Below are 121,896 nucleotides of genomic sequence, written 5' to 3' on the forward strand. Positions count from 1 at the left end.
TTGAAATGTAAGGAAAATCTAAACGAGGATGACTGCAAGGTTAATAATGACTTCATGTCTGTAGTGTAATCTTTAATGTTTTGAGGGGAAATTAAATTTGCAGATGTTTTCAGGAAATCTTAGTGACTGGTAGGCTAAAATTACCACTAAGACAAAAATAAAGATTTTTACTTTTAAGCAGCTGAAATAAACCTACAATTGACTTTTTTTGACAAGCCACAGCATTTTTTTTCCTTAAAATAAAAATAATAATATAATGAATGTCTATTGTCCCTGATAAATAAATATTATATATTTTTATATAAATTAATAAATGCAATAATAATATCATTGTAGTTCCCCCATTATATATAACCAATTCCTATTGTTTTATTTCAATAAATCTATAACATTTCCCTCCTAAGCATGAATCGTGAATGAAATGAAATCAGCATGAAATGAAAATTCACCCAAACTATTTACTCAACTCTGGTTTTAGATCTTTTTGTGAATGATTCATCTGTGTTCTGCCCACATAACCTATCAAAATCAACAACCGATGCATAGAACCAAGTCCACACCCTTCATTTTTTCTTTTTTGATAATCCATTTTACTCTAATTTCAGTGTGGAAGTAAATATCTTTCACTACCACCATTTCGGGGGTAAGAAATAATTCAGTCCAATAGAATGGAGACAAGCAACATTATTTGCTCAGATTGAATGTTGTTTAAAACATCAGCCAGCTTTATTGCATCCCTTATATGTAATATGTACATAGTTGCATTTATGCATTATATGTTGCATATGTTGATTAAAGAAAGTCCATGTTTGGGCTAAATTCAAAGCCAAGCAGCTGCAGAGTAAAGCCTAAGTCAGGAAGTCACTCTTCTGTTGCTTGAAATGACACAAGAAGACAGTCCAGACAAGAGCGACTCCTCCAACAAAAACAGTACGAGCCACCGGCGGGATCAGCGAGAAGTTCACAGCCTGAGACATGAAAAATATAATTTAGGGAGAAAATGAGGAAACCTTTTAGAAACAGATGAACAGAAGTAAACAAATGGATGGACTAATATAGTACCTGCATTGTTGACCAATACACTACTCCAGTCTACTTGAGAGACAGAAAAGTAAACCAGTGTGTTAGAATCGCTCCTGAACCTTTAATATTTACATTTATGTTGAATATAGTACTTGTGTTCTTCCTGTGTTTGTTGTTGTTACCTTATAAAAAGTCCAACATTTAGTTCTCCAGTCTTCAAGGGGATCTTCTGCACCCTCCAATGTGCTCAGCCCTTTAGAAGTGTAATAAACGCTTTAGTAAAACATTTCCAACTATCAATTCATATGCACATATATTTATGTATTGATTTCGTTCAATTATGAAAGTAGAAGTGGAAGTATGACGAAAAACCCCTGGTTCTCACCAATGTAGAAAGCACTTATTGTCATAGGAGCTGCAAATAGCTGGTCCAGAAACACTTTAAGTGACACTCTTCTGATCCCTCCTCCTGGAAACATCCTCTCCAGTCCACGTAGCCAATGGTAATTGAAGTTGGCATGAAAGCAGAACCCAACCAGTGCCACCCGAGCAGTCTGGGCCCAGTTGATGCTGTGAAGCTGTGGAGCACGTTATACTGGAGCTGATGTTTTATTTATTTCCAAAGCTTTTTTATTTCCTTCTGAGTCCCTTATTTTATCATCTGTCTTTGCTTCTCCAGCCACAGTTAATTCCTCAACGGAAGTGTTGGAGGTATCTTGTCCCACTCGATCCAGTTTGTGAACTGTACCTTTGTCCTGAGATTTTCCCATCATGCTTTGCTGAATGAGGTCTGCTGTGGCAAAAAGCGTTGTGTATCCCACCACATTGGAGATGTATGGATGAGATTTAAACAAAGCCCATGCTCTGCTCATGATGACCACTAAACAAGGATGATAAATATTTTATTACACTGAAATATGCACATTGGTTCGGCCTGATCTAAAAGTCATTTAATCTGAATGTGAGGTTTTTTAATGTTTACAAATGACAATGATCCCTCTGACTGATTCTTGTAAAACAAGCAGGCTGACTGGTCAAACATAGACCAATTGGACCTGTTTGTTGAGTGTTTGTGATAACGTTTATCAGTCAGTGAAAGAATGTGAGAGAAGAACACATGGTGAGAACCAGGGAAAGTAAGTTAGAAAAGAGAAACGCATTAAGCTAATAATCGGTATACAATTTTATCATGCTAATGCATGATAATCATACAAAATCAAATGCAGAAATCAGATGCACAATATGAAGTATGAAGCTCACCAATATTAAACTTGAGAGAAGGACATTGTAACACCAGGCTGAAAGATGAGGTTCTTCAAAACCGAGAGAGAACATGAGCTGCATTGACAGCAGGGATGTGTGTGTGTGTGTGTGTGTGTGTGTAGTTGTACTAAATATAGTGAAGAATCTCCTGTCCACAGACCACGGCAAATGTTACCATAGTGCTGAATGATAACGGACCCACATTGATTAATATAACTACATTCAAACAAGATGCATACCAATTTAACATTTGGGTGTTGTTAACTAAAACTACTGAAAATGGTTTATTATTTCAAATAAAGCAGAAATGCATTAGAGGAAAAACTTGTTTAAATAAATATTAGAAATGCTGCCTTGTGAACTGAAATAAAATAAGCTGAAGTATTAAAATTACAATAACTTAATATTTTTTAAAGCTAATAAGAAATATTAAGCATACTAATAAACATGACATAAAACACAACAATTAACTAAACTGACTAAAGTATAAATTAATGCGAAAACTGAAAATATAAGAATAAAAACTAATTTAAAATGTGAGTAAATATATAAATTAAAATAACATTGAGCTTGGTGTTTCTTAAACTATTATGTTATAGGTGTTCATCTTTATTCAAATTAACAGAATTACCTTTGTGACTTTTCATTTTTCATTATATGAAGGAAAATCAAAGAAATTAAGATAATAGTAATATATGCATTTTTTTCAATAAAGCTGTGATTTGGTCAAATTATGCAGATGTGAAAATATAGTTTAATTGTATGTATAAATACAGTTTCCACAACTAAATGCTATCAAACATGATGCATGATTGAAACTACTGTCACGCCTGTTTGGGATTTTGTTTCATGTTCATGTTTTCATGTCTTATTTTGTAGTTTAGTCATGTTCCTGTCTAGTCATATGATTCCCTTGCCACGTTATCCTAGTGATGGCCGCTTTTGAAACACGGCTTCATGAAGCTTCGAAACTTTTACGAATCTTGCTTGGAATCAGTGGTTCGGAGCGTGTATCAAATTGGAAAGTCACGTGATTTCAGCAAACGAATTTCAATGACTGCATCCGAGCTGACTTGCGGCCTTGTTGCCATGAGGCAATGACTTTGCAGGCAGCGCTTTTGCACGAAGGCACCTCAAGGTAGGGTAACGGTTTAATGATCTACAACAAAATAGAACGAGTTCTGGTGAAAACTAAACAAATATTTAATTACTATAATACTAATGTCTCGCTAGTAATAACATCAAAAGTGCAAAAAGTTAATCAGAATATACATTTACACACAACCACCAAACGCAACTTTCAGACGCCATCTTTATTTATTTTTTTATCTCAACCATAGGGTGCGTCTCAATCAGCTCCCTTGTTCAGTAGTCAGGGCACTGAACAGGGAGTCAGCCATTTTAAGGCCTGTCTCAATCGCGAAATCCTTCCAGTGCACTGGAACGTTCGCTCCCTGAAAAATCCCACAATGCACCGCAAAAACTAGGGAGCATTGGCGCTCACTATGCTCCCTTACCGGAAATAATATCACATTTCTGAAGCGTGAAACAAACCACACAAGCCAACTCATAAATAAAATGACACGCGATAGAAGATTTGAAAAGAGAAACCGTTTTTTTTTCAACATAATTCGTCTATTTCAACATAAACACAAATCGCTAGATAGGTAATGAACACATTTATTTAACATTTATAATTCAAATTGAGCTGAAAAGTTGGAAGAACATGTAACAGAACGATGTGTTTAAAGAGAATAAAAAATAACATCAAAAATAGATCGGTCCTGTCTGTTGTTTATTAATTCATGCGGTGATGTTCTACTATGTTGTCCGTTGACGCTGTACGTAATCATGTCACTGGAATTCGCGTGATCACTGTCCCAACGTGCAGTGAGTCAGGGAACTTACCAGTGACCGAGTTTGTGTACACGATCAACTAATTCACGAGCTCGGGAGCTAGGGAGTTGATTGAGACACACCCATAGACTGTAAAAAAAGATGGACGATGCGTCTCCGCTTCCTTCCACTTTAGAAAAGTGAAGCGAATACATCTCAGTATGGCCGCTGCCAACTTGAGTAAATGACGTCATTTGGAGCCCGAGTCTGCGCAGTAGAAATTCGTTTGGAGCCAGAGTCTGCGCAGTAGAGTCGTGAGGTGGAGCCACGGAACCAAACTCCCGCCCAAACTTGGGTTCTTCAACTCGCCTTCAGTGGACTCTCCTTACAATATACTCAACCTTCACCATGAACCCGGCAGCTTGTTTATTGCGCCTTCGACAAGGCAACCGGGCCATTGAGGAACTATGTGGCAGACGTTTGTGAACTGTGTGACCAGGTGGGTTTCAATGACATTGCTCTTAAAGGAACACTCCACTTTTTTTGAAAATAGGCTCATTTTCCAACTCCCCAAGAGTTAAACAGTTGAGTTTTACCGTTTTCGAATCCATTCAGCCGATCTCCGGATCTGGCAGTAGCACTTTTAGCGTAGCTTAGTATAGATAATTGAATCCAATTAGACCGTTAGCATCTCGCTCAAAAATTACAAAAGAGTTTTGATATTTTTCCTATTTAAAACTTGACTCTTCTGTAGTTACATCGTGTGCTAAGACTGACGGAAAATGAAAAGTTGTGATTTTCTAGGCCGATATGGCTAGGAACTATACTCTCATTCTGGCGTAATAATCAAGGAACTTTGCCGCCGTACCATGGGTGCAGGAGGCGCAATAATATTACCAGGCCCAGACGGTGTGACATCAGCCTGTCTGAAATCCTGTTCTGACCAGCTGGCCCCCATCTTCACACAGATCTTCACACAAACAGCATGAAGTCCCCTCATGCTTCAAACACTCCACCATCATCCCTGTCCCAAAGAGACCCAAGATAACAGGACTTAACGACTACAGACCTGTGGCTCTAACATCTGTGGTCATGAAGTCATTTGAAAAACTGGTCTTGGCTTATCTGAAGGACATCACTGGACCCTTACTGGACCCCCTGCAGTTTGCCTACAGAGCAAACAGGTCTGTGGATGATGCAGTCAACATGGGACTGCATTACATACTGCAACACCTGGACAGACCAGGGACTTATGTGAGGATCCTGTTTGTGGACCTCAGCTCGGCCTTTAACACTATCATTCCAAACCTCCTCCTGCCCAAACTAACTCAGCTCTCCATCCCCACCCCTGTCTGTCAGTGGATCAACAGCTTCCTGACAGGCAGGCAGCAGCTAGTGAGGATGGGAAAATACACATCCAGCACCCGCACCATCAGCACTGGAGCTCCTCAGGGCTGCGTTCTCTCCCCACTGCTCTTCTCCCTGTACACCAATGACTGCACCTCTAAAGACCCCTCTGTCAAGCTCCTGAAGTTTGCAGATGACACCACACTGATCGGCCTCATCCAGGATGGTGACGAGTCTGCTTACAGGCAGGAGGTTAAGGAGCTGTCTGTCTGGTGCAGTCTTAACAACCTGGAGCTCAACACACTCAAAACTGTGGAGATGATAGTGGACTTCAGGAGAAACCCCCCTGCTCTCCCCCCACTCACCATCATGAACAGCACTGTAACAACAGTGCAGTCATTCAGATTCCTGGCCATCTCTCAGGACCTGAAGTGGGACATTCACATTGACTTTATTGTCAAAAAGGCCCAGCAGAGGTTGTACTTCGATCGCCAGCTGAGGAAGTTCAACCTGCTACGGGAGCTGCTGAAACAGTTCTACTCTGCCATCATTGGATTCGTACTCTGCACTTCAGTAACTGTCTGGTTCAGCTCAGCTACCAAATCTGACCTCAGAAGACTACAGAGGGTAGTCTGGACTGTTGAGCAAATCATTGGTACAACCCTCCCCACTCTCCAAGAACTGTACTTATCCAGAGTGAGCAAAAGGGCTGGTAAAATCACTCTGGACCCCTCACACCCAGCACACTCCCTCTTTGGACTGTCTGGTCGATGCTACAGAGCTCTGAGCACCAGAACGGCCAGGCACAGGAACAGTTTCTTCCCTCAGGCAATCCATCTCATGAACATTTGAACTCTTAACAATAAACATGAAACACACAACACTATCATACTTTTTATTTTTTATTTAACACACATACTTATTACATTTCAAATTTGCACCTAACATACCTATACATTCTAAATTGTCTATTTTGTATATTGTGTTTGTGCTATTTTGCACATTGCCCATTTTGTATATTTGTACTTTTTTTATTTTAATCTGTGTCCTGTCCTGTCGCTGTCGTTCTGTTGCACTGTGGAGCTTCTGACACCAAAACAAATTCCTTGTATGTGCAAACATACCTGGCAATAAAGCTAATTCTGATTCTGATTCTGAAAGTAGTCCCCAGCTAGGTAAATAGTTATGATTGAGTGGCTCTGCATTTACTGTTGGGATGGCTGATGAGGAGCCCTGCAATTTTGCAGTTCCATCTGCACCAGAGCACATTCACGTCCCAACTGTTATGTCTAGATTTGTTCACGTCATGCCTGCCAAGCCAGCGCTTGCTCACATCATGTTTGCCAAGCCACAGCTTGCACGTCACGTCTGCCAAGCCAGGGCCTGTTCATGTCATGTCGGCCACACAAGAGTCTCTTTGCAAGATGGCCGCCACGCCTGAGCCTCACCACGCCATGGCCGTCATGTCAGAACCTCATCATGTCACAGCTGCTACTCCTGATTCTTGACTCATCATGACTGCCATGTCAGAGCCTACAGTCAAGATGGCTGCCACGGCAGAGCCTTGTCATGCCATGGATGCCATGCAAGTTTCCCCTAAGAATTGTTTTGGGGGGAGGGCTATAGTACCCAAGCTTCTGCGGATGCGGTGCTTGGGCCAGGACTGATTGCCAGTGTGATGGACCCACCTTTGATGACCGTGCGAAGAGCTGCCATCCCCAGGGCCTCAGCACTGACTATGACAGAGACTGTTCCCCTATCCTCTGTGCATCCTGTTATGGCGGTAGCCATCCTGTGTGTTTGGGCTACTTACTGCTCTGTTACCCAAGTCCACGAGTCTGCTCCAGAGGCCTCTCCTGTCCATGAGTCTGCTCCAGAGGCCTCTCCTGTCCACGCGTCTGTCCCAGAGGTCTCACCTGTCCAAGAATCTGCCTCAGAGGCCTCTCCTCTCCATGTACCTCTGTTGGTGAGTTCTTGTTTTTGTTTATGCCAAGCCTGTCCATGCCAAGTCAAGTCTTTATTTGTTTGTATTTTGGATATCACTTTTGTTTAATAAAGCTGCACTTGGGTTCTTCAACTTGCTTTCAGTGGACTCTCATTACAACTACACTGTTTTGTCCTTCTCATGACTTTTCCAAAAAACAAAAAAGCAAAAAAATGTTCCATAGAAGAAGGAACATCTCTTCCAAACAGGTTTGGAACATAATGGTGAGTAAATAATGGCAAAATTCTAATTTTTAGGGGTAAACTATCCCATTTTTCCACTATGGACTTATTTGGCACTAGTTTAATTTATCTATTAACAACTGCATACATGCATCACACCAGAATTCTTTCCTTTTAAGTGAACTATCCCTTTAAAAATGAATCTAATTTAAAATATAAATGCTATATGTGGGTATAGAATATTTCATTTTCTTTGGAGTTATAAATTAAGCATGCACAGTTAAAATGATCTGCTGCTATGAATCATGTCATATTTCCTGTCCTCTGGACCTCGTTCTATTATGTTGATATGTAATAACAACATTTTGTCTGAGGGCTGAAAAGTGAAGGCAATTTGTCTGTGGCAACCAGCAGAGCTCTCAGACAGGAGAATGTGTTAATGAGGATCCGAGATTAAAGAGATCAATTAAAGGCCCGTTAAGCGCTTAACCGGTGCTCTGTGTTTGCTAACACTTAACAAGCACTGTTTTTGACAATGCTTAAAGAGAGCACACGGCCCAAACCAGTTGACTTCTAGGTAATTGCTTTTCTTTTCATTTCTCTGCACTTCTCTGTTCTCTTTAATGGTGCTGTCTTGCCATCCTTTATCTAAGCAGACAAAGAATCACTCATTCTGTGGCATCAATGAATCAATGCAACCCTCCCCTCATCATTCACTCTCTCTGTCTCTCTCGGTTTCTTGGTCAGTCAGGGTACATGACCTGTGCAAAGCCTTTTGCTTTTCTGTGTGCTTCATTTCAAAGTGGATTCTTACTGAGTAACAGAAGGTAAGTTGGGCTCTCATATAGAAAGATTTAATTTGGTTACCATCAGGTTTTAGAGATCTAAATCTTATTTTAATGCAGTGTTGAAGTAGTTCTGCTACTTTAGTTTTTGTGGTACATGACTGCAAAACAAAATGTTGAAATACTGAGCATGAGCTATTTTGACAATCTTTGACCATTTAGAAAAGTAACTGAATCTGATGTTGAATATGATTTCCTTTTTTCTCTCTCTCTTTCTTATATTTTATCTTCATTGTATTTCCAAAGCTATGCGTCCATCCAGTATTTTGACCTTTGAACCAGGGTTGGAGTCTGGAGTGCCATGGGGCCGTGATCTTTTTACTTTTGTGACTTCAGCAGCTGGTCACATGATGAGGACTTTGCAAAGACCACGTAAAAACAAGCCATCAAAACGACAAGTCAATCATCGCAGGTTTCTGCACAACATGATACAGAGGTATGTATACTGGATATATTCATATTGTTCAAAGATCAGTACATTTTATTTTAATGTGTTAAGCTTATGCACATTGAGGCTGCTTTATTTGATCAAAAAATATAGTAGAAAAGTAATATTGTGAAATATTGTTACAATTTTAAATAACTGTTTTCTATTTTAATATTTTAAAATTTCATTTATTCCTGTGAAAGCAAAGCTGAATTTTCTGCATAATTTTTCCAGTCTTCAGTGTCACATGATCCTTCAGAACTTATTCTAATATGCTGACTTGGCGCTCAATAAATGTTTCTTTTTATTATTAATGTTGAATAAAGTTACTTAAAAATACAGGATTTTTTGATAAACAAAGTTAAAAAGAATAACATTTATGTTTGTAGTAGATTTTTTTAAAGGTCTTTACTGTCATTTTTGATTCATTGAATGTGGCCTAAAATAAAAGATTTTTTTTTTTTTAAAGAAACTCTAACTGACCCCTGTATATTTGTATAATATATATTTTTCTATAAATGTATATATTTAATAATTACATAATTATAAATAAATATTTTAAATAATTATAATTAATATTCCGTTTGCCTCTACACAGAAAATTTGCTGAAATAGAGGCAGCGAACCATCAGCTGGCATCTGCTTTATTTTCAACTGATAACCCCCCCGATCATCTAACTCCCAGACTATCTCATATTGTAACAGAAGTCACAGACCAATCACCCAAACTTTCAAAAAAAGGTAAAAGACCTTTACTTTTTATTTTCAAAACCTGTTTGTTCTAGTTTGGTATAAGTTTGATGACTCCTTGTTCTGTTTTCTAAGCTATTGAAACTTTTATAAATGCGGACAAAACCGAAGCGCTTCCTGAACAACAAGAGGATATGTGTGACCTCTGGACATTGGACAGTCTTTTGGACACCCATGTGGCTGATAAAAGGTTCTCACCTTGCAAGTTCTCCAACAGTAGAGGAACAAATCCGAGAACTGAGAAAGATGGCAAAGCTTTGAAAAACAACCCTGCAAACTCAATGGAGAAGGACATTGACTTCAGCTTCAGCTTTGAAAGGCAGCCAGCATCTACTGATTTAGAAAGCTTGACACAAATGAACAACAGTCTCCTAGAGGACAGCATGTCCTCCTGGTTTGGGTCCACTGAAAGAACAAGAACATATTCGAAACCACGTCTCACCATGTACCATGACGTGAAGTTGCTCCCCACAGACGTTGATGTTCCAGACCTGCCACCACCTTCTCCGGTGATTTCACTATTGTCTTTGGATTCATGTGATTTGGAGGTTCAGATGCTCATAGATGCAGAGCACAATGTGAACCAAATGCAAGATGCCACAATCATAGAGAGTCTCCAAATGGATGTGGTGGACGACCTTGACCTACTGGATTGTTCTGGTACTCATGGAGATCTGGATAAAATGGCTGAGTGGATGAATCAGAGTGAAGAGGATGGACGATGTTTACAGGAAACATGTGTGTTTCCAAGCTCTCTGGATTCAGATCTAGAGAACCTAACAGGTTCTGGTAGCGGGGCCACCAACTCCATGTCCAATTTGGGCCAAACAGGTCATGAAGTTTTTGCTAATGTTCTCTGTAGTCAAGAGCCACATAGACGTAGTTTCCATCATGATCAAATAAACTATGCTATGAACCACAATAACATTCTAGAAGACCGTTTTGATCAGGTTGAACCTTGCATGAAGATGAATGGAAAGGAGGATGGTTATTTAGATACAGATTTTTCTGTCATGGATGGTAATGCTTCAAGCAACCACATGTTCACAGGATTTGAGAGACAGTTGGAACAATCCAAAAGGATTCTTTATGACAACTGGGAACAACAACCTCTAAAAAGCTCATACAAGAACTATACAAGTCCAGATCAGATTATGATGCAAGGCACTGATATCAGAAATGTTGACAAAAACATTGTAGAGGTTGAGAATCTCAACCAGACTTTATCAGGCCCCCTATGCCCGATAATGTGCTGCCGCGAAGGCTTTTGTTATCATGAAGAAGACTCGTGTTTTTACACAAAATTCAGAGGCAGTCACAACTTTGAGGGCGTGGCTAGATCTTTCCCAGCCACACTGCATAAGCTCCACCCCACTCCAATTCCGACTCCGCCTCTAGATGATGATTGGTTGTTCAGTAATATTGTAGAGGAGGAAAATAGCATGAATAATACATTTGGAAAGTATTGATCAGTCATTGGACAGTAATTGTATGAACTGTATTCATGAATTTCATTGTATCTGGATGTTTGATTATTACACTTTTGTGATTTTATGATCATTTCTGTGAAATGTCTGTGGTGTGAAACATGTAATATTTTCTGTAATAACTGTACGAGTATTGCAACATAATACAAAAAAAAAAATATTTAAATGTATCAATTTACTTTTCAAATTTAAAATGATTGTATTTAAAGAGCCCTGTGATGGACTGGCCATCAGTGTTTCATTGTCTTTGGTCCAATATGGTTGGACAGGCTTAAAAAGGTGCTTTAAAAGTTATTATTTTATTTTTGCATTCAAGTTACATTATGAACATGAATTAAACTTTGAAATTTGAAATGTCTATTTATCAATTTAAAGTGATTTATTAATTTATGTAAAATTAAGTTTTAAATATCTATTTATTCATTTGAAAAGTGATTTATTTATTTACTATTAGTTTATTTTATTGTTGGATATAACCATGTTTTTAAGCTTAGCCTACTGTAAAATCATTTTAAATGTCTAATAATTTGTCAAATACAGTTGTGATTTCTATTTTTGGTCAATAAACTGATAATTAATTCTATTTGTTTTTAAGTGTATTTCATTCCTTCATTGTAATTTTAAGTGGCACTATGCTGATGGTGAATCGATAGTAAACCACAAAAAAACTTTAAAATAAACCACACTGATTTCAAAACCAATGCTATATTAAAATTCACACCAGTCTCATTTTATCATTATAGCAAAATAAAGCAAAAGATCAAATAAACAACATGGTTAAAAATTCAAGTTCCACAAATGCAAAAAAGCACACAGTCGTCTTCAGAAACACTTGTATCTCCAACATGTATCTCCGCTGGAGTTTTAATTCCTTTTCATACATATTCTCTGCTATTGTCCACTCATCTCGCACCGGTTCAAAGCTGCATTATAAAGCACAGGTTCAGTATAACAAGGCTCATTTATTAAACAAGAATTTAGGATTCAGAGAAATACGACTGGTTTTTGAATTCGAATGCTCTTCAAATTGATTTTTTGAGTTTGAACAGCTAAATGCACAAATCAATTAAAATGACTTGTACTTGTCAGTGACAAACCGCATTTTTAGCAGCAATGTTGAGTTGCTTGAAAGGCAAACAGTCAGATTATAGGCAGATGTAATTTAGGAACATGGACAAATAAGCAGAATAAAAACAATCTGTTGTACAAGGCTTGAGTCTTTTGGCTTGTGTGTGCGATTCTACCTAAGCGTGGTTTCCTCGCTTTCAGTCAACATTTTACAACTGAAAACAATTCCATCTTGATTCTAGAGATCAGAATTTAAAAATACACTAAATGAAACATTATTGGGGCAAATAAAACAATTCAAGTATCAAAATGATCTATATAACCTATTACAGACATTTTGCGTACAGCGATGATCCAATACGAAAACCCTGCTTACCGATTTACAGGACAGATACTGTTGCGGGACCACACAGGTAGTAATAACTGCGGTAATAACAGTGTAATAAACTCTCCAGTGTCTCAGGGAATCAAATTGTAATTTCACAGGCTGAACAGATCTTAAATATGTTCTAATACTTCATGGTGACAAACAATTATTATTCACAGTTTAACACTGTTGTCGTTTGAAAAACTAGCATGTGCAAGTCAGGAGCAGTGTATTAAAATGCTCATCACCATACAATATCTATGAATGACAATATTAGAGACTTGCGTATAGTGAAGGTTAAGGAAACTTTCATTTGTCATGAATTCATCGATTAAAAAAAAATGTTTCAGAACCAATCAAATACTGTAATCTAAAAAGTATCTAAGGATGTCTGAGTCAGATTGCTGTTCAGGGAGACCTAATATTGCAATTTATTTATCAGATTTCCAGACCTCGTTCTTATTATTTCACTGATTTTCAATGGGTTTTGTATTTTCTGCAGATACTACAGGCACTGTCGACATGCATACAGCTATAATAATGTCCCTTTAGTCATCCATATGCCCCAGATTGTGTGTAACAAACGCTTTGATCCATAAATATTTACCACATTCAGAAATGAACAAACAAACAAAAATACAATATGTCCTTTTGATTAAAAAAATTACATTGATATAATGAGATAAGTAATAAATAGCAGCCTTCAACCCCTGGGAAAAACAGGCAAGATATTATATGTTTATGTCTTCCAAGTTCACGCCATGACATAGAAACTCTCAGAAATCCTGATAACAGACTTCTCACTCTTGCCCAGTGTCAAAACCATATTGACGGATGTGTTATTTGAGTTTGGTGTGTTCTATTCTTTGAGGTCCACTGCAGCTTATTTAGTGAAAATGTGTGTTTTATTCTGTCCAGTGTTACTGACTGATACCCTGCTAAGTGTAAACCCATCCTTACCCTCAAATTCTCTTTCATTTCACCTTGTTTTCACTTAGGATTGCAAACTATACAACAACCATGATGTCTATGTGCAGACAGAAAAATCAATACAAAACAAAATAAATAGACTGCATAAAAATTACAACAAGTCAGTAGTATGAAACTGGAGCCGATGTGTTAAGACATAAATTAAGAAATCCTAACTACCTATCTATGTCACTACTAACAAAAGCATCCCTTTAGAGCTACCTAACTATCTACGCACAGTATCTAAGAGGGTTCGAGCTGCAGCACTGATACCCTGAACTTAATAGGGAGTTGAACTGAATACTAAAGTTTGAATGAGATCACAGCAGGTATATTTCCAATATCTAAGAATCGTTACTGTTAAATCTACATGGAGGTGAAATCTGTCAGCTTTGGCTGCTTTTCTTTTGTTTTCTGCTATAAGTCCAGTATCTGTTTGACCTTTTATGTTTTTTTTTCTGTATCCTCATTTTTTTTTCTTATGGTCAGGTTATGGCTATGATGTAAAAGCTATAATGGACGGCTCAAATTTGTAGCATATTAATTTAATAGAAAAGCATTTTTCTCTTTCTCACTTGTCTGTCTTTGTTTTATATAATCATAGTTTTGTGCATTTAAATTGCCATCTATGGAAGCCCCTTTTTACCTCAGAGTAAAAAATGTAAAAGGTAACTGTGACAAAGTTTAAAATAAGAAATAAAGTCACACTGTGAGATAAAAAGTCACAATTATGAGATGTAGGGCTAGATTTACTATCAGCTTGCGCCAGCGCAAACCCTAATTTGAGAAATTAGCACTGAAAAGGTCAATTTATGGAAGGTAAGTATTTAAAAGAATCACGCAACGCGATTTACTAAGACTTGCGCTCGTCAATTCACTGGTATTTGCAACATTATTTAACGCCCAAAAAAAGCATGTCTTAAAGCAGGCAGTAATTTGCGCTGCTCTTGGTAGATTGCGCTGATCATTATGGAAATGAGATGTTGCGTCTGTGTTGTGCACCTTGTCAGTAAATTACCCACAGAAATTTCCCCTTCTATCGGCGCTTTTATGGAATTGCACTCTAACGCTAATTTGCCCTGTTTAGTAAATCTGGCCCATAAAGTCATACTGAAAGACATTAGATCAAATTTTAAGTTACAAAGCTGATGAAGTTACAAAGCGAGATGTAAAGTCGCAATTGCGAGATATATAGTCACATCGTCACATTTTGAGATTTAAGACCACAATGTGAGTTATAAAATTGCAATTGTAAAAAGCAAACTTGTTTGTTAGATGTAAAGTGACAATATTTAAAAAGAAAATTGAAATCGCAAGATAAGAAGTCATACTGTGAGATATGAAGTCACATTTTGAGAAATATTATAAAGTCGCAATTGAGAGAAACAAACTTGCAACTGCAACATATACAGTCACAATATTGAGAAAGAAAGTTGCAATTGTGAGATACAGTCAAATTGTGAGATATAAAGTCACAATTGCAAGAATCAAAATTGCGGTAGTGACATAAAGTTGTAATTACCTTTTTTTTCTTTACTGGGGTGGAAATGGGCTTCCATAATCATCATCTCTGCCTAATTATGTATAACAAAAAGCATTGTTGTCTATTTATCTGAAGTAGAGCTATAACTTTAAAATTTAAACAGAGATATGCTAAAATACCAAAGAGACATCCTTGATTCCTGTTCAACTCTCAATTTCTTAAAACATTACATTATTTTAGGAGAGAGAGAAAGTTTCTCAGTGCTTCGAGGGTTTGATAGCTTGTGCAAGCCCAGATGATGCATTTTAGCCTGATCGTGGATCATCTGTGCAATACCCGATGGCCTTTGATTGCCATCAATATGCAAATTTCTCCTAAACACATGGCTTTTGATTGATTGAGAGAGAGCTTGAGATAGCTATCATAATTTTGTCACAACAAGCCTGATATACTGTACCGATATACAGGACTTGTATTTCCCAAGGAATGCTGGGAAATGTTATTTTCTTTTCTCCCCAACTTAAAAACTGCAGTCTTTACTCACTGCTGGCTTGGTTTAAAGAGTACTATAAGAGTACTGCATCAGTCTTTCTCCATCTTGCATGCTAATCTGTTCATTTAAAATCAATAAATCACATTAACTAGTTTCAAGTTATGTGTAACAGCATGGATGTTCTGTTGTGTGTGCGATGGCAAAAGCTATGTAAGTTAAACCAGTAAAATTGTCCATCTATCACACTCTCCCCTTCTTATTCAGCGTCTGTAAGGCTGTATGGAGGAGGGGGGCCCAGGGCGTTGTCTGAGGGTGTGGGGGTACCCGGTGGGCCACTGGACGGGGTGGGAGAAGCACCTGGATCCTCAGAATCAGAGTTCTCCTGAGAAAGGTCATCCACCAGAGCCCTGCGGCCAGCACGCATGGAGATAGGGAGCGGAGCTCGCCTGAGACAGAAACACAGAAATAGAGAATAAACTGCAATTCATGCACAAAATATAACATACATATACAATGTCCCCAAAACATTATATATGCATTAGACACAAAATATCAAAGCAAGTTTTGACAGAAGTTTAAAGTTTTAGATCAGAAGTTATTTGACAATATTTTTTACAGTGTAATAACTTTTTTGTCAAATGTTTCGCTATAAATGTTTTATCCTATAAAAAAAATAATAATTAAAAAAAGCCAAAATAGTGTAATGCATTTTTTTTTTTTTTTATGTTTTGCTTTAAAACAATTGTCCTATAAACAATACAAAAGCCAAAAATACAATTTAATAACATTTTTTTGTAAAATGTTTTGCCTTAACATGTTTTATTCTATAAACACACAAAAAAACAACACAAGCCAAAATAACCTATTGCTTTAAGATGTTTTGTCCAATAAACAAAACAAGCAAAACAAAATGAAACAAAACAAAAAACACAAGCCAAAATACAGTGTAATAACGTTTTTGTCAGATGTTTTGCTTTAACACATTTTGTCCTACAAACACCAGAAAAAAAAAAGCAAAATAGTGTAATAACTTTTTTTTTTTTTGGTCATATATTTTGCTTTAAAACATTTTGTCCTATAAACAAAACAAAACAAATCAATAAAAAACAACTTTTTTTTTTTTTTTTTTTTTGCCCAATACAAAGATATATACATTTTGAGTTGTGACTTAAGTGTCCAAATACTTTTTGGGGTCACTGTTTATGAACTGGAAGAAAGAAAGGAAAAAAGAGGAAGAGGGAGTGAAACTGAGTCCATGATTGGTGGAAGAGAGAATCTGTGATTCATCACCATCTATAAACAGGAAGTGACCCACAATTCAGTGTAGACTACACCATCTTTATATGCTTCTGAATAAATCAGTTAAAAAGGACTAAAAAAGGGCACCTCTACACACCACTAGAATCAAGAGGAGAGAGGATAATTGCTCAGAGAGGAACATAAAGCACACAATGGTCACACATGAAAACCTACTGTTCTGACTTCTGCCGTTCTGTGATGCTGAGTGGGTGTAGGAGACAAACACACAAATATAGATGGACACACAATCAGACATGTTAGATGGGTCAATTAGTGAATGAAACATACACATACACTGAAGAAATGGTTTGATGACATGCACATATATTTATGTATGAACAACAGAATGACTGGATCTTTCGCTGTCCTATAAGCACGAAATGTGGCAAGTTTCCATTTTTTTCTGTTCACACAACCATCATAATCTTTACCTGAGTTGGGAGCGGAGAGTGTTGAGCTCGCGGTTCATGCTCTGCATGCTGTCGCTCATTTCCTCCATCTCTCGCTGTAGTTTCCTGCGCTGAGCGTTGGAGCGAGAGTTCTCTTCCTCCACCTCCTCTAACTGCCTCTTCAGCTGACGGAGACGTCCCATAGACTTATCCAACTACAAAAAGGGAGGTTTTAGAACCATACAATTCCATGTGTACTATATTACCCATAACCCTATGCATCCTGCAAATCATGTGATGAGCTTTTGTAAGTTAATGAAGGCTGGCAAGGTAGCTGTCAGTCCTTGTCTTGTGTTTCCCCTCCTCCTGTGCCCATATTTGGCCTTCCTGTTCCTGTCCTCGTTTGTCTTCATTAGTTTAATTAGTCCCTAGCCCTGTGTTTTGATTAGTCCACACCTGTTCCTTATTTCCCTGTGTTTATAAGCCCTGTGTTTCCTAGCCCCTGTGTCCGGTCTAAACGTCATTGATGTTCGTCTCTCCCCAAGCTCCTCGTCTCATTGTGTGTGTCTCTCCAATAAATGTGATTATTGGAACTCCTACGTCTCCTCGCTCCTTGTGTCCCGAGAGGGAACGTGACAGAAGCATTAGCTACTTATATTATGTAATATAAGCTGTTGTAGAGTTGAGCAATTATGTTTCTGATAAGAAAATGCATTTAAAAGAAGAAATATAGACTGAATCGATAATTAGCAATGCTTTGTAGGATGAGTTCATTCACTCCTATGAGCTACACAGTATTTTACCTTTTTTTTTCCTTAATTTTGCCAGTTAATTTCCTAATCATATTGGACTGTTGAATTGACTGTTTTAACATGATTTATCTCAAGCTGATTGATTTGGCTGAATGTTTAGAACTCTTTAGAACACTTTAAAGAAGGCCTAAATTCTACACAGTTCTCCAGTCTGAGAAGCACTGAGGATTTTTGTTTAGGAGTACCTGTTCTCTATACTGATCCGCATGTCTCCTTTCATCTTCCACCTGTATCAGAACTTCTTTCAGTTTCTTCTCTGTTTTCCTCACCAGCTTATTGGCCATGGCTCGCTCCCTTGGAAGGGAGAAAAGCGAGAGAAGACACACAAAACAGTCACATTGCTGGTTTGATCTTTACAGTAAATTTAGATCCTTAAAAAATAATTCACTTCTCATCATTTTCTTACTTTTTTAGAAACTGTATGCTCTTGTAGATACAATGAAATTTAATAGTAACCATGGCTATCAAGCTTGATTTTTAGAGACTAATTTTAGTTTGTTTGTCACACAAAGATATCAAATGGCTTCCAAGCACATGGAATATTACATGCACGTTTTATAGGCCCATATTATAATACTTTTAATTAAACTTTTTGTCCCGTTTAGATCTCTACCTGAACTGTAAGTAAAAGAACAGTTTTGACATTCTGCTAACTTCTTGTTTTTATGTAGTTTTTTTTTTCATGGAATAAGGGGTTTAAAAGACCATTCATATTCAATAAAATGACTGATTTAACTGAACTGACACTATCAGATGAGAACATCATTTCAACATCGCCACTGTTATTGAACTGAATTGAATCAACATTGAACTTGTTTTATAATTTATGCACTTTGCAACACTGATAGTTACTGAACCGAATTGAAACAACTTTGAATTAAATTGAACTTTTGACACTATTATTTTCTGTAGAGCTGTTTTACAGTTGAAATTCATGAATAATTTCATAACTGACCAATCTTACAACTTCTCACAACAATTTTATTTTCCTGTTTCCTGCTATAATAATAAATGTGACTTCATTTGACTTGACTTGAATGAGAAACCATACTGTTTTGGAAAGACATCTTTCCATTCGACTGTAGCACCCCCACTGTTTACTTACTGTCTCTCCTGTTCCAGTTGTTCCTCCGCAGATTCTATCTTGGCCTCCAGAGCGGCGACACTGAGGCGATGTTTTCCCTTCACAGCCCCCTCCATCTCACTGAGACGAGTTTTCAACTCTTTATTCTGCCTCTCCAGAGTCTCTCGTGCGCTCTCGCTCTTCTGTGCCAGCGTCCTCTCTCCAGATAACTGGACTGTAAGTGTCTCAACCTAAAAGAAACAGAGAGAAGAGCTCTGTCTGTATGTGCTTGTCTGGTAGTATAGTGTGTGTTTGTGTGTTTCTTTGTCTACCTGTAAGATGCTCTTCCTCTGCCTCTCAGCTAGTAGCTCAGCATTACTTTGTTCCTCCTCCAACTCTTCCTCCAGCTGAGTGATTCTGGCCTCAATACGCCTCTTCTCTTCAAACAGTGCAGATCTGCAGGGCAAACAAAGTTTCACAACATGAGTCCTATTTACTTTTTTAATAAACCTGGTGTTGAATAATGTGGACATATGAATTGTGCACAACAAGTCAAGGAACATCTATTAAGAAAGTAAAAAGGGGAAATTTCAATTTCATTATAACTGGACCTCAACACAAGCACAGATACTGACTTTCCAGTTGTACTGTTGACGATCTCATCTGCCAGTTCATCTCTCTCCTGTTGGGCCTGTCTCCGCTGCCTCTCAGAAACAGCCAGCTCCTGAAAGAATGGCAAAAGAAGAGCAAAAAAAAAAAAAGAATGAGAGAGACTCAGATAGTTAAAACTTCTTCAGGGTTACGCAGGCAGAGAAACACACCTCTGTCAGCTGTAATAGTTCTGCTTCCAGCGTCTGCAGCCGTTTCTCACTGTCCTTTGACTGGGCAACAATCTCGTCTCGAGCCAACTTGGTCTCATCAAGCTCACGAATAAGCTCCTTCATCTGAGTCTGAAAAACACACAGTAGCACACTGAATATTCACATCTTCAGTTGTCAGCCGGCAGGCCAAATCAGATTCATCAATTTTATACTATTTTAATGAAATCTGGACATTTGGTTTACAATAAATATTCCAAACATCACTTCTGATACACAACTAGTTATAATCACAACTCGCAGCAACCCATTTTTATCATTTATTGTGGTTTATTTAACAATTAATTAAACTGACGAACCTGGAGACGTTTCATCTGTCTAAGTGCTTCCTCTCTGCCCCGATTGGCTGCTTCCACCTGAGCCTCCGCCTCCTGCAGCTCTGTCTCCAGTTGTTTTTTGACAGTCAAAGCCTGAGCTCTCTGAGTCTTCTCCTCCTCAAGCATTGTTTCAAGTTCTCGCACCTGAACAAGTGATAGAAGAAACAAATATAGGGCAGGAGAGAAAAGGAGGTCAAGATCAATTCTTTTCAAATGTTACCTAATCTCTTTACTTCTTCGTTCTGCTGAAGGCAGTTACCTGTTTGTTGAGTGCTCTCCTCTTTTCTTCCCCTTTCTCCTCTTTAGTGCTGATCTCTCGCTCAAACTGAGCTCTAAGAGCCTGAAGGGTGACTTCCAGTCTGAGGCGAGCGTTCTCGGCCTCTGCCAGCTCATCTTCCAGCTCCTGGGTCTGTTCTTTCAGACACTGGGCTTCTGTTTCCAAAGCCCGTCGAGAACGTTCTAGCTCATGAACCTGAGAAGGCGTGACAAAGAGAAAGAATAGAAAAACATAATTATTTTAGAACAGAATAAGCTCTTATTACTACGCTATAAATAAATGTTAATAAATATTATATAAGTCTATTGGTAAAAAACAAGCTGTACATTTTTGCCCACGTCATCTTGGGCATTGACGAGCTGCTCCATCTCCAGGCGGAGCTGCTTATTGGTTCTCTCCAGCTCATCTCTCTGCTCTGCTGCTTCCTGCAATGCCCTTGAGAGAGACAGGAAACGCGTCTCCTTCTCTCGACTCTCTGCTTCAGCGCGGTCCCGTTCCTCCAGCAGCCGAGCACTAACTGCTTTCTCCTCTGCCAAACACTGAAGGTTAAAGGTCATAGGATGATGAATGTCTAGAGCTGCACTTCTCATTTTCAAGGCTTTTTACTTTTTACCACAGCCAATCCAACCATATAAACATTATCATCAACCAGCCAATCTGTCCATCCATCCTTCCACCAGTCAATCCATCCATCTATCTATCCACCATTTATCATCCATCCATCCACCCATCCATCCTTCCACCAGTCAATCCATCCATCCATCTATCCACCATTTATCATCCATCCATCCATCCATCCATCCATCCTTCCATTTATCATCCATCCATCCATCCATCAATCCACCAGTTAATCTATGCATCCATCCATCTATATTTCCATTTATCATCCATCCATCCATCCATCCACCAGTCAATCCATCCATCCATTTATCATCCATCCATCATTTTACCCATTTATCACCCATCCATCCACCAGTCAATCTATCCATCCATCTGTCCATTTATCATCCATCCACCCATCCATCCATCCATCCATCCATCCACCAATCAATCTATCCATCAATCCATCCATCCACCAGTCAATCTATATAACATTCATCCATCCACCAGTCAATCCATCCATCATTCCATCCATCTCTCCAGCCATCCAAGTGAATCCATTCATGCATCCATTCATCAAGTCAAACCATCCATACCTCCACTATCCCATCAGTTAATCCTTCCATCCACAAGTCAGTCCATTCATCATTCCATCAATCTCTTTATGCATTCATTCATTCTGTCGAACCATCCACCCACCCATCCATCCATCCATCCATCCATCCAACCCTTCGATCCACTAGTCAGTCCATCCATTTATACAGTCAATCCTTCCTTCCAACCATCCAGTCATTCTAACATCGATCCATCCATTCAGGCATTCAATCCATCCATCCCTCCATCCTTCTCTGTGTTTCCTACTGTACCTGATCAAATTTCTTCTGTCGTTTCTCCAGAGCAGTGCAGTTCTGTCTTTCTCTCTGCAAAGCAATTGTCATGTCTTCTATCTCTTCTCTCAGTCGTTCTTTTTGTCTCTCTATGCGTTCTTTCTCTTCTTCTTTGGCTCTCTCTCTCTGTGTGGCACTCTCCAGCTCTCTCTGCATCTTCCTCCTGGCCTCCTCCCCGGCCTCCACCGCTGAATTCACTTCCTCCGTCTGCCTCTTTAGATCAGACAGCTGCATGGATACATACACATAATATCATAAAACAGAGTAAAGATAAAACAACAGGTTTTTAGTTGAGTGAAAAATGGATGTGTACCTGTTGTGTGTGGTTCTGAATCTGGCGTGTAAGTTCTCTGGTCTTCTCCTCCTCCTCCTCTAGTCTCTCCATCAATCCAGCTTTCTCTTCCTCTAGAGCACGTACACGTGAGCCCAGCGCCAACTTCTGCCGTGTCTCTTCCTGCAGTAGCTCCTATAAAATAGCACACACACACACACATTAAGCATGCTTAAGAGGCATGCATCATATTCACAGTCGCAGAGACATCACAGTCTCTAAGATCTTCTTTGAAATAGAACAACAATCAGAGTGTGCGGAGAACCTCTGGAAGATTTCATTTCCTATTCATCCATCCAACCATCATACAATGTGTTTCTTCAGTGTTTCTTCAAAAGCAGTTCAGTTAAATCCCATGAGTTTATTAATATGTAGCCGGAAAATAGAAAATTAAAACACACACACAAGTTACCTGCACATCATGTAGTTGGCTCTCCAGACTGCTGACCTCCTTACTTAGGCGGTGAGATTTGGACTCAGATGAGGATAGGCAACTGGACAGAGACTCGAGCTCCGACTGAGAGGGAGAGAATTCAAAGCTTGGATGTTTTTAAAACTTGTTTGATTTATTGGTTAGTTTGTAACATTGTGGTTGGTAAACCAGCCAATTACCAGCTTGGACCTGCTAATGACCAGTTTGGACCAACTAGAAACCAGATACCATGTAACAAAACAGCTACCAGCTTTAGGCAGATTTTCCAGAAGGGGAAAGATTTCTGTTCAATTTTTTGTGGACAAAAAAAGCTTTTTTGCCATTGTCTACTGTCAATAGTTTATAGCGATGTACTGTATGAAGCATAGCTCACAGAGAACTCACTTTCAAACCAAGTTGTTTTCCATTGATCAACACAGCTAATTCACTTGAACCCTCTGCAAGGGGAAATCTTTTGCCCTTATGCAAAACTATCAATTGAATAGAATCCTATTGAAACAGAATCAGACCACCATCAGGTGTTGTTCCCTGGTGCCCACCAGAAATCGGAAAGCCATTTATTTTCCATAAACCAAGATATTGAACTCTGATGTTAAATAGCCTTGGGTACACACTGTGAAAGTAGTGGCCTTAGTCAAAAGGCCCATTTCTACCTGGAGTTTACTGAGTCGCTCCTCTCGCTCCTCTCTTTCTCTCTCAGCCTGTGCGAGGCGTGCGTTGAGTTCCTGTAGCTGTCCCTCTGCTCGCTTTCTGCCCCTCTCGCTCTCCATCTTCCCTCCCTGTAAAGTCTTCAGCTCAGCACTCAGGTTCATGCGCTCTTCCTCCAGAACGGCCTTCGCCTTCTCCAGAGACTGACGGGACTGTGAAGATACACGCACATCAAAGGTTGGCCACTTACAAACCTGACTTCCCAGTGTAACAACAGCTTGTAAACATGTTGCATTTGACATAAACGCTAAGACGCACTCTCTTTGCGTTGTCCAGCTGCTCCTGTAGGGAGTCTATAGCAGCGGTGTGTTTGATGCGGAGCTCTGACAGCTGGGCTTCATGACGACGGGTCTCCTCCTCTAAACATCTCTGAAGCTCTCCTAATTCAGCCTCACGGCGAGACCTAAACAAACACACATGCTTAAAATCTGGATAAATAAAGCTGTCCAAAATGCATGTGTTTGAATATAGTCTGCCCTTCTGATATTTGTAATGAATGTGCACTTGAAGTGTACTTCAAATCTTAAAATATATATATTTTTTTAAATTGTACTGGTTGGTAATATAATATTAATTAAATAAAAGGCCACTTAAATGTGTATCATGAAAATATACTTTCTTTAAGAACACTTAAGTGCACATTTAAAAAGTGCACAATTAAAAGTACAAATCATTGTTTTAATCTTTTGTTGTGTTTTAACGTACACTTATATTGATTTGTTGCCCAATATACTGAAGCACATGTAAAGTACTTTGCAGTGTGTTGAGTAAAGTAACTGTAGTGTGTTATTCAATATTACATTTGAAGTTACTATTTTTAAATGTACTAAATTGCTACTTTTTCATTATGAATGTGTAATTACACATACATTTAAATACAAGCTTCATTAAAAATGAGACGAAAGTATATTGTAGTTTACCATAAATGCTTGTCACTACATTTGGCAGTATCACATTTTAGACAATAGAAGTGATTATGAAATTGTATATGAAATTATTAATTACATATGAAAGTGTACTTAAGTCCTGTTAAAGTGGGTCAAAACAGCATACTGAAGTTAAGTTAATTACACTTAAACTGAAAAATATATATATTTATGCTAGTGCTGTCAAACGATTAATCGCAATTAATCACGTCCAAAAGAAAAGTTTTTGTTTACATAATATATGTGTGTGTGCTGTGTATATTTATTATGTACATATAAATACACACACACACACACACACACACACATACAGTATATATTTAAGATTTTTTTTTACATTTGTAAATATATTAATATATGATATAATTTAATATAATATAATATGAATAATACAAGCAAATACATGTTAATATTTTCAATACACCTGTATATACATAATAAATATACACAGTACATGCATATATATTATGTAAACAAAAACTTTTTTTTTGGATGCGATTAATCGTGATTAATCGTTTGACAGCACTAATTTATACAGTTTTATATTTTTTATAGTATTGTATATATTTAAACTACCATACATCTTATTTATTTGCAATTAACATTCGCTGAGTTTTCATGACTATTTAATATTGAAATATAGTTTATGCCTTTTTTCAGTATGTAAAGATTTTCACTAAATATTATTTAAAACAGCACACAAACACACACACACCTGAGCTCTTGCTGAGCAGCTGTAGTGTCCAATGTATCTTCTAGTTCAGTCCTCAAAGCCTCTAACTCCTCTCCCAGATCTCTCCTCTGTTTCTCAGCTCTCTCCCTCATTCCTTTTTCATTGTCCACCTCCTCTTTGAGCTCAGAGACCTGAGACATGGCCTCTCTCAGGGCTCTCTGAGCCTCTGCACGACGTGCCCCCTCTTCTTCCAGCCTGAGAGAGACAAAATGTGAGAGATGTCATTGTTAAGGAGTATTACTTCTTAAAGGGGCTGTGCTACAAGGATTTACTCTAAGGTAGACTTATGTTTGTGCATGTACCGTGTCTGTAGTGTGGTGATCTCTTTCTCTCTTTGGCTAACGCTGCCTCTCAGCTCAGTGACGAGTAAGCTCAGGTCAGACAGCTGCTCTTGGGCCTCCACTGCCTCTCCTTCCATCCGCCTCTTCCACTTCTCCTGTTCCAGACGGCCCTGCTCTTCCCTCTTCAGACGCTCTGAGGGAAAGGAAGAGACATTTTTGTACCTGTTTGTGTTTTTTAAAGGAGTAGTCCACCTCAAAAAAAAAAAAAAAAGCACCATAAGAGTCATGTGATTTGTGTGCTATTTGTGTGCTTTTATAGTGTTCATCATTCTGCACTGTTGTTGTATGGAAAGGAGATATTCATCAAAAATCCCTCTTTTTGTGTTTAATGCATATATATATATATATATATATACTGTGTATATGGGACATGAGATACACTATCATAAAAAAGGGGTAAGTAAGATTTTTGAAAGATTTTTTAATTAAAATACAGCAATATCGTGAAATTTTAAATAATTGTTTTCTGTTTTAATATATTTTAAAATGCAATTTATTCCTGTATGACAAATTTGAAAATGAATTTTCAGCAGCCATTATTCAAGGCTTTAGTGTCACATGATCATTCAGAAATCATTCTAATATGCTAATCTGTTGCTCTTAATAATAAGCATTTCTTATTATAATCAATGTTGAATACAGTTTTGCTAATATTATTGTGGAAAGTATAATTTCCTTTTTTTAGGATTCTTTAATGAATAGAAAGTGTTAGTTGCATTTGGAATATAATTTTTTTGTAACAACCAAAAGTCACTTTTGATCAATTTAATGTGTCCTTGCTAAATAAAAGTATGAAATTCTTAAAAAAAAAAAAAAACACAATGACCCCAAACGGTAACGTAAATAATGAATTCCATAATTGTGTTTCTGCAAGATGTGATAAATGCAGTCTTGAAATCTCAAAAACAAAGACCAAATTCAATAGATCTAATGAATCATCAACAAAGTTTTTCAAAGCATAATTAGCACAAGGACTGTTACCTTCTAAATCAGCGATGACAGCTTCCTGTTTGTTTTTCAGCTTGTTAAGACTCTTCACCTTCTCCTCTTCTTCTGTGAGTTGATCTGTAACTTCATTCAGTCTCTCTTCCAGCTGTTTTTTCTCCTGAGAAAGTGAAAGACAGAAAATTTCATGAACCACTGTACCACTGAAGCTGCATTCAAACAACAATCTTCTTCTCTTTAACTACCTTGCTTAATCTGTCTCTCTGCTCTCCCACAGTCTGCGTCTCAACCTCCAGACTCTTCACTTTGCTCTCCAGGGTGACTTTCTCCAGCTGGAGGCGCTGACGTGTTCCCTCTTCCTCCTCTAGCTGTTCCTCCAGATCCTGAGAGAAAAAGACAGTGATGTTGACAGAAGATATTTAATAGTGGACATCAGATACAGACATGAACACCCATCCTCCTCACCTGCACATGTTGCTGTACTTGCTTCTTCTCAGTGGTCAGCTGAAGGGTCCTCTCCTCTTCCTCCTCCAGTCGGCTCTCAAGCTCCCCCAACACATCTTCAAGCTCCTGTTTGCGACTGGCCAGCCGCGCTCTCATTTCCTCTGCCTCTGCGAATAACTCCGCCTCCGCCTGCAGCTGGTCAGTCAGCACTGACTTCTCCTCCATCAGCTTTCAAAGAGGACATCAAGATGAATGTGGAAATCAAACAAATAAACACTTTCTTGTTTTGGTTTACTAACATGCGCAACAAAAATGAGTGAAACAAGGAAATAAAGTTACCTGTTGGTTTTTTCTGTCCAGTTCAGAAAAGTCATGCTCTAGTTTACTCAGCTTGTCTTTGGCTTTCTGAAGCTGTGCTTCCCGAGCTTGAATCTCTTCATCCTGGCGGGTCACCTGCAGCAAGGGCTTCACCTGGACAAGAGATCAAAGGTCACAAAGTAAATAAACACAAAAGACACCCATTTCAAATCTCATATTCTACAGCACTATAAGAATGGAAATCTGCAAGGGTTAAGTGAATTAATTAATTACTTATCAATTTATTAATTATTAATTTACTAATTAATTATTTTTTTTGGGGGGGGGGGGGGGTTGGGGGTTGTAACCTAAGTTATGTAGGCAGATTCAGCTATGTTAAATATCACTTAAATATTTTAAAATAATATTTAACATCATTATTTAAATAATTATTAATTTATGTTATCACCTGAAGTAAATTGTTTAGGTTAATGCAATGTGATTTTTTTAAATACAAAATTAATATTTTATTCTGAATAAAATGTGTATTTTATTTCATAATAATAAATATTTGGCTTTGTTTCCCTTTTATTTAATTTTATTAAATTAATCAACTGATTTGTTTAGCAATAATAATAATTTGTTAATTGTTACAAAAAACATCAAATAAACATTGTCATTTTAAACTTTCAATTTATCAAAGAATCTTGATAAAAGTAAAGTGAAGTGACATACGGCTAAGTATGGTGACCCATACTCAGAATTTGTGCTCTGCAATTAACCCATCCAAAGTGCACACACACACACACACACACACACACCCGGGGCAGTGGGCAGCCATTTATGCTACGGCGCCCGGGGAGCATTTGAGAGTTCGGTGCCTTGCTCAAGGGCACCTCAGTCGTGGTATTGAGGGCGCTGTACATTCACTCCCCCACCTACAATTCCTGCCGGCCCGAGACTCGAACTCGCAACCTTTGGATTACGAGTCCGACTCTTTAACCATTAGGTAACCATTAGGCCACGACTTCCCCATCACAGTATCAGTTTCCACAAACGCATTAAATCAGTATATTAAAATTATTTCTGAAGGATCATGACACTGTAGAATGGAGTAATAGCTGCTGAAACTTTTGCTTTGCTTTCATATCGGTTTTTATCACAAAGCAAATTGCACTTTGAAATATATATTAAATAGAAAACAGTTACTTTGAAGGAGAATATTTCACACTATGACAGTTTTTACTGTGTTTGATCAAATAAATGCAGCCTTTGAGTACATAAGAGACTTGCTTCAAAAACCTTAAAAAATCCTATCGATGTCAAACCTTTGTATGTGTAAGTATACAGTAAGAGAGTATATTACTACTTCATTACATTATATATTGATACAAAATTTCCATACTATTTGTGTTTCCATGTTAGCTTTAACTACATTTAAACTAAATGCATTACCTTAAAATTAATTATTAGCCCTACTTAATTTTTTTTATATAAAATGATTATGTAGTGTTGTGTGTTACCTTGGTGAAGAGTCTCCACCACTGCCAGTTTCGGAGCTTCAGGTACGCAGCACAGTTCCTCTGCATCACACGCAGAGCACTGAGCTGCTGCTGCTTCTTATGGAACGCCCTGAAAGAACAGGTCAGTTAATATGCATGCATACATATATTACACACCACCAACCTACCACAAACACACACACACGCAGATGCTTACCTCCTAGCAAGATATCCACGGGCCACGCTCTGGAAGTGGATGATAGTGTCAGTGATCTTCAAGTCTCGTTCTTCCTCCAGGTGAGCCAAAACTCCCGCCCGGAAGAACACCTTACTCTGTCCCACCCGGAAAAGGTTCTTGTCCAGCTCCAAAGCACTGATCTGTAAGTAAAGTAACAATGCATAATCAACAACATGTACTGAGTAACTCCAGAATACCAATCAGAGATCTGAATAAAACACTTGAACACCATTGATCCTAAAGCATTTGTGCTGTTCACATTTATTGATCAGAAATTCTAGAGTATCCTTTATCAAATCAATATTGTGAACTCAAAAAAGTTTTAAGTTTGAATGGCATCACTTACCATTAGCTCACACGCCTGTTTGCCATCCATAAAGGTTCGAGGAATGGCATTTGGAGTCAAGATCTCATACCTGAGACAGAAGAACAAGACGATATAAGATTTTTTATTTATGCAAGCTATACCTATACACACACGTTTACTTGCTTTACTAATGTAAATGGAGACATTCCATAGACCTCTATTGTTTTGACATACAACTAGTTATGAATAACCTAACTTTAACCCTAACACAAAACTGCATTTTTACGATTTAAATAAAAGTTTATTTTTCTTAATGTTATACTGTTTTAACAAATAAAGGTGTCCCCAAAAGGAGGTTTTGACTGATTTAGCTCACTTCTGGGTACAGTTTTTTTCTCAAAATATGGTTTAGTAGAATACACATACCTCTGTCTGAACTCCTGGAATGGGATGCGGTTCGGGAAGCCCTGTCTGCAGATCCTGATTCCCTCCAGCACCCCATTACACTTTAGCTGATCCAGAACCAAATGAGGACTCAACTTCCCTGCCTGTGACAATTTAAAGAACAAACAATTAGGGATGCTCCAATATTAAAACGATGAAATTACCAATATTAAATTCAATACAGGTTTATAGTCTAAATAAATCAAAAATAAAACATTAAAAACAGTTATTTTAAATGCTGCACAATGTACAGTGAGATTTGCTAAAAAATTATTTAACATTGACAGTAATGGCAGAGTGTCAATGACAGCAAATATAATCTATATGAGCATGCATAACATTTACTATTGGTTTTAACGCAAAATAAACATGAATGAACAAATCATGCCTCACTTAATCGCTCAATCAGTGTTTCCATTGCGGAAAGACGTCATTAAAACAGCTTGTAAACAAAATGTCACATAGCATATCAGTGTCTACAACTAGTTATTTGCTAGAGAAATTAAGCCTGGAGAAGAGCATTTTGAGAAATATTAGACTGTATACTTATATTTACTTTACCTGTTAGTTATGTCTTAATTATTTTATGTATGTTTAAATAAATATTTTATTAAACAAGTTATGACAGCTACTGTGTAAATGTTTATATTTCAATAACAAATGCAAATTGTATCATTTAGAAGTTGCATTATGTGAAATTTACATATTTGCATACAAATTTTTTATTTGAGTGTTGATTATTATAGTTACAAATAAATAGTGATTCAATTAAAGTTTGGGCACTGTTGTTAATTGTAACCTTATAGTAATGTAAAAGGGGCCCTATAGTTTAGAGCAAAAGCTGAGGTAGAAATTTATCCCTAAGAAAATTTTAATTTCAACTGAATTTATTTAAAGAAAAAGCCATTTGTTTAGTTTTTTTTTCCTCCTTCTGTTCCGAGACCATATGTTACACCCCTAACTATATGTGAAACTCTCAAAAAGAAACTTTAAAAAAATTCAAATGTTAAGAAGTTAAGTTCTTATTGAGTAAAGAGAAGTACCATGGTAATTTTTCCATTTCTATTAAAATTCTATACAAATCTTTGCCTTTTTTTTACCCTTTTCTCATGGTTAGGGATGATGCAGCGCAGGAAGTTGGGGTTGGTGTTGCGGAGGGTGGCCATCAGTTTAGTGAGGGACTCTTTGTAGAGCTGTCCCACCGTGCGAAACATGCCCTTCTTCGTCTTCAGCCCAGCAGCCCCAAAACTCACCGGTCCACTGCTCTCACCAGATGACACCTGATCCAGACCCACAATCCTCTCCACTGACAAGCACAATACATATATATATATCATATATAAAATGAACGTGTATGGAATGTTCAGACAGCAATGTGGCTCTATATTAGTGCTATTAAAACATACATACCGTACAAGAACCAAAAATTATTTTTTTTCTGTTCTGGTAGAATTCTTAGTATGAATGTGTTGTTCTGAGACTTTAAAAATGTTCCCAAACAACATGTAAACAACATTAAGAAAGATTCTTTATGAAGAATAAACTAGAGACAAGCAGATCACAACCATCTAATGTTAAACTTAACTAAACTAAACTAACTAGAACAAGCTCTATAGCAACCCATGAAAAACAAACTACACATTCTACAAAACTACAGTGCAAAACAGCAACCCACACATCACATCACAATCTGATGCTATGAAAGAGAGATGAAAGAAAGAGGGAAATGTTAATCAACATTTAGATGAACTGATGGAGAGATTAAAAGAAGAAGAGCAGAAAAACCTACTGCTGTCATTGCCATTGGTTTGCAGTGTGGCATAAGAGTCAAAAAAGTACACGCGAGGAAGAGTTTGAATATCTGAGAGGAGAGCAGAGCAGAAAAAAGAAGAGAAGAGAAGACAAAGCAAAGCGTTAGTCTTTTATAGATTACAATATTACATTTTAGTAATAGAATGAAAAATGAATTATTAATACGGCATCATCAAACATTTATTAATAAAACAATTATATATCATACCTTTGATTGAACTGAAAACTTTAAGGCTGTAATTAAGCCGTTTTACAGTTTGGGTAACACTTTATTTCAAGGTGTCCTTGTTACATGTTACATGTACTTACTATTATAATAACAAATAATTACATGCAAGTAACCCTAAGGCAAACCCTAATCCATAACCCTAACCATATATAAGTACATGTAGTTAATTAATATTACTCAGTACATATATAATATAAATAACTAACTATATAATTAAGATAATATAGTATAATTACACTGTAACAAGGACACCATAAAATGGATCAAGCAATTAATTTATTTAATGTTGTTGTTGTTAATATTAATACTAATAACATTTATATTTATTTGTTATTCGTTTAAACAAACAAACGATTACTTTTATTATGAGTAGTAGTAGTTTTCTTGCTTCTGAATGTGAAATTTGGGGAAATAGTAGTAATAATAATAATAATTATTATTATTATTATTAATTATTTCCTTCTGCCATTAATGAAATTAATAATAATACCAACAACAACAAAAACACTATTATTATTTGTTTATTTGTTTGTTTTTGCTTTAAACATTAGTAATAGAGTTTTAAAAAATTGCATTAACTATTTATTAATAAATAACACAGATATATACCATCATTTTGATTGTACTAAAAACTTTAAGGCTGTAATTAAGCCGCTTAAAGGTTTGAAGGTTTAAATTTAATTTAATTTAATATAATTTCACTCACCCTCCCTCCACAGTTCAGAAATGAAGGGATCAGATGACTGATGCAGGAGAGATGCAACGTTATCATTCAATGGATCCATGTTCTTTATCAGCCACTCATCTGCTTTATAGTCCACCTGGCAGAGTAAGAAAGTATTATAACTTCATGTTGACTAGAAAAACGAGAAATGGAGAATACACTGTGGTAAAAAAAATAAATCTGACCTTGCCAGCATAGTGTACAATGGAGAAGTCGGCCTCTTCTTTAAGCTGCCGTGGCCGCATGAACTTTGGGTGTGAACCCTGCTCAGCTGACAGCTTGTCCACAAATGAGCGATCAGTTGCCCTCGGAAACCAACACTCCTCATCCAACAATGCCAGGACGCCTGGAGGATGAGCCTGTGGAGCAAACCAGTCAGAAACACTATAAAGACACTGCATGTGAAATCAGGTGGCACGTCAGATGGTTATTTATTATGTGAATTAAGATCTACACACACACTGACCGGTCTCTCAATGAGGTCGATACAGGGCTGAAGATCCAGACCGAAGTCGATGAAGTTCCACTCGATGCCCTCTCGCTGGTACTCCTCTTGCTCCAGTACAAACATGGTGTGATTGAACAGCTGCTGTAGTTTCTCGTTAGTGTAGTTGATACATAACTGCTCGAATGAGTTCAGCTGTTGAGAGAGACAGACAAAGAGAAAGATTAATATTTATCAGCTGAGTAATAACCAATCATTAAGACTCTCAGAACTCGCTCACCTGGAAGATCTCAAATCCAGCGATGTCCAGGATCCCAATGAACGAGGCCCCCTGGCGCTGTCTGCGGTCCAGGGCTCTGTTGATCCGGTGCACCAACCAGCGGAACAGACGCTCATATGTGGCCTTCGCCAGAGCCTCCACTGCAAAATCAGCCTAAACACGCATACAGAAATGAACAAAAACATAAAAATGTATGTTTCTATTGTACAGCATTGTTGAAGTGAAAGTAATTGTATTTGTTTTTTAATTTATTTTCACCAAGGCTGCATTTCTTTGATTTATTATTTATTTTAAAAAGTAATTTATTCCTTTGATGGCATAGCTGAATTTTTGGCATTACTCCAGTCTTCACAGACACATGATCCTTCAGAAATCATCCTAATTTGCTGATTTGCCTTTCAAGAAACATTTCTAATCATTATAAATGATTAAAATTGTTGTGCTGCTTAATATTGTCACGATCACTTGGATTTTAAGTTTGTTTTCATTCATCCCATGTGTCCCTTGACCTAGTTTCTGTCTCTCCTTGATTGGGTCATTCTGTTCACCTGTGTCTAGTTAATTATCCTCGTTTGATATGTGTATTTTTGTTCCTGTCTGTTCAGTTTGTAGTTTGTCGGGTCTCATCGATGTGTATTTCAATCCTTCCTTGTGTAAATTACATTTATGTGGATTTATTAAATACTGTTTGCCATCATTTTTATCTTCGTGCATGTTCTTTCAACACAGCACGTGACATATATTTATTTTTTTCAAGGATCTTTGATGAATAGAAAGTTCAAAAGAGCAGCATTTATTCAAAACAGAAATCTTTTGTAACATTATAAATGTCTTTACTGTCACTTTCGAACAATCTGATGCATTCTTACTGAAAAAAGTATTAATACCATATTGACCCGAATATGAGACGATGTTTATTTCTTGGAAATTCATCTGAAAAAACGCGGTTGTCTTATATTCAGGGTCTAGATTTTGACATGTCAATAATACACCCACAACATGTGGCGCAAAATACGCATAAAATGAGCGTGCCATGAAATACGTAATGTGTGTTGTAAAGATCGCGAGTGAAAACAAAAGAAAAAGAAAAGCTTACGGTGGAGTCGTGACTGTCATGTTAGCCTGATGGAACCAAAAACTTCCTCTTTTAAAACGTAAAACAGTACCCAGATTTGAAGACTACAAAAAGATTTCTACTGTTGATAAAATTTTGGTAGGCTACTATGAGATGGATAGACAAAATGTTATATACAGTAATTCAGATGGGTTTATATCAAAAAGTGAATATTTTTAAATGTGATTGTTGGTACATTTTAACAGTATTTACCATACTTTCAAAACAAAAATTAAAATAGGAAAAATATGCAATATGAAAATTATTTTAGAAAAAAAGGTTGTTTTTTTCCCCCCTCAGTAAAACACAAGATTTGGTTTTCAAAAAGCCTTTTTCCAAAAGGTACATCTGGAAGAAGGGGGATCGTCTTATAATCAGGGTTGTTTTTATATTCGGGTCAATACGGAATATAAAAATAAAAGTCTTACTGACACCAAACTTTGGACCAATTAGATTTCGCTGTAGGCGGAGCTGCTACTATCAAAATGTGTTGATGTGTGATGCTGTTCATAGCTGCTTCAGACAAAAGCTGTAATACACATTTTGTTTGATGCTTTGACACCTTCTGTAGGTTAATTTCGCATTAAATGCTAGATAACATTGCAGTGTTATAAAAAAAGGTTCCTTTCTGTATTTGTAGTTGAAATTTCCATCTGTAGTATTTCAAAGCACTTCATGAAGCCACACACACCTGCTGCTTGGTCTGGGCCTTCTGGACATACTCGCGGCCCACTTTGATGCGGGGAGTGAGAATGGCTCGGCTGAACTCCACTACACCAATGCCCAGCAAGTGGCAGAGTTTCTGCGCTGCTGTGTCATCCGGCATTGAGGCCTGATCTGTGTTCTTCTCTTTATGAAACGTGATGTTCCCAAACTGCAGCACTGCAGAGATCACCTTTAACATAGCTGAAAATGGACAGAAGGATGGAAAATCACTTCTTTTTGTTCAATGGTCAAGCACACGTTAAATCTTGTAGATGTTTTCTTCTCCATCTATTTGAGAAGCTCCTCTCTTACATGTGGATTCTTCCTGGGTGAAGCCCATGATAGTCACTGAGTCCATTGTCTGAGTAAAGTTTTCTGAATCATTCTGACCCTGAACAGGAAGTGACCCCCCACAGAGGAAGCGGTACTGATCCGCACTGCCCAGCAGAAGCTCCTCTACAGAAAGAGTGAATAAATAATGATAATGTTCCATTAAAGAGAATAAAAACCTTTATATTGTACAGCTGTGCTATGTGTGTGTTTGTGATATACTGACTTCTCATGGCCTCAGAAGCTCCAGAGAGGAGCTGGTAGAAGAAATGGAAGGTTCGCTCGTCTTTAGCCTGACGAATGGCTCGAGACTTCTCCAGCAAATCTGATACACGTGCGGGTTAAAGAAAAATGCACCAATAAAAACCTTGTTTATATACTGTACATTATAGGCTATCATTTATTGAACGAGGTAAAGCGGCCCAAATTTCTGAATGTCATTGCATAACATAAAATATAAAACAGTATCTGCAATCAAAGATTCTATAACTTTACATTACTTTTCATCAACTGGTGTTAAGGCGATTTTTAGTGGATGTATGAAGGATACAGGTCTCAATATTAGCACCAACAATATATCCAGCAACATCAAAATTGATTCTGATGAATTTGCCCTAAAACAAATATAAAAACATGTTAGAACAGATCAAAACATCAAGATTAATATCTATGTTCAAGTGATGATGGTTGGGTGTGCCGTTGCAGGGCTTACAAATCTGGAAGAGTTGTCATTTTTAACGGTTTTGGCATTGCCGAAGGCCTCAAGAATGGGGTTTGCTTGCAGTAACTGTCTCTCCAGTTCCCCCTAGACACAGGACAGGAAGAACAGCATGTTAGTGCAGGAATATTTCCAACATTACAGCAAAAACACTTCTCTTTAGCCAAGCATTCACATAATGCATCTTATAATCTTGTTCTGCAGTTATATCTGATCAAATGTACATTATTATTATTCTTTAGCTTGGGTTGAACAAATCATTTTTGCTTAGATGGAACAGCAGCTACGCTAATTATGTCTCTATTTGTTTCTCTGTTTCTGCCAGAAGCTTCAGTCTGGATCCAACACTTAAATGATCTGAGATGACCGAACACCTGAGAAAAGATGATGCCAACCCCTCAGAGGACCTCTGAGGATGCCAACGCTCAGTCAACATACAGAATTACCTAATTTTGCCATAAGTTAAATATATTAAGGTTCTACAATAAATAAATATATTGTGGAAACTTAATTTCCTGTAGAGCTGCTTTGCAACGATTTGTTGCCGAAAACTAGGGTAAAAATTAAGATCCACTGTCCTAAAACAAACCCTAAAAGAAAATTGTGTACGATAAAAAGGAAATAAATGAAAATAAAAATAAGAGATAGCTAACATCTGGAAACATTTTCCATTAAAGTTGTCCTAAATTAAAGCTAGGTCAGAAGCACACGCACACACTCACACAGCTGAAAGTACAAATTCATACAATTGCAGCTCCGCCACAGCCTTTAGATAAAAACAAAACAAACCAAAACAATTATTTACAGGCTAGATAATCTCTGAGGTTTCGCTCTTACCCATATAGACCAGTATGGTCCATATAGGTAAAAACAAATACCATAGCAAAGCTTTAATATGCATACATTGCCCCCTACAGGCCCATAGTGGAAGCATTAGAGCAACCATACTCACATACTGCACAGTCTGTTAAGAGTCCACAAAAAAAGAGAGAGATGGGGTGGTTGAACAAGTGAACAGGAGACAAACAGGGGACAAAAAAAATATAACATATTGATGAGCAAAAACATAAAAACAAAACCAATAAATCCACACACATTAATTAGACATATCACACATTATGAGGTTAAAGTGACAGGACATGAATTAGAACTCCTTCCTGTTAGCCGGATGTGTCAGTCATGAAGAGAAAAGCCCCCACTCACCCTGTTCACAGCGCTACTGCCATGACCCAGAGAGCGCGTACCATCCATCTTCAGTGCAGAGCAGAGGACAAAGAGAAAGAGAAAAAAAAGAAGAGCAGAAAGACACAGCAGGACCCAGGAAAGAGAGGAGACAGGGAGAGAAAAGCAACCAAGAAGAGCGAAAATTGAAATATTAGCGAAAAGCTGCATATAGCCCACAGATACACCAACATTTACAGCTTTATAATTCAAGAGTTAACAATAAGCTGTGGCAAGTGTGAAAGCTTTAGATGAAGCGTTCCAGCTGACATTATTAACAATATTTAAAACAACTGATGTTATTTTTATTTGACCTTTTTTTTATATAAATTTTGATTTCCACAAAATAGTATAATTTTAATTTTATTATATGCCATTTTTTGGTTATCAGCAACAGAAACAATTTATCAGCAACAGAACGAATTATCATCAGCATTCGTTATTGGCCAGAATTTTCATAATATATAAAACTTAACATTTAATGAAAAATATTTTTTTGCAGATTTAATAAAAATGTTGATAAAAAATATAACCAACAGAATTTTTATTGGTGAATATATTGGCAAGTCGAGTACAAATACTGGATCTGCAGAAGATTTTGTAATATTTTTGTAATTATTATTGTATTATTGCATTATGTATCATTTATTCTTATTGCTGAACAGAGTTATTGGAGAACTAGGCAGCAGAAAAAATGAATAAACAATAAAATTGCAAGGCAAGCATGTGCTGACTTGTTAGAAAAGCAGAAAGTAGAAATAGCTGCTTTTTCTCTCCCTTATAACTCCCCATCCTTATGTTACAACTCTGCCCGGGAGCACGAAGACACGGAGACCAGGAGACGAGGAATTCACAAACACGAGAATCTTTAATCCAACTAGGAGCATGGGAGGCACAGGAAACACATCACGGACAGGGATGACAATTCAACGACCGACAAAACTAACTGAAAGGACTGGGGCTTATAAACACAGGATAACGAGAGACCTAAGGAGACACACCTGGGATCAAATTAACAATCAACATGAGGGAGAAACTGGGTCACAGAACACATGGGGAGCAAAACACAACAAAAACAGGTCCAAGATCCTGACATATCGCCCCCCTCCCGGAAGGTGCGTCCTCGCACCATAGAAACATCCAAAGGGGAGGGGCGGGTGGGAACTTGGGAGGCGGCTCAGGAGGAGGGCGGATACCCGGGAGGGGGCCGGCAGACAGAGGCCAAGGCGGTGACGAAGGAGGGAGGAGCCAGGGAAGAGACAGGAGGGATCCGGAGCAGGAGGCGCTCAGCTGGACCCAGGCCACAGCCGTGAAAATGGCCCAAGGTGGAGCCGACGGAGGGAGGAGCCATGGAGGAGGGATGGCCGCCGACTCCAGGGGGCCGACCAACGGCGGCGGAGCAGGTGGTGGAGGAGCCCGAGGCGGAGACGGAGAGCCAACGAGCCAGGGGGATGCCGAGGATCCGGGGGGACAGGGTGGAGCCGAGGGCTCTGGTGACCGAGGTGGAGGCGGAGACCCGGAGATCCGCGGCGGAGCCGGAGCGACTGAGGACCAAGGTGGAGCTGGAGGGAGGAAGGAGCCCAACGGAGCCGGTGGGACGGAGCGACGAGGCGCAGCCAGAGGAGAGGAGTCCAGAGGCGATGGCGGGTCGACGCCCGACCAAGGCGGAGCCGGAGGGACGAGGGAGCCCGGTGGAGCTGGTGGATCGAGGAGTGACGGTGGAGGCGAGGGAGCTAGGAGCCGAGGTGGAGCCACTGGGTCTACGGACCGAGGCAGAGTCCGGGCCTCGGAGGCTGGAGGCGGAGGTAAGGGATACTCCAGCCCCGGCAACGCTGGAGGATGGCAGACCCACGGGGCTCGCACCGTACCGATAGAGGGCTGAGGGCGAGCGGGGGGGGCTGCCAGACGACAGCGGTGGAGGAGGCAGGAGTGGGTGGGAGGGTGGGGATCTTCGAGGAGCAGGCACTGGAGGGCACGTGCGTGGAGCCGGCACTGGAGGGCACGTGCGTGGAGCCGGCACTGGAGGGCACGTGCGTGGAGCCGGCACTGGAGGGCACGTGCGAGGAGCCGGCACTGGGGGGCGCTCGGGAAGCGCGGACACTTGGGGGCGCTCTGGAAGCGCGGGGCTGGATGGAACCAGCGGAAACGCAGGAGGGCACGTGCGTGGAGCCGGCACGGGAGGGCACGTGCGAGGAGCCGGCACGGGAGGGCACGTGCGTGGAGCCGGCACTGGGGGGCGCTCGGGAAGAGCTGAGCTGGACGGGACCAGTGGAGACGCAGGAGAGCTGGGCGGGACCAGCGGGACTTCAGGACGGCTGGGCGGAGCCAGCGGGACTTCAGGACGGCTGGGCGGAACCAGCGGGACTTCAGGACGGCTGGGCGGAACCAGCGGGACTTCAGGACGGCTGGGCAGAACCAGCGGGACTTCAGGACGGCTGGGCGGAACCAGCGGGAACTCAGGAGGGCTGGGCGGAACCAGCGGGAACTCAGGAGGGCTGGACGGGACCCTCTTGCGAGGTGCAGGGATAGGAGGGCACAGACGAGGAGCAGGCACTGGATGGCACTGGCGAGGAGCTGGCACTGGATGGCACTGGCGAGGAGCAGGCACTGGAGGGACTGACATGCCCTCAAACTCAATCAAAATCCCTACCGGCACCTGTCTTTCCTTCCTCGGTGGTTCGGGGTGAACCGTTATAGGCGGCGGGATCCTCTTCAGCGCGGACGGCGCAACGTTCATCGCCCCTTGCGGCGGAATCCTCCTCGCCGCGGGCGGAACATTCATCGCCGTCTCAGGCGGGACGAATTTCTTTTGGGCGGTGGGTAAGGGCGAGCGGCGAATGGCGACCCGTTCTCCCCAAAACGGGTGGCCTGGGTAAGCCGCGACAGGCAGCCCAACAGCCCACGCAGAACGGGCAGGGGCGAGCCGCGAACGGCGGCGTGAACCCCCGCAAACGACGGGCACAAGCTCAAGCATCCTGAGCGGTGAACTCGTCTTCGGTATGGGGTCGGTCGTTCTGTTACAACTCTGCCCGGGAGCACGAAGACACGGAGACCAGGAGACGAGGAATTCACAAACACGAGAATCTTTAATCCAACTAGGAGCATGGGAGGCACAGGAAACACATCACGGACAGGGATGACAATTCAACGACCGACAAAACTAACTGAAAGGACTGGGGCTTATAAACACAGGATAACGAGAGACCTAAGGAGACACACCTGGGATCAAATTAACAATCAACATGAGGGAGAAACTGGGTCACAGAACACATGGGGAGCAAAACACAACAAAAACAGGTCCAAGATCCTGACACCTTACCTGTAGGGCGCTGTCTTTGGAACGACCCAGAGTGCCAGACTTGTGTGAGGATGCCACATGTGCCAGATACTGAATCACTTTTTTTGTGTTCTCAGTCTTTCCTGCACCAGATTCCCCTCTGAACACACACACACACACACACACACATATATATATATTAAAGGGAAAGAAAATAATGATGGAAAAAACATGTTTAGATTTTCTGGGTCAAAAAGCATCTCTCCTTATGCTGCAAAACTGTCCAACTTCTTCACATTAAATGTTCAGCTAAGTGTTGATTGATTTCAAATCATTAGAAATCATATGTTTTAAAAAGCATATTTTCTGAACTTTCTACTGAAATATGTAGTCAAAGTCAAATATGTAGCGGTCACAGCCAGTGGAAACTCACGTGCACAGGATGGCCTGATCTTCTCTGTCTGTGTGAGGAAAACAACACACATGAAGAGGGACATTAGCATAACAAATCAACAATTACAGTGACTTTTAATTAAGTGAATTTTGTAACTGTGAATATGAAAAATGTGTTATTTGAGAAGAAACAGATGAACTTATGTAATGAACATGCTCAGAAATAATAGGCAGCGGCTATTTGCACTATGTGTAAAATATAATACACTAAGTGCAAATAGCTTATTTTCTTAGTGATAGATACTATTTACCCTAAGTGCAAATAGCAATGGATTCTATTAACACCAAGTGAAAATAGCAGTATTTTTTTGTGATATGCTATTTACATAGTGCAAATAGCTATAGATTTTATTTACACTTACTTATTGCAAATAGTGGCAATTATCTGCACCTCAGTATTGTAGTACATCATAAAACAGTACAAAATAATAACGTACTGAGTGTAAATTCTAGTTTTAATTCAAATCATTGAATGGATGCCACCTTATTGGGACAATAATACTTTTATTTTCAACTTTTTGATTATTTCCTTCATTTTATTGAAAATAAATGCCTTTCTGATGCGATATGAGATTTGAAAAGGGAGAAAAAAAGTTTGGCAAAAGGTGGGCTCGAACTCGGGTCGATCGCGTCAAAAACCATGTGCCTTACCATCCACACCACAGAAACTAATGATGAATGAGCATCCTGTTTAGTGTTTACTAACCCAATCACACGTTGGAGCGCAGAGTTAGTGTAAATAGCTTCTGCCAACATGGCAGGCTATTTGCACTTAGTGTAAATACACACTGCGGAAATAATAACTTAATTATAAGGATTCTAAGGTAGTACACTGAAAGTAACTCTAATGACACAGACAAATATAATATATAATATAATACTGAGAGCATCTAATTTGCTGATTTTGAACCGGTTTTTGCTTCAGGACATGTTGGGCATTGGCGCCCCAACACATTTTATTTTATTTATTTATTTATTGCTGTTTTTGTTGTTGTAAACTAAAACTATTAAACATGTCGGTAATTGAAATAAAGCTAAAATACAATAATACCAAATTTGCTATTTGCAAAATTTTCTCCTATTTTGCTATTTTAACTATGCATGATTATATGGTTTGCTGCACTTCAACTATTTGCACTTAGCATTTTTCTCTGCTGTGCACAACCCAATCAGAACAGACCTACAGTGCACCAGCTCTACATCAAACCTGTACCTTCAAGACTAGTTCATTCATTAACTAATTAAATTGATAATTAATGTTAATAAATTGTCTTCCAGTGCATTTTCTGTAGATTCGTGTGGTAAACTGCACATTTTCTATCTCAAAGTGTTTAACAAAGATTGAAAAAGAAATCAGAACAGTAAATCTTTCTGACAGTTAAAAAACTAAATTAAAGGGAGAGTTAACCCCAAAATTTTAATTCTGTCATTAATTACTCACCTTCATGTCGTTCCAAACCCGTAAGACCTTCGTTCATCTTCATTCAGATATTTTTGATGAATTCCGAGAGCTCTCTGACCCTCCCATATACAGCAAGGATACTACCTCGATCAAGGTCCAGAAACGTAGCAAGGACATCCTTAAAATAATCCATGTGACATAAGTGGCAATTTTACAAAGCTACGAGAATACTTTTTGTGGAATATTCTCCTAAATGGCGCCAGGGTGACGCGGAGGAGACGAATTGTTAAATAAAGTCGTTATTTTTGTTTTCTTTGCGCACAAAAAGTATTCTTGTAGCTTCGTAAAATTGCAGTTGAACAACTGATTTTATTTTAACGATGTCCTTGCTATGTTTTTGAGCTTTGATCGAGGTAGTACCTTTGCTGTCTATGGGAAGGTCAGAGAGCTCTCGGAATTCATCAAAAACATATTAATTTGTGTTCCGAAGATGAACAAAGGTCTTACAGGTTTGGAACGACATGAGGGTGAGTAATAATTGACAGAATTTTCATTTTTGGGTGAACTATCCCTTTAACATTATATCATTTATAAGAAATTAGTTAAGACCCATGGCATAATCGGCATGGCTCTTTTTTCCTGAAAACATACACACACACACACACCGGTCGGGCCAGTTTATTAACCACAGGCACACCCTGAAAAGCAGGATACAGGGTGAAAATGCCAAATCTTAGTGTCTCAGTCATGCCTGGGGTTTCACACTGTTACTACTAAGTATGTGAAAGAATTCAATCTTCATGCAGCAACATGAAGCTGGCTCTTCTGTCTAAATATTGTGATGCAGAGGTGTATGAATAAATTCACATAAATTGAAGCAGGTTAGCTGGTTGCCATGGTACCTTGCAGCATGCTCCTGTAGGCTGCCTCCGATATGGCGTAGATATGTGGAGGCATCTCGTGCCGTTTCTTCCCACGATACATCTCTATGATGGCTTCTGTATAGACAGGCAGGTTCTTATAGGGGTTGATCACCACACAAAACAGGCCGGAGTATGTCTGTCAGGCATCACACACAAACACAAGAACAGATGGAAATAATCATGTTGTATATGTAGAAACTATTTTTGGCAGAGCTGCCCAGACAGACCACCCACAGACTGCCCACAGCCCACAAAACTAGCAGTTACAGTACTTGCAAAAATCAGAAGCTCAAATCTGATTGGCTGCCTTCACCCAGCTTCCTGAAGTCAGAATGCTCCGGTTTTTATCAGTCCAAAGCGCATTTTGTGTAGGCTGGTACAATAAACGATTTTAAGGAGGAATTATGAGGTGGCAAGATTTTTTGAAGAGCTCTAGGTTTGATGTGCAAGTTTGTAGGGTTGCCCAATTTATGCAAAAATGTGTGAATATAAATCAATGTGACGACTGTTATAATTATTATTATTATTAAATTAAATATTAGACAAAATGGTTGCACAATTTACGCAAAAATGTGTGATTATAAATCAATGTGACGATTGTTATTGTTATTTTTATTCTTGTTACTAAATTAAATATTAAATAAAATATGAAATACTAGAAGACTTCACACTTTAAAAAAAGATCTCAGTGTAAAATAAAAAATAGTGTTTAAGAAAATAATAATAAGAAGAAGAATTTAGTTTTACAGTACAACTGTAAAATTACAATAATAATATTTGTGTCTTCATTTTCTTATTTTTAAGCTTTGATTGATATTTTATTTTGGTGGAAAATCAAAGGGTTAAAGCTTCTCCTTTGCTGGCAAACATATTTATTTAAATAAATACATTATGATAATTAAACAAGGCCATATCATGGTTTTTTTGCCCTAGTTTTTTTGAGGCACTTAGTTGTAAGTAAATTAGATATTCATAAGCAGAACCTATTTTTGCAGTTATGTTACTTAAAATAATAATAATAACAATAACAATTATACTAATACATTTACCATATTGTTTTAGTGAATTTTACTAAAACACCATATAATTTTAGAGATAACATTTTAGTTGACAATTGACATTATAGAAAAAACTGAATCAAATATTTAAACATTGTTATATATTAATTGTACAGTATATACTAACATTTAACAAAAACAGCATGTCAAACTGTCCTTGCTCATCCAAGCATGGAAACTTTTATACACAGTTTATACACATTGATTATTTCCATTCCATTTTTTTAAGCGCTAATTTCAAAACCTTATAAAAAAGTTGGATGTAAACCCAGCAACAATTTGTTGGTCAGAATGAGCTGTGAAGATGCTGATAGTCAAAAGAGGCATGTTTGCCACTGTTCACGATGATCAGAAATATGATTCCTGTTCTGAATATTACATACATCCACAAACACTGAAATGTGAAACTTCCAAATCAACATGATCTTATGCACTCATTTAAATTTGATTACTGTACCAAGTCTGGTGAAATAAACACTGGGCTCAAGTGACTCTTTAGACAGATGCGTTATGAATAAGGGCACTTGATCTTGTGTGTGCATGAGTGCATCTGTGCATGTGTGTTTGTACTTTCTTGGCTGCGTTCAGCATGAAACCTGAGCAGAAATTTGAAATGTGAGCCTGTGATGAACAAACACACGCGTGTGTATCTGTCTGTGTAACACTATCCTTCTCGCTTACTCATACACACATACCCACACACACTCATGTGATGGCAGGGCACAGTGGCAGGCATGTGTCAGGACTGTATGATTGCTAAACACACGTGGGAAACAATTCTGACTAAAGGGAAACACTCACATATATGAGTCCTGAATAGTATCTCTCTCGTAGGTTGTGTAAGACAGAGGCCTCATTGAGGCACGTGAGATCGGCCATGTCTTCAACTTTACTGAATCGGGGCGGGTTCATCCGCTGGAGCTCCTCCCTCGAAAGCGTCAGCTTCTTCCCACTGTCTGTTAGCTCCACCTCCACCTCGTCGCCCCGCTCCTCGCGCACACTTGCAGACTGACCAAAGGAAACACAGCCAGAAAAATAAAGGATGATGAGAGACTACGTGAATGTGCTCTTTGTAAAATGTCTTTCATGGAACATGTGTTATCAACTCCACATTTGCAGCTGATGTGTCACTGCTGTGTCACCATCCTTTATTAAAGTCACGATCACTGTCAAATGTCCGATGTTGGCTTACAAAAATGTTTACATCATATTTCACCCCAATTAAATAACAAGCGACATTTTTAAGTAAGCACATTTATGACTCAGTACTTTAATGCAATAAATAAATAAATAAATAAAAATTCAGTATCACATGAAATAAATGAAGTACAACATGATACTATGATATTAATTTACAAATGTTATTTAAATGTAAATAATAGGCAATATTAATATAAACTGTTTTAGTGTTTAGAAAAATGAACAAACATAAATGTTTTATAAAGTTTGCATATATATATTAAATATATTAAAATGACATTACTTTCAGATGACAAGAAAGCATATTTATGTCTCTGTACTTTTATGCAATAAATAAATAAAAATTCAATATTCCATAAAATAAATAAAGTACAAAATTCTACTATGATATTTACAAATAAATAACATAATTATATAGTATTTATATATATATATATATATATATATATATATATATATATATATATATATATATATATATATACACACACATATCTTAGTGCTGTTGAACGATTAATGATTAATCACATCCAAAATAAAAGTTTTTGTTTACATAATATGTGTGTGTTGTGTATATTTATAATGCATATATAAAGACACACACATACAGCATATATTTTGAAAATATTTACATGTATTTACATGTATATTTATATTCACATAAATTATATCATATAAAAATATATTTATCACATAAACATAACGTGTGTGTATTTATAGATTCATAATAAATATACACAGTACACACTTATATTATGTAAACAAAAACTTTTATTTTGGATGCGATTAATCACGATATATTATATATATATATGTATGTGTGTGTGTGTGTGTGTGTGTGTGTAAAATGATATAGAATTACATTATTTTCATAACAATAAGCACATTTCTCTCCATACTGTCTCCATACTGTAATGCAATAAAAATAAAAATTTTATTGTAAAACATAGAACTAAAACAATATAAAACTATATAAAACACAATTTATGTTTTCATATTAGTCTTACTTTATCTTTTTTTAATTATATGGATTATTATATTATTGAACTTTTTTTTTTAATTACAAAAAAAATTACTTATATATTTACTTATTTATTTTTCTTAACGCTGCCAGAAATGTTACCAAAGCACAGTGGGACTTTTTTCAAACAACACTGTGAGATAAACACACACAGTTTGAGTGTTGCAGAGATTGATAATGACGTTTAATACTCTGACTGACTTTCTCACACAGGCATAGTCACTTTGTAGGAAACAGAGAATACATTCATGTTTGATGGAGGCAGACAGTCTGAGGGGGAGTGTGTCAGGAATTGAGAAACAGAAATAGATATACTGAGACAGAGAGAGTGTATAGAGTGCCGCCATCATGACCTCCAACAGGAAGTGCCGAGATCTCCCTCTCTGTTCTCTCTGGCAGTCAGTCACATTCTCAACATGGGACACTTTATGACGAGGCCTCATTTTGAATTGCGGTGACGTTTGGCAACCACTGGCTCAAAAAGTGTATTGCGCTATTGATAGTGTCATATCAAAGCACTAAAGCCCTGACTCAAACACGTGTTTGGTGGGTGGGCTGCACAGAAGTAGCTTTTCAGATTGGAAACTTTAACTAGACCGAGAACAACATAAACAAGGTCAAAAGGTGAGCAGCAGATTAGAGCTTCCTGTCATGGGTTGTAATCTGCTTCTCAAGAACCTGACCATCTAATAGATCTGGCTCATTTTGTGATCATTTACTCACTGTTATTAAGTTTTAAATCCTAATGATGTGCCTTTACTTATTCAGCGGAACTAAAATTTTGAAGAATATTTAAACTCTGTGGTCACAAAAGACACAAGAACCAAACCTAGCACGACAAATGAGATTTAAAAGTGGTGGAGGGGAAGATTTTCAGCCATTAACAACCTTTAAAAAATTCAGGCACAAAAATCATTCCTGTGACAAAGTCTATGGAATGTAGCTTATGAGTCACATGGACCACTTTTAAAAATTTTAACCACTGGTCGGGTTGGTCTGTACTCCAGTGTATAAATTAGACTAATCATTGTTAAAGCTACAAAGTTACTTGCCAAGATGGGTATTTTGACATACTTTTGTATGTATTTGCCTGTTCAAACGCGGCTGTCTGTGCGCGCTGTTCACACAGAACGGAACCCCGCGAGCGAGTACTACTGAGTGGAGTTGTCTTTCACGCGGAAATGCTTTTTAATCGCTTTAATTTTTAAATTAACAAGGTTTTAATTAACCCATGCAAATAATAAAGTTTCGCGACGACGCTACAGTGGCCCGATCAGGCAAGTGACAAATCCGTCTACTGTCCTGACCGTCTTTCACGCTGGCCCCGGGCCATCGGGCAGTCCTTATTGTCGAGCCATGCCTTTAATTAGTTTTTCCATTAATATGGAGTTTTTATTTTTATTTTCGGATTTTTTATTAACAGGTAAATATGAAATTGTCTTTTAATGGAAACGAGATTTTAAGTAAGAAACTAAAACTGCCAGTAGGTGGCAGTAAATGTTTTAATGAATAAGACATTGAGCCATTAATTAATTCATTCATTCATTTATTCATTTATTCATTCATTCGGGAAATAAGTAAATTGCACTCTTTATGAATGGCCCATTGGATAATTGGTTCACCTGATTCGTTCAAAACGCTGATTCATTCAGAAACCATTGCCTGGAGGTGCACAACACTTCTGATGTGGCTTTAATAGGTAATATTTGCATTGGCAAAACTGATCAAAAACAGACAATACTGTGTCTAAAATATAACACAATATTATGTTCTTATTTACTGAACTGTTGTATAAAATCAATATCACATTTGCACTCTTGCTATTTGGGACAAAAACAGCATTCGTGTGATATTGCACTCATTGATTATGTTATATTGCTTAACTATATCATATGATATAAATATAAGACAAAATCTCACACAGGGGCATTTTTCCCAATCTCTTGAATTCTAGGGCATATAACTGCACTCTTTAGGCTACATCACGCAATGAGTTGTACCCGTGCACCAGTGTGTTCAGCTCTACTGGTGTGTTCGACTTGAAGCGGCACTGAGCCGCTGGTGTGTTAACTGCGTTAAAATCTGAACATGTTATTTTTGTCAACATATTGTCCATAATACTCTCTGAAATATCGTCAACAGATTTAAAAAAACACACTGCTCAACCACACTTTGTATCAATCTTACCTCAAACCCATGTTTCTCTGAAGGCACCCATACGAGTCTTTTAGCCGCCCAATCAGCTTGGCTGGAGGCGGAGAACACTGAGGTTGGTGACCCAGGCCCCGCCCCCGTGGACAGGAAGAGGGTGACATCATTAACACTGCCTCCCGCTGGCCTGGACATGGTTGTAGCACTGTGTAGGAGAAAGAAAGAGTGAGTTGTAACTCTTTATGGAGGAATCACAGCAGAGAGACCGATCATTACCCTTAATAGAATTATACCCATCATCATTATGATGCCACTGAGGCAATCAACAAGTCCATCAATCACAAAGAACAGATAAGGCAAGAGAGAGGGACGCTGAGAGACAAACCAACAGACAAAGAGTGCTGGAGAGCGAAACAGAAAGAGGATTACAGTATTGTGACATTTAATATTGGAGTTATACTGAAGGACGGTCTGATTGAGAGCTTCGGTGCGAGTATGCAAATGAGAAAATATGTGTGTGACTGTGCAAAGGCTGTTCAAATCTGATTGCGAAAATGCACACCAACATATACATTCGTGTATTTTGGGTCTTGCTGCTGAATATCTGCATTTAAATTGACATTTAGGAGACGCTTTAGATCCAAAGATCCAACAGGAACAAAAGCAATTTTCAAAGAGCCAACAATATTCGTAATATAAAATGCCAGCTTTTAGATAACTAGATTAGGATTCTGCACCACAGCATTACCGAAGAACATTTAACATATACAGTAGTTTACTGAACACTTCACCCATCTACTCCTTATCGGACCAAAGTAAGTTTATCCATTTGCTAAACCATGTTTTGTCAGGGTGTTTGGGATGCGCAAAGATGGAGAGAGCTATCCATTAGCATTCCTATTCATTTTAATGGCAGTTGCTTGGCTGACGCAGGCGAACACAATATCTGCCATCGTTGCTCATGTGTTCTCAATTCAACTAGATTTTTTGAGCCAATCACAAAAAGATGTAAATGTCACTGATGCTAATACAACTCCATGGATGCAGGAAAAATACATCATGATGACGCTAATGACTGTGGCGTGAAAGACAAAAGTTAAAAAGTTTGGGGTCGGTAACATTTTTTGAAAGAAGTCTCTTATGCTCACTAAGACTGCATTTATATGATTTATAATACAATAAAACAGTAAAATTGTGAAATATTTTTACAACTTAACTGTTTTCATTTTTTATATATTTTAAAATGTAATTTATTCATGTGGTGACACTTTTGATAAATTTAATGCATCCTTACTAAGTAAAAATGATCAATTTCTTTAAAAAAGAAAAAGAAAATTTTACTAAACCCAAACTCAATTAATTTCAAGCTTTTTTTAGAGCTCGCCAAAAAGAAATGGGTACTGTTGAGGCTTCTATAACAAGTTTTCCAATTCACATAATATTTGCAAGAATTAAGTTTTCTATCAAAATACACTATGCCTTTTGAATGGCTGATCATGGAAAAAAATGCTTTTTGCAGCCAGATGGTCTAGTTACAACTACCAGTATCAGCTAGCAGAACCATGCTAACCGGCTAAACCTTGTCTCTTTGGTTAAATCAGAGCAACGTTTTATACCACCACAGTATTTAGACATCTGGTGGAAATCATCCTAGAAATAGCTTACTTATAATTGTCTTTGGATAGGAGTGGGATAGGAGAGTAAGTATTGTAGGCAGCACAGACAGAAATTACACACTTGACCTTTTTTTCCTTATCTGTGTGTTTGATGCAGTGCTGTTCCTCTGTGTGTGTGTGTGTGTGTGTGTGTGTGTGTGCTTGGGTGCATGTGTGTCTGAGGTGGATAGAGGGACAATGTGCATGTTCTGAATTTGATGGATCAGTGAAGTGACAACCAGGCCAGAAAGCAAAGAGTGGAAATGAGGTCTAACCTTACAAGAAAAAACAACAACAGGCCATTCAGATCATATATTCCAATCCATGATGCATTGCATATTATCAGACAGCCCATTCTACATCATTGCATTTTAGAACCTAGTGCATTATGGTGGGGGACTACATCTTAAAGTTAGCTGAACACTAAAATATAAAAGATATAGTTCACCCATTTACTCAGACTCAAACCCACTTTGCTCCCTGCAACACAAAAGGAGAGGTTACAGAATTTCCTTGCTGCTCTCTTTATTAAAAGTGAATAGGGACGTAGATGTGAAGCTCCAAAAATGTATTGCTATTGATTGTTTATTTTGATAATCGAGTAATCTGCAGATGATTTTGGCAATTAATCAAGTATTGCCAGTTACACTTCATTTAAGGTGTTGTTGTTACAGTGTAATTATACAATTAAGTACTGAGTAATAGAAATGAACATGTTTACTATAGGGCTAGGATTAGTGTTTGGTTTATGGTTAGTTGCTTGTAATTATGTATAATTTACTGTTATTACTATAGTAAATACATAACATGGGTGACTGTACAATAAAGTGTTACCCAATAGCCTTTGAAATTACTTTAAATACATACAACATTGGGGCAATATTAATTAGTTCAATAAAGCATTAAAAAATAATCTTACAATTCATAATATAATAACTGTATATCTGTGTAATAGTAAAGCAGACTGTTTTGCACTGCGAGAGAGACAGATATGCATTAAAATACACATAAACATCATGAAAATTAGTCATGATTTTAAATATATTTAGAATAATGTATGTACTATATATAAAGTTTGTAACACATCACTAAAAAGTCATAAATACTCATTTTTATGGCACTCCAAAGACATAATTTTCACATCCCCATTCATTCTTTTATTGTATGGAAATGAGCATCGTGGACATTCTGCAAAATGTGTCCTTTTGTGTTCATACAGAAGAAAAAAAGCATATTAGTGAGTAAATAACAGAATTTGAACCTTTAGGTGAGCTATTTCCATGTCAGGCTTGAATTTAATTCAATTTAATGCGGATGAAAACGAGGCAGTGTTACAACGGAACACACTGTATAAAGGCATTAGATCATGCAATTTTCACAACTCACAACTTTAAAAAATATGTTATAGTTTGTGTCCACGGAAAGTTTTTTCTTTGTCAGCTGAACAGAAGTTATGTTTTTAAATCCAGTGATCACACTGCACATCTTCTATCCTGTCAAAAATTAATTATAGTCCTACTCTGACTAAGGTCTATTGGGGTAGGGCATCTCTTCCACCTTTCCACTTTATTTAAGTGCACTAGAGAAGAAAAGATCATCATGAACCATTCTGATCTTCAGTGTTGCTCAGATAAACAGACTCCCTGATTAAAAGAGTATTGTTATACACAGTATAAATCCATATTCAAATCAATTAGGCTACATAATAAAGCACTCTGTTGTGACATCCAGGCACTGAAGGAGGCTGTGGGCAATACAGCCTGCTTGACTGGACGCAGCAGTGACCTCACCCAACGCTGTTTCAAGCAGGAACTTCACCAATAGAAAGTCATCCAAGATTGTGCAACACAAAGGGAATGTGCATGTACTAGCTGAATTCTTTTTTTTTTTTTTTGTCATCTTCTCTTTGTCCCAGTCCTCAAAATTACCCAGATGGCTTCAGAGCTATTTTCCACAGAACACCGAGTGATCGTAAACGCTGGCTGGTTTAGTCTATGCATGTCAATCACTTGGGTGTGCTTTCCTATAAGTGTGTTGGCAGCATCCACCACACTTTTTAAACATTTAAAATAAAGGGATTAACAGTGTGCAGATCTTTTTTCTACTTTTTCTTAGCATCCACCACATGACAATTAAGTCAATTTGACAATTCGGCCACTTTGATGAATTTCCAAATTACATATAATAAATCTCATGGCAAAATGTAAGATGCAGTGCCATAACGGACACATGCTCTGCAATATTTGGGGTTTGATCTATATGGATTTTTCAATGTTTAACTGTCAAATAATGATATTTTCCCCAAAATATCAGTGTGGTGCATGTGTTCACTACACAGGAAAGTATGGACCCAGGTTACACATCAACACCATCCCTCTCACAGAGACGATGAGATCACTTAAATGTCTTACAAGAGGTGAACCAGCCTGAGTGAGTGTGCGCTTGTGCGTGACAAATATGAGAAGAATGAGGGTGTATCTCTTTCCTTCTGTCTGTCTTATTCTCTTTCTCTCATCATTTTTAAATTTAAATGTATTTGTTGGAAGGATTGTTTGTTTAGCATTAAATATTATGGGAGAAAAAAAAAATAACAATAGGATAAAGTGACCGTATTTTTTACATAATAATTCCAAAATATAAGATAAAAAATATTCAGTATGAAAAAATAAATAAAAAATGAAGACTTCGCTGTTGTACAGACAATGAAGTCAGTATGAATTTTAGAGCAGTGACAGGTATCTGCAGTTCATGTATAAATTTGGCTGTGACTGCCTCTCTCTCACCCACTCATGCACAAATTAGGGTAGTTATTGCTGGTCTTTCATTTCTGACTAGTGCATACATATAAACAGATGAGACCAACTAAAAGAATTAACCTTAACATGGGTGATCCTCGGCACCTGACGCGACAAAAAGCTTCGTCTTTATTATAATATTACAATACCGCTAGTAACGTCCGGTTCCCATGGAAACATAATTAAGATACGGCATTTTTGGTGTATTATATGCGCGTTCAGCCTGACTCAGACATCTGTTCTGTGTATATGTCTAGCAAAGCTGATCTATTCTCATTATAGAAGACCTACAATAGCCTACAAAGAGGAGAAACCGCACCTCGGGCATGTGACAGATAAATAGAGCACCTCTGATGGGTTAATGCAGCAAGGAACGGTTCATACTTTCTTAAGATGGCTCAGGGAAACACCCTTTAACGGTGATTACTGACTGTATCTGTATATGAAGATGAAACATTATGTTCTCTGTATGCGTTTGAATTATTTACTACACATCTATTCACTTGATTCTCAAAGAGCGAGCTATAGACTTAATGCATAATTAATAAAACGTTTTGATACTGCAAATGCGTGTTAATGCGCCCGCGATGTGACTGTTTTTTATAATGCATTTTAATGCCGGGGTCTTTCCAGTTCTCTATACACACTCTTGGGGGGGACTGTTCCTCTCCGGTGTCATTTTCGGCTTTATTTCGAGGCCCTACAACCCACTGAAACATGATCACGCGCACGGCACAGAATAAGGAGGTCCGGACATAATACAAGACAACGCGTGTCTTACCTTAACTGTGTTAATCCACTCTCGGGATAGAGACGGGAAGAGAAAAGAAACGTGCTCTCGTGTTTTTCTTTTCAGTGTGAGAGTACTAATAGTGCAAATGCGGCTTTTCACATTACAGCGCTCCCGTGAAGCCGCAAACTCATTCACACTGAGAATAAAATAAGCGAAGTGATGGCAAACGAAGGACTTCACCAATGCGCGGACGCTTCCTCACTCTTGACCAATAGCGTTTAGGATTTATAAACTTAATCCCGCCCTCCAGAAAATAGAAGATAATTAAAGCCCTTACTATCCCTTTAAACCCGCCTCGTGAATAGGACAGAGCGGTCACGCCTTTGTACTGGCAGCTTCTCGCTCGGCAGCCAATTAGACGCGCGACGGATAGATTGACAGGACTGAACGACCAATCAGTGGCGTGGAATGAGTGAGGCTTGTCTTGATTGACGTGGCAGCAGGCCAATGGCAGAAGAGCAGCAGGTGCCGCTGCAGGACTGTGGCGCGGTGGGGTAGAGATGTGCGCGCTCTTTGTTGACAGCAGCGCAGGGTGTCTGTCTGAAGCTGGAAGCCCCAGATTCCGCATTAATGCCCAGGAAGGATGGCCGCGTTATTATAGTCAGAAGTAAAAAATGGAGCAAAATTTGAGGTGACTACAGCTGTTTAAATTGAGTTCTTTTATTCTACACATATCCATGAAGCACATTCTGTCTTATTATTATTTTTAATAGTTATACATAACATGTGACTAATTTAATTTTTTTCACAATCAAGCATAATGACGTGATTATTATTATTATACACATAATGATGATTATTATTTAATATAAAAAAATAATTACACAAGTCATAAACATTGTAGATGTTGTACAGCTGTTTAAATTGAGCATAAACCATTTTTACAACTGATAAATACATTTACCATTAAGCATATATTATTATTATTATTAATATAGCATTATTATTTTCATTTAATTCAATCATTTACATACATGTTGTTATTATTAATAGGTATTACTGACATTATCCCAATTATTAGGCTACTTCTCAGCAGTTCTTCCTTATAAAAATTCTTACTTTTCTTTAAGCACATTAGGAGAAAAATTTGGAATATGAATAGAAATGCAGGAGACGAGTCGAGGAAATCATGTTGTTTTTTTATTCTACACATGTCCATGAAGCACATTCTGGCTTACAAAGTAATGTGAATGGTATCAAAGGAACAGCACAGAGGCCTGGACACTGATTGACCAATAACATAACTGCATTTAGAAAATAAATACAAACAGAACATGAGCCACTGGATGCCATGGTGAACTCAGACATTACTGAATTATGGAGTGATAAAAGCATCTGATAATTTGTCAGGGTGTTTTTCTTTAGTATTTAGAAATTTAGAAAACAAAAATGAGGTCAAAGTGCAAGTGATAGGTCCAGTTTGATGTCGAACTAGTGTAACTGGACTGACAGACAAGCACTCTCAACACACACACACACACACACACACACACACACACACACACACACACTAACAACAGTACTCACACAGGCCTATTAATAGAATTTTGTGCTCATGAAGACTAATGATAAACAAGCAAGCTTACATGCAGAGAAACAGAAAAATTAAAATTGATGACAATAGCAAATAAGTGGATACATTTTCTATTCAAATAGAGGGCTAGATGTCTGCGATTCTCCTAATATAACAACTGTACATAGCCCTAAGTTTAACTTATAATAGGGTTAAGTCGAGTGTATGTATATTTTAGTCCACACCTAAAACTACACCAGTGGAGAGAATCAACTTGAGAGAGAGACAATTTTATCTTCGGTCTACTATGAATATGCATTTGTATGACTTAATTTGGCCATATATCCACAAAACTGTCTGTGATAGTAATGCAATCATATATTTAAGCATAATTACATATTACAGTACATTACAGGTATAATGTACATTACTGTTGAAAAATTTGGGCCAGTAATTAATAGTTTATTTGGTAAGGATGCATTAAATTGTATAATACAGTAAACAGTAAAGACATTTACAGTGTTACAAAATATTTATATTTAAATTAAATGCTGTTCTTTTGAACTTTATTTTTATTCAAAGAAACCTAAGGGGAAATATATCATATAAAAATATTAAGCAGCACAACTGTTTTCCATAATAATAAGAGATGTTACAACACCAAATCAGCATATTAGAATGATTTCTGGAAATAAAATGGCTTGGTATATCAATAAATAGCATTTTTAAATATATTCAAATAGAAAAAAGTTATTTTATATTGTAATAATATATTACTGTTTTTACTGTATTTTTTAATCAAATAAATGCAGGCTTGCTGATAAGAGACTTTGATCAATAACACTGCATTCAAAAACATGTTCTACAACTCCTAACCTTTGCATATTAGTTTAATAAATATATTGTGTAATATGATTATGCATGCAGCTACCAATAACTGTAGCCAAGTTTGCTTCCACTTTTTGCGCCGTTTATTGTTAAAAATGCATTTAAAAACTGCATTAAAAATACTGTCCCAGCCTGTTTCCTTCCAGTTGGCCTTTTAATGATGAATCAGTTGCATAAGTAAAATAAATAAAAAATATTTATAATAATTTGCCAGTTATGCAAAAAGATATTAATTCGAATGTCTGTTTTGTTTTCCCCCCTCATTTGAATTATCGTTAAATCTTTTTTAGCAAAAACACTTGGACGAAATCTCAGCTCTATTTAACACATTTTACCATATTCATATATAGACTTAAATAGATTTTTCTAAAAAGAATCAGCATAAAAAATGTGGAAAATGTCTACAGGTTCCATCTGTGCCAGTAACATCATCATAATACAACATACATTTCTCCATTACTCGCTTAACCTCAAAACAAGCAGGCTCACTTTCAAAGGCACACCGCCGGCAAACTAATTACAAAAACACACAAGACAAAACCTGTCCAGCAACATACTTTAGGTCAGAATGTTTGTGTGGTTGTTGAAGAAAGAATGGAAGACAGAAAAAAAAAAACAGAAAAATGCCCCAGTTATTACATAACAATAATACAGCCTGTAATAAGTCATTTACCTTTACTACACAATTATGAAACACTGAGAGGGAAAAAAATGAAAGTCAACAATCCAAACAGTGGCAGATGACAGATTCATGTGCTGTCCAATGAGTAAATATATAATATATATATAAATATATCCATACATACAATTAGCTAATTCTTTTTTTTGGTCTGTGCAATTGTGACAAATATGGTATGTTACATTATTACAAATGACTCTGAAAGTGCTTCACATAATCTGCTATGTGTATCATGATACAAAAATGCATTAATTTTAATAAATAGAAAATAAAAAAATACAGTACATAAGAGAAACAACTTGAAAACGCTGCAGATTTTCAGTAGTTTCCTATTTTGCAGTGACTCTAGCAGGCATTCCCACATTCAATACAAGACACAAAAGTTCTCGCAACAAGTAATTTGACTTGTGTATGATATTGTCATAAGAAGTTATGTGCAATAGGTATTTCCTTCCAATTTCTAAATTGTAAAATCACTCATACTAGTTGTGGCCCCTAGGGACCACTGTTGTGTCTTAATCAGGTACACATGCTGGAGCCACTGCAGCTCGTGTTGATTCTAAAAGATCGCCAGGTTCAAGCAGCCCACTGGGTCGGTGTTGCAGCTCTCCTCGTGTCAAAATGACCTTCTCCATCAATCCCTCTATATTCCCCCCACTCTTTAATTTCACTCCGCAGTTGGATCTGTTTTTGGTCATTAAGTCTTTGACCTTATTTCAGTGTGATTGACCTGAATCTCCTGTGTTACTATGTTCCTCTGCACTCTGACTTATACATTACCTTCCTCCCTTCTGAAACCCATCTGAAAGCTTTTTCTCTACAAAGCTTATTCTTTTTGGGTGGAATTCTTTCAAAATGAATGAAGTGTCAATGAGTTCATTTAAATACGGTACACCGCTAAACCAGCTAAGATTGCAATAGAGACAGGCCACTTGTATTACAGTGAATAAGAGAATGTTGAAATGTCCAAGATGGTGGCTATGAAGTATATGAAGATCCGCATCCCAAAAAAAAGCCAATCAGCAAAATCATCGTTTGGTCTTTATAATGGTTCTTGGTGTTCAATAACAGCCGTGAAGTGCTTGGTTTGTGAAAATTTGCTCTACATTTTTGAACTTCTGGTTCTGTCGTCCTTAAAGGAATAGTTCACCCAAAAATGATAATTCTGTCATTAATTACTCACCCTCATGTGGTTCAAAACCTGTAAAGCCCTGTTCACACCAAGAACGATAACTATAAAGATAACAACAGTGTAAAGATAAGGATATTAGCGTTCACACCATGAACGATATCGTCTGTTTTTTCTAAGCGTAAGCTCGTTTGCCGCTTTAAATTCTCAAGCTCGTTATAGCAGGATGGATTCTGATTGGGTGTCAATGTTTTTATCGTTCATCAGCTTTAAAAAAATCGCTCTGAAAGTGATTCCAACGATATTGTTTCTCTATACCTTTGTCGTTATAGCTGTGGTGTGGATTCTGCTATTCTTTAATATTGAGAACTATTTTTAGAGCTATATCTTTATCATTATCTTTATAGCTATTGTCCTTGGTGTGAACGGCCATTAAGACCTTCATGACCTTTATTCGGAACACAAATTAAGATATTTCGCTTTCTGACCCTGCTTAGACAGCAGTGCAACTGACACGTTCAAGTAGTGTTGTCAAAAGAACCGACTTTGGTACCGAAATTTTAAAACCGTCCATTTCCCGCTAACATTTGAGTGCTGTTGAGCCGATTCTTAAACACTGCTATTTGGCCAATGTGTTCATGTGCTCAACAGATATAACTGTGATTGGCTAATGATCATCGCTTCACACTCTTCACCAAGCGCTCACGCAGAAGCACACGGGAGGCATCTGTCAGCTTTTAAACGCTCCCGTGTGGACGTTTATAAAATTGACATTTTTAAAATTTCAACTGGTACCGAAGTTGGTACTTTTGACAACACTACATTCAAGGCCCAGAAAGGTAGTAAGGACATCGATAAAATAGTTCATGTGACATCGGTGGTTCAACCTTAATTATATGAAGCTGCGAGAATACTTTTTGTGCACAAAGAAAACAAAAATGAAGACTTTATTCAACAACGAACTTGGCAGTTGCGTTGCTGTCTGTAGGCTCAAAAAGCTCGCTTATTTGCTCTCTTTGCAAACTATTCTCAAACTTTCTAACTTTCAAATTTTTAAATGAAAAATTAAAGAGTTGGATGTGACATTGAAGTCATACGACCACAGTGTAATTAATTTATAGACTAAGTTTAGCTTTTTACTTCTGGCGATTGTATTTAGGCTTCAAAATTCATAGTTGTGAAGTTGTTTTCAATTGTGAAGGTTTTCATGGTGAACAAAACAAGTAAGAATCATAAACTTTTGTTGGTCACATAGCTTATTTTCTGAAATAATGGAAAATTCTGTTGGCTTTTTTCGAGGGAACCCGGGTGATGCTAACTTCGAGGTTGGCCTACAAAAATATATCATTCCTAAAGTGCTCTTTTAGCTGTACCAAGCTAAAATATAGTTTTTTATTAATATACTGTAATATTATGATATCATTCATGTCAGAATATATTGCTGATTTTGAAATGTTATTGAATTGTGAGACTTCAGTGTTTCCCTGTTTGATAGGACCTATGTATGACGAAAAATAGCTGTTTCCAAGATGGCCGCCTGAATTGGCTTGCTTTGACAGCAACTTTGATAAAACAGGTTTACAGGGGTTAGTGAAGAAGACGCATGCAGAAATACTGCACTAGTGCAACCGGTTAGTGAATTCACCCCACTGTCTTGCTATCTTGCTCTTTCGTTCTCTTCTCCCAGGTGGTGAGAGGCCCCTTTCCCTCTTCTATTCTCCATCTTTTGTGCATTCTGTCTTCTCTCAGCCCATCTTAAGCATGACCTATTGTCATTAATCAGTCCTACATTGTCCCTTTATGGTGCTCTTTGCCTTAGTCCCCTGTCCAAGTCTCTCTCTCCAGCCCTTTGTCCATTAGCTGGTTCTCTCTCTTTCTCCCGACCCCTGGTTCCAACTCCTCCCTCCATCCTGACCCTTTCCCTTTCTTTCTCTATCTATCTCCCTTTCTTTCTTTCTTTGACCGCTTCTTTCCCCTGTGCCCTTTCATCCCAGTCACATGGCTTAGTGTATGTGTGGGTGCTCACTGCAGGAGTCTTGTCGAGATGGTGGTGTGGGCTGAACGAAAGAGGGTGAGGGAGAGGGGGAAGAACAGGGGGATGGAGAGAACTGGTCAGGGCAAGGAGGGACAGAGGGGGAGAGCTGCAGAGCCACCTCGTTCTCGTAACAGAAGGAGGAACGGGAGCCCAAGATGTACTTTTTCTCGGCTAACTCTTTAGCGCTGCAGGTGGGCGTGTGCGGCACCTCGTAAGTCCTGTTGAAGTATGAGTAGTCCACCTAGAGGTGGGGAGGACACATGACAAGTACAAGGCATAACTAGATTTGCATTTCTAGAAGAGTCAAGAAAAGAATAATTATTTTAGTTAAGACTAGTTTTTGAGATGAGTTCTACATAAAAAATGAAGCAGGAGAATTATCACTATACGCAACACCATCTTTGCAGCATGAAGCTGGCTATAGATGGTTTCTGGTCTCAACAGATCATATTTATTAAGAATTGACTGATATTCAGAAGTGAATTAAGAATAACTTTAAATTTCAGTTCAGTTTAAAGTGGAAGTGAAGCAGTCAGTTAAGTTTACATTATTTAGTAAAGTGATTTCCACTTTGATTAAAAAATATATAACAAACATGATTAATGTAACCATTTTAAAGAAAAAAAGGCTGTTTTGTTATAGCTTTTGGAGCAAGGGCGCTGCCATCTTGCAGTACCACAGCGTGTGACGTCACGGGGTTGGTTCGCTCCAATGGCCAGTATAGTAATATAAGCATTTCTTTACATTTTGAACACACAAATATTATATTAACACACAAATAATTTGGGTTTTACCATCATTTGGATGAATGTTCAACATCAAACTGTCTATATGCTAAGTTTTTGATAAAAACTTTAACTAAGTTTTTTTTTTTACAGATTGCTTAATTTTCTATAAATTTGGCAACACTGTAAGAACACCAGACCAATCATAACTGAGTATGTGAACAGAATAGCACAATGTAATTGCTGTTGGTTAGAACTTAAATGCAATAATTCTATTCGTCAACAGATTTGTTGTTGGATGGATTGATGAATTGTGTTGAAGTTAAATGGAGCTGAATTACATAGGTCCTTAATGTCAGGTGGTTTGAAACTAATTCTAACCAGTATGTTTCAGAAATATAAATACAATATAGCCTTACAAACACAGTAATGAGTCCAATCTGGTACTTCTACACTTTATATTTACAACCACTCCATTTCCTTTCAACTCTGTCACTTTCCACCCTCCATTTTTTTACTCTGTGGCTCACCTGGTAGCAGTTCTTCCTTTCATAGAGCACAGGTTCAAAGCGGTGACCCCAGACGATCTCAGAGGCCAGGTATGAAGACCGGCATTGGGTTGTCATGGCAGTGGCCTCCACCATGCCCTCCAGAATCACTACCACTTCCATATCTTTGTCTCCCTCTAGTGCATGTTTGTCCACCTCAAAGAAAGGGCTCTCCTCATTAATTTCATGCACAATTGTCACAGGTGACACCAAAAAGATGCGATCTGTTCCTGTGTCAAAGCCGACATTGAGGTCTGCATTATCCAATGGCAGGAACTCACCCTCAGGGGTCACCCGTGGCTGCAGGAAAGGTCAAAAGCACTGTTAAGTTTTACATACAGTAGATCAACCTTTTAGTCAGTTTTATTGTTTAACATAAATGTCCTTTTGTATATTTTGATTAGTTAATACCTAGTCATTTAATATGTATTAATTATAGTCCATTTTATACAGACTGACATGGCACGACAATAAGATTTAAATCACTCTTATACAAAGGCATAAAGACACAAATAATTTAATCAGACGGTTAAATTAAGTTGCACACACACACACACACACACACACACAGGGCAGATATGCAAGACGATGGTTTGCTCTGGTAAAATTAATCCCCTCTGCAAATCTTATAAACCTCCGGTATGAGCTTGAACAAAACAAGCCATCATTAACCACACCAACTGTCCAGATGTCAATCTCTTTCATTCTTTTTCTCTTTCATTTACTCATCTCGCCATGTATTCTACCTTCATGCAAGGTATTTCTTTCTCGTATACACTACACTACCCTTCAAAAGTTCAGTAAGATTTTATAATGTATTGAAAGATGTCTCTTATGCTCACAAAGGATGCATTTATTTGATCAAAATACAGTAAAAAACTGAAATATTGTGAAACATTATTGCAATTTAATTTAAATATTTTCTATTTTAGTATATTTTAAAATGTAATTTATTCCTGTGATGACAAAGCTGAATTTTCAGCATCATTACTCCAGTCTTCAGTTTCACGTGATCCTTCAGAAATAATTCTAATAAGCTGATTTGGTCCTCAAGGAACATTTCTTATTATTATCAATGTTGAACAAAGTAGTGCTACTTAACATTTTTATGGAAACCATGATGCATTTTTTCACAATTCTTTTATGAGTAGAAAGTTTAAAAGCACAACATTTATTTGAAATATAAATATTTGTAATATGTCTTTACTGTCACTTTTGATCAATTTAATGCAGCCTTGCTTAATAAAAGCATTCCTTAAAAAATGAATAAATAAAAATCTTTCAGTCCCCAAACCTTTGAATGGTAGTGTACCCTCAAAAGTACCACAGTAATGCCATGGATTTTTAGACATGGGAGCCAGTTAGGGTAATGCTACAGAATTATTTGAAATACCTTAGAATGTAAAATAAAGAGCATAAGGAATGAGTATAGCGATCATTTAATAACAAAGTAAATATTACAATTAGTGCTGTCAAATGATTAATCGTGATTAATTGCATCCAAAATAAAAGTTTTTGTTTACATAATATATGTGTGTGTACTGTGTATATTTATTATGTATATATAAATACACACACATGCATGTATATATTTAAGAAACATATGTAACGTTTATATATTAAATATATTTATATATGATATAAATTATATTAATATAAATATATACATGTAAATATGTCCAAAATATATGCTGTATGTGTCTATATTTATATATACTGTACATAATAAATATACACAGTACACACACATATATTATGTAAACAAAAACTTTTTTTTCTTGGATGTGATTAATCGACAGCACTAATTACCAAGGTACAGTGTTGTGCAAGTTACTTCCAAACTGTAATATATTATAGATTACTTGTTACTGTTATTTAAAAGTAATTCCTTACCTTACAATGTTACTGTCTCAGAATTGTAATGCGTTATGACTCCTGTATTACTTTTGAGTTACTTTCACCAAAATAACTACAGAAGCAGAACTTAAAGGGATAGTTCACGCAAAAATTTTAATTCCGTCATCATTTACTCACCCTCAAGTAGTTCCAAACCTGTATGAATGTCTTTGTTCTGCTGAACACAAAGGAAGATATTCTGAAGAATGTGGGAAACAGAGCAGTTCTGGGGCACCATTGACTTCCATAGTATTTTTTTACCTACTATGGAAGTCAATGGTGCCCCAAAACAGCCTGGTTACAAACTTTCTTTAAAATATCTTCCTTTGTGTTCAGAACAAAGAAATTGATACAGGTTTGGAACTACTTGACGGTGAGTAGATGATGACGGAATTGTAATTTTTGGGTGAACTATCCCTTTAAAGGTGATAAGAGAACGAGATGCTGCGTTTGAAAACGCTAGGGGAACGCCTTCAGTGTGACCGGCTCTGAATAATCTGTAATCTGTCCAATGGATGGGCGAGACGTCACGGGCGGGTGACGTAACGGCCAGGAAGCATAAATGCATGTGTGGTGGCACCGGCGTCAGCTTCAGGAATGAAGCAACCACTTGCAGGGATGCCAGAAGTGTGGCTTCGAGACGCAGCGTCTCGTTCCCTCGATGAACTAGGTTTACATTCGTAACCCAGAGACGTTCCTCTTCAGGAACTTAAGCTGAGTCCAAAAAGACTAGGGGAACGAGATGCCCATGCCACCAGACTGACAAATCCCTGCCTAGTGTGGATGGAGCACAGCTAGGGTGAGAGAAAAAAGGCCAAAAATGGCTAAAGTGGGCAGGCCCGCATCCCAAAGGCCAGCTTCTGAGAAGTGAGTCTTGATCCCCAGGAAAGGGGAGAGCAGAGGACTCGAGGCTATGGAATAGCATCCTGATTCACTACATAGCATAAGCTCTCTGGCTGGAGGCCTCAGCCTCTGGATGAAACGTGTAACTAGGGGGTGTCTACCCACTGAATGCCCACCAAGAGAGGTGTGGTAGGCCGAATTGCTGCCACGTAAACCTTCAAGGTGGAGTGGGTTAACCCTGCGGAGGAACAGGTCTGCACGAACTCCAGAACTGTATCAATCGGGCAGTTGACTGGGTCGAGCTGGCAACCTCCGCACAATGAAGTGACATTTTCACTTTGGGGGCATACAATTTCCTCATGCTGTGGAGGAAATGTGTAACTAGGGGGTGTCTACTCACTGATTGCCCACCAAGAGAGGTGTGGTAGGCCGAATTGCCGCCACGTGAACCTTCAAGGTGGAGTGGGTTAACCCTGTGGAGGAACAGGCCTGCACTCCAGAACTGTACCAATCGGGCAGTTGACTGGGTCGAGCTGGCGGTCTCCGCGGTTTCCACTTCAAGGCATACAGTTTCCTCATTGAGGGAGCTCTGGATTGGAGGATGGTCTCAACAACCTCGGTTGAGAGACCGGAAGCTATGAGTTGCGCCCCCTCGGGCCACCCCCACAACTTCCACATTTCCGGGAATGTGATAGACCCCTGCTTGTGAGAGAAGATCCCTCCTGGCGGTAATCTCCCATGCTCGGCCCGGCCAGAACGGTGCTACCAGAAGTAGACTGACCTCGTCCTGGCGTACTCTCGTCAGAACTCCCGGGAGCAGAGCGATCGGGGGAAAAGCGTACAGACGAAGCCTCAGCCACGTCTGTACCATGGCATCTAGCCCAGGGGAGCTAGATGAGTAGATGAGAGTACCAGAGGGGACATTGCGCTGTCTCCTGAGTAGCGATGAGGTCCACCTGTGCCTGGCCAAACACTCTCCAGATCTGCTTCACCACCTCGGTGTGAAGCATCCATTCCCCGGGCCTCTGCCCCTGCCTCGACAGGATGTCTGCTCCCACATTGAGATGCCCAGGGATGTAAACTACACTCAGCGAGAGGAGTTTGCCCTGGGATCACACAAGGATCTGGTGCGCCAGCCTGTACAGGGGGCACGACCGCAGACCTCCTTGGTGGTTGATGTAAGAGACCACCGCTGTGTTGTCGGTGCGCTCCAACACATGGTGATCTCTCAGGTCTTGGAGAAAGTGTTTCAGAGCCTGAAACACAGCCAGCATCTCCACGTGAGATGCCGACCACTCCACAGACCACGGGCAGGGTGGCCATCTTCATGACCACTCCCCAATCGGTGAGGGACGCGTCTGTCATTAACGTTACGTGGCGACACAGAGCTCCCAGCACCGGGCCCTGAGACAAGATCCAAGGTTGTCTCCATATGTCTAATGCATGTAGGCACTACCGCGTGACCTTGATCATGTGAAGCGGGTTTCCCCTCGGGGAGAACCCCTTGGTCTTGAGCCACCACTGTAGGGGTCTCATGTACAGCAGGCCAATAGGTATCGCGTTGGATGCAGCTGCCATCAGACCCAGCAGTCTCTGAAACTGCTTGACAGTGAGTGGCTGGCCTTCTTTCACTCTCCTGACTGCCATGAGGATCAACTTGATCCGAGCAGGGGACATACTTGCCTGCATCGTGGTCGAATCTCACACCACACCAAGATAAGTGGTTTTCTGTAATGGAGAAAGCACACTCTTCTTGGCGTTCAGTCTTAACCCCAACACTTTCATGTGAGCGAGAACAAAATCTCCATGTTGAGCCGCCATCTGCTCTGATTGAGCGAGAATCAACCAATAGTCGATGTAATTGAGTATGCGGATGCCTTGTAGACGCAACGGAGCTAACGCGGATCCACACACTTAGTAAAAGTGTGGGGTGAGAGTGCTAGGCCGAAGGGAAGAACCCGATATTGGTAAGCCCCCCCCCGAAAGCAAACCTCAGCAACTCCCTGTGAGTGGGAAGGATGGAGACATGGAAGTATGCGTCGATCGTGACAAACCAGTCTTCGGACCTGATCTGAGACACGACCTGTTCGAGCATCTTGAACTTCAGTCTGCTGACTGAGCAGTTCAACTGATGCAGATCTAAAATGGGACGCAACCCTCCATCTTTCTTGGAAAACTATGAAGTACCGGCTGTAGAACCCAGACTCTCTTTTGTGAGGAGGGACAACCTCGATGGCCTCCTTCCTCAAGAGAGTATCTACTTCTCGTTCCATTACCAGAGCCTGCTCGGGGCCCACCAGAGTGGGATTCACCCAATTGAATCGAGGTGGAGGAGAACCAAACTGGATTCTGTAGCCTCTCTCTTCACGTCCACCTCCTCGGAGGAAGACAGGCGGAGCGTCGAGCCCTCTCTCTGGGTGGAAGAACCCGCGGAGCTCGCCCGTCTTCATTCCCTCCACCTGATCCATCTGCAATTCCAACAAGTGCAGCCGCCGCTCCGCCTCGGCGAAAGCGGGGCCGACACCGCGAGGAACGCTGGTGAAAGCTCCCTCGAGAGCGGACTCTGCGTGCTTTGCTCTCAAGCAGACCACACACGGACTGTGTGTATCCCCAGTAGGGCTGTAGTACTCGAGTCCGGTCTCATCCTCGAGACGTTTTTCTGTCGTCTCGGACTTGTCTTGGACTCGTTGGTATTTTGACTCGGACTTGTCTCGGACTTGGTCATTGGACTCGCCAAATGTTCTAGTTGGTCTCGACCGAGTCCAGCTATATATGCTTTTTTTTCTCTTTGAAAACAAAACCATTAATCTGGCTCGCTTGTTCGGAAAATTGGTAATGTAATTGGTTTAATTTACAATCCATGTAGAACGGGCATTGCCATTGGTCGCCTTGTAAATGCACGGCTGCCTCATATGCCTGGCTCTGAGTGTGCGCGCTGCGCAGAGGCATAATACATTTTTATTTTGGCCACAGACACAATGTCGGCGAGTTGCATAATACAGTTTGGTTTTACAAAGTTCGTTGGAGTTTTCCCTCTCTTCCACCTGACTTTCCTTTGCTTTTATATAGCTTATAAATGCCCGCGTGCAATTTACTTTCACCGCATGTCAGCGCACATGAATAACTGCTCTCTTGTGATGCTCTCTATGCCATTCACACAGAATGTGCTTTTGTGTTGACAAAGATGCGACACGGGCAGTGAAATAGGAAAAAATGCAAGAAGACGGGAGTTAAACATCTTTTAATAACTAGAGCGCCGCGTTTTTAGAAAGCCGTTTCATGCACGAGACACTGCAAGAGACGCGACCGCAACAGTCAAACGCGTCCATGTTTACATAGAAAAAACAATGAAAAAGCAGCGTAATCGAATAAAAAACCTGTGAAGAACTACTACTGTATGTCTGATATTTCATGTTTGCATCAGGGTGACAGGCTGAAAACTACTGTTCATTGTTTTTAGAGAGTATTTATAGTTAATAATAACACTCTAGCTGTAATACCTTCAGTCATTTTGAATTTGAATTACTTGAGAATTTTTTAAGCATTTTTCTTGTATTATTTCTGAACATATATGCATAAGAACAGTTTGTACAAGATGTAGTTGTAGTTCATGCATCTTTTCTGCAAAGATATTTAGTGATTTGTTTAACATTTACATCATGATTCAAGATTCAAGAGTTTTTATTTGTCACATACACAATTATACAGGGTATAACCAGCAGTGAAATGTAGGTCAAGTCCGCTCCAAAGACAGTGCAATTATATGGAATACAAATATTAAGAAGGAGAAAAGTACAAAACATAAAATAAAAGAATAAAATAAAATAAAAGATAAGATAAGATAAAAAATATAAATATAAATGTGCAGGTCAGTACTATCATCATACAGTATGATGATAACTTTGTGTGTGTGGTGCACTTAGAATAGAATTTTCTTTAACTAGAAGTTTAATAAAGAAAGAGTTGCTTGAATCATGTTGTAGTTATATTTTCAAGTTGACTAGTTAAAATTGTACAAAATCGAGAATTGGTCAAATATTCTATGAAAATCATTTTTATTTTATTTTTTGCCACATGGTCCAGCCTAGAATCAAATAAAAAAAACCTTCCAATTTTTAATTTCTTAAATGTTTCAATATTTAATTGTCTGTTCTCTAACTGAACTACATTATGTTTTATTTCTACTATTAAAAATGGCCTCAGCTTAACACCTGTAATTCTGTCTATATCCCCCTAACCCCGGGGGACATATATTGCACCTATATTATATGGCCTAAGGTAAACAGCAAACAAATGCCTGCGCGGCCACACACAGACACACAGAGCTGAAGGTGTTTATATGCTACACAGCCTTGCTTGTGAGGGTTACATTGTACTATGGTTTCTTTAGGACAGGGGTCTTAAAGCTTGGTCCTGGGGGCTGGTGTCCTGCAGAATTCAGCTCCAACCCTTATCAAACACACCTGAAACAGCTAATCTAAGCATACTAGAAACTTTCAGACAGGTGTTTTGAGGCAAGTTGGAGCTAAACTTTGCAGGACACCGGCCCCAGGACTGAGTTTGGACACCCTGCTTTAGAACAAGTAACAAGTTCAAGAATGGGAACATGTTGATTTATTTTTAGGACTTATGTTGCTTGTTCATTGTAATATTTTCCATTGGCAGCCCAGAATGTGATTGTTTCACTATAATAAAAATGCTGAAAATGTGAAGTTGCACTTCAGTTTATGTGACTTTAGTGAAACTGCTAAACCTAAAGTAAATAAAATAGCCTAATTTGATCCTACAGTGTTGCTGCACGTGCTTTTAGATCATTACAAATAATAATGCAAAAAGATTATCTTAGAATAGAAGATATGCTGTCTCTCGTGTCACATAAATTATCAATAGTTAAGTATGTGGTTTTGAAGAAGATGCTTTTATTTTCTTTCTCTGTTTTGACTGTCTCATTTGGACTTGGACTTGACTTGGACTCGAACCTCTTGGACTTGGACTTGACTTGGACTCGAACCTCTTTGGACTCGGTCTTGACTCGGACTCGATAGTCCTGGTCTTGGACTTGTCTTGGACTCGACAAAGGTGGACTTGACTACAGCCCTAATCCCCAGCAGTGAAGAACAAACAGCCTGTAATGCGATCTGCTCTCGCCCTTCAAGTGCTTAGTTTTCTCTGCACTTTAGACATTGTGGAGCTTATTTCAAGTGAACAAACAACACTAAATAAGACTCACAACACAGATCAACAGACACACACACAGAGTAGCGGTTGCTGAATGACAAAAAGCTGACGCCAGTTCCGCCGCACGTGCTTTTATGCTTCCTGGCCCTTGCGTCACCCACCCGTGACGTCTCGCCCATCCATTGGACAGATTATACTTGTATTCAGAGCCGGTCACGCTGAAGGCGTTCCCCAAGCGTTTTCGGACGCAGCTCGAGTTCCTAAAGAGGAACTGTCTTTACCTTGGCATAATTTAATAATAAGAGTTCTGTACATGGAAATGACATACAGTAAGCCTCAAACACCATTGTTTCCTCCATCTTATTTAAATCTCGTGAATAAAACAGACCACTGAAAAATAGGCGAATCAGAACATAACACTGACGTAACAGTAACAGTTGTAACAGTTATGTAACAGTCGGGATCATAGTTACGCCCCCAACATTTGCATATACCCGCCCATGTTCTAAGCCAGCCGCCAGCCGAACCATCAGAAGTTCTGCAGGTATTGTGAAGAAATACGAGCGAGGACAACAGCGAAAATGGCAGATCATGGAAATAAATGTTATGTTCCAGGCTGTGCAGGGATATGAAGTGCAGTCTGTATTCAGAAAGGCACAAAAAACAAATAACGCATTCTAATAAAATAACGCGAGCCACTAAAGGGAAATGGTTAGCCCCTTGTTAGCGGTAGCCTGTTACAGTACATAATATTTCACTTACCACATAAACAGAGTAAGGAGAGATGCCTGAGGATGATGGCGAATGATTTACAGATACTGAGCACCACTGACAAGCATCTGATCTTGTGAAATGTGTGGTAAGTACTGCCGCTCCATAGTATAAACAGAGTTCGTGCGATCGCAAGTCTCGAAACTGAAAGTAAAACGCAATCGTGCATTCCAAAGCAGTTTCAATGCACAGTATATTAATAGTGGCTCCCTGATGCCCGCATTTTATTTACAGTATAATTACCCAATGATATAACTGCGCAAGAAAGTATTGAAATATATATTTCCCCTGTGTTTCCTTCCTGTGAGCTACTGAAATGAGCCGCCAGTCAGAGCAGAGCTCAACATTATTATTCATGACCCTTCCAAATGAGCCAATAACAGACCGTTTCATTCTGGGGAGAAATTTTAGGGTTGTAAATCAACATGTAAAACTGTTTCTGTAGAATTTTTGCTCTTACCTAAGCCACATACCTTCTATGTAGATATCAAAGAACAATTTAAAATATTGTATCAATGCATTCTATGGCACCTTTAATTCAGAAATTAATGCTCATCATAGAATAGGTATTTTGGTATAAGTCACTTTATGTAATGTGTGAACAGCATTTTAATTCTGTTTAAATGAACAGACAGGACAAGAAGCAAACACACCATCTAACTGACCTTCAGTATCTGTGCTCGTACATGGGCCTCCACCAGGTGGCTCTTGCGCAAGTTTCCCACTCGCCACATCATGCAGAGTTTCCCGTCCCTCATGGCCACCACAGCTACATCCGAGAACACCAGTGTCTCATTTCGCTTCTTGGGCTTGGCGATCTTAGCCATTACCGCCCCAATGATGAAAGCGTCGATGATGCAGCCCACAATGCACTGCAACACGACAGCCAGCACCGCCAGGGGGCAGGCCTCGGTAACACTCCGGAAGCCGTATCCTATAGACGTCTGCGTCTCCAGAGAGAAGAGGAACGCCGCCATGAAACTGTTCACCTGCTGAAAGCAGCGTTCCTCCATCTCTGCCACCGTCTCCACTCGGCTGGAATCCTCTACGGTTTCCAGAGGAGCCAGCGAGGAGGAAACAGACGAAGAAGAAGAGGAAGATGATGCCGGGGGCGCCAGATCCCCGTGAGCGGCGGCGATGAGCCAGAACATGAAACCAAAGAGAAGCCAGGAGAGCAAGAAGGAGAGGGTGAACACCACGAGCATCCAGCGCCAGCGGATGTCAACGCAGGTGGTGAAGAGGTCGGTGAGGTAGCGCTGGCCCCTTTCGCTCATGTTGACGAAGGTGAAGTTGCAGCGCCCGTCCTTGCCTACAAAGCGCCGTCGGGGCCGGCGGGACTGGCTGCGGCGTTCGTGGGGCAGCGAGGGCGAGAGGGAAGACGAGGACTTTCTCTTGCTCCTCTCCCACCTCCCTTCTGCCCCAGACTCCCCCCTGAGCGCCGAGCCACGCCCTCCTCTTCCTCCTCCTCCCCTCCTCCCTCCCCGTTCTTCATCATCATCCTCTGCATCATCATCATCCTCATCTCTCTCTCCACTCCTTCCTCCATTGCTATGGTGAAGGTTGAGCACTTTGCCGTTGCAGTTCGGCGACGGAAGTGTGCCCGACTGGGAGGAAATTACATCATCACTCTGCGCCAGCTTCATGACTTCCTCCTCATCCAGCGGGGTGTCCACAACCGCACTGAAGCGCCTCTTTACCCGAGCAGCCCCCATTATCGGTGATGACTACAAAATGTTTGGGAAAAATGAAGCTTTGCCAGATAAATCCAGCGTCAAAATGGATAAAAAATATGGATGCAATGATATATATCCAAAATATGAGTTGTAGACTGTATTCCACAGCGAGGCTTAAGGCCTGAAAGAGACCGTATTGTCATTCAGATCCCGGCAGCCAATAGTTGCCCAGAGACGGAACACAATCGCATTTGAGATCATCTCTGACATCATCAAAGAGTCTCCACTTGAGTGGTCCGTCCACTGTCTGCTATCAATAAACCAGTATTCCTGGACGATTTTACTGAACGCAAAGTTCCAAAGTTGCTAGATGCAGTAAATAAAAAAAAAAAAAAAAAAAATTTCAGTGCAGTTTCTCAGGTTTAGCAGTAGTTTTGCTAAGGTTAGGTGGTGGGCAGAGACTAGACAGAGGAAAACGGTGCTGCTTAAGGTCTATGCGTAACATATAGCAGCTTCATAAGAAAGCGAGCAACTAAAAGGCACAATCAAACAAGCGAAGCACAGGCAGAGCAGAAGGATGAAGGAAAGCTGAACTTACATAACATGAAGGAAAAACATAAACAAGCCTCAGTCTTAAGCTGAGGGAACATTTAGAGGGAAACTGAAAAGAACATGCACTAAACTGTCTAGAACATATGTGTGTAATAAATAACAGCATGCATATACAGACCAATCTTTCCCTTTAGGACCTCTTCAGCTTTTCTTATTTAAATGGTGAGATGTTTAAAGACACAAGAGAGATGTGCAATTAATATGAAAACTAGTCAACATTTGCCAATACTTCTCAAATGTGACCTCTTTGCCTTCAATATTGAGCAAATAAAACTCTGGAACAGAACAAGTCCATTTCTCAATCATATTAGACATCAAAACAATTCACAGTCATGTTTCCATCTCCAGTCTGGTTTCAGTAGATTTTCTAGTCTTACACCAAGAACCCAGTTCTCCAAATGAAAGGGACATTTTGCTCTAGAAAAACTCTGAATTACTAGTTCACATAACTGAATTACTAGTTCACACTTTACAATAGTAAGAGGTTTAGAGTGAGATGACTTATGACCTGTTGGTTCACTTTGATCTCTCCAAAAGCTTTAAAAAAGCTAGGTGATGCTTTGAGATCTTCCACAGAGTCCAAGTCCAGTGTGGTCGTCAACAAAACACATGCAACTGGTGAAATGTTCCTAAAAATGAACATTAGGTCAGTTAAATTTTTAATGTTTAAAAAAAATGAAATGATTGGGGGAACCTGATAAATGCTGTTACCTTTTCATATACCTCCTCTGTAGTTCAAGGCTTAATGGACTTGATAAAAAAAAGAGAATCTTTAAAAACGGTGTCTAGTCATGAAAAGCCCACTTGAACAGGAACATATTCAAGGATGAAATTAGAAAATATAACACTCAAAAGAGAATCAAGAAATGAGAGCATGGAAAAAGAACATTTCTAAAGTGAGAGGTGACATAAGTTTTCATCTTCAAAAATCTGCTGCCCTCGCACTGACATTTGTGGTAGAATATATCCACGGCAAATACAACTCAAGAATAGTTTGTCAGGTGGTCCCTGTCACGTTCCTTATTATTTGAATCTGCGGTTTTTGAGTTGAGGACATCACAGTCTCTGTTAACTCCTAGAGAGAAAGCATAATATGAAAGTTAAATTGAAATATAAAGACTAGATAAAACTAATAAAAATATCTCTCTGTAAAATGAAAGCTGCATTGCAAACATGCTCAATGCTGATTGTCTGATTATTTATCTCCAAGAAAATATCCTAATTTCAATTTCAAAATTCTAACAAACTATATATATTTTTATAATTACCAGTTCTGGCAGTTAATGAAGTGCATGGATCATCCCGTGTCTTCTTTCTTTACCCTTTCAGTCAGCAGAAATCTTCTGAAAAAGATCAAATATTATGTAAACGATTAGTGTCTTCCTAAAAAGTCATCGGTCCCTCAAATTGAAAATTCATTAATTCATTAAAAGAATGATAAAAAATAGCTGAGTCATTCTGTAGTTGTAAACTATAGATGAGTAATTCCACATTTCAGTAATAAAAATGATCAATGTGGTATTTGATTACTTCCGATATCAAACATATATATAAAAAAAATTCCATTTGTTCAATAAATATACTTTCAATGTAAACTGCATACACTTTAATCAGAATAAAATGTCAAATGTTACAATACTTTCCATTATGAATATAATTGCTGTGTTTATATTTTTCATTTCCATTCTGTGCCACCAGTACCATAAATTACACACTTCACCTTTAACACAGAATCAAAAAGCTGAAAGTCCCCTTTTAAAGGCAAGAAACTCAATCTTTTTTAATATATTTGAAAAAACACCTTGGCCTTGACTTTTAAAAAGTTAAATAATTTCAGCAAAATATATTTTGATTATAGCGCCATGTGTGTGGTTCACCAAAGGATTTGGAGAGGGTTTGTGTGAGTCACATCTTATCTCACCACCAGTCTTTGACCTCTGACTCTAACCTCTACACATTGTAACCTAGGGCTGTGTGTGTGAGCGAGCTCTCATTAGAGCACTAAACATATTGATTAACACATACACCAATGCTGCTGAAAATATACCATTGACAGAGAGCCATTCAGCATTCATATTCTCTAATAAGATCATCTGCAGCAGTTAACTATGCATCTTGTAAAAAGTTATCTCCCTAAATAAAGACTAATATGAATAATGAAAGGTGGAAAAAACCTTTTGGAAAAAACTCACTTGCAACAGATATTATTTTAATAACACTTGAATGTGTATTGTGCTCAAATAATGACAATAAGTGTCATTATGAGTGACAATGATGGGCAACGATCCTTAAAAAATAAAAAAAATTGTTTTACTTGTTTCTAAAGTAACCTTAGCATTTAATATACTTTCACACTCTATAATAATAAAAAAAACTTTTTAAATACTTTCTAACTGTATAATTATTTACCTTTTGACCACATACTGAATTAGTTTGCAAATAAAATACTAAAAGGATGTAAAATTCTGATTTAAAAATGGAAATATAAAAAAGTATAAGTAAAATAAACAAGCAAACAAAAAAATTATTTCTAAGCAAATTTTTTAATTAATTGTGAATTTATTTATACAAAAGGTCAGATGTTCTTGCATCCATTGAAGCACAAGATGCTTGAGAACTGCTGTCATTAAAGCAAAAAATAAACAGAAATCTTTCAACTGAAAAAAAAAAAAAATCAACTGAACTTTTTTCAAATTATCCTGATTATATCATTTGTAATGAAAAAAAGTCTACAAAATTTCCACAAGTGGTCTCGGATTTTTAATCTAAAAAAAGTTTTAAGCATTATCAACCATTTCAGTGAACTACATATATAATGGCAGTCAGATTCTCTCACTTTCTCTCTCTACTTATCTTTCTGTTCCTCATGTTGGAAGTGTCTGGTGAAATCTCCCATGCTGCTTATGAGAGCTGAGTGCTACTCAAACACCCCTGATCCTCTCCAGCATGTGCAGTGTTCAGAGGTGAGAGATATGAGACCAAGGTCAGCGTGATATGGGACATTCTAGAATAATTGCTGGCAGAACGCCAATGCGGCAGTGCCAGACTTATATCGGGGACAATTAACAGGAAACTATCGAAATCTATGCAAATCAGCTCAAAGGTTACACAACAATCAACTTTTGACTACATAACAAGGTTAATAGCTTAACCTGCCCCATCTGACTCCAGAATATTTTACTAACAGAAGTTGAACAATTTTTAAAAGATAAGCTATCTCAACATAAAAATGTCCCAGTTCTCTATGAATATCATTGTTTTCAACAGCACAAGTTTATTTTCTCTTATCTCTCTGACACTCATATTGCTTTTGTCACTCTATCCATCCTGAATTCTCTCTCTCTTTTTGTCTTTCTATCCCTCTCCCAGATTACTGTCCATGTTCAAGAGTTATGAAGGGAGATTAAGTCCCTGTGAAAATCATTTCAATAATATTCTGTACAGTGAATAACCTTTTGAACTTTTCTCTCTAACATACTCTCTATTTCACCTTTTCACAAATCTGATGGGGATAACCTTATCAAGAAACTCTAGATTTATGCTATTATTACATCACATGGATGATGTCATGTAGATTTCTAAAGTACTGTATATGAAAGTAATTTTACATTAGCAAAGACTGACAATGCAGACTCATATTCAATAGGCTATACTTTATGCTGCTACAGGTAATGTACAGATAAGAAGCATTTTCTTGTAAAGTGACAAGTAGTATGTTTGTCTTTTATTTATAGCATTGACAACTTTATGTAATAAGGAAGTACATGGCAGCATAATTCCACAAAAATTCTGGTAAGGGTTTTGTTTTAAACCACCTTGGGAATTTTATGTTTCTGGTTTTGATTTGATACTTTTTACCAATTTACACTCACCTAAAGGATTATTAGGAACACCATACTAATACTGTGTTTGACCCCCTTTCGCCTTCAGAACTGCCTTAATTCTACGTGGCATTGATTCAACAAGGTGCTGAAAGCTTTCTTTAGAAATGTTGGCCCATATTGATAGGATAGCATCTTGCAGTTGATGGAGATTTGTGGGATGCACATCCAGGGCACGAAGCTCCCGTTCCACCACATCCCAAAGATGCTCTATTGGGTTGAGATCTGGTGACTGTGGGGGCCATTTTAGTACAGTGAACTCATTGTCATGTTCAAGAAACCAATTTGAAATGATTGGAGCTTTGTGACATGGTGCATTATCCTGCTGGAAGTAGCCATCAGAGGATGGGTACATGGTGGTCATAAAGGGATGGACATGGTCAGAAACAATGCTCAGGTAGGCCGTGGCATTTAAACGATGCCCAATTGGCACTAAGGGGCCTAAAGTGTGGCAAGAAAACATCCCCAACACCATTACACCACCACCACCAGCCTGCACAGTGGTAACAAGGCATGATGGATCCATGTTCTCATTCTGTTTACGCCGAATTCTGACTCTACCATCTGAATGTCTCAACAGAAATCGAGACTCATCAGACCAGGCAACATTTTTCCAGTCTTCAACCGTCCAATTTTGGTGAGCTCGTGCAAATTGTAGCCTCTTTTTCCTATTTGTAGTGGAGATGAGTGGTACCCGGTGGGGTCTTCTGCTGTTGTAGCCCATCCGCCTCAAGGTTGTGCGTGTTGTGGCTTCACAAATGCTTTGCTGCATACCTCGGTTGTAACGAGTGGTTATTTCAGTCAAATTTGCTCTTCTATCAGCTTGAATCAGTCGGCCCATTCTCCTCTGACCTCTAGCATCAACAAGGCATTTTCGCCCACAGGACTGCCACATACTGGATGTTTTTCCCTTTTCACACCATTCTTTGTAAACCCTAGAAATGGTTGTGCGTGAAAATCCCAGTAACTGAGCAGATTGTGAAATACTCAGACCGGCCCGTCTGGCACCAACAACCATGCCACGCTCAAAATTGCTTAAATCACCTTTCTTTCCCATTCGGACATTCAGTTTGGAGTGCAGGAGATTGTCTTGACCAGGACCACACCCCTAAATGCATTGAAGCAACTGCCATGTGATTGGTTGATTAGATAATTGCATTAATGAGAAATTGAACAGGTGTCCCTAATAATCCTTTAGGTGAGTGTATAGTTCCTGAATGGTTCCAAAAATGATTAAATATTTTAAGAAACATTTGGAAAAATGGAATGCAATTTTGATTGTCCTCAGCAGTCTATAGCCAAATGGGATAATTTGAGATTTGAACAAAATCTCAAACATTTGTTAACACTAGTTAATTACATTAGTTAACATGAACTGACAATGAAAAATACTAGCATTTAATATCGTTAGTTACAAAGATAAAATGATAAAAGATAAAAAACGTAAAAATACAGTAACCAATGTATTGCTCATTAAGTAATATTATGCATTAACTTTAACTAATGTGACCTTAATGTGAAGTGTTATCCATATGTTTAAACATTTATAGCTGCACCTGCAACAAACACAAGATTCACACTGAGAGCCATAACAATGTTAAAGAGGCAAAATTTAATTTGCAGAGAATCAACACCTGAAACTACACTGAGCAGAGACATGCTGTACTGGAAATGCTGATTAAGTGAATAAAACATTATTAGCAAATAACTAATTGTTTTAAAACGATGATTCAAAATGAAATGCATGCTGTGTCACCTGCAGCAGAACACATGCAGTAATATACAACAGCCCACATACCGCACAACCAATCCATAGTGTCATCGATTCCTCTATGCCACACAATGAGGCCACAAAATGTCCATGCATTCACATGGCCGGGATGTGTCTCTCTCAGTTTTCGCACTCTGGCTCACTCTCGATATCTCTAACTCACTTTTATTCCCTGATTTTCTGTCTGCTACTATCTCGCTCAGTCTAGATATGCCAGAAGCGTGCGATGAGATTATATGATCCAGTCAGCATGCTGAAGCCTGGCTGGAAACTAACTCATGTTAATCTGAGAGGAGTAATGAGAAAGTATTAACTACAGATAACATCACCACTCACTGCATTTCTGCACAATACAGGCTTCAGTACAATCTCCCTATGATTAGAACCTAATGTATGCCAAGAAGAGCCAGACTAAATCTGTTAAATGTATGAAAGAGTAATGACAGTTTTTTAAATCTTAAAGGAATCTTCTGAGTTCAGTATAAATTAAGATCAATCAAGAGCATTGGCGTTAAGTTAATTACGACAAAAATAATTTCAACTCATCCTTTACAATAATGAATAAGGCCAATTCATAAGTGTTAAACTTCTGACGGTTTCAATAATATAACCACACAATGTAAATAATTTGCATGTTAACATGATTTTATTCGGTGAAATAAACGCTAACTAACCTTTATGTGAAGGTGTATCCAATTTTACAACTTTGCCGTCATAACACAAAAACAACTGTAATTTAAACTGCTTTACAGCTCAAATAATGCACAAGAATAATTAATGTTAGTGCTTTTATGAAATTATTAGTTCTACATTTTTGTTTAAAAAAACACTTTACTTAAAGCATTTATGTATAATGCATTATAAAAGTAGTTTTAATGCATTAATTATGCCTTGTAATGTACCGTATAATGCATTACATCTCATGAATACCACAGTTATTACATTATAACACCTATCAGTTCATTGTTACACTATGCATTTTAAATTCAGGTATAATTATTTAAGGCAAGATGTAATGTATTACAATGCACATTATAAATAATTATAATGCATTATACCCTTTAATGACCCTTTATACTGCATTAAAGCATAAAGGCTTTAAGTAAAGTGTTACTAAAACACTTTTTTCTACAATTTTCTGTCTAAAGATATATCTAATTTTACAACTTGTCACCATGATGAAAACCCTAAAATTACTGTAAAATAAATAAATAAACTGCCTTTGAACTACTGGCATGGTGTCACAGCGACTTATAACTCTATAAAGTATTAATAGTGTGTATGAGTATGTTTATCACACATTCATTATGATAAGAGCAAGCTAGTACATGTTTAGTTGGTGAGGGAATTACATTGTACTTTGAACAACATGTCAAAAACACAGGTTGACATGGAAAGAAACACAGATAGTCAAAGGCCTTGTTGCCCAAATGGCACTCATGAGCACCGCTCTGAATCATTTAATGACACACGGGACACCATGCTGACCTTTATTGTGCATGTTCAGGAGGGTCTGTATTATAATGTCCAAATCATTTAGGACAGTTTGCCAACAATATTTAAATCCCATCCTGCAGTAAAACAGATGTTTCCAGCTGATGAACAAAAACATCATCCAATCAGAAATGAACCAATTTGAGCATGTAAAAGTGGCAGGCGATGTAATTACACTGCACACTTACAATAAACAGAACGTAATCATCTGTTGGTGTAGACACTAATATAGTTTTAATTTAAGGTCAATACAGTTATTTTTTATAGTTTTCGTTATTGCTGTGAACAGGCTCTAACTCCTTAAAATCGTAATATAGTATGAGAGGACAAAATTTAGTCCTAATAAGGAGGACACAGATATTCGGATATTCAGTATAGCCTACTTCAATGCAAAAGTTAATAATAGTTCCAATACATAACACACTTCACATTTCCGAGCAATGGTGCTTTTTTTCCTGAATAAATCAGCATTATTAAACAAATTGGTTGAATTAATGATTCAAGGACTCATGACTCATCATGATAAAGACAGTCACTTACTACCACCTACTGTCTAAATAAAGTCATCTGAAAAATGTTTCAATGAAAAATCCCCACTAAAGACTGACAGACTGTCTAGACGGAGTAAAAATTCCAGGAATGTTGAAGCCTATAGTCTATAGAATTCTGATTAATGCTGATCCACATATCTTACATGGGAGCATATTTTAAAGTGCCCCTATTATGTGTTATGAAAGGTTCATATTTTGGTTTTGGGAGTCCCCGACAACAGGTTGACATGCATGCAAGGTCAAAAAACACTTTCATTTTCTTATAATATGCATTTATTTTTTTACCTTATTTGCTCAACGACTCCCAAATGATTCGTTTTTCCAAACCCCTCCTTTGTGTGACGCTAATCTGTGGTGATTTGGATTTGGATTTTTAAAAACTCGTTTCACTCTTTATTTTGGGCAACCCGGTCTCATCCCAACTCGTCACATATTGACGCTTGGTTTTGGCGTCGCTTTTTGACGCTCAAGGTACCCCTTTAGCGTCACTTTTCGACGTGAAGGGAAGGTACCCCTTTAGCGTGAATTTTATATGCTAACGCGACATTGGGAATTTTATCGTCATAATAAGGTTGGCATTATTGCATATATGTAGGGGTGTGATTTTTCAATGTAAACAGTCAAAATAGTTTTATTTATATGACTTACCCAACCCCTGCCCCTAAACCTACCATCTGTGAAGAAAACGCAAGATGTAGGAGGCAGATGCAACTACTGTCATAATTTATTTAAAAATGATTAATATACGCTAAGTGTTTCGTATTTTAAAAAATGGAGGGGTACCTTGAGCGTCAAAAAGCGACGCCAAAACCAAGCGTCAATATGTGACGAGTTGGGATGAGACTATGTTATTTTGAGAGACAATAAAGTACACGGTGCACTTTCAGATTTAAAACTTTGCAAGATGATTTCATTCACTTAGAGCGGTTTTACACATTACATGAAAGGTCATTTTCAAAAATCCATAATGGAGGCACTTTAATGGAAATATCTCTTTTCCAATGTTCATCTTTCTCAACCATCTCAGACTCAATTATCTCTGTACCTCCTACAGCTCTGCCTCTCGCATTCTCGAAGATTAATTGTTGGACTGAAATAATGCATAAATCTTTTCATCTCATTGTTATTTTTGCTTTGCAGCGTTTCTCCTGCTCATCCTCTGCACACACGAAAAGAAATTAAAAAATGTAGTTTGTCAGACACATCATATCAAAGGCTGATTTTCATGTGATGTATCAAAAGTCAAATTAATACATAACTATACACTGCAAAATAATAATGGATAGATTAAATGGGAGAAAGCATAACACTCTCAGATATTGCTTTCAGATTCTGAAGGAGGAGGAGGATGGGAGATAAAGAACTAATCCTTTAGTCTGAAACAGTTCGGTGTTCATTTTCCCATCACCACATAAACTCAAGCACAAATTCTCCTAATGAAAGTGATCATGATATTTCTATAAAATAATTTCAACAGAAATCAACCTTTTCACTCTCTCGGTGAGTCAAATAAAGAAAGCACTGATTCTTAGAACGAATGACCTTGAGGTTAATCTCACTCAACTACAAACTAATAATACTGTAAACAGCGCCAGATGAAGAAGAGAGAAATGAAACGAAAATCCTCTTTGCAGTTGCACTAAAGGAGGACAGTTATATCGATCTTAAAAGAAAAACAATTAGTGTGCAAATGTCCTTCTGCTTACTTTAATCAAAATTTAATGCAGCAGTTTATGAATTAAAAATTTGACTATAAGATAATTTTTTATAGAAGTCTACTGTATAGCACCTACAAATCTAGACTTAATGATTAATGGAGGTTAATAGGCCTATAAAGTTATCAGTGTTTTGCTGATATTGGCTGCTGTGAATGAGGCCTGATGGAAATGCCTGGTCACAGGTCAAGCTACAGACGAGTGGTAACTACTCTTTTATTTTGTGTTGAAACAAAGACCTCAAAAGCATGCTAAAAACAATTAACCTAGATGTTGAGCAAATTTACCGTGAAATGTTTTGTTGTTTCGTGTTTTATCTATCCATTACCAGACAAATAGGCTATATGGTTGACTTGGTATAGTAATGAACTAGGTCATTCACAACTATAGTATACGTACAATCGGTTTTCTTAAATAATATATTTTAACAGCACTGACACTGGAAGTCAAATCTGAAGTTTGAAGAACCAAAAAAAACGACACTCACCGGCTCGTGCACAAATCGTCATCACATTATAGTCCATATGAGCGTGATGTCTTTTCAGTTTCTATTTTATTCATATAAAACTGTTTTGTTTTTTCAGTTAATATTAAAGCAGAAGATAAAGCGGCTCCTGGTTGAGGATGCGTCGCATTTAAAAAGCTTTGCAGCGGGTGAGTGTTGCGTGGGTGCTCTCCGCGCGCTCTGCTCACCAGCAGCCACGAAAAACTTCAGTGGGAGCTGCATCCTCTCCTCTCCCTCTCTGCATCTTTTCAGTCTAATTCTTCCTCTTTACTTAGTCCTTGTTTCATGCCACTGACCCTCAAATTGACAGTAACAGTAATCTGAGTGTTTTGGTGAAGTAATAAGTACAATAGGCTTATATCTAAACTCTAAAGTGGAGATGACAGACACATACAGCAGCAGTGTATGTCAAAAAATATGAATAGCCTACATTAAAAATGCCCAAAAAAGTCCAAAAAAAAAAAAGATTGCGATTGATCAATGGAAATGCTCTCCAGGCACGGAAACAGAAAGCAGAGAGGCATGAAGTGACTGAACACAAGTGATTGGCTATCCACTGTTCAGTAATGTTTTATTTATGACATTATTAAATATTTGGTTATATTACAGCCACGTGTGTTGGTCATAAATATGGAACGATTGGATAACATTTTACAGCTACAAATGACCAAATATGTGGAGGTTTTGGATTAGCTGATAGAAATACATTTAGGCTCGGTTTCACAGACAGGATTTAGACTAAACCAGGATTAGGCCATAGTTCAATTAGGACATTTAAGTAATTTTTATAAACGTGCATTACTGGTGTGCATCTTGAAACAAAACAAAGGCACTGACATATTTTAAGATCATCAGTGCAAGTTTCGTTCAGTTGAAACAGCTCAGACCATTTTAGTCTAAGACTAGGCTTAAGCCTTGTCTGTGAAACCGGGGGTTAAGTAATTAAACTGATGATTGAAATTACACCACAAATCAACCTCATTTATTTTCATGTGAGTTGAGGTTGCGCATATGAATCACTAGAGGGCGCAATGTTTCTATTTTTTATATAAGTTTCTCTATTTTCAGAGTGAGAATACTGTTTTCATCCGGAGAGGTTGGGCACTTTCTGAACCTGTATTAATTTTGACCGCTAACACGGTTCACTGTGAAAAAGTGGCTTGTTATATACGTGTAAAAAAGAAGAAAAAAGAAACTCACCTGGACATGGTTATACTGTGACTGACTTATAGGGAGGAATGAATGTGCCTCTAAATGTAAACGAATGTGTGGTTTTACAATAAAAAGGATCTGTTTTAAGTTTTACAAGATGAAAGTGGCTTGTACATTCGAAGTTTTAACTTCATTTTTACAATATATCCATGTACTATTATTTTTTATACAGCCTAATAAACTTTAAGACATTTGGACTTGTATTTGAGAAATGCAGATTCCCTCTAGTACCACTCTGATTTTAGTATATTTCCACACTTCGTCACTATAATTTGTTCTGCCTGACTGGATGATATGTTTTCAATACAAAAAAGAATATTGCAGTACATTAATTAAATAATAATATAATTATTTAATACTATAAAGTGATATACACAATATATATATATAACAATATATAGCTATAAACAATAAACTGCCCCTTTTCACTTCTGAAGGGACATGGAGCTAAGTGTCCTTCTACTCACGTAATGTCTGAACTCTGTGGCTTTTCTGTCTGTGATCAAGTACAGTGATGTAAGACAATGGTATACACAAACTGATTTTGGCTATTATGTCATAAGTATTTGAAATGAAATGGACAGATTCATTATATGATTGGAAAATTGCCCAATTAATAAAAATGGTATTTCAGTATTCAAAAAAAAGCCCAATTAAGTGATGCATCTCAACGCATGTACTGTACCGTATCTACCACATGCCAGTTCTCAGAAAGCATGATTGGTTAATTTTCATGGAAACTGGGATTATATAATCTAACTTTCATGAATGCAGATGTAATCATGTGCTACCTTTCAACACATGTTCAGTGTGGTCCTGGACTAAGATAAACATCCATCTGAACAGAAGCCAATCTCCAGTGGAGTCTGATCCACTCGCTGTACCTTGGGTTGCCAGATCTATAAAACGCTGAACTGAAAGTCAGATTCACTGAGTTTGCTTTTTGTTCTAGCAGTGGAAAAAGAACCAAAACAACACAATTTTAAGGAAAACTGAGATAAATTAGAGTTAACTAGCCTTTAACCAATTTCTTCATATCACCATCAAAAATAGTAGTAGTAGCCTTTTACTTTTGGCAGGCTCTGTTTTGAGTAATAGAATTAAGAGCTAACTACTACTGAAATTCTGCCAGTGACCACCATATTTAGGAAATGTGTGAAGGTCATTTCTCTGAAGACAATGTTCCTGTATGGCTGAGGTCAAAGATGGACTACCTTGCAAAGATTTAAAGGATGGAATATTTTTGTCATTGGCTGGCCTACTAAAACTATGGATTCTCTCTCAAAATTAATTCAGTCTGATAAAACAAATGCACACTTCTTAGTTTAAGTGAAATTAAAGATTACATTCTGGGTTTAAACAGGCTGTCCATCCATGCATTAGTGATGGAGATTTTTAGTGAACAGGTTACTTTGAAATGCCAGTAGATGGTGACAAGTGACTTCATCGGTAAGTCATTCAATCATTGAATCAAGTCATTGAATCATTCAGTCATGCGATTCATTTTCAAGAACTTAATAAGTGAGATAGAGAATCATTCATTTAAACGATTTGTTCAAATGCACTGATTCTTTCAGGAATAAAACAAGAGGTGTGTCCCACCTATTTTTTTGCCATTTAAGTAGAGTGTGTGCCCACACAGAAAATTCCCCCCCAAAAAAGTGGACACTTTATGCACTCAACTGTCACAGCTTTCCTTAATGGGTTAGTTCATCCCAAAATGAAAAGTGTCATTAATTACTCACCCTCATGTCGTTCCAAACCCGTAAGACATTCATTCATCTTTGGAACACAAATTAAGATATTTTTGATGAAATCTGAGAGCTATCTGACCCTCCATAGACAGCAACGCAACTGAAATGTTTTAAATAGTGGAGGAGGAGGGGTATCATACTCCGATTCTTGAGTAGGGTGAAGTCTTAAAAAGTAAGTCATCTTATTTTTTTAAAATTCAGTTATGAAAAGGCAGATTGGTCTTATTTGTATTGGAGAAGTAAGACTATTTACCCCTTGGCAACTGATAGTTGGTCAAACTAGTTCTTAAGACCCAGTCTTAACATGGTGGCTATAAGTTTATGCAACTGGCCCCAGTTATCCTGAATTAACCCTACATCAGGGGTTATCAACTCTAGTCCTCGAGGTCGACTTTCCAGCAGTGTTTAGCTTCATCCTTGATCAAACTCACCTGGGTCCTGTTTCATAAAGCAAGTTTAACAAGCCAGGCTTATTTCAGTTAGTCTGACTTGTTGCCAATTGATTTGGTTCCAAATAAGTCAGACTAACTGAAATAAGGCTGGCTTGTTAAACTTGCTTTATGAAACAGGGCCCAGGTGAGTTTGATCAAGGATGAAGCTAAACACTGCTGGAAAGTCGACCTTTCTAGTAATCCTGAAGACCTTGATTAGCTTGTTCAGGTGTGTTTGATTAGGGTTGGAGCTAAACTCTTGCCTTGTCCAAATACCCACACTTGCGGTTTTGGCCACTTGAGAGTGCATGCGCGCGACAGCAAGTAAGTCCACAAGACTGTCCTAGGTCTTAAAAATGGCAAAGTGCAGTGCCCTTAATGCACACTAAATCCATGCTCCAGAGTACTATTCGATGCTTAGTGTTTCCCATCATGCATCATGTTCTGGAAATAAATCGTGAGACTTTTTGCCGAGATCTCGCGAGAGGTCACGGAAACCTTTCCAGTGTAAGTTAAATATTAGTATAATAATGAGATATTACATATAATTTGGTAGAAAAACAATGTTTTTACTTTTTATTGCAAAGATGAGTAGTGGTGATATTTATTTTGTACAACATTTGCAACGGTTTTTTATCACTTAACTAGAAGCACCACAAATTAAATTATGTTATGTTATAGTGACTACTGAACAGACATTTAGAAGTTGATTTTAAAATGCAAAGTATTTAAAATGAAAATAAAATGTAAACACTTGCATTTTTACAACACTATAAGTGTGTCCCATCAGGTAATGAAAACTTCAACACACACTTATGGTCTTCATCCTCACTTGTCAGTGGATAACCAGCTTTCTGACAGATAGGCAGCAGCTAGTGAGACTAGGGAAATTCATGTCAAACAGCCGCTCCACCAACACTGGTGCCCCCTCAGGGATGTGTTCTCTCCCCACAGCTCTTCTCCCTGTACACCAACTCCTGAAGTTCGCAGACGACACTACAGTTATCGGTCTCATCCAGGACGGCGACGAGTCTGCTTACAGACAGGAGGTTGAGCAGCTGGCTGTCTGGTGCAGTCTTAACTACCTGGAGCTCAACACGCTAAAAACAGTGGAGATGATAATGGACTTCAGGAGAAACCCCCCTGCACTCTCCCCACTCACCATCATAGACAGCACTGTGGCTGCAGTGGAGACATTCAAGTTCCTGGGATCCATCATCTCTCAGGACCTGAAGTGGGACACTCACATCGACTCCATTGTGACTGCAAGTGTGGGTATTTGGACAAGGCATCTGCTAGATAGTTCTTCAACCCTGCTTCTGGGGACCCACTGTCCTACAGAGTTCAGCTCCAACCCTAATCAAACACACCAGATAATCAAGGTCTTCAGGGTCACTTGAAAAGTCAAAGGCCAGGTGTGCTGAAGCAGGTTGGAAATAAACTTTGTAGGACAGTGGGTCCCGAGGAGCAGGGTTGAAAACCTATCTAGCAGATGCCTTGTCCAAATACCCACACTTGCAGTCTTTGCACTTGACCACTTGACAACTTATATGACGTATTTCCTGTATTTGGCCCAAGTGTTCAATCAGAATCAGAATCAGAAAGAGCTTTTTTTCATAGAAAGTTGACCTCGAGGGTTAAGTCAGGATGGCTGGACCTGCAGGAAAAGGCCAGAATTGAAAAACTCTGCCTACGTAGTGCATAGTGAATAGTAAATCAGCTAAGTACCTCTATTTTTGAGTGAGATGTTGAATCATTTAAGTAAACCAATTTGTTCAAAATACCAATTCAATCAGTTGCGTTAGACATTCCTCCAACACAGTCTGTTTAATGGTCGACTTGCACATAAATTAGATGCATTGAAAATCATTAGACTTTCTTTTGCTGTATCTATGCTGTGTCCAAAATCACATACTCTCTGAGTAGGTAGCCTATTCTTTTAAGTAATTAATTTGCTACTGTTTATCTGTATATAGTATGAATGTGTGTGGTATGAATCTATTCTGGATTTATGACATTCAGCATGATGTCATTGATCATGTGACCTACCAGCATAAATTTAATCTCAACTCCTCTCCTTTGTCCTCATGGGATAGTAAAGTGTACACTTTAAAATTTTGCCAAAGCTAGTAGGTCATCCAGGTAATTTTTGCCTACAGTTTTATAAACTGTTTTCACATACTTTTTTTTTAACCTGCTATATAGGAGGGAAGTATTCATATATCTATGCAGTCATTGTTTTATTCAGTATTTTCAAAAGCACTATTCATTCAGGAACAAAGTAAGTAACTGTCTTTATGACTGAGCCATTCATTTTTCGTTTTATTAACCCAGAAATGAAATACAGAAAATGCTGTTTCTTCTTTAATGGTTCAAACACTGATGTTTTTAATATAAATGCTAAATTTAATTTCTAGCTTTTTTACCGTCTCTATTTTTATATATTTACACCATAGGCTACTGTACATTCTCAGCGACCATGTATGGTCCTCTCCAATACCACAAAATTTGGACAAAATTATAGCCCATTATATAATTTTATGATGAAAGTTCTCAGGATTCTGCAATGTTTATTTTAAAATATTTGTATTAGGCTGTCTCTGCATTGTTCACTGCTCTAGTTCTCAAATTAACATGCAGGAGAAGCATACTTCTAATTTTGCCAAAGAAAACTTGTTAAAATGTACATTTTTCTATATTAAATTGTGCATTTTTCCCATGTTTATTAAAGGTGCAAAAAGTCAAAAACAAAAATCTGAAAAGCATTTCAATTTTGGTTTTCAGCACAGAATTTAAAAACACAACCACCAATCTTCTTTTTTTCTTCATGGTTAAAAAAACGAATAATGAATAGATGCAAATGTACACAGACCTTAATAGGTTACAGATTACAAGTTCCCCTATTCAAAATGTTTAAATAGTGTAACTATTTCAATTAATTTATTCAAGTAATTTTTAATTACTTTTCTAAATTCTAGCAAATGTTTTCAACTGTTAATCAGTTAATCAACTGTCATACAGGTTGTAGCCTAAATCTTTCATCAGAAATGTAGATTGATGTAATTAGCAGAAGTGGTGCACAGCAAATTAAACCAAGAAACCAGTCAAAAGCATAAGAATAGCATCACTTCACTAAATGGCAGGAGGCATTGTGCAATCAAAAACAGGCAAAGCAACATATTAATATTATTCAACTAGCTTACAAAAAAAATGCAGATGTAACCCCCTTTGGTATTGTTAACATTTTCATAAGTAACTGTAATTTAATTACACACTTATCTCAGTAACTGTAGCAGATTACAGTTACATTTATTTTGTAATCAAATTACATAATACCGTTACATGTAACTAGTTACTCCCCAACACTGTGGGTCATTGAATTATTCACCTAACCTATTCATTCGTAACCACTGATTCATTCAGGGATGGCACTTTGAGTGTTGCTTGTGAATAACAGCTTGTGTGATATGTCAGCCCACTGTGCTCACTGATCAAGTTGTTGGTCCAAATTGAATTGAATTGATAAAAACAAACGTGTATGTGTGTGAACATGTGTGGCTCTTGCAGCATAGATACAGCAAAAGAAAGTCTAAAGATTTTCAATGCATCTAATTTAGGTGCAAGTCGAGCATTAAACAGACTGTGCTGGAGGAATGTCAGTCCTTTGTCTTTATTACAGAGGACTACTGAAAGTGACGTGAATATAAACATCAACGCCCGAGATGGAGGATCAATATTTCATCTTGAGGTCTACTAATCAGTCTGCAGGGAAACAAAACCGTTTGTTACACGCAAAAATGTCCGCCCATTTAATTAAATCTGCTGTACGGAGAAGTCAAACAAGCGGGCAATCTATCAATGGGCTGACGAAGACTTTGGAGAATTAATTAACATAATGTAAGCAAAGCACATGGGAGGTTTAAAGCCATTTAAAGGGTCTGTGATTATTTATGTCTAGGTACCATAATCAGATTGTTTTTTGTTAGAAACCCCTGTGCACTGGCACAGCACAGAAACACACGCAGGTTGAACCGGGGGTCTCGGTGGGGCTGGACAAGTATGTTTGGCAATTAGACCCCTTTGAAGTCAAGGGAGACACCCTGGGAAGGGCAGGACCTTACCCTTAAGCTTTAGGCATCAAGACCACCACGAAATCTGATGTGCTAATCTACACAGAAGCCTCATGCCAGCAATCAGCGAGAAATAAGAATATATTTGTTTATTCATAAATTTATGAGGGGTTGAAAAGGGCAGTGTTCACAAATCTGTCTAAATCTGTGTTAGTGAGCACTTCTCCTTTGCCGAGATAATCCATCCACCTCACCGGTGTGGCATATCAAGATGCTGATTAGCCAGCATGATTATTGCACAGGTGTGCCTTAGGCTGGCCACAATAAAAGGGCACTCTAAAATGTGCAGTTTTACTGTATTGGGGGGTCTGAAAACCAGTCAGTATCTGGTGTGACCACCATTTGCCTCACGCAGTGCAACACATCTCCTTCGCATAGAGTTGATCAGGTTGTTGATTGTGGCCTGTGGAATGTTGGCCCACTCCTCTTCAATGGCTGTGTAAAGTTGCTGGATATTGGCAGGAACTAGAACACGCTGTCGTATACGCCGATCCAGAGCATCCCAAACATGCTCAATGGGTGACATGTACGGTGAGTATGCTGGCCATGCAAGAACTGGGATGTTGGGATATCTCTGTGCATTCAAAATGCCATCAATTAAATGCATCTATCTATCTATCTATCTATCTATCTATCTATCTATCTATCTATCTATCTATCTATCTATCTATCTATCTATCTATCTATCTATCTATCTATCTATCTATCTATCTATATTGTGCATACTATTAATGACAATTAAGTTAATTAAATTCAAATGTAATTTAAGCATAAAAAAACTACTTGCAGTGTTAAAAATGCTGTCAAATGCTATCTTTTTTTCATATTTTCATATAAGGATGATGCCTTTGTTGTATTTTCATCTTTGTCACACCAGGTCTGTTTGTACCGTTTTGTATTTTGTTAATCACATGCCATCCTTTACTGAGACATCAGAGAAATGTTCTGTCTCTCTCTTGCTTTTTTGTCTCTGTCCCGCCTGTCTCTCTTTCTATTAATCTCTCTCTTCTTTGCCTATTTTGGCAGGCCTGTGCCAGGTATTTGTTGAAATTCCACACACCCCGCAGGGAGAGGTATGTTGCCCTTCTTCTCGTCTTGGCCCTGGTGCCTGTCTCTGTCCATCTTGTGTTCTCAAATATACAGCACATGCCTGGGACACGCTAAGCCCAGATCTCCTCTCTAAATCCTGCAGACTTCACACAAGAGTTATAACCCATTTTAGACCAACACAGCAGTGGCCTGAGAAAGGATTATCTGTCTAATGCCTCAACAGGCATAATATGAACATGAAATGAAAATCCTGTCATTATTTACTCCCCCTCATGTTGTTCCAAACCAGTGTTCTGTTATTTACAACAGTTTAAAGCAACATAAAGTTCTTTTCCAGAAGAAGTTCATAGTGACCTTGGCTGCTGCAAGATATTTTGAAAAATATTTCAACTGTGTTTGTTCACAAAATGAAAGTCAGAGGGGTCCAAAACAACACTGGACCTCGATGACTTTCATTGTCTGAAAAAGAAAAAAAAAATTGTTCCAAAAGTAATACAGGTTTGGAATAGCATGAGGGTGACTAAATGATGACAGGATATTAATTTTGTTGAGTGTAATACCCATTTAAAGTAGTTCAGTCTTTGTGAATATTTTAGTGACTCAAATGCCTTCAGTTTGACTTATTTTACTGCGGTGACCGCATTGTGGTCACAAAATAAGTGTATTGAAAAATACTGAACAGTTAATTCATTAAGCAGAAGCTCTATAGACTGCTATAATGATCCAGTTGGCTGCTAGTCTCTTGCGGTCAGCTTCACACATACTCTTCTTACTTCATTGATTAGATGTGTTTGAGTGTTGACTGTATCGGGTGTTCAGAGGTGGTGTTAAGTTGAAGTGTGTCTGCGGTGTGTGTGTTGGCGGTAGTGTGGTAGATGTGCAGATATGTGTGTGTTGGCCTCGTGTAGATGTGTGTTGGCACATGGTGCAACGCTGAATTTGGTGTCAGTAGCTCATGAGGAGACGGGGTTATAACTTTTGCTCTCTGTCTGTCTCTTTCTCTCACTCTATTACTCTTTCTTTCTCACTGGACGGTAATTTATGCCAGTTGTTCCTTTACACTGGACTGCCTTCATCTTATGAGTCATGTTCATTTTACAGGAAAGAACATGTGTCCGCTGACCCAACCGCTCATGTGCTTCAAAGATCTAGAAACCAGTAGAGCTCCTCAACTTCAGGATCACTTTATAAATAACTGAAATAAATTAACATTAAATCTTGGTTATGTGAAAGACTGAGGTGTTTTTTTATTTTTATTTTATTTTATTGACATTTTAAACTTTTATTTGCTATTCCCAGTTAGAATCTAATGTGATTTTGGTGTTTGTATGGATTACACATTCTGGCCTTATTGGTTAAAATCTCTCTCTTTTTTTTTTTTCTCTCTTTTTTTTTTTGTGGTTTACACCAAAATTATATAAAAACAAAGGAAAATCAGTTACCATAATCAAAACTAAGCTCAAGCTCAATTTTCTGGTTTTCCTTCTTGGTTTAACAAAAGTTCAAAGGGATAGTTTACCCAAAAATGAATATTCTGTCATCATTTATTCACCCTCATGTCATTCCAAACATGCAGGATTTTCAGTCTTCTGTAGAGTACAAAAGAAGATTTTCTAAAGAATATTCTTTTCATACATTCCCAGAAAAAAAAGGTACAAAAGATGTCACTTTTCAAAAGGCAAACCTTATACCTAAAGGGTCCGTATTGGTACCTTAAATGTTCATATTAGAGTTTCGCTTTGGCACATTTTTCGAAACGGACTTAATATTCTCTAAACTGTATAAGAGCAATGCTTCAAAACAACCAAATTAAAAGTGTTTTAGTCATTGTGTGAGCCTCGCTGGTTTCACACTGCTTTCAGCTTAAAAGTATTTATTACATGAAAATTTCATTTCATTTCGTTTTGTATGCAAATTTCATTTTGTTATATGCAGTTTCATTCCATATTTGTTATATGCAAATTTTTCTCTACTTTTTCTGTTGACAGACTGCTTTCTATACTATACAAGAATGTCAGGTTTGATTGTGTATCACATGGAGCATTTTAGTTACATATTTCAACAGTAGGAGGTAAGAATGTATTGGGAAAAAGTCAATACTGTAGTACATTAAAAGCAAATGAACATTTTATTTATACAGTACCTTTATTTTTGTACAAATGTGTTACATGTCAACTGAAATTTCACAATTACTTATTTATTTTTACACACTCTTTTGTCTTCCGCGAAACACCACCACCACACATTCTTACAATTGCTCTTCCATAACAAGCAACTGTGAAGTTTCACTTTACATGTAACACATTTCTACAGATAAATGTACTGTACAAATATAAATGTATTTATACAGTACTGCTGTAGCTGCTGCTGTTTAGGGTTGTGACGTTCCTCCTTGTTCAAAAATGGTAGTGATTGTGCTGGGCAAACTCCATATAAATATATATATATATACATATGTTTCCAAACTTTATTGATTGGCAAGATTGTGATTCTTATTTCATTACAATGGCAATGGATGGAAAATTTCTGAAAATTCCCAAAAGTTTCCAGAGGTTTTTCCATTTGCCAGCTTAGCAGATATAACCCTTCCATGCCCATGATATTTATGGAATATACTGTACACTCATGTCTGACAGATTTTGATCATATTGCATGCGATGGCTCACAAGATGAATCAGAAGTTGTTTAGAAGTTGTGAAGAGTTTGGAAATTTCATTGAGAATCAACTCATCAGTTTTGATCAACAAGCCTTGTGCATTTAGTTATTGTGCAAATTGTATTTACTCTTTTGCACACGTGACAAAATGCACACAATTTGCTTAAATCAATAAGAAATTCAAATCTGATGTGAACAAGAACCTAGTTCAGACATCAGAAAAAACTCTTATTCTATAGTACTGTAGAAAAACTGTATTACAAAAATGTACATATTAGTACCTACAAAGTACAAAAGTGTACCTTTTGAAAAGGTACCACCCCATTGACAGCTTTTGTACCTTTTTTCCTGACGATGTAGTGACAGTCAGTGTATGGGGTCCGAAACAACATTAGACCCCACTGACTTTCATTGTATGTACAAAAAACAAACATTTTCCAAAACATCTACTTCTGTGTTCCATCGCAGAAAGTGAGTCAGAAAGGTTTAAAATGACATGAGGGTGCAAAAATCACAATTTTTTTGGTGTACTATCCCTTTAAGAATCCATTCATGTGGTTCTAAAGGACAGCTTTAGTCTGATCAGAAATGCAAAATGTCCACACCATGCATCATTTTCACTTTTGGAGGTGAAAATGTCTTTCCACTGAAAAGTTTTCTGTCCATTAATGGTTATGTATTGCTGTATGGTCGTTAGGGAGCGATACCATATTTCAAGTGATTAAATGGTTTTCACTGCCTCAGCTGTGGTTTGGATTGTGACGCATATCAAAATCTCATCCAACATTTTTCACGCGTAATTCAGTTCAGCCTCAAATAATGGGTTTAATATGTTCATTTGTCCTCCGAGTACCTGTATAACTGAAATCATTTTATGTACCTTTTCATGTTTGTTGTGGTAATTCTTACAATTCTCTAATAAATACTACCTAAAACGTTTCTTGCATGCTCCCAAACCCAAATAACTTTGATGGATGGTGGACATAAATATTGTTCTCTGACATTTACAAGTGTTTTTCCTATGGTATACTGACTGTATTGCTTTTGGCACTAGTAAATACTGCTCCTTTTCGCTTATAAAAGTGTTGGTTAAGAATGAGCTGAAGGTATCTAATCACAGGAGAGAAGTTAATGATAACACCACAAACATCAGTCAGGGTTAGAGACTAAACATCAAATCGCATTCAGTCTTCTGCCAATGAAGATCAATTGTCTCCATCCAAGGCCATTCATAATAGTGTGGGTCTTTATTATAGACACCCTTCTTTCTTCAGTCTTTCAGCACAGCTTCTCCTCATCCCTCCCTTCATTTGCTTCAGACAACATAAGAGTGAGAGGAGAGAGGAGTGGACTGGCTGTGACTCAGTGATATTCTACACCATCCTAAAGTTTCTTTAAGTCTGTCCTTAGAGGAACATTTACATCTCGCTGGCTTCTTGATTTATACCTTATAAGACACAATTTAATTAGCATATTCTCGAGTGGGATTTTCGTCTCTTTAAGTGTGGATATAGGTCGACGTATGGAACATGCCATCTCTGAATACTCAGGGTAAGACGATTTTCGGATTATAAAAAATAACGTTTATGTAGGATGCTGTATTAGCACATTAGTCAATCATCTGTTGCTCAAAAATTGGATGAAATAAGAAGCATCTAATAGCCTATGTCTAAATGTTATATTTATTACAGTTTTATTTCTTACATAGAAATGATTTCAGAGTAACAAATAACAATCTCGACTGTCTTGTCTAAGAACGTGTCGTTCTCACATGCGACAACCATCAAGCCTTTTATTTTATAATAAATACATGGGAAGACCGGAAAGTGTTGTGACACATTTTGTAGTGATGTGTTTTTAGCGTTATGTTTTTCAAACTTTGATACATATTACCACATTTGTCTGCTACGTAATTTAGAAATCTACAACGAATTCGCATAATCTATGTCAAGTAGACTACAAAGAGTGCTGTTTTTACAATCTTTCAGGTTGTAATAGAAAGCACTGACCTTTCACATGTAGCTACATGAATTTATTGTGCTTATCAATTTTATCTTGTTCAAAATAATTTCGCACACTGAGTCTCATTTCACTTAATTCAGATAAAACAAACTATGCATGGAAACAAATAAAGAAATACATAAAAAAAGCTAAAACAACAAACTGTGTATGTTTGTGTCAACTGGCCTACACTGTCCCATTTTGTACAGTCTTTATATAGGCACAGTAGAAGTATGGACATGATATTTCTATGTTTTAACAGGTGAAGGGCTTGTGTGAATGAACCTATAAACTAGATGGCACAGTGATATAGATGATGGTCTATGCGTTTCTGCTTTGTCATTTAATATTTATTAACATAACATTACCTATACTTTCTCCCCTCAATATAGTTTTCCCCTTTGTAAATCGTTTAAACGTTTTACACGCAACACACTTTTGCTGTCACCTCATGAATGAGTGATTTCACCCCTGCTGCTCATTTTTACAAACTGATAGGGTTACAGCTCACTAAAGAACTACAGTGTTCTTTTATATTATAAAAACAACAAATTACATCAACTAAAATTACTATGCTGGGAGTGGGACTCTCAGTTCCTAAAATTAGTCAAAAAGGAGGTTTTAATAACAATTCATTGTTTTGTTTATTAAATTGCCTTACTGCATATCTCATGATTGTCTAAAACTTATTTGTATTGAATTAATAAATGAATTAACTCTAGCAAATCTGTCAGTCGCTGTGTCAGTCTATTAAGAAAGGCGTTATTTAAAGCACCCTGGTAAAGGGATGCTGTGCCTGTGCCAGTGAGTCACCTCTACAGCAGCTCGTAACCCCTCTCTCAGGGTCACCATGTGCCACCTACATTCTTTCCCGCAAGTGTCCGCGGCAGGGCTTTGATCTTCACACCCGTCATAATGATGAAGAATAGAATTCCCAAGAGCCTTGCCGCTTTATGACGTCGGCTGAATGAGAATTAAAGATACGAAGAGTTCATTTGCAAAAACAGATAGCCTAACTCCGTTTTTAAAAATGTTCAAAAATCATGTTTTTTTTTTTTATCCTGCATTCCAATTAATATCAATCAAACTGCAGTTGGGTATTTTACTAATACAATAAAACACACACACAAGAAAACATGATTTAATAAAATTTTATAAAAACGGAGTTATCATATCTGTTTGCAAATAAACTCTCCATATTCAAAGTACAGTCAAAAGGATTTCTCATTATCTTATCATTTTTTCCAGACAGGAATTGCGGACGTTACATGCTGCAGGGATATTTGACCAATAACTGTTATAATAATAATATTAATAATAATAACAACAACAATAATTATATTAATAATATATATATATATATATATAAATAATATATATAAATAATAATAAAAACAATAAGGATAATTTGAAAATAATATTAGTCTAGCTATGCTAACCCTTATTTTCTATTATTCGTGTATTTCTGTCAACCTCCAAAAAAATTAATAAATGAATCAAATAAATAAAACTCGAGCAGTATTTTTTCGCCTTTTTTCTGTGAATTTTATTTTTATTTATTTATTTTTTGCATGCGCAGTTTTTTCACGCAACTTAAAATTCTCTTTCATAAATGATGAATTCAGAATCTTGTCTAGTTATCGTAATTATATAGGAAATATATACATTTACGATAAAGTGATGATAGGGTACTTTGGAGCATTTTCCGTCTAAGCGCACTGTTGCCATAGTTACTGTACCCCCTCAAGCCAACACAACTTTCATTCAAAGGTGCCTATTAACACACTCTGACAAACATGTAACTTTTGTCTGATACTGAAAAGTTGCTTAAAAACACTCTTAAAAGATACATTTTCTCAAACCTGTCAGACTATGTTAACAGAGATGTTAACAAAACTTTATAAAGGCAAAAGATATTAACAAAAGTTTATAAAATCACCATTTCCTTTTCTTTTTTTTGTTTCTCTCTTCTATCTCACCCATTAAAGCAGTCTGCTCACAGCTCTCCCCTTCTAATTTGGACTCCCTGATAACTTGGGCTCAGTGCTAGTTACTCTAAAACACTCTGAAGTTACCATTGGCCTCCATCTCTCAGCGGACGGGAACTCATCTTGGGACTCTTGCCGTCCGGGAAAAATGGACGTCTCTGGCTCTGCTTCCTTTTCCTCTTCCCCTTCCCCTTCATACACCTTCCCCTTTCTCACTAACCTGTCCCTTCCCTCGTCCTCTCCTTCTCTCTCCCCGTCCCCAAGTGTAGCCTCCACAGCTCTCTTCTGCTTTTTCCTATCTCTCCTTTCTCTGCTGGGCATTCTGGGAAACCTCTACACCCTAGGGCTTCTCATTCGCCGCCGTAGGATGTCAAGAAGGTGGCGTAGCGCTCCTACCTGTTGTTACTCCTGCCTCGGCACCTCCACCCCTTCTTTCTCTCCCTCCTCCTCTCCCACCTCGACCTCCTCCTCCTCCTCCCTCCACCTGCAGGTTCTGAGTCTGGCTTTGGCAGACCTGGTGTACCTCTCCACTGCCCCCTTCATTGTGTACGACAGCCTGGCATCTGACTGGGCCTTTGGTGAACTAGGCTGTCGGCTCCTACTCAGTCTGGACTTGCTCACCATGCACGCAAGCATCTTCACCCTCACTGCTATGAGCCTGGATCGGTATCGAGCTGTGGCCGATCCGTTGGCAGCCTCGTCCACACCTTCCTCTGGACTCCTGAGAGTCGCTTTGGCCTGGGGTTTTGCCGTGGCTCTCAGTTTGCCCATGATGATCACTTTGCACCTGGAAGACGGAGAGAACCAGGAAGGCAAGTTGTGCGTTCCTGCCTGGGATGAGCAGAGTTCCAAAGCCTACCTCAGTGTGCTCTTCTGCACCAGCATCCTAGGCCCAGGACTGGCCATCGGAACTTTGTATGCAGCTTTAGGGAGACTCTATTGGGTATCTCAGACACAAACAGCTTGGGTCAGCGGGGGCAACGCCTACCCACCCCGTGCACCTCGCCCCAAAGTCCTGCTCCTCATCCTGGGGATTGTGCTGACTTTCTGGGCTTGTTTCCTTCCGTTCTGGATCTGGCAGCTTCTACCATTGTACAGGCCTGAGGTTCTGCGTGTGGTGCCGGTGGGCACGCAGGTGTCCATTAATCGCATCCTCACAGGGTTGACTTATGGGAACTCGTGTGTGAATCCGTTCTTCTACACGCTGCTGACAGGCAAGCGCAGACGGACCAGCAGGAAGACGATAAGTGCAGCTGCCCCACTTTGCCACAAGGGCAGCTCTGAACAACAATAACAGCTGCCCACTATTTTGTCCACCATGCAGCCCATGACCAATAAGACTGTGCATAGTTATCTTTATTAAACAGATTACTAATTTTGGTGCTTAAGGGTTTAACGATTATAGCTTTATACATGTGCTGTGCAAACAGTAATATTCTGTAATCCAAGGCAATGATGGTGTACGTTCTCTGCTCCCTGGACTACATGTATAATTATAGATAATCTGACCAGCATTGTGTATTAAGGTCCCTGCAATCCAAAATGAAATACTAAGTGATGAATTCTTATGAAAGTGTTTCTGAAATATTTAGGGTTCATCACCTTTGAAGCGGAAACCAAAAACTTCTGGTCAAACTGCTGTTAAATATTAGTGGACTAAAACGTGTGAAACATCTGTTGCAACTTGAAAGGGACAAACAAGCTTTGTCAGGATGAATCGCCCCAGGATGGTCTAACAACAGGTGTGAACCATTTAACTACCAAATTGGTTTATTAGTCTAAGAGCAAAGGAGAAATTACAGATTTGGCTCAAAGCTAAAGGATGTGTCAGAGTTTGCTCTGTTGAGGAGGATAAATCACTTCTGTCATGAAGCCAAGACACACAATCTCTCATTCCCCAATAGGACATTATGTTCTCCATGAGGTACTTCATTATACTCAACTAAATGCTATTTTTTAGCCAACAGATCTGTTATTGTCCTGACTTTGTGTATTTATTGGCACCTTATATGAATAATTTGTCATTTTTTTATTCTACCTGATTTTGTTTTATTAATTGAACTATGCGATTTTAAACAAAATTTAGAATTTTGAACCACTCTTCAAAATATACTTTTTTCCCAGTAGCACATCTTCACAAATTTGTTCCATTTTTAAAACTACTTCCCTTTTCCTGTTTATGCATGTTAATGGACAATAGAGAAATATTTCTGTATCTCTAAAAAAAAAAAATATATACATTCAAATGTTAAATCATACTGTTAAAAAAAACTACACAAGCCTTTTTTTCCTGGCTTATCTGTATTATATTTATGTTTTCCTGTTAAATAATGCATTGCCTTGCACAACAAAGCTTGCCTGAAATAATCTATAAATGAAATCTGGTGCTTATCATAATATGCAATAAAGAAATATATGTAAGAACACCAGCAGAATGGTTTATGAACAAAGTGAGTCCGCTGGGAGGCTTTAGAAGATTTCCTGACCTGAAGAACCCCACTGCCTAAATGATACTGCAGAAACGTAACACTGTAAAGCAATACTGTCCTTATTACAATAGCAGATGAGTGTGTTTTTCAGTGAAGAGAGGGGGAATTTGAAAGAAATTAATAAGAGTTGAAGAGAAAAACAAGAACACGAGAGAGGGGGAGATTGAGACTGCAAATGAAATATGGTTTTCATTCAGGAAGCATTTATTTATGTGTCTGCATTGGCTCAAACTATGCTTTTGCTAGCATTCAGTTTTTTTGGGGGTCTTGCATGGGGTGTGTGTGTATTGCACTGCAGTGCTTGGATGTGACTGTGTTTTCATTGGATAATATGAGCCTTATTGAGTCTGTATCAGCTTTTTGCACTTTCTGAAACTGACCCACAAACGTGTGTGCGCCTTGACCTTCATGCTAGTTTAGTAAACTTGGTAATGCTGTTTGTTGTGACTTATTGACATCATCATAGACAACTACAGACTACCCAGAAGGAACCTTGTATTTGCAATGTGTACAATTCATGCGTATTGTTGAATGGCAGCACTGTAGTGGTTTGTGGTTGCCTGCTGCTTTGTGACGCACATGAACAAATATTGTTGAAAAGATTGCAGACATCTCTCTCTGTGTGTCATGGGGGTGTCCTTAGCTCCTTGGGGATCTTTTTGGGACTTGGCAGTTATAAAAGGTATTTTTTAAGACACAAATAAATACTGTATGTGTGGTACACCTTGAGATAGATAAACTATTAATCATCAAAAACCTAATCTGTGTTTGAACATAATTTTTATACAACACTGATGTTCTCCTCATTTAGTCTAACACATCCACCCAGTCTGTACGATGCAGTTTGGAAGAACGCCATCTAACATGGGACTCCATGAGGACCTGATGAGTGCACCTCCCTACTCTTTTCATTTTCCTTGGGCATGTGTTTCCATTTACCTGAGGAACATCAGAGCACAATGAAGGAGTAATATGTATATGTTCCTACCTCACAGTGTGGCCGTTGAAAGTCATAAATGATGTCCTCTCAAAATGGTTTGGTTTGTCCCACTCATCCACACTGTACCTAAAAACAGGTTTGTTGTGCATATTTTATACAGTTATTTTTTACAGATATTTTCTATTAAATGATAGTTTACCATTTACTCACCCCATGTTGTTGCAACCATGCATTATTTGCTGTGTATTTTAAGCAGCATGTCTGAGTTTCTCTCCTCCAGACAAGTCAAATGGAGTGATTTATACTGTCAAGTTCCAAAAAAGTACCATAAAAATAGCCCTTATGACTAAGTCACTATATTTAAAGTCTACTGAAGCCATGCTATTTCAATGTTCAATGTTCGGGAAGATTATCAGTGGGTAATGGCTTAAAATTGGGTCAGTTTTTCACACAAAGTTACCATATGGCTTGAAATATAGCACATTAATCATATGGACAACTCCTGTGAGATTGCATTGCTTTTTTGGAGATTGGCAGTATAAATCAATGTTTCACTGTAAGGAAAAGAGAGGCTTGAACATTTAGCCAAACATAACATTTTGTGTTTCACAAAAGAAAGGAAATAGTATGGGGTCAGAATGACTCAAGGAAAGGTAACTGAATGTTAATTCACGAGAAGAATTGGTCCTTCAAATTTAGGCTGCAGGGCTGATAGATTAATTTAATAGTATTTAACAAGAAGTCTTCTGGGAAATGTTCTAAGCCTCATAGTTTAATGACAATATTTAAGTTCAGCTGGAGGAGTCTAGGGTCCTAACTCGGACCTTCTCTCCGTTGTTCTCTCTCAAGAGGGTCTGAATGATTGAGCATGTGATAAACTTAAAACATATGCTAGTATCCAGCAAATCCATACAGTGGAAAATAATGCCATGAGGGAGGGCAGCAAATCCATAAGTTGTCAGTTTATATTGGTAGTCACCAAGAGCTGGTATAGTTGAGGTTTCCAACAATAACCACTGCGACTGTGTAGAAGAGAAACCTTTCATTTTGAAGGTGGCAGCAGAAAGCGGCTGAAGACAGACCTCAGAGGTACATATGGGGGGAAATAGTTTTCTTTTTTTCACTGCATCGTTTTGTGTTACCTGTGTGCTTCATAAATCCAACACATGTTCCTGTTCCTGGAATCCTGAGTGTCTTTCCATCCTCACACTCCCTTGCCTGTGCTGCAGTGTTTGTGGCAGGGGCAGGTGCCCCTCCCTTGGGCAGTCAGCTCAGGAAAGTCTCCTGCTGGGCAGACGAGACTAGGCCGAAGTTAAGGCCAAGCTCCTGCTGAGAGAGAATAAGAGGCTCCCTTTCTCTAAGACACACATACACAGACCCAAATTCAAAATTCCCATCTGGGTTTTCTCTCTCTCTCTCTCTCTCTCTCTCTCTCTCTCTCTCTCTCTCTCACTCTCTCTCTCTCTTTCTTTGTATGCCCATTGCTCTTTCTTACCCCTTTTCCCTTCTTTATGAGCAGTTAAAGAATATACAATTGCCCCAAAATATATGCTGGTCATTGCAAACAAAATATCAAAGTGGGGAAAAAATAGCACAAAAAATTATATGAAACACAAGTTAAGAAGCGCCAAAACTTTCGAATCAGTGTTTTGAGATGATTTCAGTAAATGAGGCTTCCTACAGCTGATCAGTGAACTCATGAATGAGCCAGTATAAAATGTAATATTGTAACTGATCTCGAGTCACTTTTATAATTAAAGTTGATCAAATGTAATAAAACATGTCATTAAACACATTTTACTGAGTTTTTGCTTGTTGCATTCACAAGGCTTTAACCAGATGTTCTAGAGAGTGTGGAATTTTGAGTGCTTTGAATCATTTTGAGAAGTCACTCTTTGATTGATTCTTGATTGAAATTTTAAAAGGACAAGCATTTTTCTAGTAATATTTCACAATAATGTTATGTCCATTTATAAAATAATTTACTACTGTTATACTAAAAATTCATGCTTACTCCTGTGCGATGTGGCCAAAATGACCAGCAACAAGCAATTTGTATTTTGTATGCAATGAGCACCAAAATGGAGCGTGACACAATACAGCCAATCAGAGTCTTAAGGGTCCAAATCAACAAAATCTAATGAGAAAACAGTATTTTATGAGGTGAATTCCTACAATGTGGTTCATAAGAACACATGATTTTTAGAAAAAGCATGAAGTTCCTAAATGTCAGTGGGGCGTATAGCAGATTGTATAAAAACATACGTACAAGACAGCGGGAGTTCAAACGAATTAGTTATCAATATATGGCTATCAAATAGTTATGAAATGCCATGAGATTGTGTTGGTCCAAATACTTTTGGGGCCACTGCTCATCAATGTTTGTAACATTTATTTGAGACAGCTTACAAAGACGCTTGAAGAAAGAAACAACCCACAATGACTTGCTGATCGCCAGCTTTATTACCGTAACTTATGTTCACACACATACACCAGAACATTTATGTCAGCACGTTGCAAATCTTGCAGATGTTACTGAAAACCTGTCTAACACTGCCAGCAAACAGAAGAGGCCAACAATACAAGTGTCTCTTTGTAGACCATGGGGCTGTGGTGCCATAAAGCAACTGTGTCCTGCCTCAATCCCTGTCTTCACACATCCATGTCAGCCGCCAAGATCAGGCGAGACCCTGGCTTGCGTACTTTGGAGGCCGGAGGTTATATAAATGAACATCAGAGCCACTGTTCACACTCTGGTTCTGACCAGCAAAACTGTTAAAATGCCATGTCTGCACCTCTCGCCATCCCTTGCTCATTCTCAGATAATCGCTCTGTTCTTATGCCTGGAACTCCACACCTCAAATGCATAAGAGGAGCCCAAAATCTTTTCAAAGTGCTTCTATCTAGCATTTTTTCTCATGTAATGCATTAAGAATTTATCAGCATATCAATTAATGGAAGTTTAAAACCTACGTACATTTCAAACCTATACAAATGAGGCATGGTTAAAATAACATAATTGCATATACTTTTGATTAATGACCAAGAAGTCTTAATTTCATATTTTATATTACACTTCTCAACATTTGAAAACTTTGCTTATTTCTAGGTTTTACAGACAAAAATTCTTATTAATGGACACTGCAATACAACTGATCAGTTGTAATGCTTGGACTTTTGTAGAGATCTTGCACCTCCTTGTGGTCTGATGTAACTGACAGCACCTGAAAATCACTCGTTATATGTTTTAGCCTAGATTTTCTAAATTGATTTCACCATGAAATTAAGGTTTAAAATAAAATATAAAATCACACACACACACATACACAAAAGAGTAGGAATGAAAAGGTACACATTTTCCAATAGACTGAATGAAACATCTTCACTCTCCATGCAAATGCTTCAGAATGGTGTCGAAGTATAATAAGTATAATAATAATAATAATAATTAAAAAAGAAAAACAAAGGCCATTTTCTGAGGTTGAGGGAGAGTTCTTTCCCCAGGTGGAGAAGTTCAAGTATCTTGGGTAAGGATGGAACGTGAGATTGACAGACGGACTGGTGCAGTGACAGCAGCAATGCAGTCGATGTACCAGTCTGTTGTGGTGAAGACGGAGCTGAGCCAAAAGGCGAAGCTCTCGATTTACTGGTCAATCTATGTTCCTACTCTCACCTATGGTCATAAGCTTTGAGTCATGACCGAAAGGACAAGATCTTGGATTCAAGCTGCCGAAATGAGCTTCCTTCGGAGGGTGGCAGGTCACACCCTTAGAGATAGGGTGAGGAGCTCTGTCACACGGGAGGAGCTCGGAGTAGAGCCACTGCTCCTCCACATCGAGAAGAGCCAGTTGAGGTGGCTCGGACATCTGTTTCGGATGCCTCCTAGACGCCTACCTGGGGAAGTGCTCCGGGCTTGTCCCACCGGAAGGAGGCCCTGAGGAAGACCCAGGACATGCTGGAGGGACTATGTTCTACTTCCCCAAAAGTCCATAATTCCTCTTAACAATTTCCTGAAAATAATGAATTTCATGTAGATATCATGAATACATACATACGTGAATATCTTGGAAATATTGTTAAGGTTTTTTCTTTTGTTGATTGTAATAGTTTTATTTGTTATATTATATAGTTTACAATATTTCATATTATTTATAATATAATATTATTTCAGCATTATATGATGCCCTGAAAATAAATCATTAAAATGTTTTAACATTAAACCTGGCTAAAATACGAGTCTTTTATCCATAATACCGCTTTCTCCACTGAAAAAGTTGTCTGATTCAGGAGGGACGAAAAAATGCACAGATCAAGCATCACTTACAAGCGAAAACAGTCCAAAACAGCTCTAAACAAATATGTCATTGGATTTTATGTATGAGGACAACAGGAGACTTTTTAACTGGAAGAAGTATTATTATAAATTATGGATTTATTCTAAATATTGTCTCAATAATTGAAAAATAAATTGTTAGTGAATTCAAGTATCACAATATTATAATGCATGAAAATTATACAGCTGGATATTAAATTAATTGATATTTATTGTGTTGTTAAATGGTGTTTTTAAAGATTTATATTAAGTGAACTAGATGAAATATCATTGTAAAAAAAAATAAGAAATAAGCATGCACAATTAAAAATTCATTATTAGCCTGAGACTGATACAGTACTGATATATTGTGCATCCATAATTCCATAATGGTTTGCTGAAGTACCATGTATTTCACTATTGTGGGTTTGTTCATGCGCATGCACATTTTTGGGCCTGCTGGAAACTGACAGCTTCTCAACTCTAAAAAATGTGTACCAACATGCAAGTCACTCTCTTTTCTTAAGATTAAGACCATAGTTCCCAAGTATGCTTTTAAAGGTACATAGCACCTTAATTATGGACACCATGTAAAGAGCAGATTAAGTGCTGGGAGACTTTTGTACCAAGAATGGCTCGAATTTGCTTTTGAAGAACTGCGATCTCTTCTTGAAGTTCTTCTCTGACTTTGGCAATAATTAGGCCATTTTCATGGCCAGACCAGAAACAGAGCTGGTAGTTTGAGTGCTGTTATAAGATGCTTTGTTAGTCTGAATGAATGCCTGCATGTGGCTGGCCTGATTTGAGATGTTGGTGTAAAAGACATTTATGTTATTCTTCCTGCCAATTTGACTTCTGAGAGGTTGTAAAAGATCTGTGGAATAGTTTTTTAATTTATTTGTCAATATTGGTTATTTAATTGTGCATACTCCTTTACCCTGTTTTTATAGGGCTGTCAAATCAATTAATCGCATTGAAAATAAAAGTTTGTGTTTACATAATATATGTGTGTGTGCTGTGTATATTTCGATGTATATACAAATACAAACACATACATGTCTATATTTAAGAAATATATGTAATATTTATTCGTATTTATATATAATATAAATCATATGTGTATATAAATCGTATGTGTGTGTGTGTATTTATATACATACATAGAAATATACACAGTACACACACATATATTATCTAAACACAGTTTTTCCCCCTGATGTGATTAATCGCGATTAATCGATTTGACAGCCCTAGTTTTTACTTAATTACTTAGATTATCTTTGCTTAAGCTTTAAAAACACAAATAATACAATAACACAGTTAAATATGATCTTAAGTAAATTTCTAAATAAAGTTTATTTGTTCATACAGTACATTATAATGTTGTGATGCCTAAAATTATGGGTTTTATAAAATATATACAGTATTAACATCAGTATTTTAAAAAGGATTTTAATATTGGTGCATCCTTATAAATACATCTTGAATTATTTTAATTAATGTTCTTATTGAAAATTGTCACAAAATGCCCCACTTCTCTGGTTATCAATAAGTCATTCACAATAGGAACGCTTACATTAAATTCATATAACAATGTTAGAGATTACTTGCCATTTCCAGTGTAAAGATCAGTTTCTTCTTTCAGTTTGTTGAGAGAAAGTGGAACTGGGTGACTAGTGTCAACACCCACAGACATCTCAGAAACCTGCTGCATGCTGCTACAGCAACAAAAGTCTGTGTCATCTTCCCGCTTCACGATGTCCACACTGAAGGAAGATGAATGTGGAGGTGGACACATATAGTTACGAATGCTCTCAAAAGAGAATTATTTTACGTTTGTCCTTACAGTTCATTGATAAAACATTCATATACAATATTAAACAATCGGCTCAACCAGTAAGTAGGCCTAACATCTGGAACAGTACTTTGCTCAATAGCAGATGCTTGTTACAGAACAATAAACAATGTATACTTGCCATTTTCATCAAAAAAAAAAAAAAAATCACCATCTTGCAGCTGCTCAGGTGTTAGAGAAACTGGGCTCTAAGGACCAAAAGCCCCTGACTTCTTCTGCTGCACATTGCTAGAATGAATGTGTACAGTACAAATGGTTGTAACTCTGTATCATACTGTTTGCTTACTCGTCTAATATTACTATTATGAGAATAGTAAAAATGTTCACATAGTTTGACATTTTATTAAAAAAAAAAGTATTGACAGTTTAGTTTAGAGTTATATTTAGTTTAGTTAGAGATTTATGTTTCTGCAAACTGCGAGACAAGAGTTAGATGTTGTACATGGGTATATGAATAATTTGCCCCAAAAACTAAATTCAGTAACTATTTATTCTCCTTAATGTCGTTCCAAACTTGTATGACTTTATGTTTAGCAGAAAGTTTAGCAGAATACTCATATTTTGCTGACAAAATGCATTAAAAAGTAGTCCAGATAAAATGTATTTAAATTGGGTTGTGTATTATCATTTATATTGTATCAAACTGACCTCGGAAAAAACATATACCCCTGGTTTCATAGACTAGGCTTAAACCTAGTCCCAGACTAAAATGTAATAAACTTGAAAGAAACTTGCACTGATCTTAAAATATATATATCAGTGCCTTTGTTTTGTGTCAAGATGCACACCAGTAATGTTTTCTCTAAGTCATATTCATAAAAATTACTATAGATATCATATCAAAATAACCACTATAACCTAATAATGAATGGATAAGTTAAGACTTATTATATTATTTACAGGAACATAATTTATTATATTTACAGGAACATACATAATATTATTATTTTAATATTATTTAAATTAAAATTCAGCCATATAGCCTATTTATGCGCACATTGCTGTTTATTAAAGTTGTATCAATAAGAAGCTGGATATCAATAAGCCTGTTTGATTTCATGCATCAATAATTGGCTCATTCAGTTCTCAGCTGATTTGTGAAGTTAGTTCAGATCGATTCAAGTGATTCATTGAAAAGATCCGACTTCGAGTTGTTCCAACAAAGACGAAATTCTATTTTATTTTTTTATTAAGGTTCGGATTAAATTATTGATTTAGCTAAATTAATGCTATTTGTAGTTAAAATTAAAATATTGCCCAGTGGCAATATTAGCATTAAAATACCCCGTGTGTGCTACTACTTAGAACGACATAACACTAAAGCTACAAGATAACTTGACAACTAAGTTAATTAAACTTTAGTGACTTTCCTCATTCTTAAAACTGAACAGTTTGCATTATAACCAGTATATCTGTCGCTATACACAAGCAGTTTACAGAACATAACAGTTACCGCAATTGACCGATTTTGATCGATCTGTGGACTAACGTTAGCAGGGACATTTCAGTTGCAGGTCGCTAACTTACATGTTGGTAAGACGACTTCATATTCAAAATAAAACTAATATTATCATTAGAAAGCTAAAACTTCTAATATAATGGCTGCCATGTTGTTGACTTTAGGTAAATCTCATGGATCAGTCGGAGAAAAGTAAGTTGCCGTTTTTTTCTGGTGGTACCCTTCAGCTAACTTAATGTTTGAGCTTTGCTTGTTGTTTTTATTGATCCAGTGGAACTGGTGGTTGTCACTCATGTTGTGGATGCCATTACGTTTTGGGCTCAGGTAAGCTTTAATATTTACTGTTTACCAAGTTAATTTGACATGACAGAGTTGGGTAACTTAAACGTCCCCTTGATGTCAGATTGAATTGTTTGCTATTGTTAGTTTGAGTCAAAACTGTAAACTGTTACAACGTTTCTTTTAGAGTTGCTGGTTTTTGTTTCTAGTAGCTATAATTATCTAAAGTGTGCTTTTGAAATTTTTTGGTGTTTGTTTCATCAGAATGTGACAGACAAAATAAATGAGAAGATAAATGTTATGCTGACAGAAAAATGCCCCAGTGCACCTATACTCATGGGAAGACCAAGTTCACACAAGGCGAGTCAAATATGGTCAAATACGAAAGGTCAAAAAGGTTAGATCTGACTCTTTTCCATTTTCTCTGTAGGTCTATGGGGCACGATATTCAGAGGACAAGTGCTGGTACAGGTGTACGGTGCAACAGCAAACAGAAGACAAGGTACATAAAAAGCTGTATTTTTAAAAAACTGTTAAACTGACTCTTTTTTTGGGGGGGGGGGGGGGGGGGGGATACCTCCTGAACCAAGGCTGCTAAAAATACACCAAAGTGCACCACTTGTTGCACTCTTTAAGTGGTTAAAATGTATTTGTTTTGTTAGATTAGTTACACTTTATGATGAAATTGGTGAAATGCAGAAACAAAATACCCTGTTCAGCAGCAGTCAACTATGATTAATTTATTCAGAGACCAAAAGCATCTGCTATTTTGGTTTTGGTTTCCAAAATAGTGAACAGAACTATAAGATGATCAAGTAATTTTATTATAGCAGCCTGCCTAAAACAATATACATAGCATGATGCATGATCGGTTTAACGTTTTTATCAAAAGCGGTTTTCATTTCTTGAGGTGTAATTTTTATTATAGTGAACAAAGTAACTTTGAGGACTGCTAAATGACAACTTTATGAATAATTGGCAAAATGCAGAGCTGTTTTTCGATTGTTTTAACACTGATGTGATTCTCGCCGATATCACATATCAGGGTTTGCTTTGTCTTTTTTCTCAGTTCTACATTTTGTACATTGACTATGGAAATACAGAGATTGCCAGTCGGTCTGATTTAGTTGAACTCCCAGAAGAACTGCAGACAACAGGACTTGCAAAAAAGTACAAGTTCTGGGGCTTTCATGTGACAAGCGAGCAGGATTCCCCAATTTTTTCACAGGTATCTGACAAAACTGGACTGTTCTCCTATGAATGTGATTTTAAATGCATCTGATATTGGTTTATCATTAAATGTTTTGCTTTGACTCTCATACAACTGTGTTGTCACTATAGGGGAAGTCCTTTCTTCAGAATATGATTAATGGAAAAAAGTTGCGTGTCCATAAAAAGTCGGTTTGCTTTGATGGAACCATCCTGGTTGAAGCCTTCCAGGGGAATCTTGACATTGGTGAGGAACTGTTGAAATTCAAGTTCGCCAAAGTCAGTCTTCCAGGAAACAGGGAGAACTCCCTTCCCTCAGTAAACCTGCAGGAGCGCACAGGACTGTGGACCACCAGAAACGCCCCGGGGGAGTTGGACACACTTGGCTCTCCACTGGGATGCATGCCCAAATTGCGACCAATATTCTCAGACCAGAAACCTCAAATTAAGTAAGTTTTGAGACACACAGACAATAATATAGATTTACCTCTCTTTGTGAAAGTGCTTAAAGGTATAGTCGACTCAAATATGAAAATTGTCATAATTTACTTACCCTCATCATGTTGTTCCAAACCTTTATGCATTTTATGGAACACCAAGGAAGATTGGGACCTGAAACCATTTAATTACCAACATTCTTCAAAATATCTGTGTGTGTTCTACAAAAAATAAAAAATAAAACGTTTGAAAAACATGAAGGTGAGTAAATTATGACAGAATTTCCATTTGGGTTGAATATCCCTTAAAGGATAACCATTATATTCCCTTTAATCATGGCAGTGGGATCCAAATAATCTTCATGAAGATCTCTTGATGGATGTTCTGATTTATGAATCCATGTTTTTCCAAGTTTTAGGGAGCAGAAAACCACCATTGCTGTCCAGCCTGTGGAGAAACTGAATGCTGGTCAGGAACCTCTTACTGAGATCAAGGCCTCAAAGACTGATGTAAATGGACAGCAGTTGTGCTCTCAGGATACTGAACAGGTGCCGAATGAAACGGAGTCTGAACTACAGGTGGCAATTTCTCATTCTCTCAAATATTGTATTGAATTTCTTTTCTCACAACATTCACATCTATGCATTATAAATCAGTGGTTCTAACTGGTAGTTCACTTCTGATAGGGTTGTAGACATCAGACCTGTGAAAAACACCGTGACCACTCAATTGATACATTTCCCACCTAATGTTCAGAGGGATTTAGATGCTTTCGCCATTTGCAAAAGGAAAAGAATATACCCCTATCATTTGTTATTAATGTCAAAGGGTGTGCATACAGTTTAGAAAACAAACACTGTAGAAAGACAAGTCATCAAATTGAACAATTATATGAATTTCAATGCATTTGAAAATTTATTCAAATTAATATTTTAATTAAAATCATTATTTCAATGAGTGCGTTTGCTTTAGTTTTATGTTTATTTGTTGGCAATTGATGACAAACGCAAAACCACTGATTTAAACCATTGCTCAGCGTTAAAGATATTTCAAGAGGGAAACAAGTATAGAAAGTATATATATATAGTACTAATAAGTGGAATAAGGACACTTTTACAAATACAATAGTGTTCAAAAGTTTGGGGGTCAGTAAGTTTTTTTTTTTTTTTTTTTTTTTTTTTTTTAAGAAATTAATACTTTTACTCAACAAGAACACAATAAATTGATCAAAAGTTGGAATAAAGACATTTATCATGTTACAGAAGATTTCAGTTAAGATTTTGTGCTGTTCTTTTGAACTTTTTATTCATCAGAAATTCCTGAAGACATGTTTTCAGCATTGATAAAAAAGAATAAATTTTTATTTTCTGTGCACCAAATCAGCATATTATAATGTTTTCTGAAGGATCATGTGACACTGAAACCTGGCTTAAAATTTGTGAAAATTCACAATATCATTTTATTTATTTATATTAATTATATTATTTTCAAATGATAGTGTGCATACATTGATACTTAATTCTCATGATGCCGCATGTAAGAAATCACACTTGATTATATCATGAATCTCCTACATGTGAAAACCCTTGTGAGAAAAATAAGTTATATGAAACAAATCCTAGTGTAGTGTAAAATCCTTTTTTTTTTTTATTATTTTTTTTTTTTTACTAGTTTTAAATCTAGGTATGACCAAGTTGTTGTTTTTTTACAAGGTGTCTTTTAGGTCATACAAGATTTACACATGGATATTTATTAAAAGGTGAAGAACCACCATCATGCCTTACTTGCCAAACTAAAAATGACTGTGAAACACATTTTATTGGATTGTACTGTTTTTATTGTAAAAAGACAACGGAGGTGTCTATCTGATTTATTTAAAAATGCATCACCTGAATGTATTTTAGAATTTTGTACATCTGAAATATCTTTTATAACCTTTTGTTAATTGTATGCCTTGTATAATTTATTGAGAGATTGCCATGAAAATAGCCTTGATGGCGTTTAAAAGTGAATAAATAAGTAACATGTGAGAACATGCCTGAGATAATCTGTGACCGCTGTGCTGTTTTGCGTACCCAGAGGATGAGAGAGGTGATAAATGAAAAGGACATGGAGATCAAGAAGCTAAAAGAAGAAGGAAGTGCCATCCAGCAGCATGCATCTCTCCTGGGGCAGCAGTTTGATGAGGCCAAATTAGAGCTCCAGGTGCACTGAGCTGTTTCACACATTGGGGTGTTGATTGTTCAGTGTGTTTTAGGCACAGATTAATAACACCCACCTTATTTTATTAATTTAGAAAAATATGCACCAGTCTTGAATGTCCGAGGCTTCCAGTGTCATGTTTCCATTTATTTTTTTCGCTGTACAAAACAGCTCGTTTTGTTGCTTGATATTGCAGACTGGTACTATTAATGCATTATTGTAACTACAAACACTGTTTTGTAGCACAAATAGTTCTACAGTTTACTGCACTTCGTTGTTCTTCTAGTTATTAACCTATAGAGGAGTCGCACACATTCACAGATAATAGCTTTGTTCCGCAATGCAATATATGGATAAACATTTGTTCTTTAAAGACACTGAAGGAGAGTTATGAAAAGACAAAGGAGACTGAACATAATCATCCTACAACAGCTGCAAACAGAATATCCCAGCTGGCTAAGAAAGTGGATACTTTGAGGAAACTGAGGCAAATTATTTTTTCTTCTTCCTACAATGTGTACTTCCTTCTACTTCTGACTTGATGTGTCTGACTTAAAATTGTTGATTTGAACCTCAGGGAGAGTAATCCATGCTCCACTGATGAAGATCACCTTTTAGAGTCTATCACCATCATCATGAACCACAGAATCTTAAAACCGTTGAGCTCAGAGAGGCTGGAGCTTGCGTGGAAAGCTTATGATCAAACCTTGGAGAATCTAAGAGGCTGTCAAACCGTGAGTAAAATTTACATTCTCCTGCTCAAATCAATGAATGGAATAAGTTTACATAAAGATGAATGTCATCTCTGTGGCTGAAAAAAGAGTTTTCCTTAAAAAGACTGTATGGAGAGAACTGTTCTTGTTAGAAGCCTCTCAACTGTATTACAGTTGAACATTCCCTGCTGTCTTCTGTTGACTGTGGCATCGCTTATCAGATTTCTTCTGTGTGTTCTGTCAGGTGGCGGAAGTAGAACCACTGGTGAACAGCAGGAATGAGGCCCGTGGTGCTCTCTTATCTGTTGTAGATGACTTCCTGCAGGAGGTGGACAAGCTACCAATCGGTGAACGCTTGGACAAGCTGAAGGTATGTAGTAAAGAAAGATACAAATGAGAATTATTTTAGTATTATTTATATACTGTTACAGTATATTTGTATTTTCAGCAAGTAATTTTGTTGTTATTTAGTCATTTATATTCGTTTTTTTTTCTCATTTCTATTTAGCTGTATTTTTATTTGAGTTTTATCCATTTTAGTATTTAAACTTTTTTTTGCAGTTTAAGATAAGTTAAAATTTTCCATTTAATATTTTTATGTATTATTTTTATTTATTTTATATTTATTTTATTTCAATATACAATTTTTTTTTTCTTGTTAAAAACACTTATACAAATATATCACTTTCTGAATTTCTGACAGAGATTGTTTTGTACGGAATTTAGTCAGATTAGGCCTCTACTTCTTGAGCCTGTCAGAGGCTGTGCTCAGTTCTGGAATCTCTTGTATTTCAGTTTCTTGTTTTCTAACTAATAAAGGTGTGCCCATAAATTAAAAAAACAAATACATAGTATGTGAAGATTCACCTGCCAGCTTTTCATTACTGCATTTTGAACGGTGTCGTCTGCATATATAGGAAGTTGCATCCTCACTGACTGCAATATTTAGCTCTCATATGCTGGCGGAGCAGACCGAAGAGTGCTCTTTTGAGAAGTTCTGTGAGTGGAAGGGGCACAAACAACAGAAAATCAAAAATGTGCGAAAAACTACAGATGACGCTCTCCTTGCTCTTAGCTGCTGGGCAGCCAAGCTTAGCAAGGTACGTTTGCTAATGTAAACTTCACCAAATTCATGTCTCCTTTTATTGGTAGGGAATTATTTGGCTTTGAATTTAAATGGACAGACATGGTTTATAGTATCAAGAGACTTTATTTACTGCTCAGTAAGATGAAGCCTTTGTTTCAGTTTTCATGTTTGATGGAGAAAACGTCATTGACTGGAGAAGATGTTGCTGAAGGTGTGGATGAGATCCTGATGAATGCTGACAATGCCTTGTGTGAAGAACTCGATACTGAATTCTCTGTAAGTGTTTCTGTCCTGATCTACACATTTTTCTACGCTATGTCTGCGTTTCAGTGTGCGTTCTCTCTCTTCTGAGGGCACAACCCCCCAGGTCTTCTCCAGAGGGAGAAGTGCCATTGTTTGGGTAAAACAAAGCACACAATTATTGAATGGAAAAATGTTCCCAATTTTTTCCCCCACTTATAGGAACACAACGATCAAGAGAGAAAAATAGTGTTTAATGCCTTTCATAAAGCCATGCAGGACATCCAGAGAGAACAAAGTTTGTTAGAGGCAATCAGGCAAAAGTACGAACTCAACACGAAGGTAAAAGATTTGCTCTTTGGATTAATTTTGAAAAATTGATTCTATGGAGAGCTGATTTTCACTTTATGGAGATTCATAAAAATATACACTACCATTCAAACATTTTGGTTGTGTCAGTAAGAGTTTTTTTTGTTTTTCTTCATGTTTTTCATTGAAAGGCCACATTTATTTGATCAAAAATACAGTAAATCAGATATATTGTAAATAATATCACTAGTGCTGTCAAACAATTAATAGTGATTCAATCACGTCCAAAATAAAAGTGTGTACTGTGTATATTTATTATGTGTATATATAGATACACACTCATATAGTATATATTTAGAAAATATTTACATGTATATATTTATATAATTTATAACATATATTTAATATACAAATATAACGTATTTTTCTTAAATATACTTGCATGTGTGTGTATTTAAATATATAATAAATAGACACAGTACACACACATTATGTAAACAAAAGCTTATTTTGGATGTGATTAATCACGATTAATCGTTTGACAGCAAAAATTATCACAATTTAAAAAAACTGTTTGCTGTTTTAATAGATTTTAAACTATAATTTAAAACTATATATTCTTGTGCCACGTGATCCATCAGAAATATTTCTAATATGCTGATTTTGGTGCTCAAATAACATTTCCTAGTTGAAAATAATTTGGAAAAAAAAACTGCATTAATTTGACATTTTTTGTAACATTAAAAATTGGTTTATTGTCACCTTTGACCAATTTATACATACTTGCTGAATAGAAATAAGCATTTCTTTCAAAAAATAAAAAATAATGTCACTCTCCCCAAACTTTTTAACTGTAGTGTATACAGTGCATGATTATTTTCAGTGTCAGTTTTATTTAGTACTTAGTCATTTGTTTTAACTGCAGTTTAAGCAGGAAGTCCAGCAGTGGCAGAGCGGCCCTCCTAAAGCGGACGAGCTGTTTGCGGTGAAGAAGCACATCAGGAGCCTGAGATCTCAGCTGCGCTGGAAACTGGTGGAAGTCAGCTGTCTGGAGGAGGTGAAAACAGCCCTACCTAATGTCCTCTGAGAAACCACATGATGGGGCCGCAATTCACAAAATGAACATGGTGCTGGGAGCTCAGATGGACGGGGTCAAAATATTGTTTTATTGGTTTGATTTTGATTTGTTTATTAATTATTGTAACTTTGCCTGCTGTGTTACTGGAAATGGTCAGTTTATCAGTTTCAGTTTCCCGCAGGCAGAAGAACTCGACCTGCCAGAGATTCTTAAGAAGAAGGAGGAGATCGCGGAGACGAGAAATGCACTCTTTCAAGAAATCAGCCATGAGAAGAAGCAATATGTATGTTTAGATGTGTAAAAAGATCTTTCATATTCTGAGATACTGGGCTTAGATTCTAGCACAGACACAGTTAAGAATGGCAGTACAATACATTATTATTTATCTATGCAGGAGGTATGTACTATATCTAATATTGTGTTTATACCACAAAACAGTGGTTTGCAATGGGATAGAAATGCCAATGCTGAATTGTGTTATATAAAATGTATAATTAAAAAATGAATGTGCATAAGTGTTGTGAATTTGTTTTGTTGAAGGTTAAATTACTTAACATTTGTGAGCCTGGACCACAAAAGCAGTCATAAGGGTAATTTATTTTTTTAAACTTGTTAGGATAGGACAATATTTGGCTGAGATACAACTATTTGAATATCTGGAATAAGAGAATGCAAAAAATATATAAATATTGAGAAAATCGCCTTTAAAGTTGTCCAAATTAAGTCCTTAGCAATACATATTACTAATCAGAAATTACATTTTGATATGTTTACAGTAGGAAATTTACTAAATATCTTCATGGAACAGGATCTTTACTTTTACTGGCATAAAAGAAAAATGTATTATTTTGACCCATACAATGTATTGTTGGCTATTGCTACACATAGACCGGTGTGACTTATGACTGGTTTTGTGGTCCAGGGTCACTTTTAATTGGCAAAACGTTCCCCATCTAATACCTGAAATGTCCATTATATGTTGATGTGCAGATAGTGCTGTGTGACCTCATGAACAGAGGCTTTCCTGAGTTGCCATTGATCTATCCTGATGCAGATATCAATGGCTATATGGTGAGTACTTGTTTGTCACTACATACAAGCCTCTTAAGTTTTCTCTTCAAAATGTACAATGTTTCATTTAGCATGGTTTTATGTAAAGGAATTATACCAAATGACTAGAATAGCACAGTATGAGCATACTGTTAACTTTTCTTTTTGGGAATATTCACTGACTACAGAAAAGATATGTTAATGGTCTGTGAGCATTTAAAATTGCTTTCAGAGCTCTGCAGGACTGTTAATGAAGAGCTTGGACAGAGATATGTTTGATGCAGAGCCGATGAAAGAGCTGAGTGGGAGGAGACCTCTTCTTAGCACAGACTTCCAGGGACAGAAAGTAGTCCTGAAGGTTGGTTATAGCCCAGAATATTTATTTGCTTTGCTTTAGTCAAGGTACCGTGAGAATATATGTACACTACAAGCCAAGTGAGGACACCCATACTCGTTATGTATTTTAGCATGTCATTTATTCCTGTGATGTCAAAGCTTAATTTTCATCAGCCATTACTCCAGGTTTCAGTGTCACATGACATTGCATTGCATAGGCTAATTTAGTACTCAATGATCTATTTTAACAGTTTTTGCTGCTTAATATTTTGTGAAAACCGTGATGCATTTTTTTCCAGGATATATTGTTAGATATTGTATATCTTGTTGCTGTACATTGCTGAATGTTTCTGAAAGAGTTGAGGGTTGTTTGCAGTGCTATGCTGTGGATGAAGAGTCAGAGGCGAAGATGCTTGGACAATCTGCCCACTATCACAGAGCTCAGCAGCAGAATCCTGCCACAACTGTTCCTCTCCTGGCGCTGTTTTGCGGCAAAGTTCTCTTTCATCCTTTACTATACTAGATTCTCACTACCCATTTCAATGATGTTACAGCTCTGTGCCAGTGCATGCGTGAAATGTCTTCTGTTTTATCCAGTCTGATCCACTGGCATACATCATGGTACCACATTACTCTAATGGAAGTCTGAAGGCCATTCAGAAATCCTCCCCACTGTCCTCTTCTGTAAGTGCAAATGTGTTTGTCTGCACTGTAGTGAAGTTTGTCAGATTTACAAAATTCTTGGAAAAAACGTTTTTAATATTTATTGTAGATTTTTTCTTTTCATTTTATTTTTGATTTACTTAGAAATGTACTGTATATATTTTAATACCAAGCATTAATAGGAATAACAACCAGAATTTAAATTTTGGTGCTTCCCTGTACAGTTTGCAAACTTTTTTTTAATGCGAAAAGGTGCTTTTTTGTCCTCTGTTTTGTTGTTGCCACATAGGAGATTAGGAAGGTGATGAAGGGCGTAGCTCTGGGACTCCAGAATCTTCATGCAGCATCTCTTACTCATGCATCTCTGCATCCCAACAACGTGTTTGCCATCGGCCGAGAGAAAGGGATTGTTGGAGATTATGATTTCACAAAGACACCTGTAAGTATAATAAACAAAAAACAAACAAACAAAAACCCCAAGCAAATTCCGGGAAGTTTCATTCAAATTTGGGGGGGGGTTAAATTTTCTCAATTAAATTTTACAAATGAGTTTTTATATGATTATTTGTTTCTTATAGGAACAGAGGGTGTCTGGCAGGGGGATGGTGGCTGGTTCCATATGTCTGGTGGCTCCAGAGTTGAAGCAGGGTCAGCTGCCTTCCCCAGCCAGCGATATGTATGCCTTTGGAGGCATCATGCTCTGGGTAGAACTGTTACTTGCTTGCTTACACTACCATTTAAAAGTCTGGAATAATATATATGTGTGTATGTGTGTGTATGTGTATATATATATATATATATATCCCTAAAGAAGTATTTTTTTAAAATCAAAAATACAGTAAAAAGTAATATTGTTATAATTTAGACTTTTTTCTATTTGAATATACTTTATTCCTGTGATCAAAGCTAAATTTTCAGCATCATTATTTCAGTCTTTAGTGTCACATGGTTGTTCAGAAATCATTCTAATATGCTGATTTGCTGCTTAATTATTCATAATGATTCTTATTATTATCAATATTAAAGACAGTTGCTGCTGCTTAATATTTTTGTGGAAACCGTGATCCATTTATTTCAGGAGTCTTTTGTATGAATAGAAGGTTAAAAAGAACAGCCTATATTTGAATTACAAACCTTAACATTATAAATGTCTTTTTTACTGTCAATTTTGATTAAGAGTGGAGCAACAAAAATTCTGCTTTGCCATCACACAAATAAGTTGCATTTTTAAAATGTATTCAAAGAGAAAATGATTGTAATAGTATTTCACAGTTATTAAAATATTTAGTTTTTTATCAAAACAATGCAGTCTTGGTGAGCATATAAAATCTTAATTATTTCAAACTTTTTACCTGTAGTGTACTTATTTACCATTTTATATTTTCTAAAATAAAATTAATATGAATACAATTTTCTTGTATTCATAATACAGTATAAAAATACATTGTATATAAATATGTAATTATATAAAAAAATAAAATAAATCTGTTGGTAAAGGAGACTTGTTTGTTCACAGCTGCATGTTCCAGACTTCAGAACTCTAGAGAGAGAACATCAAAATGTAGAATTCTCTGGTTTGGGTCTGGTATGTGGAATATAAGAGCTGATAAATATTATTTTCTAATTATTACTCCAAAATGATTCAAACATCTATCTCTTGACAGGATGCCAGATTGCACAAGCTCCTCTCAAAGCTGCTGGTTTCCTCTACAAGACTGTCTGCTTCTGAGGCCCTAAAGGAAGACTACTTCATCACGGTTGATGTGTAAAAGTGAATTGTGTTCATGTTTACGTTCTTTGCCCTTTTTCTTTATAATTTGTTTCTAAAAAAAAGAAACCCAGAGGTGTATGTTTGTTCATTCCTCAAACCTTGTTTCGTGTTCCTGGAATAAATAAAAATAAGTTTATAAAGGCAGAAAAATCTTGGTCAATAACAAAGATTGTGCATTTTCTTTTGTTAGATGCTTGGTTTTTCCATTTTGTAATGTTTTATCCTGTTCCAGCCCAGATCCATGTCATTTGAAAGGCTGTCAGCTGTAGTCTCAGTCAGTGACAAGACCTTAATTTGAAATTGCCCCATTCGAAAATTGTCTTCTTGTAATTTTCTTTCTTTTATTTCATCTTCATCAAAACGTGACTCAAAAATGGAGTGCAGAAAAATGGACAGTTTGGCATGCTAGTGCATCTTCACAGAAATTATGAGTGTATAGTAATTTACTGTGTCATCAACAAATTAGTGAGAAAATAACACATTTTGATTAGTGTTTCGGGTACATGCGTTTGCGTTTACATGCAATCTCTGTGATTATTGACCTTGGATAGGTCACCTGGTTTTTCCAGTGTTGTTGGTACTCCACTAGCCACTGTTTCTTTTTTCTTTTTTGAACTCATCAATCCCGGCATTGATGAAAGTTACAATTTATGCCACTTAGGAAGAAGCTCATCAGGCTGAGATCTTAAGTGTTATGTAACAATGGTTTTCACTTATTGGAATTCAGACTACAGAGTTATTCGATATTGCTGCTATCTGTCGGGATGAGAGATTGGATGACCCAAGGTCATTTACTACAATATAGCACTATATAATATAAGGCTTTAACATTTTCTTTTGAAGAGAGAATTGTGACATACAGTCAATTCAATAAGTATTCAGACCCCTTCATTTCTCATATTTAAATTATTCTAAAATGCTTAAACTTTATCAGGTATTCAGACACATAAAGGAATAGTTCATTAGTAAATTAAAATTGTCATTTACTCTCATGTTGTTCTAAACTCGTATAAATGAATCATGTTCTGGAACATAAAAAGAAATGCTATTAAAAGTATTTTACCAGCATTCTTCAAAATAGGTTATCTTATTTTGCGTTCAGCAGAAGAAAGAAAATCATATCAGGTTTGGAACGCTGAGTAAATTATTATTATAGTCTATTATTTTTTTGTGTACTATCCATTTAACTAGTTAGTTAGTTGGTGTTTAAAGCACATTTGGCAAAGTGAGATCTGATGCAAGTCTGAATAACCTACTTGTTAGTTGCATTCAGGGAGTTTGAGAGTTTTCATGAGATCAAAGAGAGCTGCGCTGTCAATCAAACCCTCACATGAAATAAGTCAATCATCAGAGGAAGGTAAGTTAAAAAAACTTTTTTTGTTTTATACTAATCGTATATGTTGGTTCTAATAAAAAAAAACATATATATATATATATATATATATATATGATATGTAATTAATATAAATATATTTTCTATAAACAACATTAAGATCCAGTCTTGTCTTGAATTCAAAGAAAGTAATCGTTCAAAACTAGGCTGCACTTTCATTTTCAGCACCATGAATCATGTGAACCTCCAAATTATGTTGTTCCCTCTCATCATTTTGTGCTCATGGTCATTGCTGTGATGTGGATAGTGACAGTCACAAATGCATATCCATACACACCAGACACAGCCATCCCTGAAGAGGACATGAGCAGATACTATACTGCGCTGCGACACTACATCAAGCTCATTTGATTTTTAAAAAGTGAAATTAATCAATAAAATACAGGAAGCAGAACAATAGGTAGTCTTAGAGTGTTCAGTAAACAAGTTGAAATTAAGTTTAC

General features: G+C 37.6%; 4 protein-coding genes and 1 pseudogene across 6 annotated transcripts; 2 read left to right on the top strand and 3 right to left on the bottom strand.

Annotated features, from left to right (window-relative positions):
* Positions 1–848: 848 nt before the first annotated feature.
* On the bottom strand, positions 849–1,895 carry LOC306878521 (mpv17-like protein; annotated as a pseudogene). The gene is made up of 4 exons: positions 1,409–1,895; positions 1,206–1,276; positions 1,063–1,092; positions 849–968 (listed from the first exon to the last, which is right to left on the bottom strand). The product of its transcript is annotated as a mpv17-like protein (transcript).
* Positions 1,896–14,029: 12,134 nt separating this feature from the next.
* LOC306878067 (uncharacterized protein) lies at positions 14,030–54,159 on the bottom strand. Its single transcript, XM_079430163.1, has 44 exons — positions 53,990–54,159; positions 48,795–48,963; positions 45,188–45,394; positions 43,308–43,464; positions 40,984–41,011; positions 40,593–40,710; positions 37,256–37,303; positions 36,047–36,139; positions 35,885–35,948; positions 35,561–35,659; positions 35,317–35,460; positions 34,991–35,205; positions 33,186–33,338; positions 32,927–33,100; positions 32,646–32,819; positions 32,443–32,557; positions 31,485–31,556; positions 30,796–31,001; positions 29,678–29,799; positions 29,291–29,360; positions 28,924–29,084; positions 28,728–28,836; positions 27,247–27,378; positions 26,929–27,135; positions 26,709–26,846; positions 26,500–26,623; positions 25,480–25,651; positions 25,160–25,372; positions 23,777–23,921; positions 23,464–23,670; positions 22,790–22,894; positions 22,360–22,512; positions 22,026–22,274; positions 20,886–21,098; positions 20,542–20,754; positions 20,265–20,426; positions 19,909–20,037; positions 19,723–19,811; positions 19,420–19,543; positions 19,130–19,338; positions 18,210–18,318; positions 17,255–17,427; positions 16,998–17,024; positions 14,030–15,970 (listed from the first exon to the last, which is right to left on the bottom strand). Exons 2-44 carry the CDS (start codon positions 48,951–48,953, stop codon positions 15,781–15,783), a joined length of 6,171 nt encoding a protein of 2,056 aa, XP_079286289.1. The 5' UTR covers positions 48,954–48,963; positions 53,990–54,159; the 3' UTR covers positions 14,030–15,780.
* A 3,070-nt stretch (positions 54,160–57,229) lies between these two features.
* On the bottom strand, positions 57,230–82,663 carry LOC306878150 (inward rectifier potassium channel 2-like). Of its 2 annotated transcripts, XM_079430307.1 has the most exons (6): positions 82,391–82,663; positions 73,760–73,834; positions 73,203–73,566; positions 70,872–73,120; positions 61,501–61,818; positions 57,230–60,486 (listed from the first exon to the last, which is right to left on the bottom strand). In XM_079430307.1, exons 4-6 carry the CDS (start codon positions 71,916–71,918, stop codon positions 60,214–60,216), a joined length of 1,638 nt encoding a protein of 545 aa, XP_079286433.1. In that variant the 5' UTR covers positions 71,919–73,120; positions 73,203–73,566; positions 73,760–73,834; positions 82,391–82,663; the 3' UTR covers positions 57,230–60,213. The 2 variants fall into 2 exon arrangements, with proteins under 2 accessions (XP_079286433.1, XP_079286432.1); XM_079430306.1 differs by having other exon boundaries at positions 70,872–73,566.
* A 12,295-nt stretch (positions 82,664–94,958) lies between these two features.
* Positions 94,959–100,049, top strand: LOC306877813 (urotensin-2 receptor-like). Its single transcript, XM_079429790.1, has 2 exons — positions 94,959–95,192; positions 97,631–100,049. Exon 2 carries the CDS (start codon positions 97,779–97,781, stop codon positions 98,922–98,924), a length of 1,146 nt encoding a protein of 381 aa, XP_079285916.1. The 5' UTR covers positions 94,959–95,192; positions 97,631–97,778; the 3' UTR covers positions 98,925–100,049.
* An 8,258-nt stretch (positions 100,050–108,307) lies between these two features.
* On the top strand, positions 108,308–120,221 carry stk31 (serine/threonine kinase 31). The gene is made up of 25 exons (XM_079429445.1): positions 108,308–108,759; positions 108,850–108,877; positions 108,957–109,009; positions 109,229–109,324; positions 109,395–109,466; positions 110,034–110,192; positions 110,306–110,622; positions 111,024–111,189; positions 112,691–112,816; positions 113,188–113,300; positions 113,391–113,547; positions 113,771–113,896; positions 114,444–114,626; positions 114,773–114,889; positions 115,076–115,195; positions 116,088–116,219; positions 116,422–116,523; positions 117,231–117,311; positions 117,523–117,648; positions 118,003–118,122; positions 118,224–118,310; positions 118,579–118,728; positions 118,868–118,993; positions 119,806–119,874; positions 119,954–120,221. Exons 1-25 carry the CDS (start codon positions 108,754–108,756, stop codon positions 120,056–120,058), a joined length of 2,937 nt encoding a protein of 978 aa, XP_079285571.1. The 5' UTR covers positions 108,308–108,753; the 3' UTR covers positions 120,059–120,221.
* The last annotated feature ends 1,675 nt before the right edge of the window (positions 120,222–121,896 follow it).

Source organism: Barbus barbus (assembly GCF_936440315.1).
Source record: "Barbus barbus genome assembly, chromosome: 12".
Taxonomy (NCBI): domain Eukaryota; kingdom Metazoa; phylum Chordata; class Actinopteri; order Cypriniformes; family Cyprinidae; genus Barbus; species Barbus barbus.

Bases quoted from the DNA above. Each gene is read 5' to 3' on its own strand.
- LOC306878067 (XM_079430163.1), bottom strand. From the start codon at position 48,953: ATGTCCAGGCCAGCGGGAGGCAGTGTTAATGATGTCACCCTCTTCCTG. The intron at 43,465-45,187 runs GTGAGTGTTTCC...GATGCCTGACAG, and splicing joins ACTATTCAGGACTCATATAT to ACATACTCCGGCCTGTTTTG. The intron at 41,012-43,307 runs GTACCATGGCAA...TTCCTCACACAG, and splicing joins CTACAGGAGCATGCTGCAAG to ACAGAGAAGATCAGGCCATC.
- LOC306878150 (XM_079430307.1), bottom strand. From the start codon at position 71,918: ATGGGGGCTGCTCGGGTAAAGAGGCGCTTCAGTGCGGTTGTGGACACC. The intron at 61,819-70,871 runs GTCAGTTAGATG...CCTTTCCTGCAG, and splicing joins TACGAGCACAGATACTGAAG to CCACGGGTGACCCCTGAGGG. The intron at 60,487-61,500 runs GTGAGCCACAGA...CCCCACCTCTAG, and splicing joins AAAGGAAGAACTGCTACCAG to GTGGACTACTCATACTTCAA.
- LOC306877813 (XM_079429790.1), top strand. From the start codon at position 97,779: ATGGACGTCTCTGGCTCTGCTTCCTTTTCCTCTTCCCCTTCCCCTTCA.
- stk31 (XM_079429445.1), top strand. The intron at 109,010-109,228 runs GTAAGCTTTAAT...TTGTTTCATCAG, and splicing joins CCATTACGTTTTGGGCTCAG to AATGTGACAGACAAAATAAA. The intron at 118,729-118,867 runs GTAAGTATAATA...TGTTTCTTATAG, and splicing joins ATGATTTCACAAAGACACCT to GAACAGAGGGTGTCTGGCAG.